Raw genomic sequence first — 144,179 nt, forward strand, 5'->3', positions numbered from 1 at the left:
GCTTGCAATATACAGTCTTGTGGAGTTATTCTGAACATAACAATTGGCGACGAGTAACAGATCACGAACTTTCACGCAGTTATGGATGCCATTGGTATTCTTGAGAGATTTGTTGATGGTGATGATTGGGAAGCCTTCGTTGAGTGTCTTGACCAGTACTTGGTGGCCAACGAGCTGGAAAATGAAGAAACCGCGGTCAAGCGCAGGGCGATTCTCCTCACCGTTTGCAGGTCCACCATATATGGCCTCATCAAAAATCTGTTAGCACCGACGAAACCAACGGAGAAGACATATGAAGAGTTGTGCACGCTGGTTCGGGAACACCTCAAGCCAAAGGAGAGCATCTTGATAGCCAGGTATCACTTTTATATACGCCATCGCTCCGAGGGCCAGGACGTGGCGAGCTATGCCGCCGACCTAAGACGCCTTGCGGGACCGTGCATATTTGCTGGGCTTTTGGGAGAAGTGTTGCGGGACTTTTTCATGCTTGGAATCGGCCACGAGGTCACTCTTCGTAAACTGCTGTCTGCCGAACCCCTAGATCTGAGCAAGTCCATCACGATAGCCCAGGCTTTCATGTCCACGAACAATAACACTAAACAGATATCATTGCAGCATCGAAGCTCACCGGCAAGTACTATGCATAAAATAATGCCTTCAGCAGGTATAACTGTACATGGCAGGGCCTACACGCCTGCAGAGGCCAGACCTAGGATGACTCAGAGTCCGCTGTGGGCATGAATGCAAATCCATTAACACCGTGTTGGCGCTGCGGGGGTAATTATTGAGCCCATCACTGTCGATTCAAGCACTATGTGTGCAAGGGCTGTGGTTCAATGGGGCACCTCCAGCGAATGTGCAGGCGTGCTGCGACTCACCACGTGACAGAGTCGGCAGAAGATGACCGATCCAGCGCGGATCATGCTGAATGAGTAAGAGAGGCAACTCAACCCGAGGCTGAAGAGGAAGTGTATGGGGTACACACCTTCACCACCAAAAGCCCTCCGATAATGTTAACAGTCAAATTAAATGGCATTCCAGTTTCCATGAAATTGGACACGGGGGCGAGTCAGTCAATTATGAGCCAGGAGGCTTTTGAGAAACTGTGGGGCAACAAGGCACAAAGGCCAAAACTGAGCCCGATTCACACGAAGTTGCGCACTTACATCAAAGAGTTCATACCAGTCATTGGCAGTGCGGCAGTAGAGGTATCGTACGATGGAGCTGTACATGTTTTACCACTATGGATTGTACCCGGCGATGGCCCAACGCTGTTCGGCAGAAGCTAGCTAGGAAAGATCTAATGGAACTGGGACAACATCAAAGCACTGTCTTTGGAGGATGACGCCTTGTGCGCCCAAGTGCTAAACAAATTCCTGTCGTTATTTGAGCCAGGCATCGGCAACTTCACAGGTACCAAAGTGCAAATCCATCTAGTCCCTGATGCACAACCCGTTCATCACAAGGCCCGAGCGGTTCCATATATGATGCGAGAGAAAGTCGAGATCGAGCTGGACAGACTTCAACGAGAGGGGATCATATCACCAATCGAGTTCAACGAGTGGGCCAGTCCGATTGTTCCAGTGTTGAAGAGCGATGGGACGGTCAGAATCTGCGGGGACTACAAGGTAACGATCAACCGAATCTCGTTGCAGGACAAATACCCACTACCCAAAGCGGATGACCTGTTTGCAACGTTAGCAGGGGGGAAGTCGTTCACCAAGCTGGATCTAACCTCTACTTACATGACACAGGAGCTGGCTGAATCTTTGAAAAGATTGATGTGCATCAACACGCACATGGACTGTTTATGTACCACAGGTGCCTTTTTGGAATTCGCTCGGCTGCTGCCATCTTCCAGAGGAACATGGAGAGTCTGCAAAAATCGGTTCCACGCATTTGGTGTTTCAAGATGACATCTTGATCACTGGCTGCAAAACCACCGAACACTTGCACAACCTGGAAGAGGTTCTCAAGCGACTGTACAGAGTGGGAATTAGGCTGAGACGTTCCAAGTGTGTTTTCCTGGCGCCAGAGGTCGGCTTTCTGGGGAGAAAGATTGCGGTGGATGGCATCAGACCCACGGACTCCAAGACGCAGGCCATCAAGAATGCACCCAGAGCACAGAATGTGATGGAGCTGCGTTCATTCCTGGGACTCCTCAACTATTTTGGTAACTTTCTACCGGGGTTGAGCACTTTGCTGGAACCATTGCATTTATTGCTACGCAAGGGTGACAACTGGGTTTGGGGTAAATCTCAAGAGACAGCCTTTAACAAGGCCAGAAACCTGCTTTGTTCTAACAAGTTACTTGTATTGTATGACCCGTGTAAACATTTAGTACTAGCTTGTGATGCATCTTCGTACGGGATCGGTTGTGTGTTACAGCAAGCCAATGTGTCAGGCAAAATGCAATCAGTTGCATATGCGTTCAGAAGCTTATCTAAGGCTGAAAGAGCCTACAGTATGGTTGAGAAAGAAACATTAGCATGCGTATACGGGGTTAAGAAAATGCACCAATACCTATTTGGACTCTGGTTTGAGCTCGAAACCGACCACAAGCCGCTCATTTCGCTGTTCTCAGAAAGCAAAGGTATTAACACCAATGCTTCATCCCGCATCAAAAGATGGCCACTAACATTATCTGCATATGACTGTTTAATCCGCCACAGGCCAGGCATTGAGAACTGTGCTGATGCCCTCAGTCGGCTACCATTGCCCACCACCGGGGTGGAAATGGCACAATCCACAGACTTGCTCCTTGTAATGGATGCTTTTGAGAGCGAGGGGTCACCCATCACGGCTCGCCAGATCAGGACCTGGACTAGCCAGGACCCGATGCTATCACTAGTAAAAAACTGCGTCCTCAATGGGAGCTGGTCGACGGTCCATGGGGAAATGCAAGACGAAATTAAGCCGTTCCACCGACCGACGCAAGGATGAAATGTTCATCCATTCGGACTGTCTCCTATGGGGGAATTGTGTAGTTTTGCCAAAAAAAGGCAGGGAAACGTTTATACGCGACCTTCACAGTACCCACCCAGGCATAGTCACGATGAAGGCTATTGCCAGGTCGAACGTTTGGTGCCCCGGCATTGACTCGGAATTGGAGTCATGCGTACACCAATGCAACACTTGCTCACAGTTGAGCAATACACCAAGGGAGGCCCCACTGAGTCTGTGGTCATGGCCCTCCAAACCATGGTCCAGGGTCCACGTAGATTTTGCTGGCCCCTTTCTAGGAAAGATGTTCGTCGTAGCAGTGGACGCTTACTCTAAATGGATTGAATGTATAATAATGTCCACTGCTGCCATTGAAAGCCTCCGGACCATGTTCGCCACCCATGGTTTGCCCGACGTCCTTGTTAGTGACAATGGACCATGTTTCACCAGCTTGGAATTCAACGAGTTCATGACCCACAATGGCCTCAAGCATGTCAGGTCTGCGCTGTTTGAGCCCGCATCCAATGGTCAAGCGGAACGGGCAGTCCAAACCATCAAGCAAAGCTTGAAACGTGTGATGGACGGTTCCCTGCAGATCCAGTTATCTCGGATTCTGCTCAGCTACCGCACGCGACCCCACTCACTTATCGGGGATCCCCCTGCATAATTGCTAATGAAGAGCTCGCCTTAGTCCACCTGGATCTCAATGATCATGTAGAAACCCGGCGTCACCGGCATAACGTGTACCACGATCGCGCGGCCGTATCACGTGACATTGAGGTTAATGACCCTGTGTTTGTTTTTAATTACGGTCATGGTTCCAAATGGGTTGCTGGCACTGTGTTAGCCAAGGAGTGGGAATAGAGTGTTTGCTGTCAAACTTTTGAATAGACAAATGTGCAGAAGGCACTTGGATCAAACCAAACTGCGATTCACTGACAACCAAGATCAGTTTGAAGAGGACATTACCATCAGTGATCCACCAACACACATCCAACCAGCAATTGACCTCACGGTCAACCACAAGGATGAACCCACCATTCCCAACAGTCCGATCAGACCAGCCAACCGCAGTGCAGCAATGATCCGACCGACTCCCCCATGCCAGGACTTCAACTCAGGCGATCAACCCGGGAACGCAGAGCCCCGGAACGCCTCAACTTGTAAATAACTTGTATCTAAGACTTTGGTGGGGGGGAATGATGTTATGTATGTAAACATTAGCAATGTGTAAGACTTGCCACCAGGGAGCTCAATGGTATATTTAAAAAAGTTAACAATTGATAAATACAGCAAATACTATTTTAACATTGCAACCTATGGGACCACCCAAGGGTCACCTGCACACCCCGGGCAAAGCAGGTATAAAAGGCAGTCTACCATGCTGCTCTGGAGATACAATAAAGAGACCAAGGTCACAACAGTTTGAGCTTACAATATACAGTCTTGTGGAGTTATTCTGAACATAACACATTGTACAAAGTGAAAAGGGAATGACGTGCAGAATGAACTGGGCAATGAACTGGAAGCATCCTCTTTACACGGATAACAAGCGCAGGTTCTAAACATTATCCCATCCATTCCACTCTGTAATGAGTGTGCATTCTGCTTTTGCTTTTGGCTAGCTGCTTCGCTGGCACGCAGAAACTCCTCACCGAGTTTAACAGTGTTCTCACTAATCTACTGAACTACTACCTGTAGAATTTCTCTTTGTCCGATGCTGAGAGCACTTTCTCGCCCAATTGGGTCACATGTACAGACCCTAAGTAAAAAAAAATAAAGACTTGCATTTATATACAGCTTTCACGTCCATTGGCCCTCCCAAAGTGCTTTGCAGCTTATTGAAGCATAGTCACTGTTGTAATGTGGGAAATACGACAGCCAATTTGTGCACAGCAAGCTCCCACAAACAGCAATGTGATATCACCCAGATCATCTGTCTTAGTGATGTTGGTTGAGGGATAAATATTGGCCCAGGACACCGGGGATATCTCCCCTGCTCTTCTTTGAAGTAGTGCCGTGGGATCTTTTACATTTTCCTGAGAGGGCAGACAGGGCCTCGGTTTAATGTCTCAGCACCACTCCCTCAGCACTGCACTGGAGTGTCAGCCTAGATTTATGTGTTCAAGTCCCTGGAGCGGAACTCAAACCCACAACCTTCTGACTCAAAGGCGAGTGTGCTACCCACTGAGCTGGGTGCAGGGAGCAGTGTAAAGGTTTAGGGTCCCTTCCAAGTGCAAAACGGATGTTCCTGTATCGGAGAGAGTGCAGAGTGTTATGTTTGTAAACATTGTAACTGTGTAAGACTTGCCACCAGAGGGTGCAACTGTTGGAGGTCCAAGGGTCACCTGCACACCTCGTGCAAGGGAGTATAAAAGGTTGTCTGCCATGCTGCTTAGGCACTCTGGAGTTGTATTAAAGAGACTAAGGTCACATCAGTTTTAGCTCACAGTACTCAGTCTTGTGGAGCTCTTCCATACTGAGCACAGAGAAGAGTGATATGAATGCCCTCAAAGTAATGAGCCACTAGGGGAGATAACAAAAGCTTAGTCTAGTGAAAAATGAATTGAAGGGAACATCATTGAAGTACATAATGCCTTTAACATAGTAAAATATCTCAAGGCACTTCACAGGAGCGTTATCAAACAAAATCTGACACCGAGCCACAAGGAGATATTAGGACAGGTGACCAAATAAGAGAGGCGGAGAGGTTTAGGCAGGGAGTTCCAGAGCTTAGGGCCTAGGCAACAGAAGGCACAGCCACCGATGGTTGAGCGATTACAATCGGGGATGCTCAAGAGGGCAGAATTAGAAGAACGCAGACATTTTGGGGGTTGTGGGGCTGGAGGAAATTACAGAGATAGGGCGAGGCGAGGGCCATGGAGGGATTTTAAAACCAGGATGAGAATTTTTAAATCGAGACCCTGTCGGACTGGGAGCCAATTTAGGTCGGCGAGCACAGGAAGTGATGGGAATGTTGGGGACTTGGTGCGAGTTAGAGTACGGGCAGCCGGGCTTTGGATGAGCTCAAGTTCACGTGTGAACTGCTCTAAAGATAAGGTAACCAGGACCAAGGGCAGTCCTGAAAGGGATTCTCATGGAAAAAAAGGGTGCCCACCATGCAGAGCTGGAGAAATACCACCAACGATGCCTCCGCAAGATCCTGCAAATCCCCTGGGAGGACAGACACACCAACATTAGCGTCCTCGGCCAAGCCAACATCCCCAGCATGGAAGCACTGCCCACAATTGATCAGCTCCACTGGGCAGGCCACATTGTTCACATGCCAGACACGAGACTCCCAAAGCAAGTGCTCTACTCGGAACTCCTTCATGGCATACGAGCCAAAGGTGGACAGAGGAATCGTTACAGGGACACCCTCAAAGCCTCCCTGATGAGGTGTAACATCCCCACTGACATCTGGGGGTCCCTGGCCAAAGACCGCCCTAAGTGGAGGAAGAGCATCCGGGAGTGCACTGAGCACCTTGAGTCCCGTCGCCGAGAGCATGCAGAAATCAAGCGCAGGCAGCAGAAAGAGCGTGCGGCAAACCTGTCCCACCCTCCCCTTCCCTCAACAATTATCTGTCCCACCTGTGACAGGGATTGTGGTTCTCGTATTGGACTGTTCAGTCACCTAAGGACTCATTTTAAGAGTGGAAGCAAGTCTTCCTCGATTCCGAGGGACTGCCTATGATGATGATGGTGCTATGGACCCTCCAACTCAAATGCATTTTAAAACCAATTTCTGCTGCGAGAGAATACAACCCCTGATTTTAACTTAACCCCTGGCGAGAACTGAGCGGGTTCATGTCAGGTGCCAAAAGCTAATTGTAAACAAATATGCAAAGTGACTTCTTTGTTCAATGGGTGTAAATGTTTGCAGTAATGTGCCAGACTATGCCATTAGAAGTGCTGCTCTGGGAGAGTCAGCGCACTAGATAGACGCCCTGAATGGCCTTGTGCCCTTGTCTTTAAGTTGAAATAAAATGTAGTAGTACCAGAGTAATTAAAGTCAAAGGGGTCGAATTTGGCCCTGCCGTTTTAGAGGCGGTGATGCCAGAGATTTTACCGCCAGTCGACAAGCACCGCCTCACACTGCCAAATTCAGTTCTTCCGGCACTGAAAGTGGGGTCGCACACTCGGGCACTGATGGAACGGCACCTTCGGAGGCCGGCCGAATTTCCCCGCGGTCGGCTGCCTGCACACGAGTTGGAAAACTGGAAAAAGTTTCCGAAAAACTTCTCTGACCCACACACTGGTGGATTTAATGCATAAAGGCTGAAAAAATGAAGGTTAGCAACTTGCGTTGATCTCTGGACGCTCCCGCCCCGGGGATGCCTGATGTACCAACAGCCTTTCCTGTCGGTACGAACGCCGGCCGGTAAGGCCACCGTACCCACCTAATTTCGCAGCCGTGGTGGCGGCAAGGGGGCGTTGCGCGCTCGATGACGTCACCACGTGGATGGCGGCAGAGCGCTCAGCGGTAAGTCTTGGCCCCGCACCCACCGTGCGACTAAATTTACCGTGCGCCGAGGATCCTGCTCCCTGCCGACGGTAAGCACTTATCTGCCCATTGGCTGCCCCTTTCCGGCACTAACGGGTGGCGTTAGAAATGGAATTTTGACCCCAAAGGCTGCACAGAGTCTGCCAGCAATTCGCCAAGGCTTCTTCGGCAGCACCTCCCAAACCCGCGCCCTCTACCACCTAGAAAGACAAGGGCAGCAGGTGCATGGGAACACCACCCACCTCCACGTTCCCCTCCGAGTCACACACCATCCCGATTTGACAAGGTCCCACAAAAGAGATTAGTGTGCAAAATTAAAGCACATTGTAATGTATTGATGTGGATAGATAACTGGTTGGCAGACAGGAAGCAAAGAGTGGGAATAAACAGGTCCTTTTCATAATGGCAGGCAGTGACGAGTGGGGTACCGCAAGGTTCAGTGCAGGGACCCCAGCTCTTTACAATATACATTAATGATTTAGACGAAGGAATTGAATGTAATATCGCCAAGTTTGCAGATGACACTAAGCTGGGTGGCAGTCTGAGCTGTGAGGAGGATGCTAAGAGGCTACAGTTGAGTGGGCAAATGCATGGCAGATGGAGTATAATGTAGATAAATGTGAGGTTATCCACTTTGATGGCAAAAACAGGAAGGCAGAATATTATCTGAATGGTGACAGATTAGGAAAAGGAGAGGTGCAACGAGACCTGGGTGACATGGTAATCATTGAAAGTTGGCATGTAGGTACAGCAGGCGGTGAAGAAGGCAAATGGCATGTTGGCCTTCATAGCGAGAGGATTTGAGTATAGAAGCAGGGAGGTCTTACTGCAGTAGTACAGGGCCTTGAGTATTGGTCTCTGAATCTGAGGAAGGACATTCTTGCTATTGAGGGAGTGCAGCGAAGGTTCACCAGACTGATTCCCGGGATGGCAGGACTGACATATGAAGAAAGACTGGACTGACTAGGTACTTATTCACTGGAACTTAGAAAAATGAGAGGGGATCTCATAGAAACATATAAATTTCTGACGGGATTGGACAGGTTAGATGCAGGAAGAATGTTTCCGATGTTGGGGAAGTCCAGAACCAGGGGTCACAGTCTAAGGATAAGGGGTAAGCCATTTAGGACCGAGATGAGGAGAAACTTCTTCACTCAGAGAATTGTGAACCTGTGGAATTCTCTACCACAGGAAGTTGTCGAGGCCATTTCGTTAGATATATTCAAAGGATAGTTAGATGTGGCCCTTGTGGCTAAAGGGATCAAGGGGTATGGGAAGAAAGCAGGAATGGGGTAGTGAAGTTGCATGATCAGCCATGATCATATTGAATGGTGGTGCAGGCTCGAATGTTTCTATGTTTCTTCATCATCGCTGGGTCAAAATCCTGGCACTCCCTCCCTAACAGCACTGTGGGAGCACCTTCACCACACGGACTCAGCCTGTAGACCCACCATCACCTTCTCAAGGACAACTAGGGTTGGGCAATAAAAACCAGCCTTGCCAGCGACGCCCACATCCCGAGAATGAATAACTCAAACAGCAACCACAAAGCCTTCTTACCTCATAGCATTTAAAGTGCCCTGATACAGAAGGTAATGGTAATGATGCAATAAAGGTGTTGCAGAGACCGAAACTAAATGAGAATGCATCAGACTGGCTGAGGTATTTAACCACAAGATGATGAAAATTACCCAATCTGCAGAACATTACTTGCTTAAGGGTTTAGTTGAAACAATAATAAACATACTGTCATGCAAATAGCTGACTGAATTAAAAATACAGAAATGTAAAAGTAACATTTGAAAGCAAAAGGGTGTATTGGAGGTAAAGATCAGGATCGGATGAGAAGTGGCAGAAACCCAGCGATAAGAATCATTCAAACTGCTGATCTCAAGTCTGTGGTGACGGCGAAATGGATTTGTCTTGCCCACGAATGCCAGTTACTCTCGGTGGTTGGGTTTAAAATGTGACGGATTAAGACTGCGCTGTCTGGTCTTCGCATTTTCTGGTCCTCGCATTCACTACTTTGGTAACGAATTGCTCTCCATTGTTGCAAGATGGTCTAACTTTCTCGTCAATCAGGAGATTCTTGCACAGATGGCACAACAACAACAACTTGTATTTATATAGCGCCTTTAACGTAGTAAGAGGGGATTGACTTATGGAGATCGGTTGAGTAGGTTAGGCCTAAGCTCATTGGAGTTCAGTAGAATCAGAGGTGATCTTATCAAAACGTATAAGATAATGAGGGGGCTCGACAAGGTGGATGCAGAGAGAATATTTCCACTCATAGGGGAAACTAAAACTAGGGGACATGGTCTCAGAATAATGGGTCGCCCATTTAAACTGAGATGAGGAGGAATTTCTTCTCTCAGAGAGTTGGAAATCTGTGGAATTCTCTGCCCCAGAGAGCTGTGGAGGCTGGGTCATTGAATATATTTAAGGCGGAGATAGACAGATTTTTGAGCGATAAGGGAATAAAGAGTTATGGGGAGCGGGCAGGGAAGTGGAACTGAGTCCATGATCAGATCAGCCATGATCTTATTGAATGGCGGAGCAGGCTCGAGGGGCCAAATGGCCGACTCCTGCTCCTATTTCTTATGTTCTTATGTTCTCATAAAACGTCCCAAAATGCTTCACAGGAGTATTATGAGATCATTAAAATTGACCCCGAGCTGCATAAGGAGAAATTAGGGCAGGTGACCAAAAGCTTGGTCAAAGAGGTAGGTTTTAAGGAGCATCTTGAAGGAGGAAAGAGAGGCGGAGAGGCTTAGGCAGGGAGTTCCAGAGCTTGGGGCCCAGGCAACAGAAGGCACGGCAACCGATGGTTGAGCGATTATAATCAGGGATGCTCAAGAGGACAGAATTAGAGGAGCGCAGACATCGCGGGGGTTGTGGGGCTGGAGGAGATTACAGAGATAAGGAGGGGGGAGGCCATGGAGGGATTTGACCATGAGGATGGGAATTTTGAAATTAAGGCACAACCCTTAAAGGTTTTCAAGTTCACTAGTTGTTTTTTCTAGTATCTCGTTAATATCTTTATCATTCCAAAGCGCTTAGATTGTGATGTATAATCTAGAACAATGACCTTTTAAGGTGCGTTGCAATATCTTTGCAGGCATAATTTTAAGTTTCACATTCTTAAGAGCTGAAGAGATTCAAATATTCGGGTCACATTCTTCCCTGGGCACAATGTCTATGTGTGAGGGGGCCAAACGGGGCAATTTCTGAGGGGACATCAGCCCTTGTCTCCCGAGCACCTCCAGGAGAGAGTGGGCCTTTGGACTTGGTGGCTGCAGGAGACTGTGCGGCTGGGGAGCGGCGGAGGGCTTTGTGGCGGGGTTGGTCAGGCAATGGACGGGGAACGGCTCATGGACCAGCTGGTCCTTCCCCGTCCTTGTTCATGTTAAATCGGCAGTTTGAAGTGCCACTCGCTAAATTTGTCGTCAATGCTCTTGGGGCGAGATTTGGCCTGGGTGGCAGTGCAAATCCCACCGGATTTTCTTTCCCACTGACCATCAGACAGAGTGCCAATTCGCTACTGTGGCCAAGACCAAATGCATTCCCACAATCTTGGGGCTGGAAATTTGGTTGACGGTTTTTCAAGGCGTTAATGTCGGACGGTGGATAAATTTAGTGCCGGGAAATGGTTTGCGATGGCAGCCAAAGGATTCAGTGTTTGCACCCTGAGAGTGGAGCGGAGCGTTAAGGAAGGCGTCCCACACTTCTCTCAGGGCGCTAGGCCGGGGGAGCAACTGAACATCCCGTTGCTAAAGAGCCGGCTTGGTCGCGCCCGAAGAGAGGTCACACTGCAACAAAAATAATCGGAACAAAAAAAACACAAAAAAATCTTCCCAAAACATTACTCACCCCAAATCAAGGGTAAATCGGGGAGAAAAGGAAAACTTACATCAATCACACTTACCTCATGCAATCACTCCTTCCCATAGCTCCCCGGGACAGCTCTGTACACCAGGCGTTCTCTGGCGGGGTCACTAGGGGGCGCTACGGGTGCAGCGCAAAACAAATGCTGTATCCGTGTCGATAATTGGGGACGTTGCACACCGGCGCGGTGCTCCCGGGCGATAATCCTCAGTGCCACCGGTACCGGCACACTGAATTTGCCGAGGGGTGCTCTCCCACCGAACTTCCAGCCCTGATCTTTTCTCATATGTGCAACATCAGCAGATGATTATGGATGCTGAAGGCCATTCGGCCCATCTTACTTCGTCCATCCAGAAAGATGCTGAAGGCCTCCCCAATGCTGAATTAATCCCTGGAGCATTGTACCTTGCACTCCTCCCTCCGTTCTAACTCCTCGAACAAGGACCCTTTGTTTTCTACCCTTACCCGTTAATGCTTTCTGAAATTCCAGTTAAATCCCCACTTTTTCTCTTCGCCTTCAAACCAGCCTAAAGAGAAGGCTGATTCTAGCTAAATGCAGTTATTGTTACTAAACAGACGGGCACGACCGCAATGGGAAACCAGAAGGCAGGTTGGACGGGCAGAGTCTTAGACTCACTGGTTGTGGTTTCACCAACGGGAGTTGGAGGAGTAGATTTTCAACTTCATGGGAGTAAAACTACTCGTTCTAGAAACCGCCAAGCCTTCCGTTGTTTAGGCCCAGGGGTCAAGTTGAAAATCCAGCCCAGTATCGTGAAATTAAAGTAAAATAAAGAATTGCATTTATATAGCGCCTTTCACAACCACTGGACGTCCCAAAGCACTTTACAGCCAATGAAGCACTTTTTTGGAGTGTAGTCACTGTTGTAATTTAGGAAACACGGCAGCCGATTTGCGCACAGTAAGCTCCTGCAAACAGCAATGTGACAATGACTAGATAATCTGTTTCAGTGATGTTGACTGAGGGACAAATATTGGCCAGGACACCGGGGATAACTCCCCTGCTCTTCTTTGAAAAAGTTCCTTGGGATCTATTAAGTCCACCTGAGAGAGCAGACATTGGTTTAACATCTCGTCCAAAGGTTGGCACCTCTGACAGTGCAGCACCCCAGTGGAGTGTCAGCCTAGATTTTTTTTTGTGCTGCAGGTGTCTGGAGTGGGACTTGAACCCACAACCTTCTGACACAAGAGCAACCCACTGAGCCACGGCTGACAACCAAATGCTTAGACTGCAAGGTCAGACACATGGACCCTGGAAGTTCCATTTGGCCGATTAAGCACACTTGCAGTCAACATAAAAACAATGGTATTTATAAGCCTTGAATGGAATTGTGGGATTCTTCCCTTCCATGGACACTTGCCAGACAAGTACAGCCCACAGATAATATGAAAGCCCAGCCCTGACTTTAAGGGGTATGGTGGTACGGTGGTTATGTTATTGAACTAGTAATCCAGCAGCCTGGACTAATGATCCAGAGACGTGAGTTCAAATCCCATGATAATAGCTGGGGACTTTAAATTCAGTTAATTAAAATATAAAATCTAGAATAAAAAGCTAGTATCAGTAATGGTGACCATGAAACTACAGGATTGTCGTAAAAGCCCAACTGATTCACTAAAGTTCTTTAGGGGAGGAAATCTGCCGTCCTTACCCAGTCTGGCCTATATGTGACTCCGGACCCACAGCAAACGTGGTCGACTCTTAAATGGCCCAGCGAGACACTTAGTTGTACTAAAGTGCCTGCAACAAAGTCACCTCTGTGGGAGTACCTTCACCACACAGACTGCACCTTTTCAAAGAGCAATTGGGGATGGGCAATAAATGCCGGTCTTGCTGGCGACGCCCACATCCTGTAAATAAATAAAACTAAACAACTAATGGTGGATGGTTAGACAATGACTAACTGAGCCTCAGCAAGATATTGACACACAAAAATAGTTGGCGTTGCCTAATTGTTGGAAGCAGCATGTAAACAAATGGGCTGTGTCAACCATTGGTGGCCGTGCCTTCTGTTATCTGAGCCCCAAGCTCTGGAACTCCCTCTCTACCTCTCTTTCCTCCTTCAAGACGCTCCTGAAAACCTACCTCTTTGACCAAACTTTTGGTCACCTGCCCTAATTCCTCCTTTATATGGCTCAGTGTCAATTTTTTTTCTCATAATACTCCTGCGCAGCGCCTTGGGACGTTTCACTGTTAAAGGCGCTATATATATACCAATTGTTGTTGGCTAGGAAGCTTTTGTAAGCAAATCCCTTCTGTTTAAGTGAAGCCAAGAGGCAAGATTAACCATGAAGCTAAAGGATTATTAGTAAATGCCAGCAGTTCTAATTTGTAAGAAATATTTATTCAATAGTACAGTGCATTAATAAAATATACATGAGGTCAGATAAACACATTTAATTTTGATAAAGCACTTCATATTTAATCCTCTGATCTTTGGTAAGTGTTTTCTAAAGAAACCTTGGCACATTTTCACCAATTTTAATAGTGCTTCGAACAATGACATTAAGTGAAAGTAAACACACCTTGCTCTAGGACAGTCATTTAAAAGATGACTCTTAATTCAGTTTAGCAGCACAGTCTCTGTAAATTCATTCATGATAATGTAGGGATCATAGATTTATGTTCTATTTGGGTACACCAATTGCCACGGCGAGATGTGGTGATTCACATTGTGATTCAGTCCATACTGCCACAAAGCAGTTGCTGTTGTCGCCTCGAGGCTGTGACAAGTGTACTGCAGACATTGATCATACTGTGCTAACAAATCCCTCGGGTAATACATCTTAAAAGGGTGTCCTCGCCATCGCACAGCGTTCACTGAGGCTTTCCCTCTCGGTCAACACATGGCATGGAGATGCAGTTTGAGCCACATTGTGTGGTGAAAATATCGGCAGGCCAATGGGCGACTAGATCCCCCTTGTCTCTCTAACCGGAGGGTGCGAGTGCTGAGTGCATACACACAGTTTAAAACGCTGGTTTAAGACAAAGACTGCGGTGAGGGTTGGGCCGCATCCCAAATACTCGGAGCTTGTCAAACCGCATTTTGCACTGAACACAACCTGCGCTCGGCAGAGTTAGTTCCAGCCAGTTCTATTTGAAAACAGCTCGGTCTCGGCCAGTTTAGAGTTGTTCTGAGACTCGTGTGTGCGACTGCAAAGGGCGTTTATTTTCTCAAAGTAAAGTGCAGCTTTTGAACAACTGTCATTTTCTGCGGAGTCTTAAATATTTGCTCGTTGCAAAACCGATTTCAATTTTTTTTTTAAATGTGTGTGCTTGTGCATCCAATAAAATGAAGCTACCGGTATACATTTTGAAGTGATACGCTTTATATATTTCGTTATTAAACATTATCCAAAGAGATACGCAAGCCAAGATTTCAGAACAGCCCTGTGCACAGTGATTTCCACATCAGTAGAGCTCACAGTCCTTTTTACAGGTCTCTATGAGATCAGCATTGGAATGATAGCCAGCCTAACCCGTAGTATATTTCCATTGAGAACCCACCTCCCACATTAGACTCGTACTTTGCATCACTGAATGGCCGCTGATCTTAGTCGAGCTTCACAGTGACAAACGACAAAAGTACAAAAAAAAAACTTTTATTAAATCCTTAAACATTAACACGACCTGAAGTAAATATTTGTCACGAAACACGATGCAATCTGCCCGAGACTTTATATCGTCTCTTTTTCTGTTGCAGATTAACGGCAGTGGCACATGAGGAGTGCGCCTCGTATCATTGGTACACTCATTCTGTTGTGCTGAGGGTTACTGGCGCACCAACACTTAACGGCAAGGTCCGAAATTCCTCAATTGGTCGCCGCCCCACAGAGAGGGTAATTCCGAACGCATTCGTCGAGTCGCCTAGACCTGATTCCACATCAATTGGCCCACACAACATCTCTCCAGCTAAAAGGCCCACAGTTGTCGAGACATTTTTATAAAAATATATATATATTTGTCTTCCTAAAGCTCAAAACACAAGCGCCGAGGAGCGCTATGATCATTAAAACCAGGCCGTGGTGTAGAGTCCTGCATTAGGTGGGTGGCCATCTTCACGTTGAGTGTATTTTGTTAACAAAGCATTCGCTGCCCGTGTGTCTGAAAGGTCGGATTATGCTCTTTGACACCGGCATTGTCGAATCACATTTCCACCTCTTCACACGACGCCTGGGGGCTGAACAGTCACATGAGGTGAATTTGGTTACGTTTCTGCTGGGGTTCGGAAAGTCTACCATAGTATCGTGCCTTGTTACAGAAAAGAAACCCCTTGGGCTTCAACAAGACTGCACGGTATCATGGGTAAATGACGTAGTTAGGATAACAATGAACCTTTGCAGCAGTGTCATGCACAAGTAGCATCCATTGGCTGAGTGTCAGAGAGAACTTAAGATTTCAGCTGCCCTTTTTGCTCGGGGCATGGTCTGTGCTGGCTGAGAGAATCTGGGTCACCAGAACGACAGCTTCTGCCGAACAATGTATCTTTGATTTTGTTTTTAAATGATGGATAATAGATACCTTGCTTCCCAGAACTCCTGAAGACCATGGCTTGTAAATTTTGCTCTCAACCGCAAACATGAGGGGAAATGGGCCCCCATGCTGAGCACGCTCTTAAAATCTCAATCCACCTGGATGCTATATTACAGCTATATTGGGACACAGACTTGCTTTCAACTGCCTGCAATTTTTTCCCATTGGTATCCTAACCTTTCAGCCACCCAGCAAATTAATCTCCAACCTGCTCCCACAGCTAGGACTCGATCGTGATTTGGGCTTCTTATTGCAAACCGTGCCATGCATAAGGTACTTGTTAAATATGGCGACAGTGTCATGGAGTGCGAGTTACCTACTGATATAAATGGTTTATAATATAATAATAGAGGTGGACACACACTCATTAGCTTCCAATCACAAACCCAGTACCTGACTTTCTGGGAGTTTGTCACTAATTCTCCAGAAACTTGATTTATGTTGACTCCACAGAGGGAGTGATTCGCAATGAACAGAGAGGACAGTACAAAATGAACGCACATTCAACGTTTGGGACAAAACTATCAACACAGACGGATATTGGATAGGCCCTGCCCCTTACAGCACCATAAAGCAAATGTGTTCCACCGTGGTGAAAGTGTTCGGCGGTTGCCAAGTGACCACCAGCTTCGAAGCGACAGCCACCTTGATGCAAAAGAGTAGGCCCAAATCGCCGTCAGATCGGCTCAGTACAAGTGCCTGCTCATGTTTTAAATAATCCGGGCAGTCTGTTAGATGAGCATTGTTGGCGAATATCCTTCATATGTATTCTTCATAATCCATGGTGGTTTACTCCTCCCAACCCCAAAGTTCTTGATATCACCCATCTCGACTTTTCATCAGTGGAAGTTGTATGATCGACCCTGAAGCGAGACAAAATTAACCAGTGTTACACTCTGGCACCGTCAAACACGTTCAAGCCATAAGGTGCAGACTGGCTGATAAATCTTCTCTCCACAGGCCTCAAAAAGGCCGATTTGGACTTCTGGCCAGCCAGGAGGTCCCTGCCATTCTGAAGTCCCGGCCTCATTTACATTTGGCAGGTTCAGCGTATGCACCTGTGAGTATGCTCACAGGTTTGTAGAGCTGCACGGGGCTGTCCCGTGCAATAAGTTTCCGAGTCGGTTCACGGACTCCCAGGCCGCCTGCAATTTCTGCGGGCTGGAGGAATCCGTGTTCCACGTGTACGTAGAGTGTGTGAGGTTGCAGCCCTTCTTCCATTATTTGAAGGGGCTGCCCCTCGATCTTTGGCTGCACTTCAGTCCCACGCTCCTGATCTTTGGACACCCTGTGTGGAGGGGAGCGGGCAGGTCGGAAGGCCTCCTCGTAGGACTGCTCCTGGGCCTGGCCAAGGGGGCCATCAGCCAGTCCAGACAGCGGGTGTTCAGCCTGACTGCCTGCCTCTCTTCCATGGCTACATTTAAGAACATAAGAAATAGGAACAGGAGTAGGCCATACGGCCCCTTGAGCCTGCTCCACCATTTAATAAGATCATGGCTGATCTGATCATGGACTCAGCTCCACTTCCCCGCCCGCTCCCCATAACCTCTTATCATTCAAGAAACGCCAGGGTGTCCCTGGAGATGGAGCAGGTGGTGTCCACCGGTACGCTCGCGGCCTTCTGTGAGAGGTGGGCGTCGGAGGGACTGGAGTGCATCATTTCAACAGGGAACAACATTTTAATTTAATTTGATTTGACATGGTTCCCTTTACTGTTTAATTGTTAATTTGTGGGTTTTGGTGCCCGTACAAAAAGGGGGCACTTGATTTAAAGTTATGTTAAATAGTTGTAGAGCTGTTGAGTTGGGAGTGGCTTAGCCGGTCACGTGATGTTCACAAGACTCAATAAAACCCCAGCCAGTTGGGTTCAGGGGGTCTGCGATGAGGCAAGTGATGGTGAGCCTGGTTGATGAGCTGTAATGTTAGTGACTAAGTGTCGGATAGCTGCAATACTGAATCTGCCTCGTTTTAAAGACTATAGCTGGCGAGCTGTAGAAATTTGCAGGCCATGGCAACATAAGGTGGGAAGACCCAAGAGTAAGGTTAAGGTGCCTTGACTATAGAAATGAATTACCAATTGAAACTGAAGTTTAGTCAATCCTTCCTTAGCATAGCCAGTAACAAGAATAAACTAATCATCCGGGCACAGACGAATGCGTAATCAAAGAGATGGGACAGATTATAGAATAGTATAAACCAGGAGGGGAAATCCTACGTAGGCAGCGAGAACCTAGGACCCACCCCGAGAGAAGCTGGACCTTAAGTCAGTCATTGAAAGTAGGCATGCAGGTACAGCAGGCAGTAAAGAAAGCAAATGGTATGTTGGCCTTCATAGCAAGAAGATTTGAGTATAGGAGCAGGGAGGTCTTACTGCAGTTGTACAGGGCCTTGGTGAGACCACACCTGGAATATTGTGTCCAATTTTGGTCTCCTAATCTGAGGAAGGGCATTCTTGCTATTGAGGGAGTGCAGCGAAGGTTCACCAGACTGATTCCCGGGCTGGCAGGACTGATGTATGAAGAAAGACTGGATCGACTAGGCTTATATTCACTGGAATTTAGAAGAATGAGAGGGGTTCTCATAGAAGCATATAACATTCTGACGGGATTGGACAGGTTAGATGCAGGAAGAATGTTCCCGATGTTGGGGAAGTCCAGAACCAGGGGTCACATTCTAAGGATAAGGGGTAAGACATCTGGGAACGACGGAGTAACTTTTTCACCCATAGAATTGTGAACCTGTGGAATTCTCTACCACAGAAAGTTGTCGAGTCCAGTTCGTTGGATATATTCAAAAGGGAGTTAGATGTGGCCCTTACGGCTAAAGGGATCAGGGGATATGGAGAGAAGGCAGGAATGGGGTACTGAAGTTGCATGATCAGCCATGATCATATTGAATGGTGGTGCAGGCTCGAAGGGCCGAATGGCCTACTGCTGCATCTATTTTCTATGTTTCTATATTAAGCTAGGAGCTTAAAGCAGGACACCAGTGGCGGAGATTGATTACCTCTGTTAACGGGTGGTACGAGCACAGGTTGTGAGACTTATGTGCTATTTTATACATTGTTTGTACTTTAATTCTACTTTGGGAAATAAAGTTTAATTGGCTTAACGTTTGTCGACGACTTTCATTCAATACTCGAAATCCCACCAAATTGTTGTGACTGCAGGGACTGAATACCCAGCGAGTAAACTGCCGACAAACTGACAGTGAGTCTTGGGCAAAAGCGCCCAAGGTGACTCCTTTGCGGTGCTACTTAAAGAGACAGTCCCGAAATGGTCTGCACTGAGCAGAGTTTAGGGTAGAGTTAGCACTTACCCCAAAGATTGGAAGTTTCATATCCAAATCATCGGGAGTTTCCATCTTTAAGGCATTTGCCACTTTGGAACAAAAACCGGTCTTAACAAACTGCAGAACACAAAGAGAAAAGGCGTTGAAATTCTCCGTTCCGTGCGTGAGGCGCGGCCGCCACAGTTGCTTGCCCGCGCCGGTGCGCTGGCCAACTCAGAAGATGTCGCAGACTTACCAGGACGATGAGGAACGGGAGTGCGATGAGAGCCAAGCCGCATATGACAATGATTGCAATGGCATATCCGGGGAAGGGCTTTCCCGGAGCTGGCTGGTTAACTGTCGATGTGGTCGTTGCTGCGGTGGTGGTTGTTGTTGTGGTGGTGGTCCTGGTCGTGGTGGTTGTCGGCATGGCGGTGGAAGTCGCTGTGAATAAAAAGTAGCAGTTTAGTGTCCTCGCTTCTCTCAAATCGATTTAGCTGGCAGCTAGCAGCACATGAAACATATTTGTCTCTTATGCATTTCCCCCCCAAAGCTCATTTAAAATATGCACGCAGGTCGCGTTCCCTGGCTAATGGTAGCTGAGGTTCATTAGAGGGCTGACTGCCGGGTTCTTTAGTTGGAACAGGTGTCCATAAATCAGTTTTCAGGGTGCAACGTTAGCACCATTTTGCCCATAATCCACTATATGCCATTCAATATCAATAAAAGAATAATTCTGCTTGGCTGCTGCTTCCTTCTATAGATGCACTAAGGACATATTACACGTTGCTCCTATTAGAGTGCTAATGCCACCAAGCTCATGGTCTACAGGGCTGTAGTAATACCCGCCCTCCTGTATGGCTCAGAGACATGGACCATGTACAGTAGACACCTCAAGTCGCTGGAGAAATACCACCAACGATGTCTCCGCACGATCCTACAAATCCCCTGGGAGGACAGACGCACCAACGTTGGTGTCCTCGACCAGGCCAACATCCCCAGCATCGAAGCACTGACCACACTCGATCAGCTCCGCTGGGCAGGCCACATTGTTCGCATGCCTGACACGAGACTCCCAAAGCAAGCGCTCTACTCGGAACTCCTTCACGGCAAACGAGCCAAAGGCGGGCAGAGGAAACGTTACAGGGACACCCTCAAAGCCTCCCTGATAAAGTGCAACATCCCCACCGATGTTGGCCTGGGAGTCCCTGGCCAAAGACCACCCTAAGTGGAGGAAGTGCATCTGGGAGGGCGCTGAGCACCTCGAGTCTCATGGCCGAGAGCATGCAGAAATCAAGCGCAGGCAGCAGAAGGAGCGTGCAGCAAACCTGTCCCACCCACCCCTTCCCTCAGGGACTGTGGTTCTCGTATTGGACTGTTCAGCCACCTAAGGACTCATTTTAAGAGTGGAAGCAAGTCTTCCTCGATTCCGAGGGACTGCCTATGATGATGATGATGTTAATATCCTGATCATTCACTTTCCCTGCACCATTGACAACTTCTGATTTCAAGAGTTTGCGAGGGGGTGGGGGCGAAATTGCGTTGTTTGCGCTTCCCATAAGGGGAGGTGCGCCGTGCTATTGTTTTTTATTCCACGGCCTTGCCTTGCGGAAATGGTGGGGTCCGTGCTGCGCTGGTGCACTCCGCTGCCCCGGTGGTGAAGCAGTGGCCCCATCGCGGTGTTCGTAGCGCGCCCACCCCCGTTAACGGAAGGCGGAGGGGCCTGGCCCTCCGGCCAGCACTACACGACGCTCCGCCCCTTTACGGGTCGCCCCGGCAGTGGCTGTCCACCAGCTTCATGCCTGGCTGAGCAATTTCACCCCCGCTGGGCGATGAGGGGCCGGTGCGCACACCGATGACGTCATTGCCGGATGTGTGCCGGCCCGGGGCGCTGATCGCGGAGCACGGGCGTCGCCAGGACAGCGCCCCCCCCCTAAACCTCTGGGATAATTTCCCGGGAGTCAGTGGCGGCCCCCCCCTCCCCCCGGGAGAAAATGCCCCCCCCCCCCCGCCCCCCCGGAATGTTTTTTTATTGAGGAACTGTGACGTACTTGTGTTGGTAAGGAAGTTCTGGTCCAAACTCAAACCCACTCTGCTGAATGCTTCCGTGTTATTGACTAGAGTTTGGACAAGTTCAGCTTTTGTCGTTGTTCCGTCATTGAATACTGTTCTTCCGTCGATTATAACAGATCCAGGCCTAGATAATTAGAATAAGAAAGAAAGGTGTTGGCTACGTTTATTTGACAAGAAACACGTTCCTCCATATTAAAACAATGACTACACTTCAAAAAGTCTTTAATTGAATAGTTTGGGCCTCTACTCATTAGAATTCAGAAGAATGAGAGGTGACCTTATCGAAACGTATAAGATTATGAGGTGGCTTGACAAGGTGGATGCAGAGAGGATGTTTCCACTGATAGGGGAGACTAGAACTAGAGGGCATGATCTTGGAATAAGGGGCCGCCCATTTAAAACTGAGATGAGGAGAAATTTCTTCTCTCAGAGGATTGCAAATCCGTGGAATTCGCTGCCTCAGAGAGCTGTGGAAGCTGGGACATTAAGACAGAAATAGACAGTTTCTTAAACGATAAGGGGATAAGGGGTTATGGGGAGCGGGGAGGGAAGTGGACCTGAGTCCATGATCGGATCAGCCATGATCTTATTGAATGGCAGAGCAGGCTCGAGGGGCCGTATGGCCTACTCCTGCTCCTATTTCTTATGTTCTTATGTAAAGTGCTTTGGGACATCCTGGGTTATGAAAGGCGTTGTAGAAATGTGTGGCTTTCTCTTTTTTTTAATTAATCGATGGAACCTGCTTGCCTGGCCTTCATCATCATAGGCAGTCCTTCATATCGAGGGTGACTTGCTTCCACGCCAAAAGCAGGCTGAGTTCACAGGTGTTTCAATGAAGGACCTAATATTCCAGATCCCGAACTGCATCCTGAAGGGTGGAAGATGCCTGTGCGTGGATTTTTTTAACGTGTGGTGACCGTTGCACACCAGCCACCACACGAGCTCGACAGAGCTAGGTCTTGGTCCAGTGGCAATGATTACCCAAGACGACGGAGACCTGCTCTGCTGCATGGACCTAGTGCGCACACATATCGCAGTGTGGGCTGGGCCCGTGCTGCCCCTGGGCCCCTGGCCCCGAACCCGCGCCTCTCCTGGGCCCCGATCACATCCCTCCACAGTCTCTCGCCGCTCCTTCGCCCCGATCTCGCCGCTCCTGCTGTATCTGCCCACGCTCCGATCACCGACCTGGATCTGGATGACGTCACTCTTCGCTGCCGTCGCAGCTCGCACTGCTCCCTGAAGTGGCATGCCTCCTGGCCTTCACGCCCTAACCAAGAGGCGAAGCACGCAACCTGATCCCTGACATCCGCCAGTTCCCCTTTGACCCAGCCGCGACAAAAGGTTGAATTGTCCGAAAGCGACTTAGGATCGGGAATAGGAATGGGCCCTTCAGCCCCTTGAACCTGCTGCAATCAGTGTGCTACGGGGTGGAATCATTCAATTGAATGAACACGGATTCATGAGCCCGTGACTGTGATATATTCTTTTCAACATTGCAAACACACACACATGCATAAGATGGCTCTTCAGGAACTTGTCAGGTAACCTTGTCACATGATCCTCTTGTATTTGCAGCAGTAGCTGCATTACCACAGTTGTCCACTAGGTGGACCGCTATTACCGTGCCCAATTTTTAACATCGTCCTCTGATGCGCCAAGCTGTAGGTTGCAGACATAAATTTACCCCGCCTTCCAAAAGAGAAGGGGCAAAGGAAATAAATCGGGTAAAGTTATCGTTGCAGATATTGGGGAAACGCTGACCATAATGGTCTCATTCTAGCCTGCAGCCAAGATAAGTTGACACCATCGATGACACCAGCAACTTGGCTCTGCTCGATGTCGTCAATGCCATTAATGGGAATAAGACATTCATCTTATCCACAACAGTCTGCACAAGCATTTGTTACACTTATCTTTCCGCGTGCTGAAAGAGAACGTGTAATGTATGCACCGGTGAGCATGCTCACAGGTTTGTGGAGCTGTTGAGTTGGGAGTGGCTTAGCCAGTCACATGATGTTCACAAGACTCAATAAAACCCCAGCCAGTTGGGTTCTGGGTATCTGCGATGAGGCAGGTGGTTGTGAACCTGGTGGATGAACTGGTAATGTGTTGTGTGATTGTTAAACCGTTTGCTAATAAACCAACTAGTTCTTAATAGCAATGTGTTGCTATGAATTCTTAAACAAAGAACCGATGAAACAAGTACATTACAGATGAAACTTACATAAATCCATCGATTATGAATTCCACGAAGCCAGCATCGTTTTTAAAGATTCCGTTTATCTACAGCACAAAAATGAAATGTCAGATGATTTAACCATGAACAGCATCAGTGGAGAGCTCGGCAGTGAAGTAATTCAAACTTAATGGCTCAAATTGTCAGTCCCCTGCGCTGGGTTTAAAACTTTAAATCAACTAAATTTTCCGTTATCATTTTAAAAGTTTAATCGAGTATTTTCAACTATGTCGCCAACCAGTCCTCCGATAGGTCCAGCGTGAGGGTAGTAAGTGCGTAAACTTGAGGCAATTCAAATCTCGGTTGCTCATGTCCTAGCACGCACCAAGTCCCGCTCACCCTTCACCCCTGTGCTCACATTGGTCCCTGGTTACCAATGCCTCGATTTCAAAATTTTCATCCGTAATTTCAAATCGCCCCCCCCCCCCCCCATCTCTGTAATCTCTTCCAGGCCCACAATCCCCCCGAGATGTCTGCGCTCCTCAAATTCGGCCCTCATGAGTATCCCTGATTATAATCGCTCGGTCATTGGTGGCCGTGCCTTCTGTTGCCTAGGCCACAAGCTCTGGAGCAGGCTCAAGGGGCCAGATGCCCTACTCCTGCTCCTATTTCTTATGTTTTTAATTCCCCGTGTGCTCCTGTCACCGAGCCTCGCACACTAAGCTCGCCTCTCCTGGAATCATGTGTCCTCACCCCACCTTTTCCCACCCATTCATGGTAGCAGATGAAGGAATGAACATAATAACATAAAAAAACAGGAGCAGGAGTCGGCCATTTTGCCCCTCGAGCCTGCTCCGCCATTCAGTAAGATCGTGGCTGATCTGATCTTAGCCTTAGCTCCACTTCCCTGCCTGCTCCCCTTAACCTGCGACTCCCTCATCGTTCAAAACTTGCTTGGAGTAGGCGTAAGATTTCCCAATGGATGCTCCTGGTGAATAAGACTCCACTTGGCCCTTACAGGTAAAGTCACAATTACAGTAATTGCAATGTATGATGGTGAGCCTAAAATTACATGTGATCAGTTTAACACTTAACAAGCCTGACTGTATCAGCACTGACTGTGCCTGGTTGAGGGCTATGTACAGGTAAATGTTAATATTACATCTGTAAACCAACTATGACCTTAGAGTCGTGTTTCCCCGCAAGCCTGGGAGCATAATAGGCAGCCACAATTAAACAAGGTGCAGTGTGTACCATCTACAAGAAGCCCTGCAGCAACACGCCAAGGCTTCTTCGGCAGCACCTCCAAAATCCGCGACCTCTATCGCCTAGAAGGACAAGGGCAGCAGGCACATGGGAGCATCACCACCTCCAAGTCACACACCATCCTGACTTGGAAATATATCTGCCGTTCCTTCATCGTCACTGGGTCAAAATCCTGGAACTGCCTCCCTAACAGCACTGTGGGAGCACCTTCACCACACGGACTGCAGCGGTTCAAGAAGGCGGCTCACCACCACCTTCTCAAGGGACAATAAATGCCGGCCTTGCCAGCGACGCCCACATCCCAGGAACAAATAAAGAAAAGAACATTGCTCCAAGCACTAACCGGAAGTCTCACACTATTATTGTTGCTAAAGTATCTTGCAGCTTTAGAAAGTTAGCTTTATCTCTACACAGCAACCAGGTTTGACTTGAGTACTTACCACATCAGTAAAATTGGTGCTGAAATCTGTGAATTCAGGACTTGATCGATTAGCCAGGGCAGGGTTGAAATCTCTGTTTGTAATCCGAATCAACACTTGGACACTATTAAAATCAAAACCCTCACCTACGGAAAGAAAAAAAGCAACATATCAGGCCCATGTAGCTCAGCTTCTTTCCAATCAACAAAGCCAGTCGTTTTTTATTTTAATTATGAAATTCAATCAGTGGTCCAACACAAACTTCTTGTCCTGGCCAGCAGTGCAAAGTGGGCAGATAGGCATCACCCGTCCACAATGGAAAAGTAATTTGGCGACGAGTGTCAAATGGGCTACTGATAGAAAGCTGCAAGCAAAAGTTGTGACAGCAGGAAGTGAGGTCTGTGGACAGTGTTGTGTATCTGTAAAGCATGCACTCCCATGTTCCGCCACCAGGGAGCTCATCCCCTGAAGTCGCAAGGGATCCCAGCATCCCTTGGGAGCACTGTATATAAGCTGGCCCCTAAGGCCTGTTCCTCACTCTGGAGTGTATTATGAAAGACTGAGGTCACTGTTACTTTAACCTCCCTGTGTGCAGCCTCATCTGTGTTAGGAACACAATAGACAGGAAATGCATGCAAGATTTATGTATCTATAAAACATACGGAACGAGTATGACTCTAATCGTCATTTTTTGCGCTATTCAACAAAAAGCATGGCTGGGTGAAATCGCGTTGTGTGATATTGATATATAGCTCCCCTGCAAAGCTTTAATGTGTTTATGTGTCATTCACTGGTCTATTGTTCAAGTCATCCTCGACTCCTAGGGACTGCCTAAGAAGGGAAGGTCTATTGAGCATAAGGGATTTTCCTCGCAATGTGATAAGCGTTCCTACACTAATGATATCCAGCATGATTTCACCCCCCTCATGTGGCTGTCTGAAGGACCATTTATTGGATGTGCAACATGGGAAGGGCTATGGTTTCTGGCCTCAGTTTTCTACATTATAACGGTGACTACACATCACAGGTACTTCATTGACTGTAGAGCAAAATAAATGCCAGTTGTTTCTTTCACAGTGTGAAAAAAGCCATTTGCAACTGCAGCAATATGTGAACCAATGTGCAATTTACTTATTGACAAGAACAGCTATGGGGATGGGGAGAAGTGTTTTGTCGATAACTTGCAATCATCTACCAATATTAAAACTCTCAGGCATCACTCCAGCTTTTCTGTTTTACATGCTTTTCCTCGCTTGAAAATGAGACAAAGTGAGAGAAGACAATGGAGGCAGGACTATCCACCATCTACAAGGCACAAGTCAGGAGTGTGATGGAATACTCTCCACTTGCCTGGATGAGTGCAGCTCCAACAACACTCAAGAAGCTTGACACCATCCAGGACAAAGCAGCCCGCTTGATCGGCACCCCATCCACAACCTTCAACATTCACTCCCTCCACCACCGGCGCACCGTGGCTGCAGTGTGCACCATCCACAAGATGCACTGCAGCCTCTCGCCAAGGCTTCTTCGGCAGCTCCTCCCAAACCCGCGACCTCTACCACCTAGAAGGACAAGGGCAGCAGGTGCATGGGAACACCACCACCTCCACGTTCCCCTCCGAGTCACACACCATCTTGACTTGGAAATATATCGGCCGTTCCGAAATCGTCGCTGGGTCAAAGTCCTGGAACTCCCTCCCGAACAGCACTGTGGGAGCACCTTCACCACACGGACTGCAGCGGTTCAAGAAGGCACCTTCTCAAGGGGCAATTAGGGATGGGCAATAAATGCCGGCCTTGCTAGCGACGCCCACATCCCAGAAACAAATTTTAAAAGTTAACTACGGCAGTGACAACCTCTTTACTAGAAAATGCACAACATTCAAGACTCTTGAGTCAGACGGCTCGAGACTCACTTCTGAGACTTGAGCACCTAATCTAAGCAGGCAGCCAGTAGCGTGCTGAGGTATCATTCTGCATTGGGGCGTCAGTGGGTCAACTGGATATTAATGATAACAACCATAACTTGCATTTATATAGCGGCTTTAACGTAGTAAAATGTCCCAAGGTGCTTCACAGGAGCCTTTTCAAGTAGAATTTGATGCCAAGCCACATGAGGGGATAATAGGACAGATGGAGTCAAAGAGGTAGGTTCTAAGGAGCGTCTTAAAGGAGGAGAGCGAGGTAGCGAGCACGAGAAGCTTAGGGAGGTAGTCCCAATTGAAGTGCAGCAGTTCTCCCAGTGCCCCAGCAGTTTTTTGGGCCCTTGCTTTGTGTGTTGGCCAACGTAACAGTCACTGGACCTCCAAATTTTTTTTTTGCTTTTGCAGATGAAGCATTGCGAGATGTTTCTGCGCAATGTGATAGGTTGCTATCTATAAATGCAAGTCACCATTCACACACACCCTGGCACTTACCATTTACACGAATGCTGGATATGACGATGTCAAATCCCGAAGTTTCAACACCAGCTTTGATTAGATTCCGCAGCATTGGTCGGTTTTCTGATTTGGTTGTGTTGATCTGGACATGTGCCACCACCATCACCATTGTTGAAGCGTTGCTAAAATATAAGCGGAAACGTGACACTCAGACAGTCGTTCGCTCAGCCGACCCCTCTCTGCTACGTCGCTGAGATGGCCATTTCAATGTGTCCCGCACGCAACACTTGCATTAAATAAACATCACATCTACAGATTGGTATCAAAGTCTGAAGAAGCATGCATTCTTAAAATTGAACTTTTGTTTTCCATGTATCTTAATTATGTGTCCTAACTCGCATCAAGTCCCGCTCACCCACCACCCCCGTGCACGCTGACCTACATTGGCTCCTGGTTAAGCAACGGCTCGGTTTCAAAATTCTTATCTGTGTTTCCAAATCCCTTCATGGCCTCGCCCCCTCCCTATCTCTGTAATCTCCTCCAGCCCCACAGCCCCCCCCCCCGAGATGTCTGCGCTCCTCAAACTCTGCCCTCTTGAGCATCCCTGATTATAATCGTTCCACCATCGGTGGCCCTGCCTTCTGTTGCCTAGGCCCCAAGCTCTGGAACTCCCTCCCTAAACCTCTCCGCCTCTCTACCTCTCTTTCCTCCTTCAAGACACTCCTTAAAACCTCCCTCTTTGACCAGTCACCTGCGCTAATTTCTTCTGAGGTGGCTCAACGTCAAATTTATTTGTTTTGTCTTATAACACTGCTGTGAGGTGCCTTGGGATGTTTTACTAGGTTAAAGGTGCTATATAAATACAAGTTGTTGTTGTCAGTACAGTATTTGCATCTTAAAGCAATATGTGTATCTTATTGCAATCTATGATTCTCAGTGCAGCATATATCTGAATGCAGTATATGTATCGCATTATCATGTGTGAACTTTCAGTGCAGTATATGCATCTTAGCAGTTAATGCAGTATGCATATCTTACATTCTGTGTTGTTGGTGATCATTCAATAATGCAACGCAAATGCTTGCCGGAACATTACCCTCTAATACACTTGGCTGCAGCCGCAAGCCCACCGATGAGCATAGGCCCACCAAATAAACGTAGGAAAAAAATGATAAGGACTCTCAAATAGGCTGTTGTGACCAACGTTACCAGAACCAGAATATATACCTACTTGATACAGAATATATGCTTCCATTGTTGAATATACAAGTACAACGTCTGAAATCCGGAATCCTCGGGACCGCATCCGATCCGCTTTTTGGGTTTTTCTGGATTTCTGACAAGAAAACCAATAGCCTGAAATCCAGAATCCTCGACCGGATCCGTGCCAGATTTTGGTTTTTGCCTCAAAAATGTCCGGGTTTCGGACAACAATTCCAGATGACTCCATCAGCTACGCGCAAAATGTCCGTTTTTTTTTTTGGACAATTCCGGTTCTCGGAGTCGCGGATTCGGGACGTAGCGCCTGTATCGCGGTGCCTATGTTTTCGGACTCCGAATCAGAATCACATACATGATGTAATGAACATGAACAAACAGCTTGGCCCGGGCCCATCAGGCCATTAATCCAGCCCTGCTTGTCAGCACACACCCCTGCCACGCGCATCCACACTCGACAAAGGGGGCAGAACCCTGGGCACGGGTAGGGTTAAAGTGGACGTACCTGAAGGTGACAGAAGAATTAGGCAGCACGTTCGGGTCGAATCCTTCTTTGAGAACGTTTTCAAGCTGTTTAATCAAAAGAAAAAGTCAGTTGGATTCTTGCTGTAGGCTGTTTGGGATTTCCAATTGCATTGGACAAATTGAAAGGAAAGTGTTGGCAACTTGTTATCACATACCCAGTTAATAACTAATGTTTTCAGGCTGGTAAATTCACTGGAAGTATTGTCGTTGAGGTTTGTTGAGAAAGCCCTATCTTCTATCACAAACGAAATCATCAAACTAACTGGCTGCAGATTGTTGAGTGTGATATCTGAAGAATAGATAATAAATATTAAAACGTTCAGCTAATAAAGCTGATCATTAATGCATTGACATGGGGAACGGTAGCATAGTGGTAATGTCACTGGACTAGTAATCCAGGGGCCCGGACTAATGATCCGGAGACGTGAGTTCAAATCCCACCTCAGCTGCTAATCAAATTAAAAAGCCAGTGTTAGTAATGCTGCTGGATTATTTGTGTAAAAACCCAACTGGTTCACTTTTGGGCAGAGGAAACGTTTCAAGGACACCCTCAAAGCCTCCTTGATAAAATGCAACATCCCCACTGGCACCTGGGAGCCCCTGGCCAAAGACCAGTCCACCCTAAGTGGAGGAAGTGCATCCAGGAGGGTGCTGAGCACCTTGAGTCTCGTTGCTGAGAGCATGCAGAAAACAAGCGCAGGCAGCAGAAGGAGTATGCGGCAAACCAGACTCCCCACCCACCCTTTCCTCCAACCACTGACTGTCCCACCTGTGACAGAGACTGTAATTCCCATATTGGGCTGCACAGCCACCTGAGAACTCACTTTTAGAGTCTTCCTTGATTTCGAGGGACTGCTTATGATGATGAATTTCCTTTCGGGAAGGAATTCTACCACCCTTATCCGGTCTGGCCTATATGTGACTTGACTCTTAACCACCCTCAGCGGTTCAAGAAGACAGCTCACCACCAACTCCTCGAGGGCTATTAGGAATGGGCAATAAATGCCGCTCATTGCCTTGCCCATGTCTCATGAATGACAGCTTCTGCTCTCCAGTCAGGCAGTCTCAGCCAACGAGAGCAGCTTTTGGGGAAATTGCGTACTCCAATTCTGGCCAGTTTTCCGTCCGTTGATTTTTAACGCAGCAAAACAATCGCGGGGAGCATGGCAGCGATTTCCTGACGTGCTCTCAGCTGGAGAAGCCCCTCTCGGAACTGTGCACTCATAAATCCAACCCTCCCATTCTCATTGACATCACCAGTTGAGCTGGTATTGGATTAGGAATGGCATGGGATTGCAAACTTGGTGTGCAGGTCATTGTAACAAACTCTGTTCAGTAGGGTGCAAACCAGTGGGGGGGGGGGGGGGCGGGCCCCACGGGGGAGACATGCATAGTTGGTACCAAATGCACAAAATGAGGTTTTAACATTCATGGCTTGAATCCCTAATTGGGAAGGAGCACAAAAGGAGCAAGGGTCGGGAAATGGCAAGCCCACAGACCATGATTTTCCATTTGATTTTAAATTCTGGGATATAAAACCAAAGGGTTGTGGGACTGGCATTTCTCGAAACAGCGCTCCTCCGGAATGCCAGGCGTGCCCTGTCAGAGAACTAACTCTCACATCTGCATGATCATCACTACAAGGGATTGATCACACAAGAGGCGCTTGCCACTGCATTAATATAGGCGAAACCTGGTCCCAACGCTGCTGTACTCCTTGGAGAAGCACAGATCTTGATAATATCTCATGGAAGCACTCGGTGCCGGCTTTGCTTCGAGAGATTTCAACGTTTGATTGGCAATGAGGATGGAATTTATTGGAAAATACATAGTAAAAAAAACTTCAATGCATAACCAGAGCATGGAATTACATAGCACCGAAACAGGCATAAACTAAGCCGGCGTTTATGCTCCACATGAGCTTCCTCCTACTCTACTTCATCCCTACAAGAATATTCGGCGCTTGCATTAGAATGGGTGTGGTGAAACGCCTTGCAAGAGTGCAAGCATTTCTTACTGTGACCTGGAGCATTGCTCAGTCGGTGGTAGAACCTCAGACCTGCTAACCAGTGTGTCAAGCTCCATTGCTACCAGTGGGACAACTCTGACCTTAAGAATATAAGAAATAAGAGCTGGAGTAGCCCATTTAGCCCTTCGCGTCTGCTCCACCATTCAACAAGATCATGGCTGATCTTCTATCTCAACTCCACCTTCCCGCTCTATCCCCATATCCCTTAATTCCCTTAGTTCCCAACAGTCCAGTGACCTCTGTCTTGGATATACTCAATGACTCAGCATCCACAGACCTCTGGGAGAGAGAATTCCAAAGATTCATGACCCTTTGAGTGAAGAAATGTCTTCTCATCTCAGTCCTAAATGGCCGACCCCTATTCTGAGACTGTGACCCCGTGTTCTAGACTCTCCAGCCCGACGGGAACATTTTCTCAGCATTAACCCTGTCAAGCCCCTTAAGAATGTTATATGTTTCAATTAGATCACCTCTCATTCTTCTAAACTCTAGGGAACAATAAGCCTAGTCTACTCAGTCTCTCCTCATAGGGCAATCCAAACATCCCAGGAATCAGTCTGGTGAACCTTCGTTGCACTCCCTCCAAAGCAAGTATATCCTTCCTTAGGTAAGGAGATCGGAACTGTACACAGTACTCCAGGTGCGGTCTCACCAATGCTGCATGTCTTGTAACATTTTGTAACTTACTTTGAGATTTGATGGATGCACGATTTATTGTTAAGTTCCCTAGTGTTCCATTTGCCAGGCCATTCGCCAATAGCTTCACCACTTCGGAACCACTTGGGGCTATGGTATCGTTGCTGAAAACCACGGTACAATCTACTTCAATGGATCCAGGACTGAAAAGAGATAAATTATATAAATCCTGTTAATATATTAATTGGAATGATCTTTTATTTTCACATTCAATTTTGAGAATGGTATTATTGGATGAGAGGATAAAGCTTTCAAACAGCAAGTACTGGTCCATTTTTGAAAGACCAGTCTTGTTTTTAGTTGTGCTTTAGCCCTGCCACCACCCCACCAAAATTTATTCTCAAAGGAAATGGTTGAAAGTATAAGGCGAGTGGTTGGAGCATCAACGATCGGTAACAATCATTATTTATTAATCTGGATGTTCACTGAGCATTGTGTCACTTCCTGTTTTGTCACTTCCTGTTTGTAAGTCTTGCCTTCCAATTTGAGAATTATAGTTTTGAACCTTGCATATATTGGGCATTTTGCATCAACCAGAACTAAAGGTACAAAATGTTTGAGCCATCCTTCTTAGGTGTTTGAGCCATCGTTCTTAGGTTAGGCAGGTCGGAGCCATAAAAGGAGCGGAAGTGCGGCAGCCCGGGAGCAGCATGGCGGCGTACCACGGCAAGGTGCAGCGCGAGCTGGTGCGGGAGGGCGACGGAAGCGGAGAGTGACGTCATCAAGTTCCAGGCCGGTGATTGGAGCGCGGGCAGGTACAGCAGGAGCAGCGAGGTCGGGGCGAAGGAGCGCCGAGAGATTGCAGAGGGACGTGATCGGGGCCCAGAAGAGGCGAGGGCCCAGGGGCAGCACGGGGCCCGTGCAGCAGAGCTGGTCTCCAGTCGTCCTGGTTAATCCTTGCCATTGGACCAAGACCTAGCTCTGTCGAGCCCGTGTGGTGGTTGGTGTGCAACGGCCACCCCACGTTAAAAAAATCCACGCACAGGCATCTTCCACCCTTCAGGATGTAGTTCGGGATCTGGAATGTCAGGTCACTCATTGAAACACCTGTGAACTCATCCCTTTTTGGCGTGGAAGCAGGTCATCCTCGATACGAGGGACTGCCTATGATGATGAGGTTGTAATGCCAGTAATTCACTCATGAGTGAAGCATGGCCTCAAATGAGTGGGAATTTTCTATGGGCCGAAAATTGAGGTCGGAGGCTTCCTTCGTACGACCCGAAAAAAATCTACGAAACTACCTGATGGTCCCGGAAGAACCTACGATTCCGGTCGGAGGCCTTCATTCACTGCGCAGCGCACGGGGAGATGTCTTCCACGTACAGACGCATCTGCTGGAGTCACATGGGCCTGAACCACCAATCACTATCTAGCATTCTCATTGATAATAATGGCAACTCCGTTTGTACGGACTCCCATTGCTATCAATGAGAATAACCCACGAAAACACCGAAACACAGCACTATAAATTTAAAAAACACCTCACATATTCAAAATTAATTTAAATTAAATGTTTTAGAAAAAAATAAACGTTTTGGAAAACATATTTATATACTTTCTAATAGGGAAAGAAACAAACTTACCATAATGGACAGGGTTTTTAATATAAAAATGAATGGTTACATTTAATTTTTCTATGATTTAACAGTGTAACACTGGTAAAAGTGAGCTATGTGCCTGCTTTTACCAGGCGTAAGAGTTTGAAGGACATTCGCTGGGCGTGAGTTGGGCAAATAGCCCAATCTCTCCCACGGATGTCCTTCTCCTGGGGATGCGTAAACATAGAAACATAGAAACATAGAAAATAGGTGCAGGAGTAGGCCATTCGGCCCTTCGAGCCTGCACCACCATTCAATATGATCATGGCTGATCATTCACCTCAGTACCCCTTTCCTGCTTTCTCTCCATACCCCTTTAGCCGTAAGGGCCATATCTAACTCCCTCTTAAATATATCTAACGAACTGTCATCAACAAATCTCTGCGGTAGAGAATTCCACAGGTTAACAACTCTGAGTGAAGAAGTTTCTCCTCATCTCAGTTGTAAATGGCTTACCCCTTATCCTTAGACTATATCCCCTGGTTCTGGACTTCCCCAACATCGGGAACATTCTTCCTGCATCTAACCTGTCCCGTCCCGTCAGAATTTTATATGTTTCTATTAGATCCCCTCTCATTCTTCTAAACTCCAGTGAATACAAGCCCAGTCGATCCAGTCTTTCTTCATATGTCAGTTCTGCCATCCCGGGAATCAGTCTGGTGAACCTTCGCTGCACTCCCTCAATAGCAAGAAAGTCCTTCCTCAGATTAGGAGACCAAAACTGAACATAATATTCCAGGTGAGGCCTCACCAAGGTCCTATACAACTGCAGTAAGACCTCCCTGCTCCTATACTCAAATCCCCTCGCTATGAAGGCCAACATGCCATTTGCCTTCTTCACCGCTTGCTGTACCTGCATGCCAACTTTCAATGACTGATGTACCATGACACCCAGGTCTCGTTGCACCTCCCCTTTTCCTAATCTGTCGCCATTCAGATAATATTCTGCCTTCATGTTTTTGCCACAAAGCGGATAACCTCACATTTATCCACATTATACAGCATCTGCTATGCATTTGCCCACTCATCTAACCTGTCCAAGTCACCCTGCAGCCTCTTAGCGTCCTCCTCACAGCTCACACTGCCACCCAGCTTAGTGTCATCTGCAAACTTGAAGATATTACACTCAATTCCTTCATCTAAATCATTGATGTATATTGTAAATAGCTGGGGTCCCAGCACTGAGCCCTGCGGCACCCCACTAGTCACTGCCTGCCATTCTGAAATCTGTCTCAAGAAATTTTGACAGATCGAAAAAGCCAGTTCTTGGCGCATGCAGATCGTACACACCCGGAGAGGCTGAAAGTTTCCGCCTATGATGTATTATTGTATTCTTTTTGCACAGAGGATGCAGTTCCTATCTACATGCTGTGTCACAATTTTTTCCCCTTTTTTTTTGGCTAAAATTTAGCATTGGAATTACTAAGCCAACATAGTGTACAAAATTGTGGAAATTATGATGAACTTGTATAAAGTACTGGTTCGGCTCCAACTGGAGTATTGTGTCCAATTCTGGGCACCGCACTTTAGGAAGGATGTGAAGGCCTTAGAGAGGGTGCAGAAAAGATTTACGAGAATGGTTCCAGGGATGAGGGACTTCAGTTACGTGGACAGACTGGAGAAGCTGGGGTTGTTCTCCTTGGAGCAGAGGAGGTTGAGGGAAGATTCGATAGACGTGTTCAAAATTATGAGGGGTCTGGACAGAGTAGAGAGAGAGAAACTGTTCCCATTGGTGGAGGGGTCAAGAACCAGAGGACACAGATCTAAGGTGATTGGCAGAAGAACCAAAGGCGACGTAAGAAAAACATTTTTTACGCAGCGAGTGGTTGGGATCGGGAATGCGCTGCCTGAAAGGGTGGTGGAGGCAGACTCAAATTTATCTTTTAAAAGGGAGTTGGATAAGTATCTGAAGGAAAAAAATTTGCAGGGCTATGGGAAAAAGGCGGGGGAGTGGGACTGGCTGAGAGTCGGCATGGGCTCGATGGGCCGAATGGCCTTCTTCTCTGCTGTAACCATTCTATGATTCTATTCCCTATTCAATTGTATTATGTCAACCATCAATATATTCATGAACTGACCGTGACTAAGAGTGGTAAGCTGACCCCATTGCTTACCTGAATCGATTGACCTTTATGCCAAGAAAACTTTTGGGTGCTGCTGCACGGTATACCGGACTGAGCTTTAAAAGAAAGAAATATAATCATTTTTATAACTAATTAGTATTATCATCTTTAATTGTTAGCTGAGGCACAGTTGATAGTGGATTCAAAACCCTCCCCACGGACCTTGGGCCACTAAAATCTAGATCTGACACTACAGTGCAGTACTGAGCGAGAGCTGCACTGTCAGAGGTGCTATCTTTCAGATGAGATGTTAAACTGACTAGATAAACTGCTTTCGTTTAGGTGATGGTTGAGGGAGAAGTGTTGGCCAGGACACTGGGGAGAATGCCCCTGCTCATCTTCAAATAGTGCCTTCATAATTTTTACGTCCACCGAAGGGGGCAGACATGATTTAACGTCTCATCCGAAAGACGGGATCCTCAGCACTGCACTGGGAATGTCAGCCTGGATTATGCGCTCAACTCTCTGGAGTGGGGCTTGAACCCACTGCTCTTCTGACTCCGGGACAAGAGTGATATCAAGTGAGTCATTGAGGGGCCTCCTATCTGCAACTTTCTCAAGGATAAAAAGCAAGCAAACACAGTGTCGTAAATCTAGTGTGATAAAGAAAAACACCTTTCATTTAGATTATCTACAAAATTAAACAGAGGAAAATCACCACTTAACAAGAGCAATAACATAGAGAACTTTAAAAGCCTATAACAATTAGGCCAGACATTAACTTTGTAGAGCATCAGAAAATAAAATTAACATCCAATGCACGAATAGTTTACAAGAGAACGAAGCAACTTACGGAATCGATAACATTCTGTGCACGTTCTCGGAATTGGGACGATTGTGGATTATTTAACTGCGGTGTAAAAGTTTCATTTAAACTGAAAAATAATTCTACTTCTTGCCCTACGGGTGGTGCGGCAGTTGTTGCAGGCGCTACAGTTGTTGCAGGCGCTACAGTTGTTGTAGGCGCTACGGTTGTTGTTGGCGCGGCAGTTGTTGTTGGCGCGGCAGTTGTTGTAGGCGCTACAGTTGTTGTTGGCGCGGCAATTGTTGTAGGCGCTACAGTTGTTGTTGGTGCGGCAGTTGTTGTTGGTGCGGCAGTTGTTGTAGGCACTACAGTTGTTGTTGGCACGGCAGTTGTTGTAGGAGCTACAGTTGTTGTTGGTGCGGCAGTTGTTGTAGGTGCTACAGTTGTTGTTGGTGCGGCAGTTGTTGTAGGGGCTACAGTTGTTGTTGGTGCGGCAGTTGTTGTAGGCGCTACAGTTGTTGTTGGTGCGGCAGTTGTTGTAGGCGCTACAGTTGTTGTTGGTGCGGCAGTTGTTGTAGACGCTACAGTTGTTGTTGGTGCGGCAGTTGTTGTAGACGCTACAGTTGTTGTAGGCGCTACAGTTGTTGTTGGTGCGGCAGTTGTTGTACCGGCGGCAGCAGTTGCTGCGGTAGTTGTTGTAGGCGCTACGGTTGTTGTTGGTGCAACGGTTGTTGTAGGTGCTACAGTTGTTGTAGGCGCTACGGTTGTTGTAGGCGCTACGGTTGTTGTTGGTGCAGCAGTTGTTGTAGGCGCTACAGTTGTTGTAGGCGCTACAGTTGTTGTTGGTGCAGCAGTTGTTGTAGGCGCTACAGTTGTTGTAGGTGCTACAGTTGTTGTTGGTGCAACAGTTGTTGTTGGTGCGGCAGTTGTTGTTGGCGCGGCAGTTGTTGTACCGACGGCAGCAGTTGCTGCGGTAGTTGTTGTAGGCGCTACGGTTGTTGTTGGTGCAACGGTTGTTGTAGGCGCTACGGTTGTTGTAGGCGCTACGGTTGTTGTTGATGCAACAGTTGTTGTAGGCGCTACGGTTGTTGTTGGTGCAACGGTTGTTGTAGGCGCTACGGTTGTTGTTGATGCAACAGTTGTTGTAGGCGCTACGGTTGTTGTTGATGCAACAGTTGTTGTAGGCGCTACGGTTGTTGTTGGTGCAACGGTTGTTGTAGACGCTACGGTTGTTGTAGGCGCTACGGTTGTTGTTGGTGCAACAGTTGTTGTAGGCGCTACAGTTGTTGTAGGCGCTACGGTTGTTGTTGGTGCAACGGTTGTTGTAGGCGCTACAGTTGTTGTAGGCGCTACAGTTGTTGTAGGCGCTACAGTTGTTGTAGGCGCTACAGTTGTTGTAGGCGTTACAGTTGTTGTTGGTGCGGCAGTTGTTGTTGGCACGGCAGTTGTTGTACCGGCGGCAGCAGTTGCAGCAGTAGTTGTTGTAGGCGCTACGGTTGTTGTTGGTGCGGCAGTTGTTGTAGGCGCTACAGTTGTTGTAGGCGCTACAGTTGTTGTAGGCGCTACAGTTGTTGTAGGCGCTACAGTTGTTGTTGGTGCGGCAGTTGTTGTAGGCGCTACAGTTGTTGTTGGCGCTACAGTTGTTGTTGGTGCGGCAGTTGTTGTAGGCGCTACGGTTGTTGTTGGTGCGGCAGTTGTTGTTGGTGCAACAGTTGTTGTAGGCGCTACAGTTGTTGTTGGTGCGGCAGTTGTTGTAGGCGCTACAGTTGTTGTAGGCGCTACAGTTGTTGTTGGTGCAACAGTTGTTGTAGGCGCTACAGTTGTTGTTGGTGTGGCAGTTGTTGTTGGTGCAACAGTTGTTGTAGGCGCTACAGTTGTTGTTGGTGCAACAGTTGTTGTAGGCGCTACAGTTGTTGTAGGCGCTACAGTTGTTGTTGGTGCGGCAGTTGTTGTTGGTGCAACAGTTGTTGTAGGCGCTACAGTTGTTGTTGGTGCGGCAGTTGTTGTAGGCGCTACAGTTGTTGTAGGCGCTACAGTTGTTGTAGACGCTACGGTTGTTGTAGGCGCCACGGTTGTTGTAGGCGCCACGGTTGTTGTAGGCGCTACAGTTGTTGTTGGTGCAACAGTTGTTGCAGGCGCTACAGTTGTTGTAGACGCTACAGTTGTTGTTGGTGCGGCAGTTGTTGTAGGCGCTACGGTTGTTGTTGGTGCGGCAGTTGTTGTTGGTGCGACAGTTGTTGTAGGCTCTACAGTTGTTGTAGGCGCTACAGTTGTTGTAGGCGCTACAGTTGTTGTTGGTGCGGCAGTTGTTGTAGGCTCTACAGTTGTTGTAGGCGCTACAGTTGTTGTAGGCGCTACAGTTGTTGTTGGTGCTACAGTTGTTGTAGCCGCTACAGTTGTTGTAGGCGCTACGGTTGTTGTAGGCGCTACGGTTGTTGTAGGCGCTACAGTTGTTGTTGGTGCAACAGTTGTTGTAGGCGCTACAGTTGTTGTAGACGCTACAGTTGTTGTTGGTGCGGCAGTTGTTGTTGGCACGGCAGTTGTTGTAGGCGCTACGGTTGTTGTTGGTGCGGCAGTTGTTGTTGGTGCGACAGTTGTTGTAGGCGCTACAGTTGTTGTAGGCGCTACAGTTGTTGTTGGTGCGGCAGTTGTTGTAGGCTCTACAGTTGTTGTAGGCGCTACAGTTGTTGTAGGCGCTACAGTTGTTGTAGGCGCTACGGTTGTTGTAGGCGCTACGGTTGTTGTAGGCGCTACAGTTGTTGTAGGCGCTACGGTTGTTGTAGGCGCTACAGTTGTTGTAGGCGCTACGGTTGTTGTTGGTGCGGCCGTTGTTGTAGGTGCGGCAGTTGTTGTAGGTGCGGCAATTGTTGTAGGCGCTACGGTTGTTGTTGGTGCGGCAGTTGTTGTAGGTGCGGCAGTTGTTGTAGGTGCGGCAGTTGTTGTAGGCGCGGCAGTTGTTGTAGGCGCTACAGTTGTTGTTGGTGCGGCAGTTGTTGTAGGCGCTACGGTTGTTGTTGGTGCAACAGTTGTTGTAGGCGCTACGGTTGTTGTTGGTGCGGCAGTTGTTGTTGGTGCGACAGTTGTTGTAGGCGCTACGGTTGTTGTAGGCGCTACAGTTGTTGTTGGTGCGGCAGTTGTTGTAGGCGCTACGGTTGTTGTAGGCGCTACGGTTGTTGTAGGCGCTACAGTTGTTGTTGGTGCGGCAGTTGTTGTAGGCGCTACAGTTGTTGTTGGTGCGGCAGTTGTTGTAGGCGCTACAGTTGTTGTTGGTGCAACAGTTGTTGTAGGCGCTACGGTTGTTGTTGGTGCGGCAGTTGTTGTTGGTACGTCAGTTGTTGTAGGCGCTACAGTTGTTGGTGTGGCAGTTGTTGTTGGTGCGGCAGTTGTTGTTGGTACGTCAGTTGTTGTAGGCGCTACAGTTGTTGGTGCGGCAGTTGTTGTTGGTGCGGCAGTTGTTGTTGGCACGGCAGTAGTTGTAGGCGCGGCGGTTGTTGTAGGCGCTACGGTTGTTGTAGGCGCTACAGTTGTTGTTGGTACGGCAGTTGTTGTAGGCGCTACAGTTGTTGTAGGCGCCACAGTTGTTGTTGGTGCGGCAGTTGTTGTAGGCGCTACAGTTGTTGAAGATGCCACAGTTGTTGTTGGTGCGGTAGTTGTTGTAGGCGCTACAGTTGTTGTTGCGGCAGTTGTTGTTGCGGCAGTTGTTGTATGCGCTACAGTTGTTGTAGGCGCTACAGTTGTTGTTGCTACAGTTGTTGTTCCTGCAGTTGTTGTTGGTGCGGCAGTTGTTGTTGGTGCAGCAGTTGTTGTATGCGCTACAGTTGTTGTAGGCGCTACAGTTGTTGTTGCGGCAGTTGTTGTATGCGCTACAGTTGTTGTAGGCGCTACAGTTGTTGTTGCTACAGTTGTTGTTCCTGCAGTTGTTGTAGGTGCGGCAGTTGTTGTATGCGCTACAGTTGTTGTAGGCGCTACAGTTGTTGTTGCTACAGTTGTTGTTCCTGCAGTTGTTGTAGGTGCGGCAGTTGTTGTATGCGCTACAGTTGTTGTAGGCGCTACAGTTGTTGTTGCGGCAGTTGTTGTTGCGGCAGTTGTTGTATGCGCTACAGTTGTTGTAGGCGCTACAGTTGTTGTTGCTACAGTTGTTGTTCCTGCAGTTGTTGTTGGTGCGGCAGTTGTTTTTGGTGCAGCAGTTGTTGTATGCGCTACAGTTGTTGTAGGCGCTACAGTTGTTGTTGCGGCAGTTGTTGTATGCGCTACAGTTGTTGTAGGCGCTACAGTTGTTGTTGCTACAGTTGTTGTTCCTGCAGTTGTTGTAGGTGCGGCAGTTGTTGTATGCGCTACAGTTGTTGTAGGCGCTACAGTTGTTGTTGCTACAGTTGTTGTTCCTGCAGTTGTTGTAGGTGCGGCAGTTGTTGTATGCGCTACAGTTGTTGTAGGCGCTACAGTTGTTGTTGCGGCAGTTGTTGTTGCGGCAGTTGTTGTATGCGCTACAGTTGTTGTAGGCGCTACAGTTGTTGTTGCTACAGTTGTTGTTCCTGCAGTTGTTGTTGGTGCGGCAGTTGTTGTTGGTGCAGCAGTTGTTGTATGCGCTACAGTTGTTGTAGGCGCTACAGTTGTTGTTGCGGCAGTTGTTGTATGCGCTACAGTTGTTGTAGGCGCTACAGTTGTTGTTGCTACAGTTGTTGTTCCTGCAGTTGTTGTAGGTGCGGCAGTTGTTGTATGCGCTACAGTTGTTGTAGGCGCTACAGTTGTTGTTGCTACAGTTGTTGTTCCTGCAGTTGTTGTAGGTGCGGCAGTTGTTGTAGGTGCTACAGTTGTTGTTCCTGCAGTTGTTGTTACTTCAGCACCAGCTTTTCTATTTTGGAAAATACCTGTTGGAGAACAGATTTTTGTGCATTTATTTAATTTGACGTGTGGAATCTGTAGCTCAATCAGTAGCAGCTTGTAAATATGACAGTAAGTCCTTCTCTCACTGTGACAGCTATCCGTTGACACAAGGATCCTAATGGTTCTCCATCAGGCGCTGGTTCCCCTGTATGTAACGGAAGGACTACCTTCTGTCCAGATGCAAGATGCTTTGACCGGTTTTGAGATGGACTATGTGGCAAATCGGGGAAGCCGGGGGAGAGTGGGGGGGAGGGGGGCTGCGAGAGAGCCCCAGTCTCCAGCAACCTCTCTTGGGTTACCCTCGAGAAGGGAGTCAGCCTCACGGCAGACATGACTCTTTTGCCAAACCCTCATGAGAAGACCCGAATAAACAGGCGTTGATGAATAAGCCGGGTAAATGTACGGTTAGAGGCAAGCATGCGAAGCACCAAGGCAATTGCCACAATGCCAGCTGCTCTGTGTCGGTCTCACCAACAAGCAGAAACAGCTGCCTTGGAGGGGGTACTAGGAAGGTGCACTAGATTAATCCTTGGGGTGAGACGGGGATCCTATGAGGAGAGATTGAGTAGATTGGGCCTATACTCTCTGGAGTTTAGAAGAATGAGAGGTGATCTCATTGAAACATATAAGATTCTGAGGGAGATCAAGGGGTATGGCGAGAAAGCAGGAATGGGGTACTGCATGTTCAGCCATGAACTCATTGAATGGCGGTGCAGGCTCGAAGGGCCGAATGGCCTACTCCTGCACCTATTTTCCATGTTTCTATTGACGGGGTAGATGCCGAGAGGCTAGAACTAGGGGGCATAAGAGGTCGGCCATTTAAGACTGAGTTGAGGAGGAATTTCTTTACTGAGAGGGTTGTGACTCTTTGGAAATCTCTACCCAAAAGGGCTGTGGTTGCTGAATTGTCGAGTATATTCAAGGCTGAGAGAGATAGAGTTTCAAGGGATACGGAGATCGGTCAGTTGAGGTCGAAGATCAGCCATGATCTTGTTGAATGGCTGAGCAGGCTCGAGGGTCCTTATGGCCTACTCCAGCTCCTAATTCTTAGGTGCTTATGCCCACCCTGCAGCCATTGAGGAAATCTGGAGAGTTGGGATGTGTACAACTGGAAGGCATTGCTGGGTGACGAGGAAACACACTCTCAAAGAGTTGGTGGGACTTCCATCGGTGACTGATTCAACCAGCCTGATATTTTGAGGCAATTGAATGACATAGAGGGAAGATTTGAGGCCCGGCGGACGTGGGGCAGAAGGTACCTCAGGAATAGCGGGGGCTATGACTTCGCGGCTCCGGGATGGCTGACACTGGGCAGTGGGCAAGTCTCCTGACTCAGGCCTTAGGCCCTTCCAACACGCAAGCCTACGACGGCCATTTTGGCGTTCAACATGGCGGAGGGCGCGCTGCAGTGGCAGTTTCAGCCCAAAGAGGAACCCCGACGGGTAGAGGGTTTTGATTTATTTTCTGCCGGTGCTGTGAGGGTCAGGAGATGCTCCAAACAATAGCAACGCTTCCCCACTGCTCCCCCCCCCCACCTCCCCATCCTACCCCCCTCCCCCGACGATCACCTCCCGTGCTCGCTTTCCACCCACCGGACGTATGTTAAAATGAGGCCAAGCCCTCAAATTGGGCCTGGCTTTCTCACGGCACTTAAACAGCACCGGAGGAAAATCTATCTCACAGACATGACAGCATTGAAACAGGCCCTTCGGCTCAACCAGCCCATGATGGTGTTTCCCCTTCAGTCATCCGAGTCCCATGTGCTCACCCCTGTTCTCAGAGCCCTGTATCTCGCTTTCCCTGCAAACACCTACCTATCTAACCCGTTCTGAAAAGTTGACATGGCCTCTGCCCCATCTAAGACTGCATTGCACAGAAGGATAACGCTCCTGCTCTCTGTCCTAAATCTCTTGCTCTGGAACGCATTGCCTGAAAGGGTGGTGGAAGCAGATTCGATGGTAACTTTCAGAAGGGAACGGGATTAAACGCTTGAAAAGGAAAAATTTGCAGGGCTACGGGGAAAGAGCCGGGATGAGAGGTGTAATGTATTTGCTTCGTGGGTTCTTTCCTTGTGAATTCGTAGCAACAGATTGCTATTAAGAACTAGTTGGTTTAGCAAAAGGTTTAAACAATCCCACGACACATTACCAGTTCATCCACCAGGCTCCCAACCACCTGTCTCGTCATGGATCCCCTGAACCCAACTGGCTGGGGTTTTATTGAGTCTTGTGAATGTCACGTGACTGGCTAAGCCACTCCCAACTCAACAACTCTATAACTATTTTTAACTAAACTTTAAATCAAGCACCCCCTTTTTGCAAGGGCAGTAGAACCCATAAATTTAGAAATTAACTGGGAACTTTGCCAACCAAATTAAAATTCTGTCCCTGAGGATCCTTCCCAATCTTCCTGGTTAGGAAGAAAACCATCACAATTGATCATTAAGTCAGATTAGCAATAGTAGCACCCTGGGATCTCGTGCCACCAATCTGTTAATTCCTTGAAAGCTCCCATATCATCTACTTCAGTAATAAATCAGGCTCTTATTCACATAAACGTCACGGATTGCAAAATTCATTTGGTTTACATTCATGAGCAGAAAGGCCAATGGAATCTTGGGTTTTATTGCAAAGGGGATGGAGTATAAAATCAGGGAAGTCTTGCCACAGCTATAAGGGGTATTGGTGAGGCCACACCTGGAATACTACGTGCAATTTTGGTTTCCATATTTACGAAAGGATACACTTGCTTTGGAAGCAGTTTAGAGAAGGTTCACCAGGTTGATTCCGGAGATGAGGGGGTTGACTTATGAGAAAAGTTTGAGTAGGTTGGGCCTCTACTCATTGGAGTTCAGAAGAATGAGAGGCGATCTTATCGAAACATATAAGATTATGAGGGGGCTTGACAAGGTGGATGCAGAGAGGATGTTTCCACTAATGGGGGAGACTAGAACTAGAGGGCATGATCTTAGAATAAGGGGCCGCCCATTTAAAACAGAGATGAGGAGAAATTTCTTCTCTCAGAGGCTTGTAAATTGTGGAATTCGCTGCCTCAGAGAGCTGTGGAAGCTGGGACATGAATAAATTTAAGACAGAAATAGACAGTTTCTTAAACGATAAGGGTATAAGGTGTTATGGGGAGCGGGCAGGGAAGTGGAGCTGAGTCCATGATCAGATCAGCCATGATCTTATTGAATGGCGGAGCAGGCTCGAAGGGCCGTATGGCCTACTCCTGCTCCTATTTCTTATGCTCTTATGCATTTTATCGAGGTAATGTGTGGAATACTTCTCTCACCTGCAACAAGCAGAAGTAGAATTGGTCTCAGTGGACCCATGGTGCAGTCTTTGGGTTAGGCACTGGAATTCTGAAAAAAAAGCAAAACGCACCATTTTAATTTTTGCTGCATGCCACCTACATCTCCACTTGACACTATTTCGCTCTGCTACTTACCATTTAACCAGCTGATTATTTGTCGGTGATACCTGATCATATCTACCTGCATACCTACATGCACCTATCTGCTCGACTGCTTATTTCATTACCTTCCTGGTAAGCAGCAGAGAAATTAAGGGATTCAAGGGATATGGGGACAGTGCAGGAAAGTGGAGTTGAGGTAGAAGATCAGCCATGATCTCATTGAATGGCGGAACAGGCTCGAGGGGCCGAATGCCCTACTCTTGCTCCTGATTCTTATGTTCTTATGTTGAATATTGTGTACAGTTTTAGTCTCCTAATCTGAGAAAGGACATTCTTGCTATTGAGGAGTGCAGCGAAGGTTCACCAGACTGATTCCCGGGATAGCAGGACTGACATATAAAGAAAAACTGGATCGAATAGGCTTATCTTCACTGGAATTTAGAAGAATGAGAGGGGATCTCATAGAAACATAGAAAATTCTGACGGGATTGGACAGGTTAGATGCAGGAAGAATGTTCCTGATGTTGGGGAAGTCCAGAACCAGGGATCACAATCTATAAGGGGTAAGCCATTTAGGACCGAGATGAGGAGAAACTTCTTCACTCAGAAAATTGTGTACCTGTGGAATTCTTCACCACAGAGAGTTGTTGAGACCAGTTCGTTAGATATATTCAAAAGGGAGTTAAATGTGGCCCTTACGGCTAAGGGATCAAGGGATATGGAGAGAAGGCAGGAGTGGGGTACTGAAGTTGCATGATCAGCCATGATCATATTGAATGGTGGTGCAGACTTGAAGGGCCGAATGGCCTACTCCTGCACCTATTTTCTATGTTTCTATGTATGTAAACCTGCCCTTTCCATTAAACGCCACCGCGGCAGTACATAGGAAGAGCAGTCGGCCATTTCAACCCCTCGAGCCTGCTCCGCCATACATTTAGATCTGGGCTGATCTACACCTAAACTCCATTTACCCGCCTTTACTCCACATCCCTTGATACCCTTGCCCAACAAAATATGTCAATCTTTGTTCGAATATTTAATTTTCCCAACGTGCGCAGCCTTTTGGAATTCCTTTCTGTGAACAGAGTGACTGCTGCCAACGAACCGGAAGTATTCTGTGCATAAATGTCAGGTCCCACGTTTGAAAAAGTAACGTTACCTCCAACAGACGGAGGAGGTAATAGCAATAGGTACACTTGTACAATAGTACAATAAAACTCTCACAAGCTGAATGAAAGAAATAAAGAGAGAAAGAGAGAGAGCCTAAAGCTCCTGGGTTCCAAGCAATTGTATGAACCTACTCAAAGACCCAGGATAGAATCTGGGGAAAAATCAGAGAATCCCAATAGGGACTGGGAAATGGATCAGACAAGAGGAGAGCCATTGATAGGGCCACAGAATCTAGGTTTCAGCGCAGTATTTGGGGAGGGCTGCACTGTCAGAGTTGCCCCTAGAGATGAGGGGGTTGACTTATGAGGAAAGGTTGAGTAGGTTGGGCCTCTACTCATTGGAATTCAGAAGAATGAGAGGTGATCTTATCGAAACGTATAAGATCATGAGGGGGCCTTGACAAGGTGGATGCAGAGAGGATGTTTCCACTGATGGGAGAGACTAGAACTAGAGGGCATGATTTTAGAATAAGGGGCCGCCCATTTAAAACAGAGATGAGGAGAAATTTCTTCTCTCAGGGGGTTGTAAATCTGTGGAATTCACTGCCTCAGAGAGCTGTGGAAGCTGGGACATTGAATACATTTAAAACAGAGATAGACAGTTTCTTAAACGATAAGGGAATAAGAGGTTATGGGGAGCGGGCAGGGAAGTGGACCCGAGTCCATGATCGGATCAGCCATGATCGTATTAAATGGCGGAGCAGGCTCGAGGGGCCATATGGCCTACTCCTGCTCCTATTTCTTATGTTCTTATGTTCTTTCGGATGAGACGTTTTACATTGCTTTATCTGCTTTATCAGTTCAGGTCCATCCCACCAATATGAACCTTCTCCTTTATATTAGCACACTCGCTTCTGATTCAGAAGATCATGGGTTCAAGTCCCACTCTAAGGACCCGAGCACATAAATCTAGGCTGACACTCCCAGTACAGCACTGCCGGATGTGCTACCTTTCGGATTAGACATTAAACCCAGATGCCCATCTGCCCTCTCGGGAGGGACGTAAAAGATCTATTCCCCATATTAATCCCTCAACCAACATTACTAAAAACAGATTACCTGATCATTATCACATTGCTGTTTGTCGGATCGTTCTGTGCACATATGGGCTGCCTTATTACAACAGTGACTACACTTCCAAAAAAAAAAGCATTTCATTGGCTGTAACCCCTTGAAGTCCTGAATGGGGCAAGTCTTTAGTTTTTACTCAATACTTATACCAATTTGTTAATCCTGTATTTATTGTTTATTATTTTGTAAATGGACAGCGATTTCTAAATAGGTGTTTTGACGGTGATTTTGTCAAGCTTCAAAACCTCATCCACCTGCCAGTTCCTCAAAAAAAATCGGGAGCGAAAATGTCCTGACGTCTGTAGGAAGACTTATTTTTTTTTAAAGAAAATTGAGAGTCTTTACCTTCCTTTAAGTATTGCCGGAATGCCAGAAAAGGTAACATCTGGAGCGAACAAAGGAATTGACAATTCAACACTGTTTTCAGGGGCTGGAATGTCTCTTCCCTCGGGCATTGAGACCGGCCAAACTGGGAACAAAACTAACTCAGCGCACAACGGCAATCTGCCCTGGGATCTCCCGGACTGCACGGGTTAGTCCGAAAGCAGATGTGGCCTTCTTTACCCTCAAGATTATCGGTGCATCGCCGCCCCATTAACCACTCACTAACCAAGCTCATGGTCGACAGGGCTGTAGTAATACCCGCCCTCCTGTATGGCTCAGAGACATGGACCATGTACAGTAGACACCTCAAGTCGCTGGAGAAATACCACCAACGATGTCTCCGCAAGATCCTGCAAATCCCGGGGAGGACAGACGCACCAACGTTAGCGTCCTTGACCAGGCCAACATCCCCAGCATTGAAGCACTGACCACACTCGATCAGCTCCGCTGGGCGGGCCACATTGTTCGCATGTCAGACACGAGACTCCCAAAGCAAGCACTCTATTCAGAACTCCTTCACGGCAAATGAGCCAAAGGTGGGCAGAGGAAACGTTACAAGGGCACCCTCAAAGCCTCCCTGATAAAGCCCAACATTCCCACCGACACCTGAGAATTCCTGGCCAAAGACTGCCCTAAGTGGAGGAAGTGCATCCGGGAGGGCGCTGAGCACCTCGAGTCTCGTCGCCGAGAGCATGCAGAAATCAAGCGCAGGCAGCGGAAGGAGCATGCGGCAAACCTGTCCCACCAACCCTTTCCCTCAACGACTATCTGTCCCACCTGTGACAGGGACTATGGTTCTTGTATTGGACTGTTCAGCCGCCTAAGGACTCATTTTTAGAGTGGAAGCAAGTCTTCCTCGATTCCGGGGGACTGCCTATGATGATGATGAAATCTGATAAATGAAGATGCAAACTGAACCACATGAAGCAAAGCTTTTCTTCCCCCTGAGAGTTGTGCAGCGAAACCCCAACATTTTAACGGGTGAATAAGCACAGTATTTCAGCATATCTGCAGAGACAGCAATGGCCAAATTGGACTTTGATGAGAAGACCACATAAAAGTTTGAACAGGACCCAAGTACGCAGCCTGCTCACCATTAAATACATACCAGCTTTCGTGTTCAGTCCGGTGCACTGAGTCCCATTTCCACATAAGCATACAAATCCATTCTTTACCAAGTAATTCTAAGCTAAATTTAAAAACCTACTGCTTTAGAAATTCAACGAACTCTTTCAGCGCATCAGATATCATGCTCCGATCCAGCAACAATTCACTTGCACTGATAAAGAACTGTCCATTTTCAGCTTTGTGAAGCATCTTGAGGGTGATTTACAGCTTTGGTCCCAATCTACGTAACACAGCAACAGAACTTCCCAAAGGTACGATACATCTATATTGTGTATTAAACACGTAGATAGCACCTGTTTCTCAGCCTGTAGTGAAATCTTACAATGGGAATCCAGTACATTGACCTTAAAAGCAGCCACATTACAAGTCTTGCACGTTAATACATTGACTTAGTATACATTTATTTTAAGATGTATTCAATTCTGATAATCAATCTTTGTATTGACCATATACTCTGGATGAAAACGTGCTCTGCAGATAGTTGGTTGACTAGCCAATCAGAAATTACCTCAATTTATCCATGGCAGAAATTTCTGTAAGTTGATGTTTAAAAGACATAACTATGGTTAAAATGGTAATGAAATTTCACATAAAATTACCTCTAATCTAAGCAGGTGCTTTCGCTGTTTAATCCTTTCCAAGCTTCCAAATTTGTTTAAGCAACACAGATGAGGAGCGGATGTCTGGAGCTGATATCTCCTCAACTGCTACCTGTTCCTTCTGTTGCAGATAGATTGCTATTTGCTGTCTGCTGAGGGCTTATGTGAGTATAGCTGGTATCACATTTCGTAATTTCATGACGCCTTTTCCTTTTGTCTTTCTCTGTTGGGCCCTTGAGGTAAGGAGCTGACTATGAGCAATGGAATGCTCGCCAAACTGGTCCCACCACTCCTTGACGTTGACTGACTGAATTTTTTTTTTAAGACCCCTCTAGTCTTTTAAAAAGTTATTTTCTCTGCCCCCTCATCCAGGTCTCCCACCAGACTGTGGGTGGCCTCCCCAGCCTCCTTCAGCCCTGCTAGCGGGAGACGTGGTGGGTGGGGACATGATGGTCTTGATTGACTTCCCAATGTTTTTTTTTCTCTCTTTGCCTCTGTTACTTCACTCGGTGGATTATTCTAAATCAGTGGATCAACAACCCTTACTTAAATTAAACAAAACCAGACAGCTGTTGGAAACATTCAAGCAACAGCTGTGGAGAGGGGTTGTGATCTGTCTTTGGGACTTGAGCATAAAAAATCTAGGCTGACACTCCCAGTGCAGTGCTGAGGGAGTGTTGCACTGTCGGGGGTGCCATCTTTCGGATGTGACATTAAACCGAGGCCCCGTCTGACCCTTAGGTGAACGTAAAAGATCCCAGGGCATTATTTCGAAGAAGAGCTGTGGAGTTATCCCTGGTGTCCTGGGGCCAATATTTATCCCTCAATCAACATAACAAAAAAATAGATTATCTGAGTCATTATCACATTGCTGTTTGTGGGAGCTTGCTGTGCGCCAATTGGCGTTTCCCACATTACAACAGTGACTGCACTCCAAAAATAGTTCATTGGCTGTAAAGCGCCTTGAGATGTCCGGTGGTTGTGAAATGCAAGCCTTTCTTTTTCTCTTAACACTTCCGGCCTTTTTTAATGACCTTTTGTCACAACTTCATCAACCTGACAAATTCTTCCCCTTCCCACACATGCTGCCTAACCTGCTGAGTGTTTCTAGCAGGTTTTATTTCAGATTGGCAGCATTTTGCCTGTTACCAAATGAAGTTTTATAGTAGTGCCTGATGTATGAAAGAAAGAAAGAAAGAACGCGGCAGCCAGGTTGCGCACAGCAAGATCCCACAAACAGCAAGGTGCTAATGACCAGATAATCTGTTTTAGTGATGCTGGTGGAGGGATAAATATTGGCCGGGACACCGGGGATAACTCCACAGCTCTTCTTCGAAATAGTGCCGTGGGATCTTTTACGTCCACCTGGGAGGGCAGACGGGGCCTCAGTTTAAAGTCTCATCCAAGAGATGGCATCTTTGACAGTGCAGCGCTCCCTCAGCACTGCACTGGAGTGGCAACTTAGATTTCTGTGTTTAAGTCTCTGGAGTGGGACTTGAACCTGCAACCCCTACATTGGCTCCCGGTTAAGCAACGCGTCGATTTCAAAATTCTCAACCTTGTTTTCAAATCCCTCCTTGGCCTCGCCCCTCCCTATCTCTGTAAACTCCTCCAGCTTCACAACCCCCCGAGATGACTGCGCTCCTCTAATTCTGCTCTCTTGAGCATCCCTGATTATAATCGCTCAACCATTGGTGGCCGTGCCTTCTGTTGCTTGGGCCCCAAGCTCTGGAATTCCCTCTCTAAACCTCTCTGCCTCTCTACTTCTCTCTCCTTCTTCAAGAAGCTCCTTAAAACCAAACTCTTTGACCAAGCTTTTGGTCACCTGCGCTAATTGCTAGTTAATGCGGCTCGGTGTTGGGATGTTTCACTGCGTTAAAGGCGCTATATATATACAAGTTGTTGTTGTTGTTGAATAACTCCATGAGACTAGAAGGGGCAGGGGAATAATTGGGGAGCGAAAAATATACTCAGGTCCATGTATATGTAAGGCCTTAGGGTTTCCACCGAGCCCTGCAGATGAAAACAAATCTTACTGCGCTTTCCGCGAGCAATTAGTTCTAAAAAAAAATGTCACAGAACGAGTTACAGGTATTTGTGTTGTTGGTTACTTAGAATTGCAAATATAATACTATAAGGGATGACATTTGATCAATTCATAGCAAGGATTATAATTATATTGTCAGGATGGAGTCTTAACCTGAGGTGGAATTAGATTTAACACCCTTTGATCCTTTATTAATAGGAGGATTTACTTTACTGGTAATACAGTAATTATATTCGCCCATCACTGGTACATTACCTGGTATTATAAAGCTCTGCAAGCATTGTTAAAAAGGTATGAAGTTAGTCCCATACTGTTCCACCATAAAAGCTGTAGCACTCTGAGTCAGCAGGTTGTGGGTTCAAGTCCCACTCCAGAGACTTGAGCACATAAATCTACACTGACACTCCAGTGCAGTGCTGAGGGAGCGCTGCACTGTCGGAGGTGCCGTCTTTCGGATGAGACATTAAACCAAGGCCTCGTCTGCTCGCTCAGGTCGACGTAAATGATCCCGCGGCACTATTTCGAAGAAGAGCAGGGGAGTTATCCCCGGTGCCCTGGCCAATATTTATCCCTCAATCAACATAACCAAAAAAACAGATTATCTGGTCATTATCACATTGCTGTGTGTGGGAGCTTGCTGTGCGCAAATTGGCTGCCGCGTTTCCCACATTACAACAGTGACTGCACTCCAAAAGTACTTCATTGGCTGTAAAGTGCTTTGTGGTCGTGAAAGGCGCTATATAAATGCAAGTCTTTCTTTCATAGCTCCTTGAATAGTTACTTCTGTATTGCCCCACTGCGATGTAAGTCCTGCAGGCTCCAGCGTGGAGATCTCATGGAGCCCGTGGCCACGCCAAGGCTAATTGGTTAGAGTTGCCAATGCCACCACCAGGGAAAGACCCAAAAAGTGCTTCCTCTCCACCCTGGGTACTGAAGTAGCTATAGTGAGCGTTCATTTAAAAATGCTCCTTAAAACCTACCCCACCTATCATCTTCTGACGTGGCTTGGTGGCAAAGTTTACATGGTGTTACATCCTGTGAAAACATCTTGGGACGTTTTACTACGTTAAAGGCGCTATAGTAATACAAGTTGTTGTTGTTGTTGTACAGGGCCTTCAAGAGGCTTGACGTTAAAGAAAAGAAAGACTTTCATTTTTATAGTGCCTGTCCTTATTTTTTATTGTGGGGTGGGTTCCACAGCAGCCATGGATACACAACTAGTTTGAATCGGCAGCTCACAATGGTGTATCGGACCATCGCGCGGCACGGCTGTGAATGTACATACAGGCCACTGAGCGCAGGGTTGCTACGCTGGCCTCTGGCAGAGAGACTGAGGCACCCAACCCAGAATGCAAGGACACCACGCTCACTAAACCGGGGTTTGGTGGTTATGGCAACTGCTTAAGTAAACGTGCAATTGGCCTCCACTCTGTGCCGATTTGGCCAAGGGCAGGACTTGCACTGAGACATTGCTTCTCGGCCTTTTGGCTAAGATCATGCGTAACTGACATGACAGGGGAGTAACCATGACCCCAAAGTGGTTCTCCCTGGATCAGGAAGGTGGTTCTCCTATGCTTTTTGGAAATAGGAGGTGTGTGGGGGGCCTGACCCATCCACCTCCATGGCACGAACCTGGTATTGCAGTACTTCCAGGAACGGTGCAGTGGCTCTAGGCCTTTTGGCTAAGAGCATTGGCGCAGAGTGATCCTTGATGTGTGCAAGGTGACCTCTGGCGTTTGTGATTTGACAAAGAATTGGAAAGATTGGCTACGAATTTAAAAAAAAGACATCGCTTCTCGGCCTTTTGGCTAAGATCAAGTGTAGTGTCTGTTCTTATCAGTTTAATATATGATACGTCCCCTATCTGGGGACCAAATATTAAATTGTTTTTTGGAACAGGGAGATGGAACAGGGGCTTGCTCCGTCCACTCCACGCACCAACCTGGTATTGCAGTGTTTCCAGGAACGGTGCAGCTTCCCCTCTCGGCCTTTTGGCTAAGATCAAGTGTAAATAGCGCAAAGTGATCTTTGGCGCTGGAGTTGATCTGACAAGAATGAACATTAAAAAAAAACCGAGACAGACATCACCTGCTGCTGGAGGGCCATCAACTCGGTCAAAGACGCTCTTTGGTCTTGCCGAAACTTGCTGGTTCTCCAGAGCAAGGAGATGTCCACGTCTGCGTGTTGCAAAATGGCGCAATCCAAGATCCAGGATTACGTGCTGAGGGACGCACTTAAAATTGGTGCAGTCGCCGCAAAGGCACGGTGGGGAAGGGCCACAGTTTAAAGCCCTTCTGCCACGGTAAACCCAGGGGATGGAATCAGCACAAACCCCCACTCGGGCCGTACTTGTAACTTCTTTTTTGTGTACGTGGAGCACCATGATCTGTCAACACCTATGTAGTGCCATGTACAATGCAAGGTCTGTTTCGTAATGCACGTTGGAAAGGAAAAGTGTGAATGTACCGTCACCCATTCCGTGTACTGTGTAGTGACACATGTAATGTAATTTGTTGAATGTACTACAATGTATCCCGTATTGTACCGAATTGTACTTGAACTGAAAAGCAAGCAAATGTATCGAACGGAACTGCCGTCAGCACCCAAATGTAGTGTATGGGATTGCTGACCGCAGCTAAACGTACTGAACTGCTTTTGAATGTACTGTACAAATTTTTATATGAATAAAGTATATTTTGAAATTTAAAAAAAAGCTTGTGAGCAGCCACAGACACAAACCCCGTGTCCCACAAGTCAGCACAGGAAGTTGGAACTGAAGCCACCAACAAAGTCAATAGATCACTGAGCTACAGGAAGTTGCAGCCACACTGCATAGTGTTCATGTCAAAGCAACAGCTTGCATTTATATAGCGCCTTCAACGTAATGAAACTTCCCAAGGTGCGTCAGCGAACAGAATTTGACACCGAGCCACATAAGGAGATATTAGGGCAGGTGACCAAAAGCTTGGTCAAAGAGGTAGGTTTTAAGGTGGATACGGAGCTAGAGAGGCAGAGAGTTTTAGCGAGGGCATTGCAGTGCTTAGGGCCCAGGCAGCTGAAGGCACGGCCGTCGATGGTGGAGTGATTAAAATTGGGGATGCGCAAAAGGCCAGCAATTGTGGAGCACAGCAATCCGGAGGATCGTAGGGCTGGAGGAGATAGGGAGGGACGAGGCCATGGAGGGATTTGTAAGCAAGAATGAGAATTCTAAAATCGAGGTGTTACCGGACCGGGAGCCAGTGTGGGTCAGTGAGCACAGGGGTGACGGGTGAGCGGGACTTGGGGCGACTGCACTGTGATCACAGTGTTCAGTTCTGGTCACCGAGCACATACACTGGAGGCCATGCAGGTGGATCACTCGTGTCAGGGATCTGAGTTCATCGAATCATACCGCACAGAAGCAGGCCTCTCGGCCCACCGGGCCTGTGCTGGCTCTTTGGCAGAGCTCTCCAATTAGTCCCACTCCCCTGCTCTTTCTCCATAGCCCTGTAACGCAAGATCCTGCAAATCCCTTGGGAGGACAGACGCACCAACGTCAGTGTTCTTGATCAGGCCGACATCCGCAGCATCGAAGCACTGACCACACTCGACCAGCTCCGTTGGGCGGGCCACATTGTCCACATGCCCGACACGAGACTCCCAAAGCAAGCGCTCTACTCGGAACTCCGACACGGCAAGCAGGCCCCAGGTGGGCAGAGGAAACGTTTCAAGGACACCCTCAAAGCCTCCCTGATAAAGTGCAACATCCCCACCGACACCTGGGAGTCCCTGGCCAAAGACTGCCCTAAGTGGAGGAAGTGCATCTGGGAGGGCGCTGAGCACCTCGAGTCTCATCACCAAGAGCATGCAGAAAACAAGCGCAGGCAGCGGAAGGAGCGTGTGGCAAACCAGTCCCACCCACCCTTTCCTTCAACCACTGTCTGTCCCACCTGTGACAGGGACTGTGGCTCTCATATTGGACTGTTCAGCCACCTAAGGACTCATTTTAAGAGTGGAAGCAAGTCTTCCTCGATTCTGAGGGACTGCCTATGATGATGATGATGATGTAATGTGTATGAAGAAAGACCGGAATCATCTGAGAAGTGATCTTCTAAAGCTTTATAAGAGAATGGAAAATTTAAATCTGAAATACTATTTTAAATCACATTGTAAGAGTAGAACAAGGGTATACAGGTTCAAACTGTTCAAAGGTTAGTTTCAGGCTGTATTTATCTTCAGTCAATCACAGGCAGTCCTTCGGAATCGAGGAAGACTTGCTTCCACTCTAAACATGAGCCCTTAGGTGGCTGAACAGTCCAATATGAGAGCCACAGTCCCTGTCACAGGTGGGACAGATAGTCATTGAGGGTAAGGGTGGGTGGGACTGGTTTGCCGCACGCTCTTTCCGCTGCCTGCGCTTGGTTTCTGCATGCTCTCGGCGACGAGACTCGAGGTGCTCAGCGCCCTCCCGGATGCACTTCCTCCACTTAGGGCGGACTGGTCTTTGGCCAGAGACTCCCAGGTGTCGGTGGGGATGTTGCACTTTATCAGGGAGACTTTGAGGGTGTCCCTGTAACACTTCTGCTGCCCACCTTTGGCTCTTTTGCCATGAAGGAGTTCTGAGTAGAGTGCTTGCTTTGGGAGTCTCATGTCTGGCATGCAGACAATGTGGCCTGCCCAGCGGAGCTGATCAAGTGTGGTCAGTGCTTTAATGCTGCATTTATCTTGAAGCACTGTGATCACACTGACAGCTTTAGTTAACCCAGTATTAGGGTGACATCTACATGAACTTCTCAAAAGAAATGAGCCTGACAATTAAAGAGTGTTTTTTTTTAAAATGTTTTATTCATTGCCAATCTTTCCAATTCTTTGTCAGATCAACTTGTCAGATCACAAACACCAAAGGTCACCTTGGGCCCATTCAAGGATCACTCTGCGCCAATGCTCTTAGCCAAAAGGCCAAGAGCCAAAGTACTGCAATACCAGGTTCGTGCCATGGAGGTGGATGTGTACCCCCCACACACCTCCTATTTCCAAAAAAGCATAGGAGAACCACCTTCCTGATCCAGGGAGAACCACTTTCTGGTCATGGTTACTCCTCTGTCAGGTCAGTTACGCATGATCTTAGCCAAAAGGCCGAGAAAAGGAAGGAGAAAGAAAGATATAGATTGTTACAATGTAAGAAACGCGGCAGCCAATTTGCGCACAGCAAGCTCCCACAAACACCAATGTGATAATGACCAGGTAAATTGTTTTTGTTATGTTGATTGAGGGATAAATATTGGCCAGGACACTGGGGATAACTCCCCTGCTTTTCTTCAAAATAGTGCCATGGGATCTTTTACATCCACCTGAGAGAGCAGACGGGGCCTCGGTTTAACGTCTCATCCAAAAGACAGCACTTCCAACAGTGCAGCACTCCCTCAGCACTGCACTTGGAGTGTCAGCCTAGATTTATGTGCTCAAGTCCCACTCCAGGGACCCACAACCTTCTGACCCAGAGGCGAGTGTGCTACCCACTGAGCTCCTAGAGTGTGTTCTGGACCTGTGCCAGTCCCACTCAGGTTGTCAGTCAAACGTGCCAAAAATGAACAAAGGGTTGAAATAATCGTGAAGGATTAAATCAAACAGTGGCTTTGAAAAGCAAGCAAACGAAACTGTTTTGAAATCTGATTGCAGTATCTGTCACTACTTAAATAAAATGCGTGATTTGCTAATCTGGTTATTCTGACGGGATTGTTTATCTGCACAAGTTCTGTGCCAGCACTGGGGACAAAGGGATGACTAAAGTGTTCAATGTCTCATTTTACATAAGTACCTTTAGAGCTGCTTTCATGGTGTGCAAGACCTGTTTCTTGCAAGACCACTCCTTAATTATCAGGCTAATTTCTCATCGGAAGTGCACTCGGTTGACACCCGAATACTGGAGAGATACCACCAACGCTGCCTCCTGCAAGATTCTGCAAATCCACTGGGAGGACAGACGCACCAATGTCAGTGTACTCGCTCAGGCCAACATCCCCAGCATCGAAGCACTGACCACACTCGACCAGCTCCGTTGGGCGGGCCACATCGTCCGCATGCATGACACAAGACTCCCAAAGCAAGCGCGCTACTCGGAACTCCTATACGGCAAACGAGCCCCAGGTGGGCAGAGGAAACGTTACAAGGACACTCTCAAAATCTCCCTGATAAAATGCAACATCCCTACTGACACCTCGGAGTCCCTGGCCAAAGACCGCCCTAAGTGGAGGAAGAGCATCCGGGAGGGCGCTGAGCACCTCGAGTCTCGTCGCCGAGAGCATGCAGAAACCAAGCGCAGGCAGCGGAAGGAGCGTGCGGCAAACTAGTCCCACCCACCCTTTCCCTCAACCACTGTCTGTCCCACCTGTGACTGAGACTGTAATTCCCGTATTGGACTGTTCAGTCACCTGAGAACTCACTTTTAGAGTGGAAGCAAGTCTTCCTCGATTTCGAGGGACTGCCTATGCTGATGACAGCTTCCTAATACACGGATCTTTAGCTACTAGGATTCTCTGAGCCCATCAACTGGGGGAAAAGCCCCTCTTTGGTTTAGAGTCAGTAGCGCGGAACCTGTACTCCATGACCCGGCAGCGCGAGCTCAAACAACGTGTGGCTCAGTGGGCAGCACACTCCCCTCTGAGTCAGAAGGTTGTGGGTTCGAGTCCCACTCCAGGGACTTGAGCACATAATCCAGGCTCAAAGTTCAGAGCTGAGGGAGTGCTGCACAGTTGGAGGTGCCGTCTTTTGGGTGAGATGTTAAACTGCGACCCCTGTCTATCCTGTTAGTTGGATGTAAAAGATCCCATGACATTATTTTGAAGAAGTTGCATGATCAGCCATGATCTTATTGAATGGTGATGCAGGTTCGAAGGGCCGAATGGCCTGCTCCTGCATCTATTTTCTATGTTTCTATGTCTAATAGCAATGGAGTTCTCCCCGGAGTTCTGGCTCATATTTATCCCTTAAACAATACCACTAACAACAGATTATCTGGCCTTTATCACGTCACTGTTTGTGGGAGTTTGCTGTGTGCAAATTGGCTGCCGCGTTTCCCACATTATAACAATGACTACGCTTTAAAAGTACTTCATTGGCTGTAAAGCTCTTTGGGAGGGATGTCCGGTGGGAGGGAGGGAAAGAGAGAGAGAGAAAGAAAGAAAGAAAGAGGGAAAGAAAAAGAAAGACGTGCATTTATATAGCGCCTTTCACGACCACCGGACGTCTCAAAGCACTTTACATCCAATGAAGTACGTTTTTGGAGTGCAGTCACCGTTGTAATGTGGGAAACGCGGCAGCCAATCTGCTCCCACAAACAGCAACGTGATAATGACCAGATAAACTGATTTTGTTATGTTGATTGAGAACATAAGAACATAAGAATTAAGAACAGGAGTAGGCCATCTAGCCCCTCGAGCCTGCTCCGCCATTCAACAAGATCATGGCTGATCTAGCCATAGACTCAGCTCCACTTACCCTTAATTTCCTTATTGGTTAAAAATCTATCTATCTGTGATTTGAATACATTCAATGAGCTAGCCTCAACTGCTTCCTTGGGCAGATAATTTCACAGATTCACAACCCTCTGGGAGAAGAAATTCCTTCTCAACTCAGTTTTAAATTGGCTCCTCCGTATTTTGAGGCTGTGCCCCCTAGTTCTAGTCTCCCCGACCAGTGGAAACAACCTCTCTGCCTCTATCTTGTCTATCCCTTTTATTATTTTAAATGTTTCTAGAAGATCTCCCCTCATCCTTCTGAACTCCAACGAGTAAAGACCCAGTCTACTCAATCTATCATCATAAGGTAACCCCCTCATCTCCGGAATCAGCCTAGTGAATCGTCTCTGTACCCCCTCCAAAGCTAAGTAAGGTGACCAAAACTGCATGCAGTACTCCAGGTGCGGCCTCACCAATACCCTGTACAGTTGCAGCAAGACCTCCCTGCTTTTGTACTCCATCCCTCTCGCAATGAAGGCCAACATTCCATTCGCCTTCCTGATTACCTGCTGCACCTGCAAATAACTTTTTGGGATTCATGCACAAGGACCCCCAGGTCCCTCTGCACCGCAGCATGTTGTAATTTCTCCCCATTCAAATAATATTCCCTTTTACTGTTTTTTTTCCCAAGGTGGATGACCTCACACTTTCCGACATTGTATTCCACCTGCCAAACCTTAGCCCATTCGCTTAACCTATCTAAATCTCTTTGCAGCCTCTCTGTGTCCTCTACACAACCCGCTTTCCCACTAATCTTTGTGTCATCTGCAAATTTTGTTACACTACACTCTGTCCCCTCTTCCAGGTCATCTATATATATTGTAAACAGTTGTGGTCCCAGCACCGATCCTTGTGGGACACCACTAACCACCGATTTCCAACCCGAAAAGGACCCATTTATCCCGTCTCTCTGCTTTCTGTTAGCCAGCCAATTCTTTATCCATGCTAATACATTTCCTCTGACTCCGCGTACCTTTATCTTCTGCAGTAACCTTTTGTGTGGCACCTTATCGAATGCCTTTTGGAAATCTAAATACACCACATCCATCGGTACACCCCTATCCACCATTCTCGTTCTATCTTCAAAGAATTCCAGTAAATTAGTTAAACATGATTTCCCCTTCATGAATCATGTTGCGTCTGCTTGATTGCACTATTCCTAGCTAGATGTCCTGCTATTTCTTCCTTAATGATAGTTTCAAGCATTTTCCCCACTACAGATGTTAAACTAACCGGCCTATAGTTACCTGCCTTTTGTCTGCTCCTTTTTTTAAACAGAGGCGTTACATTAGCTGCTTTCCAATCCGCTGGTACCTCCCCAGAGTCCAGAGAATTTTGGTAGATTATAACAAATGCATCTGCTATAACTTCCGCCATCTCTTTTAATACCCTGGGATGCATTTCATTCAGGGATAAATATCGACCAGGACACCTGGGATAACTCCCCTGCTCTTCTTCGAAATAGTGCCGTGGGATCTTTTACGTCCACCTGAGAGGGCAGACAGGGCCTTGGTTTAACGTCTCATCCGAAAGACGGCACCTCTGACAGTTCATCACTCCCTCAGCACTGCACTGGAGTATCAGCCTAGATTTGTCCTGCCCTTGTGTGGGAGAGAGTGGGGATGACTGGAAGTGGACGATGGGGGTCTTTGTGATGGATTAGACAGACAACAGAAAGCTCAATTTAGGGCTAAGCAGTACATCAAGACCCACGACCTCCTGACTCTCGAGGCCAGAATGCTACCCACTGAACCATAGCTGACAAGGGCAACTGGAGTTGACTGTGCACAGGAGGAGGAAGTGTTAGTTCTGAGATCAGACACTACCATCGCCTGTCAGTGAGCTGCAAAGTTCCAGTCTGCTGCCGCTTCCAATTAGTCCTTTTGAATTATGTTCTCAAAATCAGGGTAGTGTTAAAGAAACACACTGCTGCACTTGATTTAAAGTGCAGAGAAGCAGTAAAGTTACACACATTAGTCAGATGCCAATGTCAGTGAGACCTCAGCAATGTTTGCAGGTGTGGGGCGGAGATGGGAGATTGAGAAAACTGAAATATTTCATGGCAATAACACATTTAAAGGTCACAGTCTTGTTATATCAGCAGACGTCCCCTCCATCAAATCTACATGATGGGAAGTCTGGAACAAGGGGGTCACAGTCTCAGGATACGGGGTAGGAAATTTAGGACCGAGATGAGGGGAAATTTTTTCACTCAGCGGCTGGTGAACCTGTGGAATTCTCTACCACAGAAGGCTGTGGAGGCCAAGTCACTGAATGTATTTAAGAGGGAGTTAGATAGATTTCTAGACACAAAAGGTATCAAGGGGTATAGGGACAAGGCGGGAATATGGTGTTGAGATATGGATCAGCCATGATCATATTGAATGGCGGTGCAGACTCGAAGGGCCGAATAGCCTACTACTGCTCCTATTTTCTGTGTTTCTATATTTCTGTAGTCCTTTGCCCATTATTGTAACGCGTGTGTTAAACCATTTCTTTTAAAGAGCAGGTGGAATATAATTGGATTGGTTTCGCTACTGGTATTAGAACAGCGAGCTCCACACTTTCACCATATATATTCTCCCTCAGTCAGACCGATTAACGCCGTAAATCATTGGATGCAGGCACAACCTATTCAGTATCAATCAATTCTGATATTTTCCATCTATTCATCTGCCCTCATACAGATCCGTTGTGCTGCCTTGTGACAAATCCACACTTGTGCGTGTAGCTTTACTCCTGAGATTCCAACACACAGAAAGTGCCAGCATGTCACCATTGACATAAAATAAAAAAGCACCTGTCCTATCCAGAACAAAACTATTCAATTGGGAATCCAGCCTATTTGCCTCATAAATTAAATCTTTATAATAAACAAAGCTCACTGGTTACATACATACATATTATTAATATGCAACAGCATTTAAAGCAAATTAAATATTTTGAGTCATCGGCCCAACATTTTACACTGCCCGCTAATTAATCCATTAGTCGCTTAAACAATCTTTCTTCTCACTATAATAAATCAATTCCAATCCACCAAATAAATGAATAATTCCACCACGAGTGACAAGATCAATAAATACCTCTATAAATAACGCTCAGTCCTTGTGTGTCTTCGACTGACTTGGCTCCTGGCTCTCAAATATTTATCTGTCTCCTGTGCTGTGTGTTTTGGGGAGGTGGTCAGTGTCACATTTCAAGTGACGTCTGCTTTACGTACTTACCCTCACGTTTTGTCTGAGGTATTTAGAACACTTCGCATTGCAAAGTTAAGCATGTCATAATTCTGATTATTTTCGCCTCCATTCAGTCATTCATTCCTTTTTTTGTTCATCCATCCCTCAAATGGCAAATTCATGTGCTAAAAATAACTACATGTAAAGAAATAGCCCCACTTTATCTTGCAGGTTTAGAACCTGTCTATTACTATTGAACCGACATTGACAACCAGAAGGTATTTTCAAGGCGTTGTCCAAACAGACAAAGAAGCAGCAACTAAAAGTTAAGGTATGCAGTTAAACTGGAAATGCATAGCCCAAATCAGATCACTTTCTCACACTCCAAGTTTCTAAATCGACCTGTATTATGCACAAAAAACAGCAGTGCACAATATTCTAAACTTTCATTGTCAAGCAATCCATAAATGCAACAATGATATGCACGAACACACATGCAGAGCTTTACACACATAAAATGCTGAGTGATTGTACAATGAGTGTTAAAAAAAAGTATTGGGCTAATCCTACTTAAATTCTTACAGGGTTTGACAGGGTAGATGCAGGGAGGGTGTTTCCCCCTGGCTGGGGAGTCTAGAACCAGGGGTCACAGTCTCAAAATAAGGGGTCGGCCATTTAGGACTGAGATGAGGAGAAATTTCTTCACTTAGAGGGTGGTGAATCTTTGGAATTCTCTACTTCAGAGGTCTGTGCAGGCTCAGTCGTTGAGTATATTCAAGAAAGAGATCGATAGATTTTTGGATATTAAGGGGATCAACAGAAAAGGGGATAGTGCAGGGAAGTGGAGTTGAGGTAAAAGATCAGCCACGATCTCATTGAATGGCGGAGCAGGCTCGAGGGGCCGAATGGCCTACTCCTGCTCCTAATTCTTATGTTCAGTGCGGTGGATAATCGCTGGATCCCAACTGAAATGGGCTCATTGTCATGGTTGTTTTAGTTTGAGGTAGCTGCTTATCTCAATTTCCCCGAATGGCCTACTCCTGCTTCTAATTCTTATGTTAAATGGACAAGTACAAGCAAGCTACTTCTAAAAAGTTCTACGTTAAAAAGAAAGACCACCGAATGTCTCAAAGCGCATTACAGCCAATGAAGTACTTTTGGAGTGTAGTCACTGTTGTAATGTGGGAAATGCGGCAGCCAATTTGCACACAGCAAGCTCCCACAAACAGCAATGTGATAATGACCAGATAATCTCTTTTTGTTATGTTGATTGAGGGATAAATATTGGCCCCAGGACACCAGGGAGAACTCCCCTGCTGTTCCTCGAAATAGTGGCACGGGATCTTTTACGTCCACCTGGGAGAGCAGGCGGGGTCTCGGGTTAACGTCTCGTCCGAAAAATGGCATCTCCGACAGTGCAGCGCTCCCTCAGCTCTGCATTGAAGCATCAGCCTAGATTTGTGTGCTCAAGTCTCTGGAGTGGGATTTGAACCTACAACCTTCTGACTTAGAGGCAAAAGTGCTACCCACTGAGCCACAGCTTACATTAGGATTATGTATTCGCCTCAAACATTTTTGGGTGCTTTTCCAGTTTATTAGGAGTTCTGCTTGTCACCAACTTGATGTTTGCTGTGGCTCAGTGGGTAGCACTCTTGCCTCTGAGTCAGAAGGTTGTGGGTTACAAGTCCCACTCCAGAGACTTGAGCACATAACTATAGGCTGATACACTGTCGGAGGTGCTGTTGTTTGGAAGAAGAGCAGGGGAGTTCTCCCCTCAGTCAACATCGCTAATACAGTTTATCTGGCTGTTATCATATTGCTGTTTGTGGGAGCTTGCTGTGCACTGCTGCATTTCCTACATTACAACAGCTCTTTGGGATTCTGGTGGTCGTGAAAGGTGCTATATAAATGCAAGTCTTTCTTTCATTCTTTTAAATTAAACCAGGCTAAAAAGATTCTTCCCTTAATATTTACATTCCTAAAAATGTATTCCTCACCCCCCATCCCCACCCCCAATATGTAACCACATGGTTTGTTCAGTGAGAAGTTGCATTAAGTTCAGTGAATGTTCAACTTTCTGGTGTTTATTTTTCTGATTTCTGGTTAAAAAAAATTCCCACGTTCTCTGGAATTTTCCCCGAGTTTTCAGTGCTTTTCATTTGGAAAGAAAAGAGTTCAAATCCAGGCTTTGGAGCTGCAAATAGCCTAGGCCAACACGACAGGGCAGTCCTGAGAGAGTGCTGCATTGCTGGAGGGGCTGCCTTTTAGATGAGATGTTAAGATGCCATATACGCCCTGATTACAGGTGTCTACGAGCGCAAAGTCGTTCATTGTGCAAAGCAGTTTAGGATAGGAAGCTTTCAGAATGTTCCTGAGAGATATTGGGCCCAAGTTCTGCCCCCTGTAAAAACATCGCACCTCCATGAGGTGCGCCAACTTTCTAGAATAAAAAGGACTCCAAAAAGTTACCTTCTAATTCTCCAAGCTCCTCAGGACGTCTTCGGCCTTGGCGTAGCGCAGCACAAGGGGTGGGGGAGGGGGGGGCGGAGCCAGGTCCCGCCGCTGAAAACAGTGCCGATCTCTGCACATGCACGCTAGACTGTGCGTGCATGTGCAGTAGCTCCTCGCAGCCCGAATCTCTGCAAGCTGTGTGGGAGGGGCCCGAAGCACGCCGCCCCTAGACCTGGCCGAATGGGCTCAATCATCAGCAGCCCGCTGTCGCGTTTAGACTCCTGTTCAGCCTCCCCCCGAACCCTGCGACCAGCCTCCGTTCACCCCCCCTCCTCCCCCCCCCAAGTTCAGCTTCCCATTCAGCCTGCCCCTCCCTCCCATTCAGCCCCTCCTCCCCCTTCCTCCTCCCCCTCCACCCCCTCCCTCCTTCTCCCCCACTCCCCCCTCCACCTCCTCTCCCCCCACACTTCACTGTCAGAAACACAGAAAGACACTGACAGAGACACAGAGAGAGAGAGAGAGACACTGACAGAGACAGAGACACAGAGAGAGACACTGACAGAGACAGAGAGAGAGAGACACTGACAGAGACAGAGAGAGAGAGAGAGAGAGACAGAGACACTGACAGAGACAGAGAGAAAGACACTGGCAGAGACAGAGAGTCACTGACAGAGACAGAGAGAGAGAGACACTGACAGAGACAGAGACACTGACACAGAGAGAGAGAGAGACACTGACAGAGACAGAGAGAGAGAGACACTGACAGAGACAGAGAGAGAGACACTGACAGAGACAGAGAGAGAGAGAGACTGACAGAGACAGAGAGAGAGAGAGAGACACTGACAGAGACAGAGAGAGAGAGACACTGACAGAGACAGAGACAGAGAGAGACACTGACAGAGACAGAGAGAGAGACACTGACAGAGAGAGAGAGTGACACTGTCAGAGACAGAGAGAGAGAGACACTGACAGAGACAGAGACAGAGAGAGACACTGACAGAGCCAGAGAGAGAGACACTGACACAGAGAGAGAGAGACACTGACAGAGACAGAGAGAGAGACACTGACAGAGAGAGAGAGACACTGTCAGAGACAGAGAGAGAGAGACACTGACAGAGACAGAGACAGAGAGAGACACTGACAGAGCCAGAGAGAGAGACACTGACACAGAGAGAGAGAGAGACACTGACAGAGACAGAGAGAGAGAGAGACACTGACAGAGACAGAGAGAGAGACACTGACAGAGAGAGAGAGACACTGACAGAGACAGAGAGAGAGAGAGGCACTGACAGAGACAGAGAGACACTGACAGAGACAGAGAGAGAGAGACACTGACAGAGACAGAGAGACACTGACAGAGAGAGAGAGAGAGAGACACTGACAGAGACAGAGAGAGAGAGAGTGAGACACTGACAGAGACAGAGAGAGAGAGACACTGACAGAGACAGAGAGACGCTGACAGAGAGAGAGAGAGAGAGAGAGACACTGACAGAGACAGAGAGAGACTGACAGAGACAGAGAGACACTGACAGAGACAGAGAGAGACAGAGAGACACTGACAGAGACAGAGAGACACTGACAGAGACAGAGAGAGAGAGAGAGACACTGACAGAGACACAGAGAGAGAGAGAGACACTGACAGAGACATGGACAGAAACACAGAGAGAGGCTGACAAAAACTCCTTTCCTTCACATAAAGGTCGGACTTCTATTTTTTATTTGTTATTGATTAGTTGCTTGTTACTTTGGTCTTGGTGCTTTAAGGGCAGGGTTCCTTCTATTTTTTATTTGTTAATTAATTGCTTATTACTTTTTGTGCTTTGTTTAGTGCTTAGTGCTTTAAATGTGCTTATGCTTCTTTAATGTTGTTGTGAAAGTATTTAGCGCTTTGGAAAATCCTCTAACTTCCCCGCCCCCCCCATTGAAGATGATGTGTCTGCCTCAGCCGGGAGCCTACACTTGCTTATTTATAAAAAGAGAAACAACTGTCCTCACTCAGCAGGTATAAAGCAAAATATCATCGCAAGAGGTTTTAAGCCACTTTAAGTGATGTGTTTAATGCTTCCCACCCCCGTCTCTGGCTGTGCCTGCACTGAGCTTAACCTACAAAAGTGGACACTTACTCCATTCTAAGTTAGTTTGGAGTAAGTTTTTGCTGCCTAAATTTGCAAAACAGGCGTAAGTGGCTGGACACGCCCCCTTTTGAAAAAAAATCTGAACTAAAACGAAACTGAACTAACTCACTAGAACTGGAGCAAATTAAATGCCGAAAACTGCGATTTCTAAGATACTCCAAACTAAACTAGTTGCTCCAAAAAAATTGGAGCAACTCAAGCCAAAACTTGGGTCCACGATGAGTTGCTTTATAAATACAGATAATTCAGCAGCGAAACGCTAAAGGGGAGAAATTCGAGTCATTTGCGCCTTACGTTCGCGCCCGGCTTTGTGACCGGGCGCAGTGCCGCTAACGACTCCCGCTAAATTGGGCGGGAGTTTAGCAGCAGCGCCACGGCATTGCGCCCTGATCTCTTGCGCCCGGAGATCGCGACATCATCGCCGTGCGCAGCGCCCCCTTAGCGCCCGGGACCCTAAATTGGGTATCGCCACTGAAGCAGCGGCGGGCAATGACAGCGACAAATTCAGGGGGCGCATACTGGGCGGGCGGCCGCTGGGGGGTGGTGGGGTGGGGGGGGGGGGGGCAAACGTTAAAGAGGAGGTGGCCGGCACTACTTGTGCCACTTTGGACACGGGGTCCGTGCTGCGATCGCTCAGCCCGGCGCTCTGCTTTAGTGCCGGACGGTTCACGTGGCACCCCCGCTCCCCGGTGGCCCAGATAGGTTTAAAATCCGCAGCTTGAGCCCTCCCCTTTAACTCAGGGCAGAGCTACGCGGCCCAGTGCTTGGCGATGCGTCCCTCCCCCGACCCGTCCGCTCCGACACCGCCCCAGAAAGGAAGTGGAGCGCTCGATTTAGTGCTGCACTTCCTTCCAGGAGTGGTAATCCCAATTTCCTGGTTAAAGAGCCGTGACCTACAGGGCTACGGACCTAGTGCTGGAAGGTGGGATTAGGCTGGGTAGCTCTTTTTCATCCGGCACGGACACGATGGGCCGAACTGTGCCGTAATTTTCTATGACCCTATGATGATTCTTGCGAGCCACGAGACCTCGGCGCCTGGTGCTAAGTCTGGCGCCTTGTGAGTGTCACTGCCCCCAAACCAGGCGCACCCGAATCTTTTGCCCTGAAGTCAGAGTTGCTAAACGCGATACACATTTGATTTATGACCAGCGAGTCAAAGAAGCAACGCCCACCTTGACAGAGAATCCAGACAATGTTCGGAAAGTAAAAGTCATGCTCTCCTTGCAGAACTGGAACCACAATACTTCGGGAGTCAGAAATTTCCAAGATCAATAACCAGGTATTTTAAAATAGCTAAACTCAATGGGATTTTTTTTTTACATCCATCTGAGAGGGCAGATGGGACCAGAGTTTAACATCTCATCTGAGATGATGGCACCTCTGACAGTGTAGCACTCCACTGGGAGTGTCAGCCTAGATTTATGTGCTCAAGTCTCTGGAGTGGGAATTGAACCCACAACCTCCCTGACTCAGTAGGCAAGAGTGCTGCCCACTGAGCCACAGCTGACACGCTAAGATTCAGTAGGTTGCTTTTAGGTAGATGAATTAACATGAGCCAAATGGTCTTCCTCATCGCTTCTCGGCCTTTTGGCTAAGATCATGCGTAACTGACCTGACAGGGGAGTAACCATGACCCCAACGTGGTTCTCCCTGGATCAGGAAGGTGGTTCTCCTATGCTTTTTGGAAATAGGAGGTGGGTGGGGTGGCTTGACCCATCCACCTCCACGGAGGTGTGTGGGGGGCCTGACCCATCCACCTCCATGGCACGAACCTGGTATTGCAGTACTTCCAGGAACGGTGCTTGGGCTCTAGGCCTTTTGGCTAAGAGCATTAGCGCAGGGTGATCCTTGATGTGTGCAAGGTGACCTCTGGCGTTTGTGATCTGACAAAGAATTGGAAAGATTAGCTACGAAAAATTAAAAAAAATTAAAAAAAATTTTTTTTTTAAATAATTAAAAAAAAATGGTCTTCCTCATCCTTGCTTACCTTGTGGCCAACTTCTTCAGTTACTATAGTAGCTAAGGCTTTCATTAGATGGTAAAGCCAAGACTGTTTGACCACAGCTCAACTCAAAAAGGCTCAGACTTGAGCCCTCCTCTGCACCACCACTGGTGTTTCAATCCTCCCTTGTGTCTTGTTGACAAAGAGTTCAAGTTGCAGTGTTACCATTACGCTCCAGTTTTAACATGACATCCTTCAGCCTGCACTCTGATGATTGAGCTGTCCAGTTCAGCATTCTTTCTGTTTGTTGATTTGCTACTTCAGAGTGACTGGACCTGCTGAACACCGAGTCTCACGCCCTAAGATCACAAAATCACTTTGGATGAGAAAGGCCTTTCGGCCCATCATAATTCATCTACCCAGAATGACCCGAAAGTCCCCATACTGCAAGACTCCATGGTTCTTCAATGACTCCATGGTTTTCACCCCACTGTTGTATCTCGAACTGTTGTATCTTTCTGTGAAAGAATTTTCCTTCAGCTACAAAGATAGAATACAATGTTACAGCACAGAAAGTCAGCTATTCAGACCATCCTGCCTCTTTGGTGGACCGATCGTGAACCTGTGGCATTCTCTACCACAGAACATTATTGAGGCCAATTCACTAAATATATTCAAAAAGGAGTTAGATGAAGTCTTTACTACTGGGGGGATCAAGGGGTATGGCGAGAAAGCAGGAATGGGGTACTGAAGTTGCATGTTCAGCCATGAACTCATTGAATGGCGGTGCAGGCTAGAAGGGCCGAATGGCCTACTCCTGCACCTATTTTCTATGTTTCTATGTTTCTATGTTTCTATGATCCAATTAATCCCACTCCCTTGCTCTTTCGCTCAATTTGAACCTGTATTCCCTTGTCCTAGTCTCTCAATCTAACGATCTTAACTTTCTGCATTTTTCTGTTAGCCATGCCATTTACAATCTTATGGGGGAGAAATTGGGTGACTTGCACCTCCCGTTAGCAGGGCCGCTAACTGAGTTTGCGACCGGGCGTGGCGCCGATAACGACAGTGTTGCGCCCTGCTCTGTGGGCCCGGCGATGCTGACGACATCGCCCTCAGCAAACCGTTAGAACCCCAGCCCCTACGTTGGGTTCCGTGCCCCGACGCTGATCCGGGGGTCCGGGTAGGTGGGTTCCCATTCTGCAGAATACGCAGCTTAGGCCTTTCCCTTTAATTCAGGGACGGCCCGCTCGGTCCGTGGCAGAGCTACACAGCCCAGTGCATAGCGCTGCTGAGCGCTGCACCCCACCTCCGACCCGTTACCGCCCCAGGACCGAAGCTTGATTTAGCGCTCCACTTCCTTCTGGGGGCGCTAACCCGAATTTTGAGAACAAAATGTCCCGCCTCCCGGATGTAACCGGCCCCAAATGGGGTGGTACCCAATTTCTAGGCTTATATACCTCTATAACATCACCTCTCGAGCATCCCCTTTCACAGATGCATTGCCCAAGATTCTCCAGTATTTCCTCATGCTTAACACCAGGAGTTAGCCTTATGACACTTACCCGTATTAAATTTCAATTGAGTCTCTATCTGTCTCTCTATAAGATGAGCTCGTCCAAGCAACTTCCTGAAGCAATTGTCTATATAACCTTTTTGCAACTCTATCATGATATAGGCTGTCTACACACGTCGACAACACAAATAATGTGATTTCCCCACTAACGCCACCCGATAAAACATTTATGAAAAGGGAGACTTGCATTTATATAGCACCTTTCACGATCTCAGGACATTCCAAAGCGCTTTACAACCAATGAATTACTTTTGGAGTGTAGTCACTGTTGTAATGTAGGAAGCATGGCAGCCAAGTTATGCACAGCAAGCTCCCACAGACAGCAATGCAATAATGATCTGTTGTTTTTTAGTGATGTTGATTGAGGGGTAAATCTTGGCCAGGACAACAGGGATGACCCCTTGCTCATTTTTGAATAGTATCATGGGATATTTTATGTTCAACTGAGAGGGCAGACGGGGGCCTCGGTTTAACGTCTCAGACAGCACCCCCTCAGAATTGCTAGCTTGGATTATGTGCTCAAGTCTCATGCAGTGGGACTTGAACCCGCAACCCACTGAGCCACGGATGACACCGTGATAATATAGCACGCAGCGATTGCCAGTTTTAAGTGTTTATTTAGAATGTCTCATCACCAAAGCTTTCACACAAGCACCAAGATGTAGCTTGGTTGGCGGTGAGAAGGACCCTACCTGTCAGATCCTTCATACACAGCCGGGGTTTCAGAGACACGGCACTCTGCCCCCGAGTTGGCTGTGGTGCGGACGAGACTGTCATCCACCTCCTTCGGGATTGCCTCTTTGCAAGGCAGGTCTGGAAGGAGATGCAGTGGTTGCTGTCGAGGTTCACCCCAAGCAGCTCCGTAACACAGGACTCTGTGCTGTACAGGCTGTTCCCAGGGACACACACCGAGACAGACATCATCTGCTGCTGGAGAGCCATCAACTCGGTGAAAGACGCACTTCGGTCTTCCCGAAACTTGCTGGCCTTCCAGAGCAAGGAGATGTCCACGGCCGAGTGTTGCAGACTGGCTCAATCCAAGATCTAGGAGTACGTGCTGAGGGACGGACTAAAGATTGGTGCAGTCGCCGCAAAGGCACGGTGGGGAAGCGTCACAGTTTAAGGCCCTTACGCCACGATAAACCCAGGGGCTGGAATCAGACCCCCCTCAGCCTGTACTTGTTACTCTGCTTGTATACATAGAACACCATGTACTGAAAAATACCTGTGTTGTGCCATGTATAATGAAAGTCTCTGCACTGGTTAGTAACTTGTAAAGAAATGTAAATGTGTTCTCATCCGGTCCGTGTACTGCTTTCATCTGCATATTGCTACATGTAACGTGATTGGTGATCGGTATTGAAATGTATCCTGGAATGTAATGTAAACCTGTTCTCATCTGCTCCATGTAATACCCTTATTTGCACAGTACTACATGTAACGGGATTTACGGATTATACTAAACTGTACCTTGAAATAAAATGCAACCGAGTGCATTGTATGGAACTGCTGTCAGCATCCAAAGGAATTGTATGGAATTGCTGATCGCAAGGTACTGAGCTATTTTCCAGTGTATTGTGAAAATTTTATATGAATAAAGTATATTTTTTGGGGTTAAAAAGTGTTTATTTAGCTGGGGACAGCACAGGTCTGGTCCGGGTGGATCACCAGCTCAAGAGCAGACTTGACCCTGTTTGCGATGACCGTTGACAGGATCTTGTAGTCCACATTGAGCAGCGAAATGGGCCGCCAGTTTTTGATTTCCTCCCTCTCCCCCTTCTGCTTGTAGATGAGGGTGATGATGCCTTTCCTCATTGATTCTGACATGCTGCCGGCCAGAAGCATACCCCCGTACACTTCCAGCAGGTCTGGGCCTATCCAGTCCCACAGAGCCGAATACAACTCGACCGGTAAGCCGTCGCTTCCGGGAGTTTTACTCATCGCAAGGGACCGGACAGCCTTTGTCAGCTCGTCCAGAGTTAGCGGGTGATCCAGACTTTCCCGCTCACTGTCGTCTAAGACCTCTGAGATAGACTACAGGAAAGACTGGGAGGCCGCGCGGTCTGTGGGCTTGACGTCGTACAGCCTGGCATAGAAGGATTTGCTGATCCTCAGCATGTCGGGCTGTGAAGACATCACAGAACCATCTTCTTCCTTTAGGCTGGTGATCACAGAGCTCCCCCTGTGTACCTTTTGGAAGAAGAAACGGGAACACGTCTCATCCTGCTCGACGGAGCGGACTCTGGAGCGGAACATGATTTTGGAGGACTCTGAGGCAAAGAGCGAGGCTTGGAAGATCTCTGATAGCCGCGCACTACTCAGGGATACGATCGCCTACGTGCGGGACAGGAGGGTGGACACCTGCTTAATCAGCTTAGACCAGGAGAAGGCCTTTGACAGGATATCACACACGTACCTGATGGACGTGCTCTCCAAGATGGGGTTTGGGGAGGGTATCCGCAATTGGATCCAACTGCTCTACACAGACATCAGTAGCGCAGTTCTAATCAACAGGTGGGAAACTGAAAGCTTTCCGATCAGGCCTGGAGTCAGGCAAGGCTGTCCCCTCTCCTCTGTCTTGTTTGTGTGCTGTCTCGAGCCCTTTGCCGAGTCCATCAGGAAGGGTGCGGGCATTAGGGGGGTTGACAATCCCAGGCAGCGGAGGCGCTCAGGTCAAGACCTCCCTGTACATGGACGACGTCACCAACCTTTGCTCAGATCCGCAGTCGGTCCGCGGATTGCTCACAATCTGCGAACAGTTTGAACTGGCCTCGGGAGCGAAGGTAAATCGCAGCAAAAGCGAGACCATGTTCTTTGGAAGCTGGTCCGACCGATCCTTTATTCCCTTCACTGTGAAGTCAGATTACCTGAAGGTTTTGGGAATATGGTTCGGAGCGGACGGGGCGTGCGCCAAAAACTGGAAGGAGCGTATCGCTAAAGCGAAACATAAACTGGATGGTGGAAGCTGCGCTCACTCTCCATTGCAGGAAAGAACCTGGTCATCAGGAGTGAGGTGCTCTCGCTGTTGTTGTACGTGGCGCAGGTCTGGTCCATACCCCGCTCCTGTGCCGAGGCAGTCACCCGGGCCGTCTTCCACTTCGTCTGGAGATCGAAAATGCACCGTGTCCGCAGAGACACGATGTGCAAATCTCTGGTCAAGGGGGAAAGGACGTTCCGAACATAGCCCTCATCCTGATGGCCACCTTTGTGTGCGGCTGCATCAAGCTGTGCACAGACCCTTCGTACACAAACACCAAGTGTCAGTACGTGCTGAGGTTCTATCTGTCCCCGGTGTTGCGAAGGATGGGTCTGACCAGACTGCCGCGGAACGCTCCAACCAGTTGGACCATGCCTCAGCACCTGTCCTTCGTGGAAAAGTTTTTCAAGAAAAACAGCTTTGACCACAACGCCATAAAGCAGTGGTCGGCCCGCAAGGTCCTGGACGCCCTACAAAAGAAGGAGATGATGGATCCTGTCGGGTGGTTCCCCAAGCAGACTGTCGAACTCGTTTGGCAGAATGTCTCATCGCCAGAGCTTTCACACAAGCACCAAGATGTAGCTTGGTTGGCGGTGAGGAGGGCCCTCCCCATCAGATCCTTCATGCACAGCCGGGGTTTCAAAGATATGGCACTCTGCCCCCGAGTTGGCTGTGGTGCGGACGAGACAGTCATCCATCTCCTTCAGGATTGCCCCTTTGCAAGGCAGGTCTGGAAGGAGATGCAGTGGTTGCTGTCGAGGTTCATCCCAAGCAGCTCCATAACACAGGACTCTGTGCTGTACAGGCTGTTCCCAGGGACACACACCGAGACAGACATCACCTGCTGCTGGAGAGCCATCAACTCGGTGAAAGACGCACTTTGGTCTTCCCGAAACTTGCTGGTCTTCCAGAGCAAGGAGATGTCCACGGCCGAGTGTTGCAGACTGGCGCAATCCAAGATCCAGGAGTACGTGCTGAGGGACGCACTAAAGATTGGTACAGTCGCCGCAAAGGCACGATGGGGAAGGGCCACAGTTTAAAGCCCTTCTGCCACAGTAAACCCAGGGGCTGGAATCAGACCCCCCTCGGCCTGTACTTGTTAATCTGCTTGTATACATCGAGCACCATGTACTGAAAAACACCTGTGTTGTGCCATGTATAATGAAAGTCTCTGCACTGTTTAGTAACTTGTAAAGAAATGTAAATGTGTTCTCATCCGTTCCGTGTACTGCTTTCATCTGCATATTGCTACATGTAACGTGATTGGTGATCGGTATTGAAATGTATCCTGGAATGTAATGTAAACCTGTTCCCATCTGCTCCATGTAATACCCGTATTTGCACAGTACTACATGTAACATGATTTAAGGATTGTACTAAACTGTTCATTGAAATGAAATGCACGGTAGTGCATTGTATGGAACTGCTGTCAGCATCCAAACCAATTGTATGGAATTGCTGACCGCAAGGTACTGAGCTATTTTCCAGTGTATTGTGAAAATATTATATGAATAAAGTATATTTTGGGGGGAAAAAAAGTGTTTATTTAGCACTAACAGGTTACGTTGCAAATTCAGATTTTCTGTGCGGTACAGCAGTGCTAATCGCTCTCGTACATGGCCTGAGCATCTTATACTTAGGTGTGTGTCCGTACTGCCCAACATCCTACTGTACAATAGAAAACCCAGGGCAGTAACAGTAGGTGAACTGGATAATCATGTCGTTTGCACATGCTCCTTTGTGTCTCTCCAATCTCTTTAAAATACTTGGTAAGATAAGAGGCTCGATACAAATCTTCACAGCAAGTGAACATAAAGAGCAATAGTTAAGTTCAGATGCACTCCTCTTAATCATTACACCTTGTCTGGAGCGTGGGGAGCAGCGTGGTGGCCTAGCCCAGCAGTCTGCATGGCCCCCGGCCTGTGAGCACCATCAGAGCAGGCCGGGGAGTGGAGGGAGCAGCGAGGCCGCATACCACTCCAGGGAGCAGCACATATGTGATCGGGGCCCAGGAGAGGCGTGAGTTCGGGGCCCAGAAGAGGGGAGGGCCCAGGGGCAGCACGGGCCAGCCCACACTGCGATATGTGCGCATGCTCAGTCGTGCAGCAGAGCTGGTCACTGGTCAAGACCTAGCTCTGTCAAGCCCGTGTGGTGGCTGATGTGCAACGGCCACCACACGTTAAAAAAATCCACGTACAGGCATCTTCCATCCTACAGGATTTAGTTCGGGACCTGGAATCTTAGGTCCTTCGTTGAAACACCTGTGAACTTTTTGACGTGGAAGCAAGTCATCCTCGATTCGAGGGACTGCCTATGATGCTAATGATGACACCTTGTCTTCATGTGAATAATACAAAAATAATGAACATGCTAAGTTTCTCCACATCAGTAGATTGTCTGTCTTACTTAAGCTGGAGGTACCTCAGCTAAAACTATTGCAAGTGTCCTCCTCAATTGTCTCTTCCCAGTGGCTGAAGAGCTCCTCCCAGAGTCGCAACACGGATTTCGCCCAGCTCGAGGCACAACAGACATGATTTTCACCGCACGACAAATCCAAGAAAAATGTAGGGAGCAGCACCAACCTCTGCACATGGCCTTCTTTGACCTCACAAAGGCCTTCGACTCTGTCAACCGAGAGGGGTTATGGAGTGTCCGCCTCAAATTCGGCTGTCCTCAAAAATTTGTCACCATCCTCCGCCTGCTTAACGACGACATGCAAACCATGACCCTGACCAATGGATCCACCACAGACCCAATAAGCATGCGGACTGGGGTCAAGCAAGGGCTGTGTCATCGCACCGATGCTCTTTTCAATCTTCCTGGCTGCAATGCTTCATCTAACCTCCAACAAGCTCCCCGCTGGAGTGGAGCTAATCTATAGGATGATCGGGAAATTGTTCAACCTCCATCACCTCCAGTCGAGCGCCAAGGTTGTCCCAACCTCTATCATTGAATTACGGTATGCAGACGACGCTTGCATTTGCGCACACTCGGAGGCCGAACTCTAAACTATCGTTGACACCTTCACTGAAGTGTATGACAGTCTGGGCCTTACATTAAACATCCATAAGACAAAGGTTCTCTACCAACCTGCCCCCACCTCACAGCACTGCCCCCCGATCATCAAAATCCACAACAAGACATTGGACAATGTGGACCGCTTTCCATACCTCGGGAGCCTTCTGTCAGCGAGGGCAGACGTTGATGATGTAACATAACACCGCCTTCAGTGCGCCAGTACAGCCATTGGCCGCCTGAGGCAAAGAGGGTTTGAAGATCTCAAACCCGGCCCCCAGTTCATGCTCTACAGAGCAGCAGTGATACCTGCCCTCCTATATGCTTCAGACACATGGACAAAGCACTGGAGAAGTACCACCAACGCTGCCTCCGCAAAATTCTGCAAACCCGTTGGCAGGATAGGCACACCAACGTCAGTGATCCCTTTCAGGCCAACATTCCCAGCATCGAAGCATTGACCATGCTCAATCAGCTCCGATGGACGGGCCACATTGTCCGCATGCCCGATACGAGGTTCCCGAAACAAGCGCTCTACTCCCGAGCTCCGTCACGGCAGGCGAACCCCAGGAGGGCAGAGAAAATTCTCCAAGGACACCAGCGAAGCCTCCTTGAAAAAATGCAACATCCCCACCGACTCTTGGGAATCCCTGGCCCAAGACTGCTCAAAGTGGAGGAGAAGCATCCGGGAAGGCGCCGAACACCTCGAGTCTCTTCGCCGGGAGCACGCGGAAACCGAGTACAAACAGCAGAAGGAGCGCACGACAAACCAAGCCCCCCACCCACCCGTCCCTCCAACCACCGTCTGCCCCACCTGTGACAGAGACTGTCGGTCCCTCATTGGTCTCATCAGTCACCTTAGAACTCATATTAGTGTGGAAGCAAGTCACCCTCGACTCCGAGGCACTACCTAAGAGATGAGATCCAATACTCAGCTGCCCGAATCCTAGCAAGTTGTGTCAGCTGTGGCTCAGTAGGTAGCACACTCACCTCTAAGTCAGAAGGTTTGTGGGTTTAAGTACCACCCCATAGACTTGAGCACAAGAAAAATCTAGGCAGACACTCCACTGCAGTGCTGATGGAGCGCTGCACTGTCGGAGGTGCCGTCTTTCAGATGAGACATTAAACCGAGGCCCTGTCTGCTCTCTCAAGTGGATGTAAATGATCCTATGGCACTATTTTGAAGAAGAGTAAGGGAATTCTCCCTGGTGTCCTGGCCAATATTTATCCCTCAATCAACATAACAAAAACAGATTATTTGATCATTATCACATTGCTGTTTGTGGGAGCTTGCTGTGTGCAAATTGGCTGCCGCATTTCCTACATTACAACAGTGACTATACTTCAAAAGTACCTCATTGGCTGTAAAGCGCTTTGAGATATCCAGTGGTCATGAAAGACGCTATATAAATGCAAGTTAACTCGTACCAGGACCCACTCACCCATTACCCCCTGTGCTCGCTGACCTACATTGGCTCCCAGTTAAGCAACGCCTCCATTTCAAAATTCTCATCCTTGTTTTCAAATCCCTCCATGGCCTCGCCCCTCCCTATCTCGGTAATCTCCTCCAGCCCCACAACCCCACAGAGATGTCTGCGCTCCACTAATTCTGCCCTCTTGAGTATCCCTGATTATTATCTCTCAACCATTGGTGGCCGTGCTTTCTGTTGCCTGGGCCCCAAGCTCTGGAACTCCCTGCCTAAACCTCTCTACCTCTCTTTCCTCCTTCAAGACACTCCCTAAAACATAAGAACATAAGAACATAAGAATTAGGAACAGGAGTAGGCCATCTAGCTCCTCGAGCCTGCTCCGCCATTCAACAAGATCATGGCTGATCTGGCCGTGGACTCAGATCCACTTACCCGCCCACTCCCCGTAACCCTTAATTCCCTTATTGGTTAAAAATCAATCTATCTGTGATTTGAATACATTCAATGAGATAGCCTCAACTGCTTCCTTCTGCAGAGAATTCCACAGATTCACAACCCTCTGGGAGAAGAAATTCCCTCTCAACTCGGTTTTAAATTGGCTCCCCCGTATTTTGAGGCTGAGCCCCCTAGTTCTAGTCTCCCCGAGCAGTGGAAACAACCGCTATGCCTTTATCTTGTCTATCCCTTTCATTATTTTAAATGTTTCTATAAGATCACCCCTCATCCTTCTGAACTCCAACGAGTAAAGACCCAGTCTACTCAATCTATCATCATAAGGTAACCCCCTCATCTCCGGAATCAGCCTAGTGAATCGTCTCTGTACCCCCTCCAAAGCTAGTATATCCTTCCTTAAGTAAGGTGAGCAAAATTGCACGCAGTACTCCAGGTGCGGCCTCACCAATACCCTGTACAGTTGTAGCAGGACCTCCCTGCTTTTGTACTCCATCCCTCTCGCAATGAAGGCCAACATTCCATTCGCCTTCCTGATTACCTGCTGCACCTGCAAACTAACTTTTTGGGATTTGTTTCATGCACAAGAACCTTCAGGTCCCTCTGCACCGCAGCATGTTGTAATTTCTCTCCACTCAAATAACTGTTTTAATGTGTTTTTTTTCCAAGGTGGATGATCTCACATTTTCCGACATTGTATTCCATCTGCCAAACCTTAGCCCATTTGCTTAACCTATCTAAATCTCTTTGCAGCCTCTCTGTGTCCTCTACACAACCTGCTTTCCCACTAATCTTTGTGTCATCTGCAAATTTTGTTACACTACACTCTGTCCCCTCTTCCAGGTCATCTATGTATATTGTAAACAGTTGTGGTCCCAGCACCGATCCCTGTGGCACACCACTAACCACCGATTTCCAACCCGAAAAGGACCCATTTTTCCCGACTCTCTGTTTTCTGTTAACCAGCCAATTCTCAATCCATGCTAATACATTTCCTCTGACTCCTTGTACCTTTATCTTCTGCAGTAACCTTTTGTGTGGCATCTTATCGAATGCCTTTTGGAAATCTAAATACACCACATCCATCGGTACACCTCTATCCACCATGCTCGTTATATCCTCAAAGAATTCCAGTAAATTAGTTAAACATGATTTCCCCTTCATGAATCCATGTTGCATCTGCTTGATTGCACTATTCCTATCTAGATGTCCCGCTATTTCTTCCTTAATGATAGCTTCAAGCATTTTCCCCACTACAGATGTTAAACTAACCCGCCTATAGTTACCTGCCTTTTGTCTGCCCCCTTTTTTAAACAGAGGCGTTACATTAGCTGCGTTCCAATCCGCTGGTACCTACATGTTTGACCAAGCTTTTGGTCACCTGCGCTAATTTCTACTTGTGCAGTTCGGTGTCAAATTTTGTTATCATATTACACTCCTGTGAAGCGCCTTGGGACGTTTCACTGTGTTAAAGGCACTATATAAATGCAAGTTGCCGTTGTTGTTGTTGTTGACACCTGAGAAGAATTTCATTTTATCACCAGGCATCAAATTTAAAGCCAGGTACCAAAGGTGAAAGGTTGCTCTCTTAATTGACTTTGCTATCTAACTCCTCAGTTTATTTTTCTACTTGTTTAACCACTGCGAAACACTTCTAAATTCTTAATCTACGTCATTTTAGTACGACCTCTAAAGTATGGATATTTGATCCGGCAATTTTAATTCGAACACAATTTGAATGAAAGTTAAATTGAAGATAAGGAACATGTCTGATGACTAGCAAATAAGTCCTACCTGCAACATTTATAGCACTAGCTCTTTGTTCTCCGACAAGGACCTTTTAACTCAGGTGGCAAAACCAGCCATGAACACAACCAAAGTAAGACTGTTGCTAAGAAAGAAAGACTTGCCTTTATACAGCGCCTTTCAAGACCTCAGGTCGCCCAAAACGCTTTACAGCCAATGAAGTACTTTTGGAGTGCAGTCACTGTTGTAATGTGGGAAATGCCAATTTGCGCATAGCAAGCTCCCACACACAGCAATGTGATAATGACCAAATAATCTGTTTTAATGATGTTGGTTGAGGGATAAATACTTGGCCGGATATAAGACACCAGGAAGAATACCCTGCTCTTCTTCGAAATAGTGGCCATGGGATCTTTTACGTCCACCTGAGAGGGCAGGCGGGGCTCCGGTTTAGCATTGCATCTGAAAGACAGCACCTCTGACAGTGCCGCACTCCCTCAGCACTGCACTTGGAGTGTCAGCCTAGATTTGTGGGGTCTGTGGTCAACACTATGGAGTGGGACTTGAACCCACAGCCTTCTGACTCGGAGGTGAGCGTGCTGCCCCCTGAGCCACTGCAGAGTGCCAGGCTAATCGATGGCGGGCAGGAAAAGCCTGCAAGAGAGCGGGTAAGTTTTGTTTTTACTTACCTCGGCCACCTCGCCTTTAACCATCGCCCCGGTAACGGCCGGCCGCCCGATCCTCACCTCCTGCAACTGTTGATGTTTTCGCCCGGCGAAGCTAGAGGGGGCGGAAGCCATGTTCGGGACCGGGCCGGTGCGCACGTTGATGATGTCACGATCTCTGCGCGGAGGATATCGGGGAGCAATGCTGTACCACCGCTAAACCCCCGCCCAAGATGGCAGGAGCCGGTGCTTCTGCGGCGCCCGGTTGCAAAACCATTTGCGCCCCGTTATCGGCCACCTGGAGGCGCTAATTGGAGGCGCAAATTAGCCCAATTTCGCCCCCTAAAGGTTAGATAACCATCGATCCTCGATTTCATGTTTAATTCAGCACAGCAAGATCCACAAACAGCAATGCTTCATTATCTGATGAATCGCGTATGGAGCTTGTTATGTATTTAACCCCTTGTAACCTGTACTACACTACCACCAGGGGGCCCACCTGTTGGAGTCCCAAGGGATCCCAGCATCCCCTGGGCGCACGGTATATAAGCAGGCCACCCACGAGGTACCTGCACTCTGGAGTCTTATTAAAGGAGCTAAGGTACGCACTTGCTCATTGTACACAGTGCTGAGTTTCATCCTTTATATTGAACATATCAGAGCTGAACTCTGTGCAATCATCAGTGATCAGCCTCGCTTCAGACCTTATGATTGGGCGGGGGGGCAGTGGGGCGGAGCGGAGGTCACTGACAAAGCAGCTGATGATAGTTGGGCCGAGTCAACGGCAAGAAAAATCAGGCCTGGCGTACAATGGGTAACTGGGCCCCGACAATCTGTCTTGCGCTGCCTCAGAAAGTGAAAGTCTACCCCTATATTAGAGTGAAGGAAACATTCAACATCTTTTACCAGTGATAAATGAATCCTATGAAGCGGTCAGATAAACGTACGACAACAACGAATAATCAGCAAAAAAGAGTAATTGAGATAAGCAACGGCCTCAAACTAAAACTACCATGACAATGAGCCCATTTCAGTTGGGTTCCAGTGTTTATCCACCACACTGAACATACGAATTAGGAGCAGGAGTCGGCCATTCGGCCCCTCGAGCCTGCTCCGCCATTCAATAAGATCATGGCTGATCTTCTACCTCAACTCCACTTTCCTGCACTGTCCCCATATCCCTTGTTTCCCTTAATATCCAAAAATCTATCGATCTCGCTGAACTGTTAGATATATATAGAAATACCAAAAGAAATATTGTTGTAAATGATACCGGTGACCAAGTTCTGTGGAGATACAAAAATCTGTATGAAATTATTATTTTTTTAAACTTCAAGCCTGGAGTCCTGAAATAATAGCGGAACATTCTGGAAGTGCACAGCCAGTCAATCCACTTCTGAAAGAGAAAAGGATAACAATTCTGATGGGATCTTTTAGACCAGCGATGGTTAGAGTGAATAACTAACAGAAGTGTTCAAAATTGGGGTTTGAGAGGATAAATAGTGTAAGGTTATTCCCACCAGTCAGTGGAATGCTCAAAAATGGGATCGTGCCAGCTGTGGCTCAGTGGGTAGGACTCTCACCTCTGGGTCAGAAGGTTGTGGGTTCAAGTCCCACCACCAGAAACTTTAACACAAAAATCTAGCAGACTATCCAGCAGAGTGCACCACTGTCAGAGGAGCTGTCTTTCGGATGAGACATTGAACCGATGTCTGGTCTCTCATGTGGATGTAAAAGATCCCATGGCACTATTTCGAAGAAGAGCAGGGGAGTTATCCCCAGTGTTCTGGCTAATATTTATCCCTCAATCAACATCACTAAACATCAGATGATCTGGTCATTATCACATTGCTGTTTGTGGGAGTTTGCTGTGTGCAACTGGGCTGCCGCGTTTCCCACATTACAACAGTGACCACACTCCAAATGTACTTAATTGGCTGTAAAGCGCTTTGGGACGTCCTGAGGTCATGAAAGGCGCTATATAAATGCACGTCTTTCCTTTCTGTATAGGACAATCAGGATTGCTAGTGTAAGCATAAAGGGAGAGGTTAAACAAATGCTTTTCGGTCAAAGAGGAGATAAAACGCGCTATGGCAAGTGATTAGTGAAACACCCATTTTTACATTGAAGAGGGAATTAAATAAATATTTGAAGAACACTAGAAAGGAGAATGAATGGAAATGGGATTAAATTATAGAGCATCAGGAAGCACGTGCACAATGGATTGCGTGTACTGAAATCTCTGTTGTCAAAACCAGTTTGTTTGGTATATTTTAAAAAGGGAATAAAAGCAGATAATGCTGAAAATACTCAGCAGGTCTGGCAGCATCTGTGGAGAGAGAAACAGAGTTAATGTTTCAGGTCAATGACCCTTCCTCAGTTCTGACGAAAGGTCATCGAGCTGATACATAAACTCTGTTTCTCTCTCCTCCTCAGATGCCGCCTGATGGGACTGGACAGGTTAGATGCAGGAAGAATGTTCCCGATGTTGGGGAAGTCCAGAACCAGAGGACACAGTCTAAGGATAAGGGGTAGGCCATTTAGGACTGAGATGAGGAGAAACTTCTTCACTCAGAGAGTTGTTAACCTGTAGAATTCCCTGCCGCAGAGAGTTGTTGATGCCAGTTCATTGGATATATTCAAGAGTGAGTTAGATATGGCCCTTACGGCTAAAGGGATCAAGGGGTATGGAGAGAAAGCAGGAAAGGGGTGCTGAGGTGAATGATCAACCATGATCATATTGAATGGTGGTGCAGGCTCAACGGGCCGAATGGCCTGTTCCTGCACCTATTTTCTATGTTTCTATGTTTCTATGACCCGCTGAGTATTTCCAGCACTCTCTGTTTTTATTTCTGATTTCCAGCATCCACAGTATCTTGCTCTTACCTTTAAAAAGGAGCTGGATCAGTATCTGTTGTTGATGTGAGGATTGCAGAAATATTTAACAGTATTGCTTCAAGTTTTTTCATGAGCGGTAGAGGAAGAAAATTAGTGTTCCCTTAATTAGGTGTAGGGGTACCCCAGCCATGAAATCGTCGCGGTCCCGGCCTGCAGGACCATCGACAGGCCGGGGTCATTGGAGGGAGCAGCGTGCGGCAGTATACCACTGCAGGGAGCAGCGCGTGCTGCTGCAGGAGGGCGACGGCTGACTGCAGTGCGGGCAGGTACAGCAGGAGCAGCGAGGTCGGGGCGAAGGAGCGGCGAGAGTTCGTGGAGGGAAGTGACCGGGGCCCAGGAGAGGCGAGAGTTTGGGGCTCAGAAGAGCCGAGGGCCCAGGGGCAGCACGGGCCCAGCCCACACTGCGATATGTGTGCGCACTAGGTCCGTGCAGCAGAGCTGGTCTCCAGTCATCCTGGTTAAGCCTTGCCACTGGACCAAGACCTAGCTCTGTCAAGCCCGTGTGGTGGCTGGTGTGCAACGGTCACCACACGTTAAAAAAATCCACACACAGGCATCTTCCACCCTTCAGGATGTAGTTCGGGATCTGGAATATTAGCTCTTTCCCTTCATTGAAACACCTGTGAACTCATCCCTTTTCGGCGTGGAAGCAAGTCATCCTCATTTTGAGGGACCGCTTATGATGATGGAGGGGAGAGAAGCCTATAATGTACTTGCTTCACGGGTTCATTGTTGAAGAATTCATAGCAACACGTTGCTGTTAAGAACTAGTTGGTTGATTAACAATCACACTGCACATTACCAGTTCATCCACTAGGCTCACAACTGCATCCTCATCGTGAATGACCTCGACCCAACTGGCTGGGGTTTTATTGAGTCTTGTGAACATCACATGACCAGCTAAGCCACTCACAATGCAACAGCTCTACAACTATTTTGGTAGAACATTAATACAAGTGTTCCCTTTTGTAAGGGCACAAAAAGTGCCCCTTTAATAAGGGGGCACTTGATTTACAGATTCAACTAAGTTGTAGAGCTGTTGCACAAGGTCGCGGGGGTCGTTCAACCCGACTGCCAACCGTTAAAGGGAACCTTGACAAATCAAATTAAATTAAAATGTTGTTCCCTGTTGAAATGATGCACTCCAGTCCCTCCGGCGCCCACCTCTTGCAGAAGGCCGCGAGCGTACCGGTGGACACCGTGTGCTCCATCTCCAGGGACACCCTGGCTCGGATGTAACCGCGGAAGAGAGGCAGGCAGTCGGGTTGAACGACCCCCTCGACCGCCCGCTGCCTGGACCGGCTGATGGCCACTTTGGCCGTGTGCAACAGCTCTACAACTATTTTAGTTGAACCTGTAAATCAAATGCCCCCTTATAAAAGAGGCACTAAAACCGACAAAGTAAACAAATTAAACTTTAAACAGTCAAATTAAAATTTGGTTGCCGGGCGTGATGATGCACTCCAGTCCCTCCGGCGCTCACCTCTCGCGGAAGGCTGCGTGCGTACCAGTGGACACCGCGTGCTCCATCTCCAGGAACACCCTGGCGCGAACGTAACCGCAGTCGGGCTGCACGACTCCCTCGACCACCCGCTGTCTGGACAGGCTAATGGCCACTCACAGGTGCATACATTACAAAGCCTTTGATACAATAATCATGCTACAGTGTCGGAGTTGCCATCTTTCGGATGAGCCGCTAAACCGAGGCCCCGTCTGCCCATGGCACTATTCGAAGAAGAGCATGAAAGTTCTCCCTGGCCAATTTTTAGTCCTCAGCCGACATCACTAAAAACAGATAGTCTGTTCAATATCACATTGCCGTGTGTGGGAGCTTGCTGTGCACAAATTGGCTGCCACATTTCCTACATTGCAACGATGACTACACTTCTTTGGCGGTAAAGCGCTTTGAGACGTCCTGAGGTCATGAAAGGCGCTATATAAACTCATTTTAGTGTGGAAGCAGGGTCATCCTCGACTCTGGGGGACATCTTAAGAGAAGGAGAGATTGTTGCTGTGGGAAATAAATCACTTTGAACACAGGGCTTTGCTTCCGTTCATAAGATGAGTGGGCTTTTAGTAAACATGTTTGGAGAAATCTGAGAGTGAAGTAATTGTAGATCTTACACCGTGAGGTAATGTTTATTCCAAGCATGGAACTAAGGAAATCTAAATATATTTCTCTAATTGAGAGGAGTGATGCGATGGAACTCATAGATGTCACAGGTGTTGCTTCAGCATTTCTTAAGCAGATAAAGGCTATCAGATGTGACACAGTTCCAGAAATAGCCCTGCCACACCTCATGAATACTGAGCAATAACTTCGTTGATTGCTGCAGATCTTGTTGGGTTGGATATACGCGTTGCAGCTGCCTCAATGTGTTTAGAGTACGACCAATAAGGCTGTCAATGACAAACTCAAAATTCTTTTGTCTGCCGGTTTGGATTGCTCGTGAGCAGCTTGATGTCACCAACACGGAGTTTCCAGTCACCTGCTCGAGCGTCCTCTTTGTCTCTTTCGAACACCTGACGCACATCGAGTGAACAATATGCGTGGCTGCGTTGCTAGCGTGTTTGCCTCTTTGCTCAAGCCCCACTAAGCGATACCATCTAAGGTCGGCAGCTTCGGCGTGAAGTTGGGATCGGTGGCGCCCGTTGTTTGGGCGCCACCGGTACCAAAATGGCGCCCGACGCACGCACACGCACTTGTGGGGCGAGTCGCACCCGACGCCATATTGGCGCAGGTGTAGGCGTGCGCGCGCAGTGAACGTCCGCCACAAGGATGCAGGGCGGGCAGATCACGATGCCAGCGGTGCCATTTTGGAGGTCAATGCTCCAGCCTACGCCCTTTGAGCTCACGTGGCCGAACACGTGTTGAGCAGCAGAAAGGCTAATCCGCCTCCCTACCACCCCGCGGCCAGCGCTATTGAACGGGATCATCAACCACTTACTGGTTCGTTGCTGGTTGATCACTTCTGGCGGTTACTACGATTCCATGGGGCTGAAATTGCTCCTCCCGATCAGGCCTCGGGCCGCCTGAAAGCGGCGGCCACAGGGCGGCGCGGAATGGCCGCCGAGCCGCCGCGGAGGGGCCGCCATTTTGTTGATTGCCCTTCCTCAGGGGGCGGAGCTCTGCCCGGGGACCGCTCCGCCCGTTTTCCCGCCGCGCAAGCACGCGCCGACCCCTTCCCGACAGGTGGGAGCACTTCCTGAAATTACCCCGCGGGAAATTGCCCTGTTGTGGAATTGCCCCGCGGGAAAGGCCGGTCGGTGCCCCCGGCAGCTTTTTGTGTCGGTGCGCTCCTGTTGCTCCTTGTTGTTCGGCGGCCCGGCCCACCCTTAAAGGGGAGGTTACGCTGCCGGCGATGGCGTTTTATTTTTTATTGTCGGCCAACTGCCCGGTTTGCCCCACAATTACCCCCCCCTCCGGGTTCGGCCGGGCCACCAACAGGCAGCCTGGCACCCCCCTCTCTTGGGTGTCAGGCCACTGGCCCGGCCGAAACCCTCCCTGGAGGCCCAGTGAACCTGTGTGAAAAATATGCAGAGTTCACAGCGGCCCTCCCCTTTAACTGAAGGGGAGAGACGTTATGACACGTCAGCGCGGCGCTGATGACTGGTCGAGACGGCGGTCCCGCTGCGAGGGCACTTCCGGCCCGCACCCGACAACAACATCCACCCCGACCGGAAAAAACTTCAAAGTACGGCGGAGAAAAACTTTCAAAAACGGAGGGAGCGCCCTGTTTAATACAATTACACAGGATATCTGGCACAGAAACAGGCCATTGGGCCCAACCAGTCCATGCCGGCGTTTATGCTCCACTCGAGCCTCCTCCTGTCTTTCCTCATCTAAATCTATCAGCATGACCCTCTATTCCCTTCTCCCCATATGCTTGTCTAGCCTCCCCTTAAATGCATCGATACTATTCGCTTCAACCACTCCCTGTGGCAGCGAGTTCCACATTCTCACCACTCTCTGGGTAAAGAAGTTTCTTCTGAATTCCCTATTGGATTTCTTGGTGACTATCTTATATTGATGTCCTCTAGATATGCCCTTCCCCACAAGTGGAAATATGCTGTCTGTATCCTCTCTATCAAAACCTTTCGGGCGGAGGGCAATTTCTACCCCGACAGGTTTGGAGCTTTCTATTGTTGATTAGGTGCTGAAGGACTTTTTCCTGACTTCAAGGCTTCTACACTAACCACTTGCTGCCAGACATGGGCGCATCAGTAGACAGTCCCCCCTAAAATGCAGCAGGACTGGGAGAATGAGCATTGGAGACACAAATGGCCAGTTAGTCTGACATCAATCGTCGGGAAAGTACTGGAATCCATTGTTAAAGAAGTCCTTTCGGGGTACTTAGAAAATTCTAACACGATTAGTCAGTGTCAACATGGTTGTATGAAAGGGAAATCTTGTTTGACAATTTGTTTTGAGGATGTAATGAGCAGGGTAGATAAAGGGGAACCAGTGGATGTAGTATATTTGGATTTCCAAAAGGCATTCGATAAGCTGCCACATAAAAGGTTACTACACAAGGTAGGGGCTCATGGGATTGGAGGGAATGTATTAGTATGGATAGAGGATTGGTTAATGGCCAGAAAGCAGAGAGTAGGAATAAACGGATCATTTTTGGGTTGGCTGTAACTAATGGGGTGCCACAAGGATCAGTGCTTGGGCCTCAGCTATTCACAATCTGTATCAATGATTTGGATGAAGGAACTGAGTGTAATGTATTCAGGTTTGCTGACAATACCAAGCTAGGTGGGACAGTAAGCTGTGAGGAGAACACAAAGCGTCTGCAAAGGGATATAGATAGACTTAGTGAGTGGGAAGTAAGGTGGCAGATGGAGTATAATGTAGGGAAGTGGGAGGTTATTCACTTTGGTAGGAAGAATAGAAATTCAAAATATTGTTTAAATGGTGAGAAACTTTTAACTGTTGGTGTTCAGAGAGATTTGGGTGTCCCTTGTGCATGAAACACAGAAAGCTAGCGTGCAGGTTCAGCAAACAATAAGGAAGGCCAATGGCATGTTGTCCTTTATTGCAAGGAGGTTGGAGTATAAGAGTAAGGAAGTCTTGCTACAATTGTACAAGGCCTTGGTGAGACCACACCTGGAGTACTGTGCACAGTTCTGGTCTCCTTATCTAAGGAAGGAGATACTTGCCTTGGAGGCAGTGCAATGGAGGTTTACTGGATTGATTCCTGGGGTGAGAGGGCTGTCTTATGATGAGGGGTTGTGTAGAATGGGCCCATACTCTCTGGAGTTTAGAAGAATGAGAGGTGATCTTATCGAAACATACAAGATTCTGAAGGGGATTGACAGGATAGATGCTGAGAGGTTGTTTCCCTCTGGCTGGAGTGTCTAGAACTAGGGGTCTCAGGATAAGGGGTAGGCCATTTAGGACTGAAATTTAACCCAGAGGACTGTGGATGTTGAGTCTTTGAGTATATTCAAGACTGAGATAGATAGATAGATGTTTGGACTCTAAGGGAATCAAGGGATATGGGGATCGGGCGGGAAAGTGGAGTTGAGGTCGATGATCAGCCGTGATCTTATTGAATGGCGGAGCAGGCTCAAGGGGCCATAGGGCCTACTCCTGCTCCTATTTCTTATGTTCTTATAGAGCAGGGCAAGCTGCTGGAAGAGGGAGGAGGAGGCAGGGAAGAAGGGCCCCCAGGAGGAGGCCATATCCGCCCAGGGTGCTCAGGGAGCAATTTTCCTACCTGAACCTCAACGAGGAACGGTGCGTGAGATGTTTCCACTTCAGTCGGGGCGTCCTCACTGAAATCTCCCACCGGCTGCAGCCACAACTGCGACAACGGAGCAGGGCGAGGACAGCATTGCCCGTGGCTGTCAAGGCGACCGTGGACATGAACGTATATGCGTCAGGCTCTTTCCAGGCTGGAGCTGGAGTTGTTTGCAACATCTCGCAGTTTGCCGTCCGCTGTTGCGTAAGGGAGGTCCCTGAGGCTCTCTGTTCAAAGGGAGCTGACTACATTTCGTTCTATTTTTTTTTTAGTTTGAATATTTTATTACAGGCTGGGTTCCGAGGATATTTCCTCCTGTGTATTTTCGCTTGGCCACTTCATGGTCCATGATGCAGGCTGGAGTTGTTGGGCCGAGGTACCCAAACTGACGGAAAGGCAGGAGATCATTTTGCCAGCTTTCGAGTTCCTTTACTTGAACATCAAGTCTGGAGCTAATGACACCGTCCTTGTTCAGTCTGCCTGTGAGATTAACAACAGTTGTTAATGTGGTCATCGATAATCTCAAGCTCTCCAATGTAGCCATGCTTCATCATTACAGTCAGGAATCTCGCAATCACTTTGGAGCATGGCTGGATGAGAACTTGGCATTTTCCGCGTTTCTCGGCATTGTTGATGCTGGCAAGGGCATCGGCAAGAACGTTCATGCGCACCATAATGCCAGTTCGTCAATATGGGGGAAATTCTCTCTTGCCAGAGACGAGCAGGCGGAGCGAGCACGATGCTTTGCTCGGATTGCAGGCTTCCCCAGGGCGCAGGGTGCCATTGACTGCACGCTCATTGCTTTGCGGGCGCCACGTGTCAACTCTGCCCTATACCAGAACCGAAAGCGATTCCACTGCTTAATGTCCAGCTGGTGTGCGGACATAGGCAGCGCGTTATTCAGGTCAATGCCCAAATTGTCAGCAGCGGTCATGATGCCTCCATTCTGCGGCAGTCCGCTGCGCCAGCTACAGTTCCGCCACCACGGAAAACCAAAGGGCGGCTACTGGGCGACGAAGGCCATCCGCTGACGACACGGCTCATGACTCTGGTGCACGACTCACGCGCACGCGCGCAGCATGCATACAATGAGAGCCATGCTGCCACACGAGATGTGGTAGTGCTGAAACATCGCTTTCCCTGCCTGGACCGCTCTGGAGGAGCCCTGCAGTACTCGGCCGAGAGCGTGCCAAGAGTCGTGGTGGTCGGCTGCAGTGCAAGCTAGTTTTAAGTAGTGCAGGCTAGCTGTAAGTAGTGCAGGCCAGCTTTAAGCAGTGCAGGCTAGTTTTAAGTAGTGCAGGCCAGCTTTAAGCAGTGCAGGCTAGTTTTAAGCATTGCAGGCTAGCTTTAAGTGGTGCTAGCCCCCTGCTGACGCATCCAGCCAATGAACAGCGTGGTTAGCGTTGACAAGATGCAGAGACAGTTCAAGCAGGCAGCATCAGGTTGGCAGGCTGCCTGCATTGCAATCAATTGACATAGGTTCATTGTGCACCCTGATGCCCGTGACCATTTTCAATGGAACCCACAACCATCTGACTCAGAGGCGAATGTGCTGCCCACTGAACCACAGCTGACACTAACTCCAGAGTTATTATCAAACAATTATACCAAAGTATCTGAGGTATGTTATTGATCTGTGAGAGGACAAAGTGCCTGTCAGGGAATTTAAGGCATGCAAGCTAAAATATCCTAAACAGATCGCTCAGGAAATGTAAATAGAAACAGCTCTGTCAGTGGGGTGTGAATAAGTCCGGAATGAATAAAAATCATTTAACAAACAAAAGGCATTGACAAGGGTGGAACCGCTGGCCTTACACTGCAGATTTGTGAGGCTGACTCAGCCAGTAAAAAGCAAGTGAGCCACAGTTTCGATTTCAGCCTCCTGTTCCCAGCTGTAAGGGCTCACCTGCTGTGTGTGTGGGGTGGGGGGGGGGGGCGGGGGGAAGAGTCTCCACACATCTGTTGTGACACAGATCGCAAACTACGCCCATCTCCTGGAATGGATGGCGGTAAATCACACCGGGTTCCCGGCCCCGCCATACCCCGAGAGGCAGCAGTTGGCACCCTTCCTGTTTTGGCACATTCCTCCGTGCTATCTCGCCACGCCCTTGCCACTGAAAACTCCAGGTCACACTTAACTCATGCCCCGGGCTGGGGAGAACTCTCAAAAACATCTGCGCAAGTGCCAAATGTAACCGGGGGCAGGGATTGACACTTCCGCGTCTATCAAAGGTCACGGACAGCGCCAGTTGTCGCCGACAAACACGCAGGCGGATTGACGCAGCAGATGCTTTGTATGTGTGCGGTTGGGGCCGGGGGTGGGGGTAACTCATCGTGGGTTGATGCGTTAACGTTGCACTAACTTGGGCGGGGGGTGATAATATTGCAGGTGCAAGGCATCTCGAATCTGGGGTCGGAGGAGGTACTTTTAAACTCTTTCCACACACTGCGGTGCAAAGTACAAATCGGGCGTGAAAGTCGAGCAGGGTTTTGGTGCGGCATTCAAATCGGGCTGCCTGATTCGAATCTTTGCCGAAATGCCCAATCATGGTTGACACACAGGGCAGAGTGCTCATACACTGGGTAAATATGAAGTCCCTGGGGCAGCTGCTGTGGTCTCATGTAGTGTCAGCTGTGGCTCAGTGGGCAGCACTCTCACCTTTCACTCAGGCGGTTGAGGGTTCAAGTCCCACTCCAGGCACTTGAGCACATAAATCTAGGCTGACGCTCCCAGTGCAGTGCTGAGGGAGCGCCGCACTGTCAGCAGATGCCGTCTTTCGGACGAGACGTTAAACCGAGGCCCCGTCTGCTCTCTCAGGTGGATGTAAAGGATCCCGTGGCACTATTTCGAAGAAGAGCAGGGGAGTTATCCCCGGTGTCCTGGCCAATATTTATCCCTCGACCAATATCACTGAAACAGATTATCTGGTCATTATCATATTGCTGTTTGTAGGAGCTTGCTGTGCAAATTGGCTGCTGTGTTTCCCACAGTGACTACACTCCAAAAGTACTCATTTGGCTGAAAAGTGCTTTGAGACATTCGGTGATTGTGAAAGGCGCTATATAAATGCAATTCTTTCTGCTCAGGCAGTGTCAGCTGAACGATCTAACCTTTGGTTGTGTCTATGAAGTGACATGACTCTATGTCACTATATCATCATCATAGGCAGTCGCTCAGAGTTGAGGAAGACTTGTTTCCACTCTAAAAGTGAGTTCTCAGGTGACTGAGGAGTCCAATACGGGAATTACAGTCTTTGTCACAGGTGGGACAGACAGTGGTTGAGGGAAAGGGTGGGTGGGGAGTCTGGTTTGCCGCACGCTTCTTCCGCTGCCTGCGCTTGTTTTCTGCATGCTCTCGGCGGCGAGACTCGAGGTGCTCAGCGCCCTCCCGGATGCTCTTCCTCCACTTTGGGCGGACTTGGGTGAGGGATTCCCAGAAGTCGGTGGGGATGTTGCACTTTATCAAGGAGGCTTTGAGGGTGTCCTTGAAGCATTTTCTCTGCCCACCTGGGGCTCGCGTGCCATGTCGAAGCTCCGTGTAGAGCGCTTGCTTTGGGAGTCTTGTGTCAGATATGCAGACGATGTGGCCCGCCCAACGGAGCTGGTCGAATGTGGTCAGTGCTTCGATGCTGGGGATGTTGGCCTGAGCGAGAACACTGACATTGGTGTGTCTATCATCCCAGGGGATTTGCAGGATCTTGCGGAGGCAGCATTGGTGGTACTTCTCCAGTGCTTTGAGGTGTCGCTGTATATAGTCCACATCTCTGAGCCATATAGGAGGGCGGGTATCACTACTGCCCTGTAGACCATGAGTTTGGTGCCGGGTTTGAGGTCCTGGTCTTCAAACTCTCTCCTTCTCAGGTGACCGAAGGCTGCAATGGTGCACTGAAGATGGTGTTGGGCCTCGTCATCGTTGTCTGTTCTTGCTGATAGTAGGTTCCTCACTGCTGGCCAAGAACGGAGAGATACTCATCAAGGACAGAGAGGCAGTCAGTGCCCACTGGAAGGAGCATTTTGAAGATCTCCTGAACTGAGACTCTGTCTTCGACGCGAGTGTCCTCGACTCCATCCCACAGCATGCTACCCGCCACCATCTCAGCACAACCCCAGCCCGGCACGAGGTTGAAAAGGTCATCCGTCAGCTGAAGAACAACAAGGCATCAGGAGCAGATGGAATTCCCGCCGAAGAACTAAAGCATGGCGGAGAAGCACTATTGGCACGAATACATGAGGTCATTTCACTTATCTGGAAAGTGGAGAGCATGCCGGGAGATCTCAGGGACGCCGTAATCGTGACCATCTTCAAAAAAGGGGACAAGTCCGACTGCGGTAACTACAGAGGAATCTCAACGCTGTCGGTCACAGGGAAAGTCATTGCAAGAATCCTGCTCAATCGCCTTCTCCCTGTGGCTGAGGAGCTCCTCCCAGAGTCACAGTGCGGATTCCGTCCACTACGGGGTACAACGGACATGATCTTCACCGCGCGACAACTGCAAGAGAAATGCAGGGAACAGCACCAACCCTTGTACATGGCCTTCTTTGACCTCACAAAAGCCTTTGACACTGTCAACCGCGAGGGATTGTGGAGCCTCCTCCTCCGTTTCGGCTACCCTCAAAAATTTGGCACCATCCTCCATCTGCTCCATGATGACCTGCAGGCCGTGATCCTGACCAACAGATCCACCACAGACCCAATTCACGTCTGGACCGGGGTCAAGCAGGGCTGCGTCACCGCACCAAAGCTCTTTTTGATCTTCCTTGTCAATATAGTTGCTTTTGTTAGCTCCGGAATCGACTATTCCAATGCTCTCCTGGCTGGCCTCCTACCTTACACCCTCCGTAATCTTGATCTCAGCCAAACTCTGCTGCCTGTACCCTAACTCACACCAAGTCCCGTTGACCCATCACCCTTGTGCTCGCTTACCTACTTTGGCAACACCTCAAATTTAAAATTCTCATCCTAGTTTCCAAATCCCTCCGTGGCCTCACCCCTCCCTATCTCTGCAATCTCCCCCAGCTCCACAACCCTCTGAGATATCTGCACTTCTCCAATTCTGGCTCCTTGTGCATTCCTGATTTTAATCGGTCCAACATTGGTGCCTGTGCTGGAATTCTTTCGCTAAACCTCTCCACCTCTCGACCTCTCTCTCCTCCTTTAAGACGCTTTTTAAAATCTACTTATTTGAGCAAGCTTTTGGTCATCTGTCCTCTTTTTGTGGCTCGGTGTCAAATTCTGTTTGATAATGCTCCTGTGAAGGGCCTTGGGATGGTTTACTACATTAAAGGCGCTATATAAATGCAAGTTGCCATTGTTGCTTTTGTAACTGGTTATCAAAAAGAAAGACTTGCATTTATATAGTGCCTTTCACGACCACCGGACGTCGCAAAGTGCTTCACAGCCAATGAAGTACCTTTGAAGTGTTGTAACTGAAGTGCTGTAGAAAACTATGTGGGACTCTCAATTACTTGGAGAGTCATGATCAAACTTACAGCATCACTAAATACCTTTTCAGTAAAATATTTACCCTATAATTACTCCCCAACACACTTAAATACAATAGCCTGGAAATAAGTGTTGCAGATATGAGCAGATTAAAGCTTAATGTGTTAAGACACTGTTCCTCTGTCTGCCAACTTATCACAGAATTTAACCCGTTTAAGGTAACTGATTATCATCTGTGTAAACGAAGGGCCAGTAACTGAATCATAGAATCATAGAAATTTACAGCACGGAAGGAGGCCATTTCGGCCCATCGTGTCCGCGCCGGCCGACAAAGAGCTATCCAGCCTAATCCCACTTTCCAGCTCTCGGTCCGTAACCCTGCAGGTTACGGCACTTGAAGTGCACATCCAAGTACTTTTTAAATGTGGTGAGGGTTTCTGCCTCTACCACCCTTTCAGGCAGTGAGTTCCAGACCCCCACCATCCTCTGGGTGAAGAAATTTCCCCTCATTTCTCCTCTAAACCTCCTACCAATTACTTTAAATCTATGTCCCCTGGTTGTTGACCCCTCAGCTAAAGGAAACGGTCCTTCCTATCCACTCTAGCCAGGCCCCCTCATAATTTTATACACCTCAATCAGGTCTCCCCTCAGCCTCCTCTGTCCCAAAGAAAACAGACCCAGCATCTCCAATCTTTCCTCATAGCCAAAATTCTCCAGTCCAGGCAACAGTCTTGTAAATCTCCTCTGCACCCTTTCCAGTGCAATCGCATCTTTCCTGTAATGCGGTGACCAGAACTGCACGCAGTACTCTAGCTGCAGTGTTTGATACAGTTCAAGCATAACCTCCTTGCTCTTGTATTCTATGCCTCGACTAATAAAGGCAAGTATTATGTGTGCTTTCTTAGCCACCTTATCGACCTGGCCTGCTACCTTCAGGGATCTGTGGACCTTCACTCCAAGGTTCTTTTGTTACTCTACACTTTTCAGAGTCGTACCACTTAATGTATATGCCCTTGCCTTGTTAGACCGCTGGGCGGGCCACATTGTCCGCATGCTTGACACGAGACTCCCAAAGCAAGTGCTCTATTCGGAACTCCTCCACAGCAGGCAAGCCCCAGGTGGGCAGAGGAAACGTTTCAAGAACACCCTCAAATCCTCCTTGAAAAGTGCAACATCCCCACTGACACCTGGGAATCCCTGGCCAAAGACCGACCCAAGTGGAGGAAGTACATCCAGGAGGACGCTGAGCACCTCGAGTCTCGTCGCCGAGAGCATGCAGAAATCAAGCGCAGGCAGCGGAAGGAGCGTGCGGCAAACCAGACTCCCCACCCATCCTTTCCTCCAACCACTGTCTGTCCCACCTGTGACAGAGACTGTAATTCCCGTATTGGACTGTTCAGTCACCTGAGAACTCACTTTTAGAGTGGAAGCAGGCCTTCCTCGATTTCGAGGGACTGCCTACGATGATGATGATGTTGTTTGTGGGAGCTTGCTGTGCGCAAATTGGCTGCCGCGTTTCCCACAGTGACTACATTCCAAAAGTACTTCATTGGCTGTGAAGCGCTTTGAGATGTCCGGTGGTCGTGAAAGGCGCTATATAAATACAAATCTTTTTCTTTTATTTCTCCTTCACGTGCTTATCTAGCTTCCCCTTAAATGCATCTATGCTATTTGCTTCAGCCTCTTCTAATGGTTGCGAGTTCTCCATTCTCTGGGTTGGGTTGCCCAACTTTGTTACTGTGGGTCTCTGTCACCTGTAACGGTGGAACACAACCATTAGCTGTGTAGCATCATTCCCAATAATAACATTTTAGCGCAGGTTAATACCTTGTCATTGATACTACTGGGGAGGCTGGGGGACTTAAATTTAATGAAGCCTTTCACTGGCCCTTAGCATCTCTGATCCGCCCACCTTTGTGTATTAATGTCAGCTGTGGCTCAGTGGGCAGCACACTCGTGTTCTGAGTCAGACAGTTGTGAGTTCAAGTCCCACTCCAGGAACTTGAGCACATAAATCTAGGCTGACACTCCAGTGCAGTGTTGAGGGAGTGTGGCACTGTCGGAGGTGCTGTCTTTCGGATGAGATGTTAAACCGAGGCCCCGCCTGCTCTCTCAGCTGGATGTAAAAGATCCCATGGCTACTATTTCGAAGAAGAGAAGGGGAGTTATCCCCGGTGTCCTGGGCCCAATATTTATTCCTCAATCAACATAACAAAAACAGATGATCTGGTCATTATCACATTGCTGTTTGTGGGAGCTTGCTGTGCGCAAATTGGCTGCCGCGTTTCCCACATTACAACAGTGATTACACTCCAAAAGTACTTCATTGGCTGTAAAGCACTTTGAGGCGTCCGGTGGTTGTGAAAGGCGCTATACAAATGCAAGTCTTTCTTTCTTTGCTTCTAGTGCCCAGATACACATTAGCTTGCATTGCCTCCACAGTATTGCGTGCAGCTCGGTACCAGCAGCCTGGCAGAATGCAGCCGAAGCAAGCTAATGTGTATCTGGACACGAGAATAGAAGAAAGAAAGACATGCATTTGTTTGCCGCCTTTCACAACCACCGGACGACTCTAGGCACTTCACAATCAGGGTGTGGCAGGAGGCCAGGATGGGACGGGAGGGAGAATGAACCACCCACCGAATGAGAAAACATCAAACGGCAGGTGCAGGTGAACGACACAGAGTTTCAGGAGCAAAGTGCGTCTGTTGCAGGAAATGCACCTGGTCTGACAGGTTAGTACACTGTACGTAATCCTACCCACAATCTCTGTGGTCTATAACTGTCAGCTGTGACTCAGCACATTCGCGTCTGAGTCAGATTGTTGTGGGCTTAAGTCCCACTCCAAAGACTTGAGCACATAAATCTAGGCTGACACTCCCAGTGCGATGTTAAGGGAGTGCTGCACTGTGCTGTCTTTTTGATGAGATGTTAAACCGAGGCCCCGTCTGCTCTCTCAGGTGGACGTAAAACATCCCGTGGTGCTATTTGATGAAAAGCAGGGGAGTTATCCCTGGAGTCCCAACCCGTCCTCAATCAACATAACTAAAAACAGATTATAAGTCATTATCACGTTGCTGTTTGTGGGAGCTTGCTGTGCGCTAACTGGCTGCCACATAAGAACCTAAGAATTAGGAACAGGAGTAGGCCATCTAGCCCCTCGAGCCTGCTCCGCCATTCAAAAAGATCATGGCTGATCTGGCCGTGGACTCAGCTCCACTTACCCGCCCGCTCCCCATAACCCTTAATTGGTTAAAAATCGATCTATCTGTGACTTGAATACATTCAATGAGCTAGCCTCAACTGCTTCCTTGGGCAGAGAATTCCACAGATTCACAACCGTCTGGGAGAAGAAATTCCTTCTCAACTCGGTTTTAAATTGGCTCCCCCGTATTTTGAGGCTGTGGCCCCTAGTTCTAGTCTCCCCGACCAGTGGAAACAACCTCCCTGCCTCTATCTTGTCTATCCCTTTCATTATTTTAAATGTTTCTATAAGATCACCCCTCATCCTTCTGAACTCCAACGAGTAAAGACCTAGTCTACTCAATCTATCATCATAAGGTAACCACCTCATCTCCGGAATCAGCCTAGTGAATCGTCTCTGTACCCCCTCCAAAGCCAGTATATCCTTCCTTAAGTAAGGTGACCAAAACTGCACGCAGTACTCCAGGTGCGGCCCCACCAATACCCTGTACAGTTGCAGCAGGACCTCCCTGCTTTTGTACTCCATCCCTCTCGCAATGAAGGCCAACATTCCATTCGCCTTCCTGATTACCTGCTGCACCTGCAAACTAATTTTTTGGGATTCATGCACAAGTCCCCAGGTCCCTCTGCACCGCAGCATGTTGCAATTTCTCCCCATTCAAATAATATTCCCTTTTACTGTTTTTTTTTCCAAGGCGGATGACTTCACATTTTTCGACATTGTATTCCATCTGCCAAACCTTAGCCCATTCGCTTAACCTATCCAAATCTCTTTGCAGCCTCTCTGTTACAACATTACAACAGTGACTGCACTCTAAAAGTATTTTGTTGACTGCACAGTGCTTTGGGATGCCTGGTGGTTGTGAAAGACGCTATATAAATTAAAGTCATTTTCAACAGCAGGGTTGCCATACACAGCAATATAAAGAAAGAATTAGGGGGCAAAATTGACCCTTTTTATAGCCCCGTTAGCACCTCTGTCGGGCGCTAACGGGGGGGGCGGGGGGGCAATGTTGTGTTCGCCCGGGGGAGGGGCGCCCCCGGGATATTGCCCTGGAGCTTTGGGAGCTACTGTCCAAGCAGTGCCTCGCCCCAAGATTAACACCGACCCTCCACCCACGGTGACCCCTTTGCGCCCCGCGAGGGCAATTGCCAAGCGGATCGCGAGGGTGGCGGACATCCGCTGCCGAGGCGCCCTGTAAAGCACCCAGGGCCGCCATTTTTACTCGTCGGCCGGCTCTTGCGTCGGCCCGACAATGGCGGCCCCTCGCGTCGACCAGGCTGCCATCGCGCGGCCCGGCACTCCGCTTTGGGTGCCGAGCCGCTGGCCCGGTCAAGCGCGTCCCCGATGGCCACCGGTGGCGGCCACCAAAGAGCTGCACCAGACAGCGCCACGGCCCGCCCTCCTTTGACGGAAGGGGAGCTCCGCGCGGCACGGGTGCTCAGCGCCCTGCCACCGCGGCCAGGAGGACCTCGCAAAGGAAGCGAGCCCCTGAGACAGCGCCTGCTTCCTTTGATCGGCGCACGGCCCAATTCTGCATCGGGGGTGGGGGGGGGGGTGCGGGACGTTGAGAGGATGTCCCGCCCCCCCCCCCCCCAGAGGGGTACCGCCCCCAATCGGGGAGAATGGCAATTTTGGGGGCTTAGAATCATAGAATGGTTACAGCACAGAAAGACACCGTTCGGCCCATCGAGCCCGTGCCGGCTCTCTGCAACAGCACTTCAGCCAGTCCCACTCCCCCCGCCCTTTTCCCGTAACCCTGCAAAAAATTTTCCGTCAGGTACTTATCCAATTACCCTTTTGAAAGCCGTGTTCGAACCTGCCACAATTGAGTCTGCCTCCACCACCCTCTCAGGCAGCGCATTCCAGATCCTAACCACTCGCTGCGTAAAATAGTAGTTCTTCATATCGCCTATGGTTTTTTTTGCCAATCGCCTTAAATCTGTGTCCTTTGGTTCTGGACTCTTCCACTAAGGGGAACAGTTTCTCTCTATCTACTCTGTCCAGACCCCTCCTGATTTTGAACACCTCGATCAAATCTCCTCTCAACCTTCTCTGCTCCAAGGAGAACAACCCCAGCTTCTCCAGTCTAGCCACGTCACTGAAGTCCCTCACCCTGGAACCATTCTCGTAAATCTTTTCTGCACGCTCTCTAAGGCCTTCACATCCTTCCTAAAGTGCGGTGCCCAGAATTGGACACAATACTCCAGTTGAGGCCGAACCAGTGTTTATAAAGTTTCACCATAACTTCTTTGCTTTTGTACTCTATGCCTCTATTTATGAAGCCTAGGATCCCGTATGCTTTTTTAACTGCTTTCTAAAACTCCCCCTGCCGCCATCAAGGATTTATGACTTACATTTCTATAGTGCCTCTCACGACCACTGGACACCCCAAAGCACTTTACAGCCAATGAAGTTCTTTTGGAGTGCTTTTGTTGTAATGTGGAAAAGGCGGCAGCCAATTTGCACACAGCAAGCTCCCGCACACAGCAATGTGATAATGACCAGATAATCTGCTTTAGTAATTGATGGATAAATATAGGCCAAGAGATCAGGGAGAACTCCCTTGCTCTTCTTCACAATAGTGTTATGGAATCTTTTACATCCACCTGAGAGAGCAGGCAGGGCCTCGGTTTAAGGTCTCGTCTTAAAGATGGCACCTCCGACAGTGCAGCACTCCCTCAGCACTGCACTGGGAGTTTCAGCCTAGATTTTTGTGCTGAAGTCCCTAGAGTGCGACTGGAACCCGCAAGTTTCTGAGGTGAGTGTGCTAACCACTGAACCATAGCTGACACACAATCATGCACAGTGCCTTAGCTGTACAGAACAATGTAGCTCTGTACACAACAGTGAGTGTCAACAGGGTCCTGTGGCAGCACCACAGCTGAAATTGATTCTGTCTTGATGTGAGGTCAACACATACATACTTTCCAATAGAGGCGCCCTGCCTAGGCTCATCTGCTGAAACCCTCATCCACTCCAGGGACTTGAGCACATAAATCTCGGCTGACACTCCCAGTGCAGTGCTGAGGGAGGGCCGCATTGTCGGAGGTGTCTTCTTTTGGATGAGACGTTAAACTGAGGCCCCGTCTGCTCTCTCAGGTGGACGTAAAAGATCCCATGGCGCATTATCAAGAAGGTTAGGAGCGTTTTACCCAATATTTTTTCCTCAACTAACATAACTGGAAAAAAGCCAGATGATCTGGTCATATCATCATCATAAGCAGTCCCTCGGAATCTGGTGAACTGTTCGTGGTTGCTAGGCGACGTGAAACCGAGGATGCGTCAGGGGTCTGGTGGTGGCAGTCGGATGGAGGCAGCCGACCATCATCGTCATCATCATCATCATCATCATAGGCAGTCCCTCGGAATCGAGGAAGACTTGCTTCCACTCTTAAAATGAGCCCTAAGGTGACTGAACAGTCCAATACGAGAACACAGTCCCTGTCACAGGTGGGACAGATAGTCGTTGAGGGAAAGGGTGGGTGGGACTGGTTTGCCGCACGCTCCTTCCGTTGCCTGCGCTTGATTTCTGCATGCTCTCGGCAACGAGACTCGAGGTGCTCAGCGCCCTCCCGGATGACTTCCTCCGCTTAGGGCAATCTTTGGCCAGAGGACTCCCAGGTGTCGGTGGGGATGTTGCATTTTATCAGGGAGGCTTTGAAAGTGTCCTTGTAACGTTTCCTCTGTCCACCTTTGGCTCGTTTGCCGTGAAGGAGTTCCGAGTAGAGCGCTTGCTTTGGGAGTCTCCTGTCTGACATGCGAACAATGTGGCCCACCCAGCAGAGCTGATCAAGTGTGGTCAGTGCTTTAATGCTGGGGATGTTGGCCTGGTCGTGGACGCTAATGTTGGTGCATCTGCCCTCCCAGAGGATTTGTAGGATCTTGCGGGGACATCGTTGGTGGTATTTCTCCAGCAACTTGCGGTGTCTACTGTACATGGTAATCATTGTTGTTTGTGGGAGCTTGGCTGTGCACAAATTGGCTGCTGCATTTCCCCATGTGCCAACAGTGACTACATTTTAAAAGTACTTTATTGGTTGTAAAGCACTTTGGGATGTCCTGCGGTCATGAACGGTGCAATTTAAATGCTAGTTCTTTTTTCATGACGTCACATAGTGAGTCTCAAAATGGGCTTATTGGCGCTGTCCATAATTCGTTCTTTTGTCATTGGGTTGGGGAAAGCTGCCAATCCATAACAATGTCCTGAGGCTAGCCATGTGAGACAAGCGGCCGACAACAGTGGTTCTTTGGATCAAGGAACCCTTTTTGAAAGGGATAAGTAATCACAGACACCCCATTTAAATTGTAATAGCATATAATCCTGAAAATGCTCACTAACTATCAACTCTGAGTCAGAAGGTTGTGGGTTCAAGTTCCACTCCAGGGACTTGAGCGCAAAAATCTACGCTGACACTCCCAGTGCAGTGCTGAGGGAGCGCCGCACTGTCGGAGGTGCCGCCTTTTGGATGAGACGTTAAACCGAGGCCCCGTCTGCTCTCTCAGGTGGACGTAAAAGATCCCATGGCACTATTTTTGAAGAAGAGCAGGGGAGTTATCCCTGGTGTCCTGGCCAATATTTTAAAATTATCATCCTTGTTTTCAAATCCCTCCATGTCCCTCGCCCCTCCCTATCTCTGTAATCTCCTCCAGCCCCACAAACCCCCGAGATGTCTGCGCTCCTCTAATTCTGCCCTCTTGAGCATCCCTGATTATAATCACTCAACCATTGGTGGCCGTGCCTTCTGTTGCCTGGGCCCCAAGCTCTGGAACTCCCTGCCTAAACCTCTCCGCCTCTCCACCTCTCTTTCCTCCTTCAAGACGTTCCTTAAAACCTACCTCTTTGACCAAACTTTTGGTCACCTGCGCTAATTTCTCCTTATGCGGCTCGGTGTCAAATGTTTAACCTCATAATACTCCTGCGTAGCGCCTTGGGAAGTTTCACTACGTTAAAGGCGCTATATAAATACCAGTTGTTGTTGATGGGCCGTATCATTTTATGATAATAGAATGTAACTTCTGCCATTGTAAGAAAAGGCATTGAGCACTAATACTGTAATTTGGGTTTTAATTGAAGTTTGCTCACTGTAGATTTGCTTTAATCGTACATTGTTTTATTATAAGGAAGACTTGAAATATATTTTAAATCATTGGTATGGCTTCAGGGCTTCTGTGGAGGCAGAGGTGCAGCCTGGGAGGGGATCGTATACCGCCCATCGGCGAGTGTACCGATTGTCCCTCCACTGGCTCACTGAACCGTCGCGTCCCTCCCTTCACTGTCTGTCTGCCATGTACAGCAGACACCACAAATCGCTGGAGAAATACCACCAACGATGTCGCCGCAAGATCCTGCAAATCCCCTGAGCGGACAGATGCACCAACGTTAGCGTCCTCGACCAGGCCAACATCCCCAGCATCGAAGCACTGACCACACTCGATCAGCTCCGCTGGGCAGGCCACGTCGTTTGCATGACTGACACAAGACTCCCAAAGCACGCGCGCTACTCGCAACTCCTACACGGCAGGCGGGCCCAAGATGGGCAGAGGAAACGTTTCAAGGACACCCTCAAAGCCGCCTTGATAAAATGCAACAACCCCACCGACACCTGGGAGTCCCTGGCCAAAAACCGCCCTAAGTGGGGGAAGAGCATCCGGGAGGGCGCTGAGCACCTCGAGTCTCGTCGTCGCAGCGGAAGGAGCGTGCAGCAAATCAGTCCCACCCACCCTTTCCTTCAACCACTGTCTGTCCCACCTGTGACAGAGACTGTAATTCCTGTATTGGACTGTGCAGCCACCTAAGAACTCATTTTTGGAGTGGAATCAAGTCTTCCTCGATTTCGAGGGACTGCCTATGATGATGCTGATGATGGTCGGCTGCCTCCATCCGATTGCCGCCACCAGACTCCTGACGCACCCTGGGTTTCACGTCACCTAGCAACCGCGAACACTTCACTAGAAACCCTTCAGATGCTATTTCCATTGATTCCAAATGGCTTTTCTGTCAACAGATCCGAAAGAGGATGCACAAAATTGGAAGTAGAAGTGGTGACCTTTCCCAGCTAAGTAACGTTCAAATTATTTCACAGACCACCCCCACCCCCCCCCCCCACCCCCACAAAAAAGTCTCTACGGATCCCCCCCCAGGGTCCAGGGACCCCAGTTTGAGAACCGCTGGTGAAGAAACAAGAACGAAGAAAGATAGACTTGCATTTCTATAGCACCTTTCACGACCACCGTGAGCCTCAAAGTGCTTTACAGCCAACGAAGTACTTTTGGAGTGCAATCACTGTTGTAATGTGGGAAACGCCGCAGGCAATTTGCGCGCAGCAAACAGCAATGCGATAATGAACAGAGAATGTGTTTTTTTTGCGATGTTGCGCCACGGGATCTTTTACATCCACCTGAGAGGACAGCAGGGCCTCGGTTTAACGTCTCATCCGAAAGACCGACCTAGAAGAGGCAGACAGGTTGGTTCTGTGGAGATCAGCAAGAGGCAGAAACCCTGGCCGACAGTCAACATTGCTGGTTCTCTGTCGGGTACTTTTTTGTAAACCCAATTCAGACAGCGTCGGTGTAGAATAGGAGAGTTGGTGCATAGCCAAGAAGGTGACATTCTTTCATTGCTGTGTTTGAAGACTGTTTATTTTGATACCGGTGAGTATCTCCTTGAGTCAATAATTCAACCTACATTAGCACATTTACTGAGGCTGTAGCGATGGGTGTTGTGGGAAACGGAAACAAAAGAACATAAGAACATAAGAACATAAGAATTAGGAACAGGAGTAGGCCATCTAGCCCCTCGAGCCTGCTCTGCCATTCAACAAGATCATGGCTGATCTGGCCGTGGACTCAGCTCCACTTACCCGCCCGCTCCCCATAACCCTTAATTCCCTTATTGGTTAAAAATCTATCTATCTGTGACTTGAATACATTCAATGAGCTAGCCTCAACTGCTTCCTTGGGTAGAGAATTCCACAGATTCACAACCCTCTGGGAGAAGAAATTCCTTCTCAACTCGGTTTTAAATTGGCTCCCCCGTATTTTGAGGCTGTGCCCCCTAGTTCTAGTCTCCCAGACCAGTGGAAACAACCTCTCTGCCTCTATCTTGTCTGTCCCTTTCATTATTTTAAATGTTTCTATAAGATCACCCCTCATCCTTCTGAACTCCAACGAGTAAAGACCCAGTCTACTCAATCAATCATCATAAGGTAACCCCCTCATCTCCGGAATCAGCCTAGTGAATCGTCTCTGTACCCCCTCCAAAGCCAGTATATCCTTCCTTAAGTAAGGTGACCAAAACTGCACGCAGTACTCCAGGTGCGGCCTTACCAATACCCTATACAGTTGCAGCAGGACCTCCCTGCTTTTGTACTCCATCCCTCTCGCAATGAAGGCCAACATTCCATTCACCTTCCTGATTACCTGCTGCACCTGCAAAATAACTTTTTGGGATTCATGCACAAGGACCGCCAGGTCCCTCTGCACCGCAGCATGTTGTAATTTCTCCCCATTCAAATAATATTCCCTTTTACTGTTTTTTTTCCCAAGGTGGATGACCTCACACTTTCCGACATTGTATTCCATCTGCCAAACCTTAGCCCATTCACTTAACCTATCTAAATCTCTTTGCAGACTCTCTGTGTCCTCTACACAACCCGCTTTCCCACTAATCTTTGTGTCATCTGCAAATTTTGTTCCACTACACTCTGTCCCCTCTTCCAGGTCATCTATGTATATTGTAAACAGTTGTGGTCCCAGCACCAATCCCTGTGGCACATCACTAACCACCGATTTCCAACCCAAAAAGGGTCCATTTATCCCGACTCTCTGCTTTCTGTTCGCCAGCCAATTCTCTATCCATGCTAATATATTTCCTCTGACTCCGCGCACCTCTATCTTCTGCAGTAACCTTTTGTGTGGCACCTTATCGAATGCCTTTTGGAAATCTAAATACACCACATCCATCGGTACATCTCTATCCACCATGCTCGTTATATCCTCAAAGAATTCCAGTAAATTAGTTAAACATGATTTCCCCTTCATGAATCCATGCTGCATCTGCTTGATTGCACTATTCCTATCTAGATGTCCTGCTATTTCTTCCTTAATGCTAGTTTCAAGCATTTTCCCCACTACAGACGTTAAACTAACCGACCTATAGTTACCTGCCTTTTGTCTGCCCCCTTTTTTAAACAAAGGCGTTAAACAGAGGCGACAGGGTGTGTCCAATAGAAACATAGAAACATAGAAAATAGGTGCATTCGGCCCTTCTAGCCTGCACCGCCATTCAATGAGTTCATGGCTGAACATGCAACTTCATTACCCTATTCCTGCTTTCTCACCATACCCCTTGATCCCCCTAGTAGTAAGGACTACATCTAACTCTTTTTTGAATATATTTAGTGAATTGGCCTCAACAACTTTCTGTGGTAGAGAATTCCACAGGTTCACCACTCTCTGGGTGAAGAAGTTCCTCCTCATCTCGGTCCTAAATGGCTTACCCCTTATCCTTAGACTGTGACCCCTGGTTCTGGACTTCCCGAACATTGGGAACATTCTTCCTGCATCTAACCTGTCTAAACCCATCAGAATTTTAAACGTTTCTATGAGGTCCCCTCTCATTCTTCTGAACTCCAGTGAATACAAGGCCAGTTGATCCAGTCTTTCTTGATAGGTCAGTCCCGCCATCCCAGGAATCAGTCTGGTGAACCTTCGCTGCACTCCCTCAATAGCAAGAATGTCCTTCCTCAGGTTAGGAGACCAAAACTGTACACAATATTCCAGGTGTGGCCTCACCAATGCCCTGTACAACTGTAGCAACACCTCCCTGCCCCTGTACTCAAATCCCCTCGCTATGAAGGCCAACATGCCATTCGCTTTCTTAACCGCCTGCTGTACCTGCATGCCAACCTTCAATGACTGATGTACCATGACACCCAGGTCTCGTTGCACCTCCCCTTTTCCTAATCTGTCACCATTCAGATAATAGTCTGTCTCTCTGTTTTTACCACCAAAGTGGATAACCTCACATTTATCCACGTTATACTTCATCTGCCATGCATTTGCCCACTCACCTAACCTATCCAAGTCGCTCTGCAGCCTCATAGCATCCTCCTCGCAGCTCACACTGCCACCTAACTTCGTGTCATCCGCAAATTTGGAGATACTACATTTAATCCCCTCGTCTAAATCATTAATGTACAGTGTTAGCAGCTGGGGCCCCAGCACAGAACCTTGCGGTACCCCACTAGTCACTGCCTGCCATTCTGAAAAGTACCCATTTACTCCTACTCTTTGCTTCCTGTCTGACAACCAGTTCTCAATACACGACAGCACACTACCCCCAATCCCATGTGCTTTAACTTTGCACATTAATCTCTTGTGTGGGACCTTGTCGAAAGCCTTCTGAAAGTCCAAATATACCACATCAACTGGTTCTCCCTTGTCCACTCTACTGGAAACATCCTCAAAAAATTCTAGAAGATTTGTCAAGCATGATTTCCCTTTCACAAATCCATGCTGACTTGGACCTATCATGTCACCTCTTTCCAAATGCGCTGCTATGACATCCTTAATAATTGATTCCATCATCTTACCCACGACCGATGTCAGGCTTACCGGTCTATAATTCCCTGTTTTCTCTCTCCCTCCTTTTTTAAAAAGTGGGGTTACATTGGCTACCCTCCACTCCATAGGAACTGATCCAGAGTCAATGGAATGTTGGAAAATGACTGTCAATGCATCCGCTATTTCCAAGGCCACCTCCTTAAGTACTCTGGGATGCAGTCCATCAGGCCCTGGGGATTTATCGGCCTTCAATCCCATTAATTTCTCCAACACAATTTCCCGACTAATAAGGATTTCCCTCAGTTCCTCCTCCTTACTAGATCCTCTGATCCTTCTTATATCCGGAAGGTTGTTAGTGTCCTCCTTAGTGAATACCGAACCAAAGTACTTGTTCAATTGGTCCGCCATTTCTTTGTTCCCCTTTATGACTTCCTCTGATTCTGACTGCAGGGGACCTACGTTTGTCTTTACTAACCTTTTTCTCTTTACATATCTATAGAAATTTTTGCAATCCATCTTAATGTTCCCTGCAAGCTTCTTCTCGTACTCCATTTTCCCTGCCCTAATCAAACCCTTTGTCCTCCTCTGCTGAGTTTTAAATTTCTCCCAGTCCCCAGGTTCGCTGTTATTTCTGGCCAATTTGTATGCCACTCCCTTGGCTTTAATACTATCCCTGATTTCCCTAGATAGCCACGGTTGAGCCACCTTCCCTTTTTTATTTTTACGCCAGACAGGAATGTACAATTGTTGTAGTTCATCCATGCGGTCTCTAAATGTCTGCCATTGCCCATCCACAGTCAACCCCTTAAGTATCATTCGCCAATCAATCCTAGCTAATTCACGCCTCATACCTTCAAAGTTACCCTTCTTTACGTTCTGGACCATGGTCTCTGAATTAACTGTTTCATTCTCCATCCTAATGCAGAATTCCACCATATTATGGTCACTCTTCCCCAAGGGGCCTCGCACAACGGTATTGCTAATTAATCCTCTCTCATTACACAACACCCAGTCTAAGATGGCCTCCCCCCTAGTTGGTTCCTCGACATATTGGTCTAGAAAACCATCCCTTATGCACTCCAGGAAGTTCTCCTCCACCGTATTGCTTCCAGTTTGGTTAGCCCAATCTATGTGCATATTAAAGTCACCCATTATAACTGCTGCACCCTTATTGCATGCACCCCTAATTTCCTGTTTGATGCCCTCCCCAACATTACTACTACTGTTTGGAGGTCTGTACACAACTCCCACTAACGTTTTTTGCCCTTTGGTGATCTGCAGTTCTACCCATATAGATTCCACATTATCCAAGCTAATGTCCATTTTAACTATTGCATTAATCGCTTCTTTAACCAGCAATGCTACCCCACCTCCTTTTCCTTTTATTCTAACCTTCCTGAATGTTGAATACCCCTGGATGTTGAGTTCCCAGCCCTGATCATCCTGGAGCCACGTCTCTGTAATCCTAATCACATCATATTTGTTAACATCTATTTGCACAGTTAATTCATCCACCTTATTGCGGATACTCCTTGCATTAAGACACAAAGCCTTCAGGCTTGTTTTTTTAACACCCTTTTTCCTTTTAGAATTTTGCTGTACAGTGGTCCTTTTTGTTTTTTGTCTTGGGTTTCTCTGCCCTCCACTTTTCCTCATCTCCTTTCTGTCTTTTGCTTTTGTCTCCTTTTTGTTTCCCTCTGTCTCCCTGCATAGATTCCCATCCCCCTGCCATATTAGTTTAACTCCTCCCAAACAGCACTAGCAAACACTCCCCCTAGGACATTGGTTCCGGTCCTGTCCAGGTGCAGACGATCCGCTTTGTACTGGTCCCACCTCCCCCAGAACCGGTTCCAATGCCCCAGGAATTTGAATCCCTCCCTGCTGCACCACTGCTCAAGCCATGTATTCATCTGCGCTATCCTGCGATTCCTACTCTGACTAGCACGTGGCACTGGTAGCAATCCCGAGATTACTACTTTTGAGGTCCTACTTTTTAATTTAGCTCCTAGCTCCTTAAATTCGTTTCGTAGGACCTCATCCCTTTTTTTACCTATGTCGTTGGTACCAACGTGCACCACGACAACTGGCTGTTCTCCCTCCTTTTTTAGAATGTCCTGCACCCGCTCAGAGACATCCTTGACCCTTGCACCAGGGAGGCAACATACCATCCTGGAGTCTCGGTTGTGGCCGCAGAAACGCCTATCTATTCCCCTTACAATTGAATCCCCTATCACTATCGGTCTCCCATTCTTTTTCCTCCCCTCCTATTCAACAGAGCCAGCCACGGTGCCATGAACTTGGCTGCTGCTGCCCTCCCCTGATGAGTCATCCCCCTCAACAGTACTCAAAGCAGTGTATCTGTTTTTCAGGGGGATGACCACAGGGGACCCCTGCACTACCTTTCTTGCACTGCTCTTCCTGCTGGTCTTCCATTCCCTATCTGGCTGTGGACCCTTCACCTGCGGTAAGACCAACTCGCTACACGTGCTACTCACATCATTCTCAGCATCGTGGATGCTCCAAAGTGAATCCACCCTCAGCTCCAATTCTGCAACGCGGTCTGTCAGGAGCTGGAGGCGGATACACTTCCCGCACACGTAGTCGTCAGGAACACTGGAGTCGTCCCTGAGTTCCCACATGGTACAGAAGGAGCATAACACGTGACCGAGCTGTCCTGCCATGACTTAACCCTTAGATAGGCAACAACAATGCTAAAGTTTACTCACTGTTATAGAAGAGAAGAAAGAAAAACTACTCACCAATCACCAGCCAATCACTTACCCCCTTGGCTGTGACGTCACCTTTCTGTTTCTTTCTACTTCTTTTTTGCCTTCTCCCTGTAGCTGCACAAGTACGCCTCTCGCTGCCGCTGGGCCTTTTATAGGCCTCCGACCCCGGACTCGCGCCTCACCAACTGCCAATAGTATTGGGTGATACAAGTGTTGGTGAGCAGTAGTTGTTACTGGTGTCAGTTAACCTGCCTCGGGTTTTGGCACTGCAGATAAATAAACATTTATGGAATCCGTCTCTATTGGTTTCATCTCTCGAGCAGGCTTCTGCTCCAAAAGGAGGCATTATAGATAAAGGATCATCATAGACAGTCCCTCGTAAATCAAGGAAGACTTGCTTCCACTCTAAACATAAGTCCTTAGGTGGCTGAGCAGTCCAATATGAGAGCCACAGTCCCTGTCACAGGTGGGACAGACAGTGGTTGAAGGAAAGGGTGGGTGAGGAATCTGGTTTGCCGCACGCTCCTTCCGCTGCCTGCGCTTGATTTCTGCATGCTCTCGACGACGAGACTTGAGGTGCTCAGCGTCCTCCCGGATGCACTTCCTCCACTTAGGGCGATCTTTGGCCAGGGACTCCCAGGTGTCGGTGGGGATGGCGCACTTTACCAGGGAGGCTTTGAGGGTGTCCTTGTAACATTTCCGCTGCCCACCTTTGGCTTGTTTGCCGTGAAGGAGCACCGAGTAGATAAAGGATATTGCTGCATTGTTTGCGTAAGTTACAGAAAGTACTTCTCAAATGGACCATTGGTCACTGGTAATGTAGTCTTAAACCGAGGCCCCGTCTGCTCTTTCGGGTGGACATAAGAACATAAGAAATAGGAGCAGGAGTAGGCTATACGGCCCCTCGAGCCTGCTCCGGCATTTAATACGATCTTTGCTGATCTGATCATGGACTCAGGTCCACTTCCTTGCCCGCTCCCCATAACCCCTTAATCCCTTATCGGTTAAGAAACTGTCTATCTCTGTCTTAAATTTATTCAATGACCCAGCCTCCACTGCTCTCTGAGGCAGCGAATTCCACAGATTTACAATGTAAAAGATCCCATGGCACTATTTCGACTAAGAGCTATGCCCGGTGTCCTGGCCAATATTTAATCCTCAATCGATGTAACTAAACCAGATCACTTACTGATTTTGTATTCTAGGCTTCTATTTATAAAACCCAGCATCCTTCATGCTTTTTTTAAATAGCCTCATCAACGTGTCCTGCCACCAACATTTGTGTATTTGTGCCCGCCTCTCTGTTCCTGCACCCCTATTTAGTCCAACCTGCCCCTCCTCATTCTGCCTTACATATTGGCCCTGAAATCGCGGCCTCACTGGGTGTGTACGATGTGCGCACTGTGCCTGACGAGGCAAGTTCCGGGTTTAGGCGCGTAAAGCACATGCACCGAAATCCGGCCCTTTCAATCTGTCAAAATGCCTCCCCGGGAGAAGGACCTTCGTGGCTGGAGATCTGGGCTATTTGCCCAACTCCTGCCCAGCGAATGTCCTTCAAACTCTTACGCCTGGTAACCGCAAGTGTATGACCTGCGTAAGAGTTTTAAAAGATAGAAAAATTGAATCTTATCACTGATTTTTATATTAACAACCCTGTCCATTAAGGTAAGTTTATTTTTAACCCTATCAAAACATTTTGTAAACATTTTCAAAACATTTTTTTTTTCCTTAAACATTTAATTTAATTCAATTTTAAATATGCGAGGTGTTTTTCTATTTATTGTGCTGTGTTTCTGTGATTTGGGGGTATTCTCATTGATAGTAATGGGAGCTCCGTACAAACGAAACTCACCATTATTATCAATGAGAATACTCCATGTTGATTGGTGGCCCGGGCCCACACGATCCCAGGATGCCTGTACACTCCCGGGATACGTGGGCCTCTGCGCTGGGCTGTGCATCTAGGCCTCAGAGCGCAAGTTTTCATTCCTCCGGGACCACCAGGTACTTTCGTTAAAAAAGAATTCTGGCCTGTTGTATCACTTCACACTTCTCTGCATTAACCTGCATCTGCCATGCGTTTGCCCACTTCATCAGTCTGCCGATGCCCGCCTGAAGTCTATGCTGTTACCCTCCTCTGCTTACTACATTTCCACATTTTGTGTCATCTGCAAGCTGTGAAATTATGCCCCCGACACGCAAGTCCAGGTCATATTGGGAGTCAGGAATTTGGGAACACTTTTTGCCATTTATAGATGGCTGAGAAAGTGAGATGGGAGGGCCAGGAATGGCTTCTCCAGCCTAGTTGAATAGTATCTCCGGTCTTGCGGCTGTTGCATGCATGTATGCCAATTGTGCCTGCTCCGAGGGTGCCCTTTGACCCCAGAGGTGCACACCACGCGGTAACCGACTGCAGTTTATTTTGATCTTCCCATCTAATTGCTGTTTTCCAACCGCTGCTGGAGAAACCGTTTCAAGTCCATTCAGTAAATCAGCCGGATTCTGAACCCTGCGTGGCCACAGGCGGGGAAAAATGACCACTTTCAATGATGAACTTTAACACTGCCTCTGCGTATGGAGGGCTCAGCTTAAATGTTGGGCTTGTCCACTCTATACCAACCCTTGAACTTGGCCTTCTTTGACCGCACAAAGGACTTCAACACTGTCAACCGTGAGGAATTAAGGAGCGTCCTCCTCAAATTCGGCTGCCCTCAAAAGTTCGTCAGCATCCTCCGCCTGCTTTACGATAACTTGCAAACCGTGATCCTGGCCAACGGACCCACCACAGACTCAAACCACGTTGGGACCGTGTGTCATCGTACCAACGCTCTTCTCGATCTTCCTTGCTGCAATGCTCCATCTCACCCTCGGTAAGCTCCCCGCTGGAGTGGAGCTAATCTACAGAACAAACAGGAAATTGTTCAACCTCCGTCTCCTCCAGTCCAGATCCACGGTCGTCCTACCCTCTTTCATTGAATTACAGCATGCAGACGACGCTTGCGCTTGCGCACACTCGGAGGTCGAACTCCAAACCATCATCAACACCTTCACCGAGGCGTACGAGAGTATGGGCCTTACACTAAACATCCATAAGACAAAGGTTCTCGACCAACCTGCTCCTGCCACACAGTACTGCTCCCATGATTATCAAGATCCATGACGAGGCCTTGGACAACGTGGACCTTTTTCCATACCTCGGGAGCCTACTGTCAACAAGGGCAGACTTCGATGCCGAAGTCCAACACTGCCTTCAGTGTGCCAATGCAGCCTTCGGTCACCTGTGGAAGAGAGTGTTTGAAGACCAGGACCTCAAACCTGGCACAAAGCTCATGGTCTACAGAGCAGTAGTGATACCCGCACTCCTATATGCTTCAGAGACATGGACTATGTCATCATCATAGGCAGTCCCTCGGAATCGAGGAAGACTTGCTTCCACTCTTAGAATGAGTCCTTAGGTGGCTGAACAGTCCAATGCGAGAGCCACAGTCCCTGCCACAGGTGGGACAGACAGTCGTTGAGGGTAAGAGATGGTGGGACAGGTTTGCCGCACATTCCTTCCGCAGCCTGCACTGGTCTTCCACATGCACTCGCCGACGAGTCTCGAGGAGCTTAGCACCCTCCCGGATCCACCTCCTCCACCCAGGACGGTCTTAGGCCAGGGACTCCCGGGAGTCAGTGGGGATGTACAGCAGGCACCTCAAAGCACTGGAGAAGTACCACCAACGCTGCTTCCGCAAGATCCTGCAAATCCATTGGCAGTATTCTGGCCAACATCCCCAGCATCGAAGCATTGACCACGCTCGATGGACGGGCCACATCGTCTGCATGCCCGATACTAGAACCCCAAAACAAGCGCTCTACTCAGAGCTCCAACACGGCAAGCGAGTCCCAGGTGGGCAGAGGAAACACTATAAGGATACCCTCAAAGCCTCTTTGAAAAAGTACAACATCCCCACCGACACCTGGGAATCCATGGCCCAACACCGCTCAAAGTGGAGGAGAAGCATCCGGGAAGGCACCAAACACCTCGAGTCTCTTTGCCCGGAGTACACGGAAGCCAAGCGCAAACAGTGGAAGGAGCGCACGACAACTCAAGCACCCCTCCCACCCGTCCCTTCAACCACCACCTGTCCTACCTATGACAGAGACTGTAGGTCCTGCATTGGACTAATCGGCCACCTGAGAACTCATGTTAGTGTGGAAGCAAGTCATCCTCGACTCCGAGAGACTGCCTAAGAAGATTGCAGAATCTTGACTGGCCAAAAGAATAAGGTGGAACTCTGACACTTGCATCCCAGTGGTGCCCGTTTCCTAACGCCCATGCTAATGCGAGTAGGTGCCCCAGATGTTTTGCCTACTCTTCTCTCTACTGACAGAAGTAAAATACGTTTGTCGTTGTGTATAATGTTCTGGCACCCACAGGAAATTCGGTGCCAAGTTTTAACAACCCACCATAGTCTCAAATATCCTCTCATTATGGTTCAAACACAATGGTTAACATAATTAGTGGTGTCGCTATTCACCCAATGTATTGTGCATTGTATGTAGGTCAGATACTAATCATGAATGGAAAGACATGTTGTCACCATTGCAATACAGCTTAATGGCACTGGAGAAAGTGGAACAGTTTGCAAGCTTTTCTTTGTAGTCCCCCTCAGGGAGAAGTTAATAATTAACGCAGACAGCAGGAGGAACTTCCAATATCCTTCCCAATGATCACCTTCCTCCCTGCTGCAGCCCACAGCGTACGTTCCCCTTTGTTTCATTGTCAAAGAGGAAGCACACTGAATGCAACGTGTGCACCCTGTTATGTGGCCTACAGTACTTCCCTTTTTAGAGTAATCTATAACGTTAAAAATATTGTGGCTGCACGCACCTCCATTGTAAATTTCTACATCCACTTTTATAATGGAAACAAGTCACGCTGTAATTACACTCTCCCGCCAAAGGTGGCACTGTAGCACCTCTATTTTGCATCAACTTCCTCTGCTCCAACCAACTCCACTCTTACTCACAAATTACCATACGTTTTGCTGCCCAACGATAAATAACAGTCTAAAATCAAAGTATTATATAAAGGTCTGATGGAATGTATGTCTACGGAATGGAGACTATATTGGCCCAGGCGGGTGCCTCCGATCTGAAAAATTTCTACGAATGTACCTGGTGATCCTGGAGGCACCTTGGATTCCGGTCGGAGGCCTTCTCTCCGCGTGCTTCGCCGCACGTTCATGTCTTCTCGATACGGACGGAGAAACTGGAGTCACGTCGGCCTGGGCAACCAATCACTGTGCAGTATTCTCATTGATATTAATGGGAGCACCAATTTTATGAGTTCCCATTAGAATAATCCCCTAAATCACCCAAACACAACATAATAAATAAAAAAAGCACCGCACGTATTTAAAATTAATTGAAATTAAAGTTAATTAAATGTCTTAGAAAAAATATAGATTTTGGGGATTTTTTTTTAATATGTTTTGATAGGATTTAAAATAAACTTAACTTAGTTTTTACCCTAAAAGTGTGCATTTAAATTTTATTTTTATATGTTTTAAAACTCTTATGCTGGTAAAAGTAAGCTATGTGCCTGCTTTCACCAGGCGTAAGAGTTTGAAGGACATTCGCTGGGCGTGAGTTGGGCAAATAGCCCAATGTCTCCCACGTGGATGTTCTTGTCCTGGGGATGCGGAGAATCTGTCAAGAGATATCTTGACAGATCGGAAAAGCCGGATTTTGGCGCATGCACATTGAGTGCCCCGAGAACCGGCTTTTGCGAGGCATCGCTGGGATCTCTCGGCCAGTATATTTGTACGCCCTGACCCAATTATATCTCACCCTACACTTCCACCTCACTTTAAAACTGCAATCGATTGTGATTCAGTTTGTGTGCAAGAGCACATGACATGCTTCAAGTCTTGTATCTGGCATGTGTTCCAAAGGACAAATGACAATGTGTTGCTATGAATTCTTAAGCAAAGAGCCCATGACACAAATATATTATACTAAGCAATCAAATCCCTCAAAACAAATTTTGACAACATTCCTGATGTTTGACATTCATCCCGCCCCCCCCACCCCCACCCCGCCCCTTCTCACCTAAGCTTCAAACCCAGTCTCAAAGCATAGAAACATAGAAAATAGGAGCAGTGGCAGGCCATTCGGCCTTTCGAGTCTGCACCGCTATTCAATATGATCATGGCTGATCCTCTATGTCAATACCATATTCCTGCTTTTGCCGCATACCCCTTGATGCCTTTTGTGTCTAGAAATCTATCTATCTCCCTCTTAAATATATTCAGTGACTTGGCCTCCACAGCCGTCTGTGGTAGAGAATTCCACAGGTTCACCACCCTCTGAGTGAAAAAATTTCTCCTCATCTCGGTCCTAAATTTCCAACCCCGTATCCTGAGACTGTGACCCCTTGTTCTAGACTTCCCAACCAGGGGAAACATCCTCCCCAGTGAACAGGAGTAGGCCATTCAGCCCCTTGAGCCTGCCCCACCATTTAATTAGATTAGGTCGACCCCTGAACTCTATTTACTCACGGCTGACCCACAACCCTTCAGCTGAGACCCCAGTACAGATCCTTGTAGAACACCACTTGTCACAGTCCGCCACACAGAGTCTATTACCTTCACCCCTACTCTCTGTCTCCAATCTCCCAATCAATCTTCAACCCACAGCCTAAGTTTACCTCCAGTTCCATGCACTCTCAGTTTTGCTAACATTCCGTTGCCCCATATTCGCTGGAGTTTAGAAGAATGAATGGTGATCGCATTAAAACTTACAAAATCCTTAATTTCCCTGAACAAAATTCCCCCCTGGCTGGGGAGTCTAGAACCAGGGGTCACAGTCTCAGGATAAGGGATCGGCCATTTAGGACTGAGATGAGGAGAAACTTCTTCACTCAGAGGGTGGTGAATCTTTGGAATTCTCTACCCAAGAGGGCTGTGGAGGCTCATTCTTTGAGTATATTTAAGACAGAGATCGACAGATTTTTGGATATTAAGGGAATCAAGCGATATGGGGATAGTGCAGGAAAGATCGGCCATGATCTTATTGAACGGTGGCGCAGACTCGAGGGGCCGAATGGCCGACTCCTGCTTTGATTTCTTATGTTTTTGTGCAGGAGCTTATCGAATGCCTTCTGGAAGACAATGTAGACAAATTCCCTTGGCACTCCCCTGTCCACCTTATTAACGACCTCCTCGAAAACTTCAACTGGGTCATTTAGACATGACCCCCTTCGCAACTCCATGCGGACTCACTTTGAACTGCTCTCCCTTGTTCAAATACTCAGTCACCCTGATGATAGATTCCAGTTGTTATGTCTGTAATGTACTTATGAATGACTCCACGAGGCAATGTGTTGTACTCAAACTGCAGTGACCTTGGTCCTTTATTTCAAACTCCAGAGTGAGGCACAAGCATGGTGGGCAGCCTTTTATACTGGGCCCTGCCACCAGGGCAGGAAACCCCCCCGGTCTCCACCAGTTGCACCCTCTAGTGGTGCCAGCATGTATAGACACAGTGTAAATCTTATTGACAGTACATCAGGTAATCAAGTCTCCATCTTATGCAACCACATAGTGACTAAACAGAGAGCACATCCATAGTTTGCATACACACCAGTAACTTCCCAGAACTGACGCCAAGCTGACAGGTCAGGAGCTTCCTGGTTCCTCCCTCCCTCCTGTCTTATACAATGGAGTGTCATTTGCAATTTCTCAATCCAAGGGCATCATTTCGCAATTGCTCTCACAACCTCGCCCTCACGTTCCGACCTCAGACTCTTTCACTCCCAAGTCGTGCAATTATGCAGCAAGCTCCATGACACGTCCTCCCTCGGTGGTGACTCAGCACTCATTGCCCAGTGCCAAAACTATTGGCCCAAATTTGCTCACCTTACCGCCCGCTGCCGCCGACACTCCTCTGCAAGACCCGCCCAGCGCCACTTTCGGGGGGGGCTTGGAGCGGGCGGGACGGGCGAGCTGCCGGGAAGCGCCCGCCGACGTCAGCATAAGGCCGAGTGGCGCAACTCACCTCCCGCCCGCCGAGCTCCCAGATTGGTGCGGGCAGGCGTCGGCGGGAGTCGGCGCCAGAACGGCGCTGGACCGCTGCGAGGAGGCCGGTCTGTCCCCGACGGTGAGGCTGAAGATCCTGAAGAAAAAAAAGATGAGTGAACATTTTTTTTTTCTCACAGCGACTTACCTGGAAGGGGTCCCCTGAAGGTCTCCCGATAGGTTTTTAATTTTTTTTCCTGATGATTTTTATTTTCAGCTGGTCGACCCTCCGTGGGCCCGACTCCATCCTCGGCGGCACTTGGGCGGCAAGCCCCTCTGCCGCCGAGAATGAGACCTCCCACCCGCTGACCCCCAGTTTGGCGGCGTACGGCGTCCATTTGTCGCACGCCGACTTTCGAGGGACCTCAGTGACGAAAACCCCACCCAAAGTACCGTCCGGTACCTTGGCGGCCATCGGCGGCACTTTGGGCAGCACTTGGGCAGGTGGGGGCCTTCCCAAATTCAGCCCCTCTGTCTCTGCTGGCAGGTCACGAGAATACTGCGTACAGTTTTGGTCGCCTTATTTAAGGAGGGATATACTTGCATTGGAGGCAGTTCAGAGAAGGTTCACGAGGTTGATTCCTGAGATGAAGGGGTTGACTTATGAGGAAAGGTTGAGCAGGTTGGGCCTGTACTCACTGGCGTTTAAAAGAATGAGAGGTGATCTTATTGAAACATATAAGATTCTGAGGGAGCTCGACAAGGTAGATGCAGAGAGGATTTTTCCCCTCATGGGGGAATCTAGAACTCGGGGGCATAGTTTCAGAATAAGGGGTCGCCCATTTAGAACTGAGATGAGGAGGAACTTCTTCTCTCGGAGGGTCATAAATCTTCTCTGAGGATCGTGAATCTTTGGAATTCTCTTTGGAATTCTCTGCCCCAGAGAGCAATGGAGGCTGGGTCATTGAATATACTTAATGTGGAGATAGACAGATTTTTGAACGATAAGGAAGTCAAGGGTTATGGGGAGCGGGCAGGGAAGTGGAGCTGAGTCCATGATCAGATCAGCCATGATCTTATTGAATGGCGGAGCAGGCTCGAGGGGCCGAATGGCCGACTCCTGCTCCTATTTTGTATGTTCTTATGTTTGCCTGGTTAGGCACCCACAGGTCATGTCGATGACACTAACTTGCATTTATATAGCACCATTAATATAGTAAAACGTTTCAAGGTGCTTCACAGGAGCGTAATAAGACAAAATATTGACACCGAGCCAAAGGAGGTATTAGGGCGGGTGACTAAAAGCTTAGTCAAAGGGGTAGGTGTTAAGAAGCGTCTTAACGGAGGAAAGACAGAGAAGAAGAAGCGGAGAGATTGAGGGATTGAATTCAAGAGCTTTGGGCCTAGGTGGCTGAAGGAAATGGGAGAACCACAAAAGGCCAGAACTGAAGGAATGCAAAGCTCTCAACAACAACAACAACTTGTATTTATATAGCGCCTTTAACGTAGTGAAACATCTCAAGGCGCTTCACAGGAGATAAAGAATTTGACACCGAGCCGCATAAGGGGAAATTAGCGCAGGTGACCAAAAGCTTGGTCAAAGAGGTATGTTTTAAGGAGCGTCTTGAAGGAGGAAAGAGAGGTAGAGAGGCGGAGAGGTTTAGGCAGGGAGTTCCAGAGCTTGGGGCCCAGGCAACAGAAGGCACGGCCACCAATGGTTGCGCGATTATAATCAGGGATGCTCAAGAGGGCAGAATTAGAGGAGCGCAGACATCTCGGGGGGGTTGTGAGGCAGGAGGAGATTATAGAGATAGGGAGGGGCGAGGCCATGGAGGGACTTGAGCATGAGGATGGGAATTTTTCAAGGCATTGGCAGGAACATAGGAACAGGAGGAGGCCATTCAGCCCCTCGAGCCTGGTCCGCCATTCATGAGATAATAGCTGATCTGCGACCTAACTCCATCTACCTGCCTTTGGCCCATCATCCCTTAATACCTTTGGTTAACAAAAATCTATCAATTTCCGATTTAAAGTTAACAATTGATCTAGCACCAATTGCCGTTTGCGGAAGAGAGTTCCAAACTTGTACCCCTTGTGTGTAGAAGTGTTTCCTAATTTCACTCCTGAAAGGTCTGGCTCTAATTTTTAGACTATGACCCCTAGTCCACAGGTTAACAACTCAGAGAGTTGTTAACCTGTGGAATTCTCTACTGCAGAGAGTTGTTGATGCCAGTTCATTGGATATATTCAAGAAGGAGTTAGATATGGTCCTTACGGCTAAAGGGATCAAGGAGTATGGAGAGAAAGCAGGAAAGGGGTACTGAGGGAATGATCAGCCATGATCTTATTGAATGGCGGTGCAGGCTCGAAGGGCCGAATGGCCTACTCCTGCACCTATTTTCTATGTTTCTATGTTTCTGTGTTTAGTCCTAGACTCCCCAACCAGCGGAAATAGTTTCTCTGTATCACTCCTTTCTGTTCCCCTTAATATCCTGAAACCTTCGATCAGATCACCCCTTAACCTTCTAAATTCTAGGGAATACAACCCTAGTTTGTGTAATCTCTCCTCGTAACTTAACCATGGAGTCCATGTATCATTCTGGTAAACCCACGCTGCACTCCCTCCAAGGCCAATATACCCTCCCTAAGGTGTGGTGCCCAGAACTGCTCACAGTGCTCCAGGTGTGGTCTAACCAGAGTTTGGTATTATCATCATCATAGGCAGTCCTTTGGAATCGAGGAAGACTTACTTCCACTCTATGAGTCCTTAGGTGACTGAACAGTCCAATACGAGTCCCTGTCACAGGTGGGGCAGACAGTCGTTGAGGGAAGGGGTGGGTGGGACAGGTTTGCCGGCACTTGTTTTCTGCATGCTCTCGGCGACGAGACTCGAGGTGCTCAGCGCCCTCCCGGGTGCTCTTCCTCCACTTAGTGCGGTCTTTGGCCAGGGACTCCCAGGTGTCGGTGGGGATGTTGCATTTTATCAGGGAGGCTTTGAGGGTGTTCCTGTAATGTTTCCTCTACCCACCTTTGGCTCGTTTGCCGTGAAGGAGTTCCGAGTAGAGCGCTTGCTTTGGGAGTCGCGTGTCTGGTTTGTGGACAATGTGGCCTGCCCAGCTGAGCTGATCGAGTGTGGTCAGTGCTTCGATGCTGGGGATGTTGGCCTGATCGAGGATACTACAAATAGCTGCAACATAACTTCTACCCCTTGTAGTCTAGTTCTCTAGATATAAAGGCCAGCATTTTGATTATTTTCAGTACCTGTTCGTGACATTTTAATGATCTATGTACCTGGACCCCCAAGTTGATGGATCGGGAGCCGATGTAGGTCAGTGAGCACAAGGGGTGACGGGTGAATGGAACTTCACAGGCCTGTGAACACACAGCCTCAGTTTGTTGAGGTACAAGAGCATCTTCCCCTCCAGTCCTACTACAAGTGCACAATTTACCTCGGCTCCATGTTGCTGTTACCTTTACTCATTAATCCATCGATTTATGACACTTTCATTTCTCCTTTCACTATATATTTTAACCACATAGTGTCAGCCATGGCTCAGTGGGTGGTACTTTCACCTCTAAGTCAGAAGGTTGTGGGTTTAAGTCCCACTCCAAGAACTTGGGCAATTAAATTTCGGCTGACACTTCAGCACAGTGAGGGAGTGCTGCAGTGTTGGAGGTGCCGTCTTTAGGATGAGACGTTAAACCGAGGCCCCGTCTGCTCTCTCAGGTGGACTCAAAAGACCCCATGGCACTATTTCGAAGAAGAGCAGGGGAGTTATCCCCGGTGTCTTGGCCAAGTATTTATCCCTCAACCAACATAACAAAAACAGATTATCTGGGGCATTATCACATTGCTGTTTGTGGGAGCTTGCTGTGCACAAATTGGCTGCCGCATTTCCCACATTACAACAGTGACGACACTGCAAAAGTACTTCTTTGGCTGTAAAGCTCTTTGAGACGTCCGGTGGTCGTGAAAGGCGCTATATAAATCCAAGTCTTTTCTTTTTCATATTTGCCTCGATGAAACTCTCTTAAGTACTTAATGTCAGTGGGCCTGTATTTTTCTAAAATAAATTCTGAATGGGTTTTACCTAAAACAGATGAACACCTGTCATTGCATTGAATTCCTCCCTCGTTCCTCAGTTCTTTCCCATTCCAGCCCCACACATATGCTCCCACAACCCAGATCGCAGCTCCAGCACTGTAGGCTTTGACCTCCCGTGAGCAAGCAGCCCCAGCCGGGGTGGGGTAGCGGGGGGGGGGCGCGCGGGGAGAGGGGGATCCGCTGGATCTGAACTGACGGGTATCTGCGGGGGGTTTTTCCTTCTGCTGAGGGGGAATCACGTCGCAGAAGGCCATGCTGTGCTGCGTAGGCTCCGTGACCATGGGATCAACACAAACAATTGCTGCATTAGTGCACAGGCGCTCAACGAGTTGGAATGACACTCCTCTGCCTGACATCTAACAAGAGGATCCCTGTATTTATTTCAAATGGGTTGACACCTTCAACAACATAACATAGAAACATAGGAAATAGGTGCAGGAGTAGGCCATTCGGCCCTTCGAGCCTGCACCACCATCCAATAAGATCATGGCTGATCATGCAGCCTCAGTACCCCATTCCTGCCTTCTCTCCATACCCCTTGATACATAACACAGTGAGCTCGGGGGCAAATGATCGATGATTGCTTCCGTTGTTGTAAGCCCAACGGCAAGTCAAAGGCCACAGTGAGCCTGGGATTTGGATTGTGGGAGCATATGTGTGGGCTGGAGTGGGAACGAACTCAGGAACGAGGGAGGAATTCAATGCAATGACAGGTGTTCATCGGTCTGTCTTCGGTAAAACCCATTCAGAATTTATTTTAGAAAAATACAGGCCCACTGACGTTAAGTACTTAAGAGAGTTTCATCGCGGCAAAAATGAAAAAGAAATGGATTTATATAGCGCCTTTCACGACCACCAGATGTCTCAAAGCACCTTACAACCAACGGGGTACTTTTGGAGTGTAGTCACTGTTGTTGGGATTGTGTGAAGAATAGCTACTTCTTATACCCCAGAGGGCTGTGGTGGCTCAGTCTTGGTGTATATTCAAGACAGAAACTGATAGATTTTTGGATATTAAGGGAATCAAGGAATAGTGCAGGAAAGTGAAGTTGAGGTAGAAGATCAGCCATGATCTTATTGAATGGCGGAGCAGGCTCGAGGGGCCGAATGGCCTACTCCAACTCCTAATTCTAATGCCCTTAAATTCAACGGTGTTCTGGAATTGGCTGTGTGCACAACCTGATGTTGATGATGATTGTTACTCAAGGCGGTTATCTGCTGGCTCCTTTTTGTTGAATCTTGCTGTGCACAAATTAGCTGCCACTTTTGCTCACCGCTCAACAAGTAACTGCACTGCAAAAGTACCTCACTGTCCGGGAAACGCTTTGGGACGGTTCGAGGACACGACAGGCGCTATATAAATGCAAATTGTTTTCTTTCTTCAGCCGAATCTTGACACGTATTTTCACTTTCCAACCGGCTTTGCCAATCCAGTCTGCTCCTGATAATTCAAGGTGGTATTTTGTGCTCAAACAAAAAAAGTTGGAACTTGAATGAAGCAGTTAAACCAGCAAAGCGGGAAGTACGTGCTGACAAACTCGAGTTGTCGGATCCTCCGGATTAATCAACTTTAAATTGCTTGAACCGATGAGCGTCCTGATGAAAGGTCATTGGCCTGAAACATTGGCCCAGAATCTGCGGTGGGGATGAGGGCGAACTGGCAGCGCTCCCCGTCATTCCGCCTTTCAAACGGCGCAACTTTGGCATTTGCTGCATGTGCAACCTAATGCGGGAAACCGCAAGTTGCGGTCTGTCGTACACTGCTCCCACACAGGCTGCGCTGTGCTCTGCCAACCCCAGTTCCACCCTTAACCCCCTTACCATAACCTCCCTTTCCCCTTCCCCTTTACCCTTCGCCCCCTCTTTAACCCCCCCATTCCCCTTCCTCCTGTTCTCACTCCCTTAACCTCCACTTATTCCCCCTCTTAACCCCCCTTCTCCCCTCAATCTCCCCTTCCCCCTCTCTTAACCCCCCCTTCCCCCTCAATCTCCCCTTCCCCCTCTCTTAACCCCCCTTGCCCCCCAATCTCCCCTTCCCCCCTCTCTTAACCCCCCATTCCCCTTCAATCTCCCCTTCCTCCACTCTTAACCCCGCTTCCCCCTTCAATTCCTCTCCCCCTCTCTTAACCCCCATTCTCCCCTCAATCTCCCCTCTCCCCCTCCGTTATCCCTCCCCGTTTCCCCCTCCCTTAACCCCCCTTTCCCCCTCCCTGAATCCTTCCTCCCCCCCTCAATTTCCCCTTCCCCCTCTCTTAACCCTCCATTCCCCCCTCAATCTCCACTCTCCCCTTCCCCCCTCCTTAACCCCCCCCCCCGTTAACTCTGTTTCTCTCTCCACAGGCACAGCCTGACCTGCTGAGTGCCCTCCAGCATTTTCTGTCATTATTTCAGGGTAAGTTACTCTTGTTTCAATGTTTAATTCACTGCCACTTCTCTTCCACGAACGCACACCTCGAAGAGGTTCAGCCCTTCTCTACGACCAGATTTCCGTTTGTCTTTCAACTTGTCCAGTTCTGATGAAGCATCGTCAGCCCACCAGACGTTGCTCCCTCTAATGGCCCCGGCCTGCTGATGGTTAAAGACCTGTTAAATCTCGGAACTTTTGCCAGTTCTGACGAAGGGTCATCGACCTGAACCATTAACTCTGTTTCTCTCTCCGCAGAGGATGCTTGCCCTGCTGAGTATTTCCAGCATCTTCTGGTTTTACTTTAAACTTAAAGAAGTCAACTGTTTTGTGATTTTGATTCTATTTTTCATAAAACCGTGCCTGAAAGAACACAATATGTTAGCGCCAATTTTAAATGTGTTCTGGTCTAACTGGGGAAGAAACCTGGAAATCTAGACTAAGGCACTGACTCAAAAGAATATCACGTAGAAATGAACATTGGAAAACATCCTGCAGATTACCTTGAACAAATGATGGCATTTAATTGTTGGCTCAGTGGGTAGCACTCTCGTCTCTGAGTCAGAAGGTTCAATTCCCACTCCGGAGACTTCAGCATGATAACCTAGCTTGGCACTCCAGTGCGGTGCTGAGGGAGTGCTGCACTGTTCTTTCCAATGAGCAATTAAGGATAGCAACCCTGGTGTTTTGTTCTCTAATCTCCAAGATAACAGGAGACTAATTGATGTCCTGTTTCTCACTGCTCCATTTTTGATCGGGGCCTCGGAGCGTCGTGATCGGGGCGCAGGAGCGAGGGTTCGGGGCCCAGGAGAGGCGAGGGCCCAGGGGGAGCACGGGCCAGCCCACACTGCGATATGTGCGCGCTCTAGGTCAGTGCAGCAGAGCTGGTCTCCAATCGTCTTGGTTAACCCGTGCCACTGGATCAAGACCTAGCTCTGTCAAGCCCTTGTGGTGGCTGGTGTGCAAAGGCCATCACACGTTAAAAAAATCCACGCACAGGCATCTTCCACCCTTCAGGATGTAGTTCGGGACCTAGAATGTCAGGTCCCTCATTGAAACACCTGTGAACTCATCCCTTTTTGATGTGGAATCAGGACATCCTCGATACGAGGGGACTGCCTAATACTATACTATACTCACGCCCCACCCCTCCACACCTTCCTTGGCTAGGAATGCTGAAAGCAATTGCCAACATTCTGTCTCAAATCATCTAACTCAGGACAGACTGGCAACCAAACCTGACAGCTCCTGGAACCAGTTCCAATCTAAAGGGTGAAAACAAAACTGAGGGGAAGTTCCGAGCCCGGCTTCATCACAATAATTTATTCTGCGTCACAATGAGTAAGCAGAGTTGCCTGTGACGATGATTCTCAGCCAAGTCCAAGATACACACCTATTAAATGGTACATCGACTACAACAACGCAGCTCCAAGCCAATAAAACACATTGTTCCTGCGGCTTACAGCTCCTATTTTCGGTGCCGTGCTAGCTGACAGGTGTACATTCATGTCTAAACACGTACCCATAGGTGCCTGAATTGCAACCGATTCCAGCCCAACCTATGCCCCAGGAATCTATTGCCATGGATATAGCAGGGCGCATTGCTTATAAACAATCTGGGACAGGTTTTAATAATCCTGATTGAAATGAACTGGCATGAAATCTTACAGGTCCCATGCCGGTTCAGAATATTCCAGCTGCCAAAATCCAAAGTCCTTTTTTTTTAGTGCTAATAACAACTTGAATTATTCAAATAAATTGAATCAAGCAAGATAAAGTTCGAAAGTATTGCCAAAAAAGATGAATTGTCATGCAACTTGAATAAAGAGCAGACTGTATATAAAAACAAAATGGTACTCCGATAAATCCAGGTTCAGTTGGTTGTTATGGGCGAATACGTTTCAGTTTCTATTAGGCTAGCATTTCGAGACATTGCAGAAATAAAGACTTGGCCCGCACTGAGGGCTTTCACCACCCATTCTTTTCCATTTCACGTTAATCAATTTCAGAGCATAGACTAGTGACTGGTTCAATGCATCTAGACATCCGGTATGCCTTCCAATGGGACAGTGACAATCTCGTCTCTTCCAATTCTTCAATGGTACAATTGCCTCACAGCTCTGGCAAGTCAAACCCAATAGTTACAATCTCTTTCCTTCGATCTCATACCTTAATCTCTAACCTTAGCAGTGTCGGCCTGGCTCAGTGGGTAGCACCCTTGCTTCTGAGTCAGGAGGTTGTGGGTTCAAATCCCACTCCAGGGACTTGAGCACATAAATCTAGGCTGATACTCCAGTGCAGTGCTGAGGGAGTGCTGCACTGTTGGAGGTGCCGTCTTTCAGATGAGACATTAAACTGAGGGCCCTGTCTGCCCTCTCAGGTGGATGTAAAAGATCCCAGGGCACTATTTCAAAAAGAAGAGCAGGGGAGTTATCCCTGGTATTCTGAGGCCAATATTTATCCCTCAATCAACATCACTAAAAAACAGATTATCTGGTTATTAGTGGGGAGCTTGTTCTGATTGCACTTCATTAGCTGTAAAGTGCTTTGAGACGTCTGGTGTTTGAGAAAGGTGCTATATAAATCCAAGTCTTTCTTTCTTTCAACAACTCTAAACCCTCTGGCAATCACAGGTTTGAATACAGGTGCAGTGTCCCGAATCCGGAACCCTCGGGACTGAGGCCATTCTGGAATTTGCGTGTTGCCGGATTTTGGAACGTCTTTCTGACGTCACGAATCCGGAAACACCCGAGCCCTAGTTTCGGGTATTTCCGGATTTCGGAACGTCAGAAAGGAGGCGGGGTGGGGGGGGGGGGGGTTGCTCAACGATGAGCTGTTTGGGTTGCCGGGTGGGGCCTCGTCGCCGTGGAAGTGTTTGGGCGGGGCTCCGCCGAAGAAGGGTTGGCACGGGGCCCCGTCGCCGTGGAGAAGTTCCTTGTCTGGCCTGAGGTAGATGGGGTCGGGCAGCCGAGGTAAAGGGGAGGGAGGGGCCCAGGGCCCAGGGCGAGGTCGGGGCAAGACAAAGTCGTGGCGAGGCGGGGTGGGGGGGTGAGTCCGGATATTGGAACATTCTGGATTCCGGAACTCTGGATTTTGGAGGTCGATCCTGCACTGCTCCTGTGTCATAGAATGATACAGTTCAGAAAGAGGCTTTTCTGTCCATTCCGGCTCTTTGGTAGAACTGTCCAAATTGGACCCATTCCTCTGCTCTTTTCCTGCAATCCTGCAAATTTTGCCTTTTCAAGTATATCGCCTTTTGAAAGGTACTATTGAATCAACTTTCACCGCCCTTTCTCAGTGCATTCCAGATCGCAACAGCTCATTGTGTGAAAAAAGTTTTCATCTACCCTCTGATTCGTTTGCCCATTATCTTAAATACCGACCCTTCTGCCTGAGGAAACAGTTTTGTTCTATCTACTCGATCAAACCCCTCATAGTCATGAACACGTCTATTAAATCTTTCCTTAACCTTCTCTGCTTTACGGAGAACACTCTCAGCTTCTCCTGTCTCTTCACATAACTGAAGTCCCTTATCCCTGGTACCATTCAAGTAAATCTCCTCTGCACCCTCTCCAAGGCCTTGACACCATTATATGATGGGGCTTTTCTTACATTTTCTTTCACACTCCTCGACGTAAAAGATCCCTTGACGCTATTTTGAAGAAGAGCAGGGAGTTATCCCCGGTATTCTGGCTGACAATTATCCCCCAACCAACATCAATAAGGCAGATTACCTGGTCGTTCATCACCATAGGCAGTCCCTTGGAATCGAGGAAGACTTGCTTCCACTCTTAAAATGAGTCCTTAGGTGGCTGAACAGTTCAAATACGAGAACCACAGTCCCTGTCACAGGTGCGACGAATAGTCGAGTGAAAGGGTGGGTGGGGAGTCTGGTTTGCCGCACGCTCGTTCCGTTGCCTGTGCTTGTTTTCTGCATGCTCTCTGCGATGAGACTCGAGGTGCTCAGCCCCCTCCCGGATGCACTTCCTCCCTTAAGGGCGGTCTTTGGCCAGGGACTCCCAGGTGTCGGTGGGGATGTTGCACTTTATCAGGGAGGCTTTGAGGGTGTCCTTGTAACGTTTCCTCTGCCCATCTTTGGCTCATTTGCCGTGAAGGAGTTCCGAGTGGTGCGCTTGCTTTGGGAGTCTCGTGTCTGGCATGCGGACAATGTGGCCTGCCCAGCAGAGCTGATCAAGTGTGGTCAGTCCTTCAATGGTGGGGATGTTGGCCTGGTCGAGGACGCTAATGTTGGTACGTCTGTCCTCCCAGGGGATTTGTAGGATCTTGTGGAGACATCGTTGGTGGTATTTCTCCAGCGACTTGAGGTGTCTACTGTACATGGTCCATGTCTCTGAGCCATACAGGAGGGTAGGTATTACTACAGCCCTGTAGACCATGAGCTTGGTGGAAGATTTGAGGGCCTGATCTTCGAACACTCTTTTCCTCAAGCAGCCGAAGGCTGCACTAGCGCACTGGAGGCGGTGTTGAATCTCGTCATCAATGTCTGCTCTTGTTGATAAGAAGTTCCCGAGGTATGGGAAATGATCCACGTTGTCCAGGGCTGTGCCGTAGATCTTAATGACTGGGGGGGCAGTGCTGTGAGGTGAGGACAGGCTGGTGGAGGACCTTTGTCTTACGGATGTTTAGTGTAAGGCCCATGCTTTCGTACACCTCAGTAAATACGCCGACTATGTCCTGCAGTTCAGCCTCTGTATGTGCGCAGATGCAGGCATCATCCGCGTACTGTAGCTCGATGACAGTGCTTGGGGTGGTCTTGGACCTGGCCAGGAGATGGCGAAGATTGAACAGGTTCCCACTGGTTCTATTTAGTTCCACTCCAGCGGGGAGCTTGTTGACTGTGAGGTGGAGCATGGCAGTGAGGAAGATTGAGAAGAGGGTTGGGGCAATGACGCAGCTCTGTTTGGCCCCGGTCCGGACGTGGATTAGGTCTGTAATGGATCCGTTGGTAAGGATCACGGCCTGCATGTCATCATGGAACAGGCGGAGGATGTTGACGAACTCTTGGGGGCATCCGAAATGGTGGAAGACGCTCCATAGACCCTCGCAGTTGACAGTGTCAAAGGCCTTTGTAAGATCGAAGAAGACCTGGTCATTATCACATTGCTGTTTGCAGGAGCTTGCTGTGTGCTGCCAAGCTTCCTACATTACAACCGTCACAACACTTGGAAAAAGTACTTCATTGGCTGTAAAGCACTTTGGGTCATCCTGAGGTTGTGAAAGGTGCTAGATAAGTGCAGGTCTTTTATACCTTGTCACCCACACACTGCAATACAATTGACTGCTTCAAAGAAACCTGTTGAAATCTCCTATGAAAGTGTCCACAGCTTGTATATTGCAAACCTTGTACTCTTGTAACAAGTAACACCCTGGTCGGTGTGACCCGCTCGCTAGGAGAGCTGGATGATCAGCCGTCAGTTTATATTATGCACACACTTTTGTATGTGGGAATGTAAATCAGAACCATTTGATAGTGAACTGAAATGGGCAGGGACACGGCAGATGGAGTTCAATGCGGAGAAGTATAGTGAACAGTGAGGGGGAGTGTGATTGACTTCAGAAAGACATAGACAGGGTGGTGAAATAGGCAGACACGTGGCAGATGAAATTAATTGCAGAAAAGTGTGAACTGGTACATTTCGGTAGAAAGAATGAGGAGAGGACATATAACCTAAATGGTTGATAGAGTATTCAAACAGGCTCATTTAGACAGACTGTGAAAATTCACAGACCCCCAAGTCAAGGCTGCTACATGCAGTTTGGCATGTTGCATTAACTCATCAATCAACTTGACATTTTCGGACCTTGGGTAGTGATCCAATAAGGTCAAAGAAGGCGAGTTCTTTTCTGTAAATTGATCCAGGCATAAATACAGCCATTTTGACCATGTGTCTCAGTAAGAGCAAAGACCTGGCTTGAAGCCAAGAAGTTTGTTGCTCTCTGGAAAGATTAAAAAGTTAAAACTACCATCGGAGTTCGTATTTCATTGGAAATTAAGAGATCTAACAATTTTGGCGCTGCGAACAGGATCGCTGGGGAAAGAAACTGAATTTTGGACATTGGACCTATATATTGAGGTAAGGACTCCACTTTGTAAAAAAAAGTCCTCGGTCAAAAGTCTAAATTCGCCTCTCCTTCTACGCGATTCCGAAAGCCTCCAGTTTGCGAACCCTCCGGTTGGTAGTCGGCTCGAGGTCCCATAGACATCTAAACTTCGGCGGTGTGTTAGTTAATTAATCACCGACCTATTGATCGGCTAGCAGGCCTACGACTCGAGACCCCAGTAAAGAACTCAGTATAATGGCAGCAGGAGAAAAGGGCAAAGAATTGCCTACAACTGTTAAAGGTGGGCAGGCACCACCTCAAGTTTCGCTAGATTTAATTCTCGAACAGTTGAAAGAATACATAGAGCAACAATTCAACTTATCTAAAACCTGTATTAAGATCGAACAAAAGTACGGAACCTCCAAAGGACAATGGTCCTTGGACGAGATTAAAAGAGTCTGGGGAAAAACGACCCGTATGAAAAATAAAGAGCGAACTAGATGGTCCCTAGCGGTTATGGGCAAGATTCGAAACCGGAATGAAATTATAATGCGTTCCCAACATGATCGAGAACTGACCAGTACAAAGGATCAATTGCAAGCAGTTTGTGCGCAGCTGCGACAGAAAAAGCTTGAACTTGAAAAGCTGGAAGCGGAAGTTAAAGATCTTAAAGGTGAAATTAAAGAATGGAAAAAATCATTAGGTCAAGAGACAGTAATAGGAAAAGGAAAATGCATTGATCAATTCCCAGGGTACCCATGTTTGGATAAATTAAAAGCGCAAACCCGAAGACACGACCGAGGAATAGATACGAATTCTGATACAGCGTCGGAGGATGAAGAATTAGGGGTGTGCTTTGCCCCGTTTAAAAAAAGACGAGTTGTAGTCAAATCAGAAGAGACTGCGGATGAGGGCGGAACCAAAAAAACAAAGAGAAGGGTGTATGAAGAATACTTAGTTCATGATCCGGCAGACCCAGAGAAAATTGATAAATGGTCCAAGGAATTGCCCAATCCAAAGAAAGGGGGAGTAAAAACGTGGGACCAATTGGACCGCTTCAGAAATATATATCAACTTCATCCCTGGGACGGAGTGCAAATTTTGACCATAATGGTGCCAAAAACACAGCGAAGAAAATTGCACGACAAGGTAGATGAAGCTTTGGGGCAGAATGAGCAAGAATTAGACGCAGGATGGGAGGCGATTAAACACTGGCTGCAAGCCTTCAGTCCAGCTAAGACAGACGGGAAAAATTGCAGCCTGCCAACAGAAAGGAACAGAGGAGGTCCTGGAGTATGACGAGCGGTTTAGATGCACGTGGCTAGAACTTTCGGGTATGAATCATACGGATGAGGAAATGGATGAACAAGTGTTTGGACCCCTGAAAGCAGCTTTCGTGGCAGGTCTAAAACCAGAACTGTCCAAAATGCTTAAGGTAGTGTTACCGGACTGGGAAGGTAGAGGAACTACCTTTGCAGCATTGGTGGATCGATGTAACCAATTAGACCGGGATATGGGAGCTAAAGTCCGAGCTGTACAGGCTATGGGATGGAAATCCCAGGATTCCGATAAACAGTTATTAGGAAAATTACCCGGAAAATGTCATTATTGTGGGAAAGAAGGTCACTGGGCCAAGACGTGCAGGGCCAAACAGAAAGGTCATGGCTGGGGAAGAGGACGCAGCCAGGGATACAATTCAGCCAACAAGCCAGGCTTGTCACAAGATAACGACCTCATAGAAGCATTTAAGCGACTGACAATACAACAGCAGAAGGAGTTACTTGGGATAGCAAAAAACGATTAGAGCCCACCCTGGCCCCCCTCCTCGCACTAATACAACAGAGAGGAGATGGGATATATATAACTGTGAGGGTGGGCGATAAGGATGTGGACTGTCTTTTAGACACAGCGGCGGAATTAACATGCTTACCCCAACAATATGTAGATGATATCCTGCTAGCTTCAAACATGGAAGAACAGCATGAACAAGATTTACGAGCTTTGCTGGATCACCTTCGGCTGAAAGGACATAAAGCCAGCATCGACAAAGCACAAATCACCAAGAAGGAACACCATGACCCCAGGCACTACCAATAGTGCTATGTAGCATTAGGGCAACCCCGAACAGAACTACAGGTCTAAGCCCATTTGAAATTATAACAGGAAGACCCATGTCGCTGCCAGGAACTATCGATTTACAGAAAGCTGGTGTTCACTTAATGAGTGACACTTTGCTATTAGTTCTGTTTCCCGACAGGTATCGGCAGCTTGGGGTAATCCACCCGAAGGAGGACACGACCTCATCCCGGGAGTCTGGGTGTATGTGAAAAAGTTGCATAAAGAACCTTTGGGTGCCAAGTGGGAGGGACCTTATCAAGTGTTATTGACCACCCAGGCAGCTGTTAAAGTCCAAGGAAAGAAAGCTAGGATCCACGCTTCACACGTTAAACGAGCACCCGTAACTGAAGCTGAAATCTAATAAGGGCAATTACTTTTTGCGAAAATGTATAAATTTACTGTATTATTGATTGTAGGTATTCTAGGCATAGGCCTACTTCTTACTAGCCGACCCGCTGCACCAAAGGGAAATAGTAGAGTAGCAAGGGAATTACATGTAAATATCTTTTTATATATGTCATACATTTATGCCAAACAAGGTAACATTTCTAGTTGTTGGGTGTGTACACATATTCCTATTCACTCAAAGGGGGGGATTCCCTTGAGGCCAGTTCCCTTGAATATCTCTGAAATGGCTGAGTGGATAATTAATCAAAATAAAACAGGCAATGCGTTTCAGGATACGGAAAACTGGGCACGTAAATGGAAGTCAGCAGGTTACAATCTGACTACCTTTGAAGGGGGATACCAACCGTGCTACAATAATTCCAAACGGTCCCCATTTTTTGTTATCACGAATACAACGGGAATAGGAAGACCGGGGGAATCGGTCTGTCTGATTAGAAACATCAAAGGAGGCCAAAATATGGGGTATAATAACTGCTCCCGGAATTATAATATAATCAAGCCACGGAACCGTCCAAACTGGGCCGATGTGGGAATTTTTAACGTAACGGGGATTCTGAATAAAACAGCCTGGACAGGCCCCGGAGTGTTGCTGACAAAGAAACAGCTAACATTCATTGCATATAATGGCACCTATTGGGTGTGTGGCCACAAGGCCTACCCTTGGCTGCCCCAGAATTGGACGGGATCCTGCTATTTAGCCTACATTGTGCCTTATATGTATCATATAAAGTCACTGTCGGAACATTTACACCGTCCTAAAAGAGCTATCACAGAAACAGAGAGGTTCTTTGCCATCCTGATCCCTGGGTATGGGACCGTCAAACTGGCAAGGGAATCCATTAACATGGCATCCGTTGTGGAACGAGTAGCCAATGATACCTCAGAGGCCCTAGTTAAAATCAATGCAGAAATGGTAGCAATCCGCACAGTAGCCCTACAGAATAGACTGGCCCTTGATTACATCCTGGCTGAAAAGGGAGGTACTTGCGCCCTACTCGGAACTGAGTGTTGCACATATATCCCAGATAGCTCCGAAGAAATTACCCACTTAGTGGAGCATATCCAAAAGGAGGTAGAAAAACTTAAGCAACCTCCATCATTCACTTTGTGGAGCGGAGCCACTGAATGGCTAGGTTCAATAGGAACTTCATTGGTGGAAGGTTTAATTCTATTTGTTGTAATTGTTTTACTTTTATATTGTTTGTTTATGTTGATTAAATGTTGTTACGACCAGGTGGCTGTAGCTGCTGTCCTGCAGGTGAGACACCTTGCAGGTCCCAGCACAGGAGTATGTTATGCTTAAGGGAAGGTTGTTTACTGGTTGAATTAAGATATTGATTTGGATTAAATTGGAATAAGGTTAATTAACCTACTAAAACCAGACTTCCATTGTGGCCACGATGGAACTCGGGTTGGTGTAAATTTGTGTGGAAGCTACTAGTCCGGACATGTGGTGAAACACATCAACAAATTTTAGAAGGAAACTCTATTAACATTATTTTGTAGAATGTTAAACCAGTGATACCTGAAGTTTTATGATTCAGTTTGTGAAAGAATAAAAGGGGGGATTGATAGAGTATTCAAACAGGCTCATTTAGACAGACTGTGAAAATTCACAGACCCCCAAGTCAAGGCTGCTACATGCAGTTTGGCATGTTGCATTAACTCATCAATCAACTTGACATTTTCGGACCTTGGGTAGTGAGCCAATAAGGTCAAAGAAGGCGAGTTCTTTTCTGTAAATTGATCCAGGCATGAATACAGCCATTTTGACCATGTGTCTCAATAAGAACAAAGACCTGGCTTGAAGCCAAGAAGTTTGTTACTCTCTGGAAAGATTAAAAAGTTAAAACTACCATCGGAGTTCGTATTTCATTGGAAATTAAGAGATCTAACAATGGTACAATTCGAAAGGGGATGCACGAACAGAGAGACCTGGCGGTATGTGTGTATAAATCTTTGAAGGTGGCAGAGCAGGTTGAGAAAGCAATTTAAAAGGGTTACAGGATCCTGGGCTTCATAAATAGAGGTATAGAGTACAAAAGTGTGGAAATTATGATGAACCTGTATAAAACCCTGGTTTGGCCCCAACTGGAGTATTGTGTCCAATTCTGGGCATCGCACCCTTCAGGCAGTGTGTGAAAGCTTTAGAGAGGGGGCAGAAAAGATTTACGAGAATGATTCCAGGGATGAGGGACTTCAGTTACGTGGAGAAGCTGGGGTTGTTCTCCTTTGAGCAGAGAAGGTTGAGAGGAGATTTGATCGAGGTGTTCAAAATTATGAGGGGTCCGGACAGAGTAGATAGAGAGAAACTGGTCCCATTGGCAGAGGGGTCGAGAACCAGAGGACACAGATTTAAGGTGATTGACCGAAGAACCAAAGGCGACGTAAGAAAAAACGTTTTTACGCAGTCAGTGGTTAGGATCGGGAATGCGCGGCCTGAGAGGGTGGTGGAGGCTGAATTAATTTTATTTTTCAAAAGGGAGTATCTGAAGGAAAAAAAACTGCGGGGCTACGGGGAAAGGGTGGGGGAGTGGGACTGGCTGGGAGTTGGCACGGGCTCGATGGGCCGAATGGCTTTCTCAAGTGCTGTCATCATCATCATAGGCAATCCCTCAGAATCGAGGAAGACTTGCTTCCACTCTTAACATGAGTCGTTAGGTGGCTGAGCAGTCCAATACAAGAACCACAGTCCCTGTCACAGGTGGGACAGACAGTCGTTGAGGGAAAGGGTGGGTGGGACAGGTTTGCCGCACGCTCTTTTCGCTGCCTGCGCTTGATTTCTGTATGCTTTCGGCGACGAGACTCGAGGTGCTCAGCGCCCTCCCGGATGCACTTCCTCCACTTAGGACGGTCTTTGGCCAGGGATTCCCAGGTGTCAGTGGGATGTTGCACTTTATCAGAGAGGCTTTGAGGGTGTACTTGTAACGTTTCCTCTGCCCACCATTGGCTCATTTGCAGTGAAGGAGTTCTGAGTAGAGCGCTTACTTTGGGAATCTCGTGTCTGGCATGCGGACAATGTGACTTGCCCAGCGGAGTTGATCAAGTGTGGTCAGTGCCTCAATGCTGGGGATGTTGGCCTGGTCGAGGACGCTAATGTTGGTGCGTTTGTCCTCCCAGGGGATTTGTAGGATCTTGCGGAAACATCGTTGGTGGTATTTCTCCTGCGACTTGAGGTGTCTACATGTACATGGTCCATGTCTCTGAGCCATACAGGAGGGTGGGTATTACTACACCCTTGTAGACCATGAGCTTGGTGGCAGTTTTGAGGGCCTGGTCTTCGAACACTCTTTTCCTCAGGCGGCCGAAGGCTGTACTGGTGCACTGGAAGCGGTGTTGGATCTTCTCGTCAATGCCTTGTTGATAGGAGGCTCCTGAGATAAGGGAAGTGGTCCACATTGTCCATGGCCACGCTATGGATCTTTAGGGGGTAGTGCTGTGTGTCTAGGATAGCATGGTGGAGGACCTTTGTCTTACTGATGTTTAGCTTAAGGCCCATGCTTTTGTACGCCTCAGTAAATACGTCGACTATGTCCTGGAGTTCAGCCTCTGTATGTGCGCAGACGCAGGCGTCATCCGTGTACTGTAGCTCAATGACAGAGGTTGGGGTGGGCTTGGATCTGGCCTGGAGATGGCGAAGGTTGAACAGGATCCCAGTGGTTTAGTTCCACTCCAGCAGGGAGCTTGTTGACTGTGAGGTGGAGCATGGCAACGAGGAAGATTGAGAAGAGGGTTGGGGCAATGACGCAGCCCTGCTTGACCCCGGTCCAGACGTGGATTGGGTCCGTGATGGATCCGTTGGTAAGGTTCACGGCCTGCATGTCGTCGTGGAGCAGGCGGAGGATGGTGACGAACTTTCGGGGGCAACTGAAAGGGAGGAGGCTGCTCCAGCTGCTGTAACCATTCTATGATTCTACGATGCACTGTGGAAAGGCAATATATTATACATGGCATGATTTGGAAAAGTGTAGGTGAGCAGAGAGATCTTAAAGGTGGAACGGCAAGTTAATAAGGTGGTTAAAATAGGATATGGGTTACTTGGGATTATAAAATGAGGAATAGAATATAAAAGCAAAGAGTTCATTCTAGAACTTTATAGATCGCTGGCTCGGCCTCAGCTCGAGTATTGTGGACTATTCTGGGCACCATGTTTTCGGAAAGATGTAAAGGGCTTAGAAAGAGTAAAGACGGGATCTACCAGGAGGTTAACAAGGATGAGGGATTTTAGTTAGGAGGAGAAGTTGGAAAAGTTAGGACAGTTCTCCTTGGAACAGAGAAAGTTAAGAGGATAAGACCCAATAAAGGTCACCAAAGTACTTAGAGGCTTTGATAGGGTAGACGGAGAAAAATTATTCCGTCTGGTGAGTGGGTCAATAACCAGAGGGCACAGATTTAAAATCATTGGCAGAAGGTCAAGAGGGGGGATGGAGAAATATTTTCACTGAGAGTTGTGGGGATCCGGAATGCTCGACCTGAAAAGGTGGTGGGAGCTGATTCGGTAAATAATTGTGAAAGGGAGCTGGACAGATAATTGAGGATGAGGAACTTACAGGGTACGGACAAAATGCACGCACGTGGGACTGAACACAACTGCTCTTTCAAAGGCTTGATGGGCCGAATGGTGTCCTTCTGTGCTGTACGTTTCTATGCCTTTTTAAGAAGCACCTGAAGTAACTTCTACATTTCAAATGTGCTGAAAGCGCAAACTATTGCTGGACCTTTAAATTCAACAGGAATAGACGAATGATCCCGAGCTCCTAATTGGCTGATCAAATTACTGGAAGCGTTGGTTGGACTGATTGAAAGCTCCTCCCGAGGCTCAGCCAAAGAGAAAGCTTATGTGAGACAATGCCATCTAGTGACTACACTTGCACATAAAGCTGACTCCAATAGTTTTAATCCCATGCAGGTTTTTGAACATTCTTAGCAGCAGAACACCAGCGTAATGCAATGTCTAAAGTTAAACAATGTAAACGTAGAAATCCTGGTGGAAAAGTCACACTTTACTTTCTTCTATTCCAAAGAAACTCACGTTTTCCCCACTTCTGATTCTGTTCGGAAGTGTCAGCTGCGGCTCAGTGGGCAGCACTCTCGCCTCTGAGTCAGAAGGTTGTGGGTTCAAGTCCCACTCCAGAGACTTGACCACAAAATATAGGCTGAGACTCCAGTGGAGTGCTGCACTGTCGGAGGTGCTGTTTTTCGGATGAGACGCTAAACCGAGGCCCCGTCTGCTCTCTCAGATGGACGTAAAAGATCCCATGATGCTATTTCGAAGAAGTGCAGGGGAGTTATCCCTGGTGTCCTGGCCAATATTTATCCCTCAATCACTAAAACAGATTATCCAGTCATTATCACATTGCTGTTTGTGGCAGCTCACTGTGTGATCAAGAGCTTGATCCATCTTAAAGGAGGAGACGTAGACACAGAAAGTTGAGGGAGGGAATTCCAGAGTTTACCGCCACCAATGTTGCAGCGATTAAAATAGGGGACGCACAAGAGGCCAAAATTGGAGGAACGCAGAGATCGCGAAGGGTTGTAGGGCTGAAGGAGGTTAGTGATAGGGAGGGCGAGGCAATGGGGGGATTTGAACATAAGGATGAGAATTTTTATAATTGAGGCGTTGCTGGATCGGAAGCCAATGTAGGTCAGCGAGCACAGGAGTGAAGGGTGAATGGGACTTGCCGTGAGTTAGTATACGGGCAGCAAAGTTTTGGATGAGTTCAATCTTATGGAGGGTGGACGCTGGGAGGCCAGCCAGTAGAGTATTGGAATAGTTAATTCTACAGGTAACAAAGGCTTGAATGAGGGTTTCAGCAGGAGACGAGCTGAGGCAGGAGTTGAGTCGGGCGATGTTACAGAGGTGGAAGTAGGCAGTCTTGGTGATGGAGCAGAAGCTCATCTCAGGGTCAAGTAGGGCACTAAGGTTGCGAACAGCTCTAGGCAAGAGTATCATGTCCAAGCCTAGGCTTTTGGCAGAGGCCAAGGCCTTCAAGTAACAGTTTCAATTAAGACATTAAGAAGGACATTTTACGGGAAAGATTTAATCGTGTTTCAGTGATTGTTTAAAATCTTATTTTGCACATCATAAATTTTGGTTACGGAAGAAAGAATTGGACAATTTTTTCCTGGATTGTGTAATTTGTGGGGACAAGATCACCGTGACACCCAACAGCGTAAGGCCAGTGTTGCATTTCAACATTGGAATTCCCATTGGGTGATGGGACATGTACAGTGCAGGCAAGTGTGGACATTTTAACATGCAGTTCCCAAACACTTTTCAATGGTGCATGCGCACTTCGTACAAACTTTTTAAATGAGATATAGATCAGTCAGCCCACATAATAGTCGTTATCAATCTAAATGGTGGGGAACCATGCAGAACACAGTTCCAATTCAAATACAACGGTGGTCCAAGTGTGTCAATGCAGATATTTAAAGGCGGAAAAAAAAAATCGGCCCGGAATTTGCAGATCTCTGTTATAGGTACAACATCCGAAATCTGGAATCCTCGGGACCGAATCCATTCCTGTTTTTGTTTCTTTCCGGATTTCAAACAAGAAAATTAATAGCCTGAAATCTGGAATCCGTGCCGGGTTTTGAGCGGTGACGTCCAAATTCCGGCAAAACCCGGAATCCGGGGTCGAGGATTCTGGATTTCAGACTTGATTTTCTTGTCTGAAATTCCAGAATCCTTAACGAAATCCGTGTCGGATTTGGGATTTTGCCCAAAAATGTCCTGTTTTCGGACAACAATTCCGGACGATGCCATCAGCTATGCGCAAAATGTCCGATTTTCGGACAATTCCGGTTTCCGATGTTCCGGATTCAGGACATTGCACCGGGATTACCCTTTTGAAGCTGACTGCAAATTCAGGATTTTACGCATTCTAACACGGAAATCCTGAAGTTGCGGTTAGTGATTCACTGCTCCGACACTGGCTGTGCTTGTCCCCCCCAACGCATGGAGTCAATACGGTGCATCCGCGAGGCTGAGAGCTACGTGGATAGCACGTTTCAGGAGGTGGTCACCCCGCAGCTTAAAGGCGTGCAGGTAGAGGGGAAGTGGGTGACCACCAGACGAAGGAAGAATGCTAGGCAGGTAGTGCAGGAGTTCCCCCGTGAGTCCATCTCGCTTTCAAACCGATATTCACTTCTGAGAATCGGTAAGGACGATAGTACCTCTGGGGAGTGCAGCCAGAGCCAATTCCAAGGCACCACGGGTAGCTCAGCTGCACAGAGGGGAGGGACAAAGAATAAAAGAGATCTAGTGATAGGGGATTCTATAGTTAGGGGAACAGACAGGCGTTCCTGAGGCCGTAGACGTGACTCCTGAATGGTTTGGTGCCTCCCTGGTGCCAAGGTCAAGGATGTCACAGAGCGGACGCAGGGTATCCTGGGGGGGGGGGTGGAGAGGGTAAACAGCTGGAGGTCGTGGTCCATATCGGGACCAACGACATAGGTAGAAAGAGGGATGAGGTCCTACAGGCAGAATTCAGGGAGTTAGGAAGAAAATTAAAGGGTAGGACCTCAAAGGTACCACTTGCTCATGAGTACAAGAATAGAAGAATAGAGAGGATGAACACGTGGCGGGAAAGTTGGTGTACGAAGGAGGGCTTTCAATTCATGAGACATTGGGACCACTTCTGGGGGAGATGGGACCTGTACAAATCGGACGGGTTGCACCTCACCAGCGCCGGGACCAATATCCTCGCGTGGAGTTTTGCTAGTGCTATTGGGGAGAGTTTAAACTAGCTTGGCAGGGGGATGGGAACCTGAGAAAAATTCAATAGGGAAGGAAATAAAGCAGAGGTTGGATAGCAAGAATCTAGAAAGCGAATCTATAAGACAGAAGAAGCAGGGCTTAGTAAGTAGTAAGCAAGGAGGTCTTCCTGTGCTAAATGGTATATACATTAATGCAAGGAGTATAGCGAATAAGGCGGATGAGCTAAGAGCACAGGTAGACACTTGGGAGTATGACATTATAGCTGTAAAGTCCTGTCCCCTCAGTACAGATTCACATGAGACATGTAGTGAAGTCAAGCTCACTCTGGACCTGCACCTTTATTTCACAGCTCTGGAATGCTGCACTTGCCTGAGACCTGTCCTTATATACCTGTCTCTTGCAAGTGCACCCCTGGTGGTAAACATAGAAACATAGAAACATAGAAAATAGGTGCAGGAGCAGGCCATTCAGCCCTTCTAGCCTGCACCGCCATTCAATGAGTTCATGGCTGAACATGAAACTTCAGTACCCCCTTCCTGCTTTCGCGCCATACCCCTTGATCCCCCGAGTAGTAAGGACTTCATCTAACTCCCTTTTGAATATATTTAGTGAATTGGCCTCAACTACTTTCTGTGGTAGAGAATTCCACAGGTTCACCACTCTCTTGGTGAAGAAGTTTCTCCTCATCTCGGTCCTAAATGGCTTACCCCTTATCCTTAGACTGTGACCCCTGGTTCTGGACTTCCCCAACATTGGGAACATTCTTCCTGCATCCAACCTGTCCAAACCCGTCAGAATTTTAAACGTTTCTATGAGGTCCCCTCTCACTCTTCTGAACTCCAGTGAATACAAGCCCAGTTGATCCAGTCTTTCTTGATAGGTCAGCCCCACCATCCCGGGAATCAGTCTGGTGAATCTTCGCTGCACTCCCTCAATAGCAAGAATGTCCTTCCTCAAGTTAGGAGACCAAAACTGTACACAATACTCCAGGTGTGGCCTCACCAAGGCCCTGTACAACTGTAGCAACACCTCCCTGCCCCTGTACTCAAATCCCCTCGCTATGAAGGCCAACATGCCATTTGCTTTCTTAACCGCCTGCTGTACCTGCATGCCAACCTTCAATGACTGATGTACCATGACACCCAGGTCTCGTTGCACCTTCCCTTTTCCTAATCTGTCACCATTCAGATAATAGTCTGTCTCTCTGTTTTTACCACCAAAGTGGATAACCTCACATTTATCCACATTATACTTCATCTGCCACACATTTGCCCACTCACCTAACCTATCCAAGTCACTCTGCAGCCTAATAGCATCCTCCTTGCAGCTCACACTGCCACCCAACTTAGTGTCATCCGCAAATTTGGAGATACTACATTTAATCCCCTCGTCTAAATCATTAATGTACAATGTAAACAGCTGGGGCCCCAGCACAGAACCCTGCGGTACCCCACTAGTCACTGCCTGCCATTCCGAAAAGTACCCATTTACTCCTACTCTTTGCTTCCTGTCTGACAACCAGTTCTCAATCCACGTCAGCACACTACCCCCAATCCCATGTGCTTTAACTTTGCACATTAATCTCCTGTGTGGGACCTTGTCGAAAGCCTTCTGAAAGTCCAAATATACCACATCAACTGGTACTCCTTTGTCCACTTTATTGGAAACATCCTCAAAAAATTCCAGAAGATTTGTTAAGCATGATCTCCCTTTCACAAATCCATGCTGACTTGGACCTATCATGTCACCTTTTTCCAAATGCGCTGCTATGATATCCTTAATAATTGATTCCATCATTTTACCCACTACTGAGGTCAGGCTGACCGGTCTATAATTCCCTGTTTTCTCTCTCCCTCCTTTTTTAAAAAGTGGGGTTACCTTGGCTACCCTCCACTCGATAGGAACTGATCCAGAGTCAATGGAATGTTGGAAAATGGCTGTCAATGCATCCGCTATTTCCAAGGCCACCTCCTTAAGTACTCTGGGATGCAGTCCATCAGGCCCTGGGGATTTATCGGCCTTCAATCCCATCAATTTCCCCAACACAATTTCCCGACTAATAAAGATTTCCCTCAGTTCCTCCTCCTTACTAGACCCTCTGACCCCTTTTATATCCGGAAGGTTGTTTGTGTCCTCCTTAGTGAATACTGAACCAAAGTATTCAATTGGTCTGCCATTTCTTTGTTCCCCGTTATGACTTCCCCTGATTCTGACTGCAGGGGACCTACGTTTGTCTTTACTAACCTTTTTCTCTTTACATACCTATAGAAACTTTTGCAATCCGCCTTAATGTTCCCTGCAAGCTTCTTCTCGTACTCCATTTTCCCTGCCCTAATCAAACCCTTTGTCCTCCTCTGCTGAGTTTTAAATTTCTCCCAGTCCCCAGGTTCGCTGCTATTTCTGGCCAATTTGTATGCCACTCCCTTGGCTTTAATACTATCCCTGATTTCCCTAGATAGCCACGGTTGAGCCACCTTCCCTTTTTTATTTTTACGCCAGACAGGAATGTACAATTGTTGTAATTCATCCATGCGGTCTCTAAATGTCTGCCATTGCCCATCCACAGTCAACCCCTTAAGTATCATTAGCCAATCTATCTTAGCCAATTCATGCCTCATACCTTCAAAGTTACCCTTCTTTAAGTTCTGGACCATGGTCTCTGAATTAACTGTTTCATTCTCCATCCTAATGCAGAATTCCACCATATTATGGTCACTCTTCCCCAAGGGGCCTCGCACAATGAGATTGCTAATTAATCCTCTCTCATTACACAACACCCAGTCTAAGATGGCCTCCCCCCTAGTTGGTTCCTCGACATATTGGTCTAGAAAACCATCCCTTATGCACTCCAGGAAATCCTCCTCCACCGTATTGCTTCCAGTTTGGCTAGCCCAATCTATGTGCATATTAAAGTCATCCATTATAACTGCTGCACCTTTATTGTATGCACTCCTAATTTCCTGTTTGATGCCCTCCCCAACATCACTACTACTGTTTGGAGGTCTGTACACAACTCCCACTAACGATTTTTGCCCTTTAGTGTTCTGCAGCTCTACCCATATAGATTCCACATCATCCAAGCTAATGTCTTTCCTAACTATTGCATTAATCTCCTCTTTAACCAGCAATGCTACCCCACCTCCTTTTCCTTTTATTCTATCCTTCCTGAATGTTGAATACCCCTGGATGTTGAGTTCCCAGCCCTGATCATCCTGGAGCCACGTCTCCGTAATCCCAATCACATCATATTTGTTAACATCTATTTGCACAGTTAATTCATCCACCTTATTGCGGATACTCCTTGCATTAAGACACAAAGCCTTCAGGCTTGCTTTTTTAACACCCTTTGTCCTTTTAGAATTTTGCTGTACAGTGGCCCTTTTTGTTCTTTGCCTTGGTTTTCTCTGCCCTCCACTTTTCCTCATCTCCTTTCTGTCTTTTGCTTTTGCCTCATTTTTGTATGCATTAGGGTATGCTGGTGGTTACAGGTCATATCTTATTACAGTCGTGTATAGCATGCTAGGATGCAGTTATATATAATAATGTAAGATACATGACATCACCCTCCCCCAAGGTCTTATTGTCTTTATAGGTTCAGTC

At 47.9% G+C, this 144,179-nt stretch overlaps 2 protein-coding genes, 2 non-coding genes and 2 pseudogenes across 4 annotated transcripts; 4 read left to right on the plus strand and 2 right to left on the minus strand.

The window, feature by feature from the left end:
- Positions 1-13,738: 13,738 nt before the first annotated feature.
- Positions 13,739-36,989, minus strand: LOC139234126 (uncharacterized). Its single transcript, XM_070865093.1, has 12 exons — positions 36,451-36,989; positions 35,649-35,713; positions 31,928-32,079; positions 29,367-29,500; positions 29,192-29,256; positions 27,505-27,650; positions 25,110-25,234; positions 23,452-23,510; positions 21,206-21,351; positions 19,411-19,598; positions 19,203-19,292; positions 13,739-16,747 (listed from the first exon to the last, which is right to left on the minus strand). The coding sequence occupies exons 4-12, from the start codon at positions 29,463-29,465 to the stop codon at positions 16,724-16,726; spliced, it is 942 nt and encodes a 313-aa protein (XP_070721194.1). The 5' UTR covers positions 29,466-29,500; positions 31,928-32,079; positions 35,649-35,713; positions 36,451-36,989; the 3' UTR covers positions 13,739-16,723.
- Positions 36,990-40,025: 3,036 nt separating this feature from the next.
- LOC139233557 (keratin-associated protein 4-2-like) lies at positions 40,026-66,695 on the plus strand. Its single transcript, XM_070863960.1, has 4 exons — positions 40,026-40,048; positions 40,413-40,795; positions 62,055-62,107; positions 66,603-66,695. Exons 1-4 carry the CDS (start codon positions 40,026-40,028, stop codon positions 66,693-66,695), a joined length of 552 nt encoding a protein of 183 aa, XP_070720061.1.
- On the minus strand, positions 40,611-89,494 carry LOC139233726 (small ribosomal subunit protein uS8-like; annotated as a pseudogene).
- On the plus strand, positions 52,570-52,770 carry LOC139234209 (U2 spliceosomal RNA; annotated as a pseudogene).
- LOC139234281 (U2 spliceosomal RNA) lies at positions 52,890-53,080 on the plus strand. Its single transcript, XR_011588316.1, has one exon. It is a non-coding gene; the product is annotated as a U2 spliceosomal RNA (small nuclear RNA).
- LOC139234249 (U2 spliceosomal RNA) lies at positions 67,934-68,130 on the plus strand. Its single transcript, XR_011588303.1, has one exon. It is a non-coding gene; the product is annotated as a U2 spliceosomal RNA (small nuclear RNA).
- Positions 89,495-144,179: the final 54,685 nt, after the last annotated feature.

This window comes from Pristiophorus japonicus, chromosome 21, assembly GCF_044704955.1.
Source record: "Pristiophorus japonicus isolate sPriJap1 chromosome 21, sPriJap1.hap1, whole genome shotgun sequence".
NCBI classification, from domain to species: domain Eukaryota; kingdom Metazoa; phylum Chordata; class Chondrichthyes; family Pristiophoridae; genus Pristiophorus; species Pristiophorus japonicus.

What these genes read in the sequence shown, in the direction of transcription:
- LOC139234126 (XM_070865093.1), bottom strand. Translation starts at nt 29,465, where the DNA reads ATGATTTCGTTTGTGATAGAAGATAGGGCTTTCTCAACAAACCTCAAC. An exon ending in ATCCAGCATTCGTGTAAATG is followed by an intron (nt 25,235 to 27,504) that starts GTAAGTGCCAGG and finishes TTCTTTCCGTAG; the next exon opens with GTGAGGGTTTTGATTTTAAT. An exon ending in TGAAACTTCCAATCTTTGGG is followed by an intron (nt 16,748 to 19,202) that starts GTAAGTGCTAAC and finishes GTCTCGCTTCAG; the next exon opens with GGTCGATCATACAACTTCCA.
- LOC139233557 (XM_070863960.1), top strand. Translation starts at nt 40,026, where the DNA reads ATGCCACAGTTGTTGTTGGTGCG. An exon ending in TTGTTGTTCCTGCAGTTGTT is followed by an intron (nt 40,796 to 62,054) that starts GTAGGTGCGGCA and finishes GACAACCAGAAG; the next exon opens with GTATTTTCAAGGCGTTGTCC. An exon ending in AGCAGCAACTAAAAGTTAAG is followed by an intron (nt 62,108 to 66,602) that starts GTATGCAGTTAA and finishes TTATAAATACAG; the next exon opens with ATAATTCAGCAGCGAAACGC.